This window comes from Ambystoma mexicanum, chromosome 5q (genome assembly GCF_040938575.1).
Source record: "Ambystoma mexicanum isolate Mex_15411 chromosome 5q, UKY_AmexF1_1, whole genome shotgun sequence".
NCBI classification, from domain to species: domain Eukaryota; kingdom Metazoa; phylum Chordata; class Amphibia; order Caudata; family Ambystomatidae; genus Ambystoma; species Ambystoma mexicanum.
The window spans coordinates 579,460,207-579,604,385 of record NC_090933.1 but is presented as its reverse complement, the minus strand read 5'-3'; positions in this window follow the sequence as shown (position 1 = coordinate 579,604,385).

The window sequence follows — 144,179 nt, the reverse complement described above, 5'->3', positions numbered from 1 at the left end:
AAACATTTTTAAAATATAAAATAATCGAAACATTTTGTGTATTTTTTTTACCTTTTTATGGAGCCTTTCTGAAAAGTGTAAAGCTACCGTAAGGTATGTCTAATAAATAGTACCTATGAGAAAATTAAACCCTGGGCAACGGCGTGTATGTAGGCTACTAATATATATATATATTATATGATGTCGAGCTATTTACATAGAGTTATATCCAAAATTCTATTGCTAATAACTTTTGACTCGCTGGATGGATTTGGATGACATGTTCCAAATAAAGGTTTGGAACAGTCCCCTCCAAACTGTACATTTGTTAGAAACTGTAAAGGATATTAAGAAAGCAAATAAATGCTGTGTTCGACCTTGTCCCATTCTTTTTTCCATGAAGAAAAAGTGCTTTGATTGAAAACCCATAGCGCGAAAAACGGCAGGCAGATTTGCATCAAGTAAGAAACAACTTGGGCACAAAGCGTCCCAGATGTACCTTTTGCTGGTTAGGCGTAAAACAGCCTAGTAGTTTTAAAAATATTTGATGCAGAAGGGGTGCTTTATTTATCTCCCATGATACGTTGCAGCAACTGAGGCTTTTCAGAAATGAAAAAACACCTTGTTTCTCCATTTATACAAGACCTTATTGTGGTAATTCCACTATGAATTCACATCCACTTTGCAGTAATTTCACATGCGAACAAAGTGCTGGGGTCCCAAAAAATCTTTTGAAAATGTATGCTAAAACGTGAAGTGTGTCATTTTGCGAAACATGTTGATTGCATGCAGGGGACAAGCAATGTAAGTACTACTGCTATTGTGTCCTACTTGCAATTTCAAGAATTGACAAAACAGAGATTTAAATTGAAGTCTTAATCCAGACAAAATTGCTCTGACTCTTCATTCTCACCTTTGTTTTTTTTATTGTGTTGGGTCACAAAGGAATCTTTGCAAAACATGCAAATAAGATCAGCATAAAACAATGACAATACATACATAACAATGCATATATATAAGGCCATTTTGCATTTTTGTTATCGTCTTGGACACATATCATTTGTGTCACTCTAACATAAAAATCAAGATGTATCATGAAGTTCAGATGGTTTTATAAAATCTCATTTCACATTGGCATGCAATATATGTATCCAAGCCTTGTAATTTAAAAGTTATGATAAAATATGTAAAGTCACATATAAAAAATTAAAGAATTTCCAAGTTTCTCAATTATTCAAGGATATTATGTTACCTAATTTCTTCAAGTGAGATTTAACGAAAGAAGAAATCTAATGATGGCACTTCTGACATTCATAAGTCGTGTTTGAAATAATTCATGCCATAGAATTTCAGATGTTACATTTCTAAGGTCTTTAAAATACATTTTCAGGTTGAAGTCTGCTCAACTCAGAGCATCGGACATGCTGTTAATAAATGTTGCAGAGTTTCTGGGCGATCAATTTTTTTGCAAAATCTTCATATGTTACCCGATTTGGGGATGAGTTTCCATTTTGCTAACACCTCATTTGTTCTCCATAGGTTAAGTCGAAATCTCAGAAAATCACTTCTGTATGTCAGGGAGGGAAACTTGAGTAGGCATGATTCAGGAATTCAATATTTTTTAAAGCCATATGGGTTGTTTTGGAAATCTCTATATCTCATGCATAGATCCTGAGTGCAGATCCAGTCATGTTGGTAGAGCTTCTGCTTGCCACGTGTCGGATTTTTGATTAACAGCTCAGATGAGATATTTGCTTCCTGCGTGACTTTCATAGTTTCTTGTTTCCAAGTGGCAATAAAGTTGTGATTGGATGATGGTAAATATTGGGATAGAACCTGCAATTGGGGATTCTGAGGTGGTGGATGAGAGGCATTTCCTGTACAGAGTGCATAGTTTCCAGGCATAAGAACTGTATAGAGCGAATAGGCCTAGTTCATGCCTGATTATGCACATAGGTTGTGAGAGTGGTAGGGAAAGGACATGCTTCCAAAATGTACTCTCTAGACGGAGCCAGAATGATACCGGTCTACACATTTTGGTCTCAGCCCCATATAATACTATGGGGACAACTTTCTGGTGATAGAAAGTGAGTAAAGGTGAATAGAAAAACGTCCCATACTTTGCATGGATAATACAGACTTGTGCAATTACAGTTGCGATTTTTTTCTTCAGATGCATAATGTAAGACAAATCAGAATTATGATTATTCAAATTTAGACCCAAGGAATGATATTTGTTAACAACTTGGATTTCTGTTCCATGTAGAGACCATTTGTAGGAGTGTTTATTATTCTGCCTCCTGCCACAGTGCAAGATTTTTGTTTTGGCCAAGTTAATCAATAAAAGGTTTTCATCTGCATACTTTCCAAGGGCCGTCAAGAGCTTTTGTAAGCCTCTTGTGGTCTTGCACAGCAAAACTAAATCATCTGCGTAAAGCAGCCATGCAATAGGGCAGTGCCCCAACTTGGGAGGGTCAGAGATGATTTTGGCAAGATTTTGCTTTAGAGATAAAAACAATACAAAAAATAGCATGTATCCCTGCTTTACGTCTCTAAAGTTCGAGATTGAAGGGGTTAGCTTGCCTTCCATGGTAAATCTGATTTGGACCGTTGTATTAGTGTGAAGTTGGTGAATGAGCGTTTGAAAGTTGGCATGAGGGCAGTTGGCTCCTTTCAGTTTACGCATTATTAGTTCTCTGGAGACTGAATCAAGATCCATTTTGAAATCGATGAAGGCAACATATACTGGTTGTTTCATTTTAAGACAGCGGGCTTTCATAGCAGTAATGGACAGTAAATGAATAGTAGTTCCCAACCCTTGAATGAAGCCAGTTTGAAATGGATCTTGTAGCTTTTGTTTAGTTACCCATCGATTAAAATCTCTTAAGATGAGCCACGCAAATAATTTCCCTTGCGCATCGAGGAGGGCAATGGGTCGATAATAAGCAGATGACCGCCAATCTCCTTTTTTAAAGATCGGCACTACCACTGATTTCCGCCATGATGGAGGAATGATTTTTGTTGGTAATACTTGTTAAAATAGAGGGCCTCATTACGAGTCTTGCGCTCCCGTAATGAAGGGTGCTTGTACGGGATCTGCACTGTTCATTACGGGATGCCTGATTACGAGGTCCCCTAGCGAGACCCGGAACAGACGTCTGCTAAAACCAGACATCATTTCCGGGTCCCACAAGGGGACCAAGGAGCTAATAACGGGCCTGTTATTAACGGGCCCGTTATTAGCACCATCTCCATTCCCATTGAGCCCTAAGGGGGCTCAAATGGGAATGGGGATTGGTTTTGTGCATGAGGAATTACCGGGTCCTCCAAGGTTGGAATGACCCGGTAATTCCTCATTCACAGAACCCGGTACTGGAACCCGGTATGGAGGCAGCCATGCCCTTATTACGGGCATGGCTGCCTCCATACTCGTAATGAGGCCCATAGTGTATAACATGTTTGACCACAACTCAGGATGGAGTTTAAGCATGGATCTATTAAGACCATACAGTCCTGGAGCTCTGGAGGAGCTGAGTTTTGAGATGCAGTATAGGAGATTGGTTTGGTAAAATGCCAGATCAAGTGTGGGAGTTGGCATTACATTTGTAGAGGGCAGAATTGAGGACATTGGTGCATATAATTTGGTGAAGTAGTAGTTCCATAACTGCTCTTAGACCACATTTATCTGCATCTGGAGCTGAGTAATATGATTTCCTCGGTTTAGTAAGTCCCAGATTGCCGCCAAATTTTTAGGAGCTGTGGCTTGTAACATTTATTCACTGTCTTTTTTGGAATAGCAGAGCTTTACGCCCTCACACCCAATTCTTATATTGTGTTTTAATCTGTTTCAGGACTCAAATTCTGGCCTCTTGAGATAATAAACAGGCTGCTCTGTTTGACTGTCGGAAGATAGCCTTCCACTCTTGTAATTCAGGATCATAGCTGTCTCTATGCCTATGGATGTTTCTGGCTGTCGAACACATTTGCTGCTTAAAGAGTTGCAGTGCTGCTATATAATGGTCTTTGAGTTGGGTTATTATCGGGCACAATTTGTGTGCATTATTTGCTTCAGGTCATCTAGATGTATTAGCGACTCATTGGACCAGCAAAATCCATTTCGCCGTTCAGTCAGTATAAATTTGTTTTGATAACAAGGATTATGTTTAACCAACTGCAGAGAGGGCCAGTTCCGAGATACTACAAGTATCTCATGGTCGCTATATTTCTGAAGCATTATTTTAAAGCTTTCTGCGACTGCAAATAGAGTTCTATTGGTGAAGATATGATCAATGATCGCTTCTTGATCACGTCTTCTACAAGTACTACTCAGTGGTATGTCATCAGGAAAGGCTACATTAAGCTTGTCGAGCTGTCTATCTGCCATGAGGTTAGAACATCGTTTTACAAGGGCAGATTGTGCTGCAGTTGTTTTAGAGAGACAATGTCAATTCAGATTGCCAACTAGAATTGTGTGAGTTACAGATGTATCAGCTGTGACTAGATCTAGGCCAATCTCTAAATCTCAAAGAATTTCCGTTTTGAAATTTGAGTGGTTCCAGTAGAGATTTATCAAAGATATTGTTTTTGAAGGGAATTAAATTCACGCGTTCGACCAAAGACAGGTCTTTATCAAGGCTGGGTTGATAGTATCTAGGTCATGGAAATGGAAATGGAGGCTTGTGGACCACAATGAACGGAAGTCCACAGCAACCAGCCAGCATACGAATGCTCACGCAAATAGATGCACCCAAACAGGAAGGACAACCAGAGCCCAGGGCTGCTCGTCTTTTCTAATCTCCTACTATTTAATGGACTGCAGTTTAAGGCCACAAGCCTCCATTTCCATGACCTAGATACTACAAACCCAGCCGTGATAAAGACTTTTCTTTGGTCGAAACACGTGTCGGCACCTTCTGAGGTTTAACGCAATTTCAATAAAACACAAACAAAATGTTAAACAAAAACGTGTGGACTATATCTACATCGCTCAACAGCGTGAAAGAATTGAATGTATATAACCAAATACACCAGTACCATATGAGTAGAAACACCAACCAAACTGCATTGACCTACACTTTGGGCACCAAGAGCGTGGGCTCTGTAGTTTCTACCAACCGGCTGCAAGTGCAACAAGACCTGACTAAATATATTGAGTAAGGCGTGGCCACAATCAGTTCCTAGTGCTCAAACTCTTTTCTCTGCTCCCAATATATGGCTTGTGGGTGGAGGTGGGCAGAGTTATCAGTGCCTCAATAACAAATACAGTTAAATTCCACTCAATATGCCTGGGTCTTTCTTTTTGCAGGAAATCGAGTCCAGGCAGCCTTGCCAGCCAAACAGCACTTGCAGAATGCACTTCCTCAAATGCGCACCCTTGTTTTTATTTGAAATGCAAAGGCCGTCCAAAATGTGTACTTTGAAGACAGCATTTATAATGACGTCCTATGAAATCTGCATACTTTTATCAGATGATTAAAAACAGGTGGATTCCACAGGAATACATTGGTTTAATGCCTGAACAGGATCAGGAATATGGAAATCTCTTTGTTAATTATTCATTCTACAGGGACAGTGGCTATAGCCGAAGGCCATAGCCAGTGGGCCCAGAAGAAGATACAGCATAATAAAATCATTGAAATTCAGTGAAAAAAATCTTTGTTAAGACAGAGTAGAGATGATCCAATTTAGGCTAACAAAAACCTTGGCATTTTGAGTGTGTGGGAAGTGATGACCAACTTAACTTTGAGTACTGATATATACAGCATCTAGCAGTGGAAATTTAACAAAAACATGTTTTTTTTTATATGAGATGAGAATATTATTTGCAGAAAGAGAACTTCAACAAATCACACCTCAGGACCAAGGAAGAAAACGAGATGGGTGAGAAATGGGAGGACATAAAAAGGAAATACCCATGAGAAATTCCAGTGAACTTGATCCACACACAACCAGAGAAATAACCGCTACTGATGAAGAAGATTTGAATTTGGAGGTCAAAAAAGCAAAGAGGAAAATGAATGATGAGCAGGGAACAGATCTTGATTTGGTACTTTCATGTGTGCCTTAAGTTAACTCTTATCAGGTATATCTTAAAGCAGATAAGCAGATACTTTTAAGATTTGGAAAAAATTAAGATTAGAAAGAAAATTGGGAAATACAGCAAATGTACAAGAAAGTGTCCCTGTCACGATGCTCAGGTCCAAGGCGCAGGAGCGATGCTGTACCAACCACCCCCTCAATGGTCTTGGTGCCTGCAAGTCAAAGCTTACACAGACCTCCTCAACCAGAGCGGGGAAGGAGGGTTAGGGTCTCGATGTTTGGATAGGTAGGGGGATTGTAGGAAAACTGGACTGAGGGTTAGGGAGAGGTTATGAGTAGGACTGGGGGAGTTTGGGTAAGGGTTTATGATTGCACACCATTTTAGCCCAATATCTAGGCTTGCATGTTAGAACAGTCATTGCAACTATACCTACACCTTTACATGTAAAGGTGTTCCCCTTCTCTCATTCCCACAGAGCTCAAGCAAAAACAACCTGTGAACATTAACATAGGGATAGACAATAATTCCACAGGTAAGTAACTGTCACAGGCATGAACCTGCGTGCACTAACATAAGGAGTGGTCGACATGCACTTGCACACGTAGCTTTAGTCTTTAAGTACTGTCCTGCAAGGGCTGTCGAGTCCTGTGCCACGTTCTTGAAGTCTGAGCGATTGGTTCAAACTAAAAGATAACAAAAGACAAGCATTAGCATATGCTTTCAAGTTTGGTGGTCATTCGCTCCTCATGACACATTTCACACACTTCCAGCACTTGGTATGCTCAAGGGTCTAAGATCCCTTTTATGTGCGCTGGCGCATGTGGCTTGTAGCACTTAATAACAGTAGTTTTGCCAAAACACTGTCTTTCCTCAGACCCAAAGTAGATGCTCTCATCTAAATTAGCATGTTTATTCTTGCACGCGTTGTCGTCTCATGCGCCTTCTGGGCGTAATGTTCCACAAGGAGAAAAGCATGTAAAGTCTGCACAAACACTCAAACGAGTTCTAGGTTCTAAATATAAGGAGTAACAAATGCAGCGCTTTTCCCTGCAAGCCACGCCCACTTAGCACTGCTCAACGGCGTAGGGGCTCAGAAGGGGTTGGTAAATGCCTGCTGTGCTTTCCCCCTCGCTTCCACTGACTCCCAGGGCTATGCAGCACTTATCTGAAATAGATGAGGGCCGGATCGCTGCTCTGGAGGCTCTAGGCCCCTCGCATGTGATTTCCGCTGAGCTGCTGGGCATGTGTCCTCACTCTCCTGTGTCTCAAGCACAAGTCCCGTGCCTCGGGGCTCGCGCATGCGCATCAGCGCGCCACACCCAACACGGCCTTTCATTGGTTCACGGACCCACAAGGCCTGCCGGGTAGTGCAGTCCTGGTGTCCCTTTTGCTGGGATTTGTAGTTTTGAAGTGCTTTTCGTCTACAGAAAGGGCAAAGCAGTGTTATATAAGGCTGTAAGCCTTTCAACAAGGATTTCTTTACTGGCCCAAGCCTGACATCCCCAATGGTAATTTGTCGTTGACCAGGCCTGCCCCTGACAGTCCCAAGTGAATGAGGCCCTAAAACAATCCTTATTCTGCAATAGCTGAAATAGGTCAGAACACTGCCTGTTCAGATGATATAAATAGAGAATCCGTGCGGATTAATCAAAATCCATTACATCTATTACAATTGGTTTGAAGGGCAAATATACCTTTGTTCCAAATATTATAGATGCTGAAGTTATGTGAAAATGTTAACTGTTGGTAATCACAAATCAAAATAGTATACAATGGAATAAATGGGATGAATAACATATGTTCGAAATAAAATGAGGGTCTGTCATTTTTCTAAGTAATGATCCCACCTCAGTAATCAAAACCACTGACAAATGGGGGAATATAATAGTATGGGTGAACTGACTAATATTTGATAGAAGCTGACCAATGTTATGAGAAGAGGATATCCTCTGTAAGGTCATAGATGAAAGACCAGGAATGCGTCATTCCAGGGGCAATAACCTCATAAATAAGTTTGCACATAGTTTCTTTTTGGTTCCGAGAGAGACAAGAAATACACCTCAAAGCCTATAGGTTTTTTTGTAAAAGATGCAGAATGCTCTGTTTGTTCATGTAAAATGATGTCACTAAATAAGGGAATGTAATAATTGCATTTGGAAAAATTATGTTTATAGCCTTATATGCCCCTGTGGTCAAATCTATGCTGGAAGTATCATTGGTAAATTGAAACTGGGAATTAGAGAGCATATAAGATCCATTAGAAACACAGCTAATTATGATCATGTCACAGTTTATTTCGAGGAGTCACACAATAGAGGCCTGACAGGTATGAGATACATAAATGTAGTTCTTCCCAAACCTAGAAGAGAATATACAAAGTCATATTTATACAGCTGACTTTTTGAAATAGCAGGACAAGTGTAATGTAAAATGCTAGAAATTGTGATAATATAAAGAATTATGATACATTATTTTTAACTCATGGGGCTGATTTATGGAATTATTTGCGCAGAAAAACAGGATTTTTGCACTATTTTGCCCGCAAATCCCCTTTTGTTAAACAGGGATTTGCGGGCAGAATGGCACACAAATCCCTGTTTTTCGGCGCAAATAATTCCATGAATCAGCCCCGATGTGTTTTGGATTGATCACAGAATTGAGTAAACTAGCTATCATTATTAGATAGAGATATGCATTATGGAAAACATTAACTCTCCATACATCCAACAACAAGCTTTCAAATGTAAATGATTTCATGTTTCAGAAAGCTAAAGTGAATCAATAATGATTCACATCCACTGTGGTTAATATACACCTATATACCTTGGGAGCAGTAATTATAGCAGGATAATCACCCGCCACCATGGTATGCCCTGAGGCGAAGCTGAGAACCATAAGTTGGGGAAGGGTTGCTATCCCAAGCGATGTGTGGGATGTTTTCACCCACGCATCCAAGTCCTACAACATCGCTGGCAGCAGAAACATTAGAGTGGCCACCGGAAAGCATGCTGCTCGCATGAAAACATCCAAAAATGCACAGTAAAAATCTGAAAAATAGGCTGCCACCCACATTTGCCTATATTAGTGAGCACAGGAAGTCACTGCCTAAAACCACCATTGGGCTACACACACAATAGCCTGAAACCACTTGGGAATAGCAATACCGATTGCCAAAAGCAACCCAGAGCTGTTTGGGAATTCATTTTCTTGATCGTCAAAATTGCTAAAATCATGGCTCACAAAACCACCAAAAGGATACAACTTTTTGTTGGGTGTTCAACATTACTTTACTGCAGAATCCACATCAGTACAATATCAGCGAGAATCCTATGCTACCAAGCTAAATCCCTTTTTTAAAGACATTTAATTTAAGACAGCTGTCAAAAATGGGTGCAATACCGGTGCTCGCCACTGACCGGCGCTGGTGATCTAAATTCTGAAGGAGACCTGTATTTCAGAAGCTAAACAGTAACCTGAGTTAGGTGAGACTTCAAAAGGCTTGCTTTTCTATGAGAACTCTTCACACCTAGTCTTCTCAGCAACAAGGCAGGAAATTGCATGGTCATGTTAATTAGATGGAGAGTGGCACCCTGGACTGATGCTCTGCTATCAGGAACGGAAGACAATAGACTCTTTCAATTGAATAGAATATGCTGATTTTGGGTGTAACTGTCCACACTGCTCTAGGAAAATCAAGGCATGTGACCTCTGAGTCAAGCCAAGCTTCTAGGGGTGGGGACAAACCAATGGGTGTACTGAGGTGAAGGCAAATATATGTTTTATAAGAATACTGATAACTCATTTTAACCTGCTGATAGAAATGTACAATTTTGAGATTCTTAAAATGACACCTACACTCACAGTTCAAGACTAAGTTGGACGCCGTGGGATGTTCTGAGGCCAAGCCCCATAATTAGTAATATTGTAGACACTTTGTTTGTACTAGAAAAATGAAAACTTACAGTAATATGCGCAGAGAGGGGGTGTACCTCTGTGTAAGATTTGGTGCAAAACCAATATTGCGAAACCCACTAAAATCTCGAATAAGTTGTCATTTCTGATCCCAAGCTCTTATAAAGATCAGGGTTGAACAGAGACCTGTCTTAAGTAATCTGTGATGTGTACATGTATTCTCAACAACTTGTGTATCTGGGAAGCATGTTTGATTATGAAAAATTGATTTTCTTGAGAAACCAAAGGGGAGTGTTCTTTCCTTCAGCCATAAAGATGATACCTGATGACTCATTCTGACTCACTACTCCCTTCTCCAGTCAGAGGACAGTAAATCCTTTAACCTATCAGGATCCTCAGAGGATCCCCTTTGAGAACACATAAAAAGTGACTGCTGAGACCCAGATGGACACACTCATTTTTCCACTACTCATCGATTCCTGCGCAGCACGCTGCCCGACTATATCCAGACAAAGACTCCAGACTCCTGAGGCTCCAGATTCCAGAACCAAAACTCTAGAACCCAAACTCTAGAACCTTGGAGAAGCAGAGGCCTAATCCACAAGCTGAACTCTTCTCAGCAGGCCTCAGAATCCAGCAACCTAACCAAACTATTCAACAGCCTTGCTGTGCTGTTCGCTTCTAGCCCAGAACCCCGTGCCAGAACCAAGATCCAGAGAAGGCAGAGCTGTATCCAAAAACCATCAGATCCAGTTCAAGAGGCCAACCAGACCAGACCGCCGTGCAGTGCTGAACGCAAAAACTAGAGGGCCTGAGACCTGTCAGGTGGCGAGAGAACCGCAGCCCGAACCCTTTGGCCAGATCTTTGACGAGGCGCATTCCCTTCCAAAAAAACTAGGAGTGAGTATCTATTCTAGAACTGTGCATAGTCATCTCTTAGTGTAAAGTAATCTTATCCCATCCATTTCAACCTGTCCAGAACTGCATCAAAATTGTGTGTCCATTCTGTGATTTCAAATCTGTAAAACCGTCATCTGTCATTCTGAAATCTTGACTTTATTTTTGAAAATCTACCTCCACAAAAACGTCTGTATCTTTTGTACCACATGTCCTAGAAGCGAGATTTAACTGTCATTTTAAAGCTAAGATCCTAAGCTGTCTAACAACTATATTCCAGTTTTTCAGTAATCACGATATACGCACGCGGAAAACATGCAGCGAATTGAAAATTAGCTTCATTTCACCACTTGTAAAAATAGCTGCTTCTTGCTTTCCACTGCTGACATTTGTTTTCAACCTGATAATCACTCATGAGTCATTGCTAGTGTTGACCTGTACCAATTCAAAGTAGCTATCGCCTACCCTGAATCTCCTTTAGTGAATTAAAATCATTTTTAGCATATTTTCACTTCATTGCAATCACATTTAAAAGTATTTTGCCTGTTTAAAATCATACCGGTTTTCTCTAAGCTTCCTGGGGGGAACTGGAACTGAACTGCATTTGATTGTATTCTGGAAACCTGTGTGCCCTCCTTTCCATCTCTCCATATTGCATAGGGGGGAGTGAGTAGTCACAGGGGAAAAAGTGATTATCTTATCTTCTTATTGAATTCATATCAAGTTTATTTCTGTGTTGCATTATTTCCCATCTTGCATTTCCTTGAAACCATACTGAAGCCTTCTTTGCTACCTTATTCTTTCTACACCAACTCCTAAGTGATTAAAGAATTGTGCTATTGTAATATTATCCATTGTTGATCACTATTATATTCATTAGTGTGCTATCAAATATTAATGTATTCATTCATAAAAGTGCGATATATATATTGTTTTATTCCTCAAATAAATCTTTTAATTTGCAAAACAAACTTACTTCTTGGCTCAGTGAGGTCAGGGGGATTCAAAGAGAGAGGCGTTATATTAGGGTTTATCATCCAGATTCAAAGAATTTGACATAAAAATATATCAATAAGGGCTTGCATTGGGCATCCCAGACTAGGCATTGACTTAGTTGGATTGCTGGATTGAAGACACTTACAGAGTGGGGGCTCGTAACGGGATGTCTGTATTAGATCTACCACTTGTGCAGCTTAATACAGTGTGCTAACCGATAGGATACATAAATCCTGCTGGATCAACACGCTGTGTTACGCTGTAAAAGCACCCCTCAAACGTAACATTCTCAGGAAACGCTCTGTTTTGCAAAATAAAAAACAACAAAATTCTGTAAATCAGGAAGGAAATCAATTTCAGAATGACGACACTGGTAGACATGAAGATAGCCAGAGAGCACCTCTTACATAAGCTATTTGTGAGAGGCGAATGGACTGAACAGGTCCAGAATGTGTGGTTGCAGGCAATCACACAACAGGTCACTGCAACTGGGTTAGATATCTGGAGAGATCAGGGCCCCTTACACGTGGCCCTGAGTGAACTATTGATGGCCCCTAGCGCCAAAGATGAGCACGACAAAATTGTCAGGATAGCGACATATTTATATTTATATATGGGAGCCATACAGGACAAATGTGCTGAAGACCAAGATCTGGCAAGTAGGCAGCTGATGGCATTAGAGAAGGCCCAATCTGACCTGGACTCTTCTGAGCAGAGGCTGCACAGGAGCCAGGAGTCAGCAAATGATAGTAGACAGTATATCATTAAAATAAAATAGGACATGGGTATCCTGCAACAGGAAAGGGCAGACCAGGATACCAGAAATCTGGCCTTTCAGAAGGAGCATCAAGAAGGTTTGGACTCCCTACTGCAGAGCCAGAAAAAGCTGGAGTAACAGATAGATTTCAACAGGGCATGTACAAAGCAGGTAGCCATCCTGCAAAGCCAATTGGATAGAGAAAAAGAGGAGAGTAATGAATTGATTTTGAAAGACCTGGATACCGAGGCAGAGTTTGATGAAGAGCACCAGAAAGCTGGAGCCCTTCAAAGGCAGAGGGACGATCTGGCAGCACAGATGCAGGCTCTTACTCAGGAAAGGGACACCTTATGGCCAGGAAGTCTGCCAATTAAAAAGGAAAATGGAAGAAAATCACCTGGCCCTCCAGGGACTGGATGACCTCCAAAAAGAACATCAGAACTCGTTAGAGCACACCAGGAGGGTGGAAGATGCTCTGGCAAGAAAGGAGAAGGCCAGTAGGGATGGGACTCAGGGGGTAACCCTCCTGCAGCAAAGACTGGTCCAGTACTCCAAGACTAACCAGGAAGCACAGAGAGAGAATGAAGCTCTCTGCCAGCACAATGATAGGCTCCAGCAACAGGTAGCTATGCAGGAGAGACTGATAGAGTCTAGTACGGCCTTGATTGAGGAACTGAAAGCACGGGCTTTGGCAGGGCAACAGGTAGCAGGGGCTGATAGAGATGAGGTTCGCTGGGAAAGGGAAACACCTGAGCATAACCTCAGGAGCCCTAGTACCAGAGGCCACCATCTCTCCCAGTCCCTGTACTCTGCCACCCCCAGGTCCCCTGGCGCACAGGAGCCCAGGGCCACGGGGATGGCAGATTACTATCCAGTCAGAAATATGGGGCTCATAGGCCAGTACCCCGCAGGAATGAAGGGGCGGGCATCCGGGTATGGGCACCCAAGTACAGCGCAATTTAGTGGGGAACCCCGGGAGAGTAGGCCCTCTAAGGGCATTCTGAAAACCTCTGCCCAGTTAGGTCAGTGGGGGGGGTACCCATCAAATCCGGGCAGCAAGGAGGAATCTGAAGACTCCCCTGAGCATCACAGGGCACAGGAGACCAGGTACCCACATTCTGCCAGCCATTCCCAGGCTCGCAGAATCCGGGAAAACCTGGAAGAGCAGACGGGCACCTCTGGGAGCAGTGCCTCTGAGTCAGAGGATGAATGGACCAGGGTTACCCGAACCAAGAAGGCCAATAAGGCAAAAAAGGGCCTTGCTTAAGGACCCCTTTAAACAGATCAAAGCAATAGGGAGTGTTATCACCCCTTATCACAAGAACGCCAAGTATTCTGTTTGGGAACACTTGGAGCTCTTTGAGCAAATGATGGAGACTTTCCATTTGAAAGACAGCAGTAGCTGCATTCAGTATGTAAAATGGACATTCTCCCCAGAATAATCCAGTTTCTTCGCAGGGCTGGAGGACCAAAATCATTCCAGACGGTCCACATATAGGGCAGCCATCTTGAAACATTTTTCTGTTCACCGAAATCCCCAAGAGGCTCGCAAGGCAGCCTACAATTTGCAATGTGGGGAGGATCAGGCCCCACAAGAATTTGTGCAGGAGTTGAAGCGTGCCTTTGCGCAGACTACCAAAAGGGTGCGCACTGATAGCAAAGAATTTGTTAACACTTTTGTCCATGCCTTACCCAAATACATCATGACCCAGCTAGTGAGAGATTTTCACGAGAAAAGGTCACTAGACTGGGTCATTGAACAGGCCACCCGGATCTATGAGGTACAGAAACCCATAGAAAATAAAAATAATGCTCAGAAGAGCCCCAAGCCAACCAGCACCCCTGCTGCTGCTAAAGTGGCAGAGGTAAAGGTTGCTCCCATTTTAGATTTGGAGATGGGGGGACTAAAAACCTGCCTGCACCAAATAATCCTGAGCCCAGAAGGCCCTCGGGCCAGTCACAGACATGGAGTCAAGGAGGTAGTCCCACAAATGGGGTCCCTCACACCCCTGACTATGTAAGTCCCTGCTACAAGGGAAACCGACCCATCCTGGGTTATGTGTGGACTCCTCCAGCCCAAGGGGGGGATCCAGCCAAGCACCTAACCCAGGGAACTTCCCTCCTAACTTCCCACGGAGGGCAGAAATTCATCAAATCCTGGGCAGAACATTTTTCGCAGGTATCCACCCAACTTCCAACCCCAAAAATTGTCTCGGGAGGATAGCTCAGCGGCAGCATGCGTGTCTTGGAAGCAAGGCGACACGAAGCAACACAGGTTCGATCCCCGGGTCCGCGCTAAGAAACCTCTGGGTGTTTAAGCGTGTTATAAATACGTAACTAAGACAAAAAAAACCACAATTACGCAACTCAGAACAACAAACAATTCCTGTAACAGCGCCTCGATGCCTGTGGGCTGTGTGAGCGCTTTATAAATAAATAAATAAATAAATAAAAATCATCCATACTTCTTTCCCCAATTCCCTGAGTCCAGGCCACCAAATCCAGGAGAGGGGAGGCCAAGGGTGGAGGGGTACCCAATTCTTCCCAAACCGGGGTACTACCAGAGAAGGGATAGCTACCTTTCCCCGGGATCAGCCCAGGGGAAAAAACAGAGCCCCGTATCAGCCTGAGCGGGTTTCACAGTTAGAGCTCCAGGTCCAAAATATGGCACAGGATCTGGGTCGCATGCTGAGGGTGCAGCAGAACCCTCCAATGGGCATGCCGGCGCAGAATGCCCCAAACTCTGGACCTGGTGCTCCAGAACAATGACGGGGGCAGCACCCCGATAACTCACCGGTTCCTAGGGAGGAGGTGTTAGGGAGAATTCTCTGTTTAGGCTGAATTTCCTAACCTAGTGAGTCCCCCAGCAGCTTTGCTGGATTTCTGGAGTTTGTTTTTTCCATCCTGCCAAGAGTGTGACCCTTTTCCTCTCACTCTTGGACATGTATGTGTGGAATTCCTTTGAATTGTCAATGTGTTCGATGGGCTATGGGGTCTTTTACTCCATAGGGTCTCATAAGTTTTTCTATGTGTGTCACTCCGCACCCTACGTGTCGTGACACGGGGGCACCCTAGCTGGTCCCCCCACCATAGACTCCATACCCGGGGACTGACTACCGTCTCCCCGGGCATGTAAAGTCACCATTGGCTTTACTAGACCTAAATTTGCTAACGGAACTAGTACCAACCATCTTATTGTGGACGTGCTAGTAGGGGTAATTCCATTACTCCTGGATCTGTTACTCGAGGGGGCACTGTCCCGTCCCTCCTCGTCGAGTTTTGGCTGGTGGCAGTGGAAACTACTTGTTATGTTCGACCCCGGGCATAACCCTATGGGATCCGTCCCATTGTTGAAGATTAATACTGTTTTTCGTTAATCTCCAACGTACCACCGATCTACTTATCTTAAATAGGTTTATCGAGTGGTATTTTCTGCCAGAACTCGGGTTGTAAAATGGCGTCTGTGTTTTTCTCTGTGACTCCTAAACCAAAGGTTGAGCCCTTTGTTCCACTTTTGGCGGGCCTCTGGACAGAGACCCTCCAAAGTGGTGCCATTCTGTCTGGGTTACCTCAGGGGTGTGGGAGGGGGTTTAGACACCCTGGACCGAGTTGCCTTGCCAACTCAGGTCGCACTCTGAAGTGATTGGCCCAGGTGGTGAGCCTTCCCGCTCACCACTTAGCATGTGTTGATTGACAAGGTAGGCTGAATGAATGGGGGACGTCTGCATAAAAGCAGGGCTTTGGGACTGGATCTTCAGGAAGTCGCCACTGGACCTAAAGAATCCGACGAGGGTAACGCTGAGTCGACCTGCACGACAACACCTCCGGTGAAGCCCTGCGGAATCATCTCACAATCTCCCGACGACAGAAGAGATCTCCCTGCCGGAGAGTCTCTTTCCCTGGCTGGTGGGGACAACCAGTCTTCTTCTTCTTTGTGCTTTTTGGTCGCCCTGGACGCAGTGGTCGAATTGCCCGTGCAGAGCACCCGGCAACCGGATAGCCACTACTCCTGCACCGTGATCGAAAGGTGGTGCCTTGTGACGAAGCACTCCGCGGCTGGTTTCTTCCCTGGTGGTGCACCGGACATCTTCGCTTCGACGACGAGAGCATCTCTTCTCTTGGCCAAGACCCGTCGTGCATCCACCACCAGGAACAACTGCCCCCGTCGGAGCTGTCTTCCACAACAAGGTACCGTAACCGCCTGGCTTCCCGTTTCGATCGGTTCGTGTGAGGTATCTGATTCCTCTCCGTTCCGTTGGGTTGCCTCCAAGCTTTATTCACTCTTTGTTCTGAACTGGTTCAACCTGTCGCTAACCAATTTGCTAAACAAGACTTGAGTGCATCATCCGTAGAGACTTTCCAGGACATCGTGCCTTGCCTCTCACCTAGTGGGCCTGGCCGCCGAACTGTATGATCTAGTGTGATTAATGCCTTCTTGCCTTGCATTTTTACCCGCTTCAGTACGAACCGTGTTGACTTCATTACCTGCCTTTCTCTTCTCTCCCTTCCTCACTAAATATTCGAGTGTCATCTGGGTTGAGGTATACACCTCTGTCTGAAAATAAGTGGTGCCGTAGAACCTAGAGTTGTCGATATTGTGTTTCGGGGGGTTGAGCTTTATTCCATTCTGCAGAGTAATTGTATTTTGATTTGTTTGCCGTGGTTCACTTTAGTATTTTTCGTAGACGTTCTGTTATTAATAAATAACTTACTATCTTTATACTAAAGCCTGGTTGCGTGTTTACTCGTTTTGCTGCGAAGAATTACCCTATCTTGTATACTCCCTATACTGACCAACTTTTCTTGAGAGAAGTCTGACTGCTCAGCCACAGCTACCAATTGAATCTGTGTGGTACAGACTGCTACCAAGTGGGTTCATCGCAACACCTGTAGTCCTAAATCTTTTGCAGTGGTCCCAGAGGGAACTGCACAGGTTTCCGCCTAACAGGAGGCACAAGGGGAAGGGGGGTGTAAAGCCTGGGAGGAAGCTTCCCTCCCCACTTGTAAACAGCCCCTGAAAACCCATGAACCGGAAACAAAATCTTCTACCCCTGAAGGTCTGCCACCCAAGGAGCAGAGAGGAGGTAGGAGAAACAAAGGACCCAAACAGACCCACTTTGAGGAGGAGGTACAGATCTTCCAATTTGAGGGAGAGAGATCCTCAGAGGATCCTGGGAAAAGCATCTTCTCCTTCAGAGATGGGGGAACTCCTCCCAAAGAAAAATGGGTCCCAAGGGATTCACATCAAGACTGGGTAGATGTGGGGTCTGAGCTAGCGCCGCCCATCATCTCATCCCAGAACCAAGAGCATCAAAATCCCCTGGTTCAAACCCATTCTGGTGACTGCCTCCAAAAAGGGGGGGCGGCCCAGAACCGGAACCAGGGGAACCCAAAACGTCTCCTATTTCTAGTTGCCAACTTTTTCTTTCAGATTCCCAAGACACTCCACCGAATTCTGCCGAAATCTTTTCTCTTTGCATGTCCAAAACCAGAAAATTGCCCCACCAGTTGTCCAAAAATTTGCATTATCTGTGCCCCCTTGAGGAGAAGGAGGGAAGATGCTATGCCCCGGTACAAGTACAGGGGCTTGGTACAATTTTGGCACTGGTGGACACTGGATCCCAAGCTACCCTTCTGTCCAAAAAGGCTTTTGATGAGCTAAATTCAGGAAGGGGGAGAACTACCAAATTCCTCTCACCTCTCCTCCTGGACAACTTCAGAACTTTGACGGGAAGGAAATTCCCGTCGAGGGGACTGCGGATTTGGACATTAAAATTGGGCGACACAAGGTGAAACACCCAGTCATAGTATTGACTCCAGAGGGCACCTCTTGTTTACTAGGGAATGACCTCCTGAGAAGGTTGTCACCCCTAATAGATTGCGTAAACAAGGTCCTCTGGACCCACACTAGCCAACCAATAAAATTAAAACAGAGTGTCAACCATGTTAGTTTAAACGGCACATGCCACATGGTTGAGCAAAAATCCGACCAAGTAGAATTTCACTTCCAGAACAACCAAATTCCAGATGTGACAGTAATAGCAGTAGGACAACAGACTGGTGATGGGGGTCCTCTTTATTTCTGAAAATCAACCTTCCTTCCAGTTTAAGGTGGTATTCCACACTGGAAGGAAACACTCTGAAATTCTTTACCAATCCACAATCCGACCTTCCCACTCCAATAGTCCAGAAAGAAGTGAAATCAGCTCAGAGCCTGGCTGATATTCAGCAAATTGGAGAGCAGTTGTTCATCCCTGTTCAGTTAAATGAAGGGAAGGACTCTGTTCTCGCCTGAGTGTGTGTGAACAACGGTAAGAGCTTTATCAGCGAACCCATGTTCCGCCAAATCCCAAAAGATCCAGCCATTCCCACATTCAAACTGATAGTCAAATGGGAAATGGATCTGGAAGCACCCACTTCCAAACATCTCCTGCCAAGCAGGTGTATGCTCAAAATCTCCATTGGCAACAAGAGCATAGTCCATAATTGTTGGGTTGTGCGAGACGTCACTGCCACCTTTTACTTGGGCAGTGACATTCTCAATCGCTTTGCCATTAGTTTGGACCTAATAAACTTCAAAGCTTGGTCCCGATTAGTGGATAATCCCATGGGCTTTGATGATCCAGAGAAAGCATTTAGGTCAGCTCAATTGCTACCTTATGCAGTTGAAATTCAGATAAAAGAGGAAGTCACCATCCCAGAAAGAACCCGACAATTCTCCCTGGAAGTGAAAGTTAAAAGAGGACAAAAATTGAAAAACCATGATGCTTATATTCATCTAAATGCTTCTCTCCAACGGCAAGGGTTGGGGGTAAACCCAACACCATTAGTCAACATAGAACATGACACCATTCCAATAGAGGTGGATAACAGCGACTTAAAGAGTATTACTCTAGCCGCAAGCACCATTATTGGAATGGCGGTTGATGACCGACATTTTTCCATTGATTTAGGAAATAAACTCTTAGGACCAATCCCCAACGACTGTTTTGACAGTGACAGTAATGACAATACAACACTTGCTGCCCTTATGGTAAGGAAGATGTGACTTGTGACTTCAGAGGGGATGAGGTGATTTTCCAGGTCCATGAGGGCAGCCTTTCCCACCTGAGGCCACCAGTCCAAATCAGCACTCTGACCCGGGACTTCTCCACCCAGCTGGAGGAGGCCGCTGAGATAGCGAAACCAGAAGTCTTTCCAGGCTTCAGGCAGATGGTTGAAGAGAGAGTCAACCTAGCTGATGCCTGTGTGACTCTGGAGCAGAAGCAAAAGTTGGAACAATTTTTCTTGGATTTTCAAGATCTCTTTGCGGTGGACTCATATGACTGTGGTCGCACCGACATCCACACAACAACAATTCCCACAGACCCTGGCATGGCTCCAGTGTTTGTGAAGCAATATCGCTTGCCTCTCGCATCAATGGAGTCCCTTACTGAAATAATTAAGAACCTTGAGTCCCGGGGATAATCCGTCCAGTCCACAGCACCTTCAATAATCCGGTGCTGGAAATATTGAAACCAAACGGCCAGTGGAGACTCTGCGCCGACCTTAGGGAACTCAACAAACGGGTCCATACTTCCCGATGGCCTCTTCCCTACATTGACCAAGGGCTGGCCCAGATCCAGGGGTCACAGGTATTCACTGCAATAGACCTGACCAATGGAAACTGGACTGTGCCTGTCAGTAGAGAGGACCAATACAAGCTGGCTTTTACCTTTGGGGGCCAGCAGTACACATGGACCCAGACTCCCTTCGGATACCTCAACTCCGGCAATGAATTCAACATTTTCCTACACAAGACCATGCCCGACCTGGGTGCAAGGGGTAACCTGGCTTATGTAGATGATGTCCTCATCAAAAGTTCAACTGTGGAGGAACACATAGCGGAGATCCGTTATGTTCTGACACAGTTGAGGGCCGCTGGAGCAAAACTTTCCTTTCAGAAAGCACAGTGGTGTAGAACCCGTGTTAATTTCTTGGGGCGTGAGATTACTCCTCAGGGACTCTGTCCCCAGTAAAGGAAAGTGGAAGCACTTCAGAACCTGAAAGACCCCACAACTCTGCGGGAACTAAGGAGCCTCCTTGGACTGACTAGTTATAACAGAAAGTTCATTGAGGGCTACGCATAAATCACTAGACCCCTGATTCATCTCTTGAAGGGGGGTCAAGTGGGAATGGGGTCCAGAACAATCAGAGGCAGTAAGACAGCTCAAAAGAAGCCTCTCACAAGCGCCCTGCCTAGCTTACCCTGTCAGAAACAAGGAGTTTTTCTTGGAGACAGGGTTCTCTAATACATGCTTGACTGCAGTTTTATATCAAAAGCATGACAAGGTCAATAAAGTAATCTCCTATGCGAGTAAACCTTTATACTCTGTGGAGGAAAAATTCAACAATTGTGAGAAGGCACTCCTGGCAACGGTGTGGGCATTGAAGAATTACCACCCATTTAACCAGGGGGAACACATCATAGTGGAGACTCCACAACAGCCTCTGCAATATCTCCAAAGTGACAGAATCTGGGCCGGAAATGTGAGTAATTCCCGAATTACTTCCTGGATTCTGTCAATGCAAGGCTTTCCTGTGGAGGTCAGATATGGCCAATACAAGAAGAATCCCCTCGCGCAAGTTCTGGCTGACTTGCATGATTGTGCCAGAGAAAACTGTCTCAAGAACAAAAGTCAAAAATCAAGGATAACATGGAGGCATACCTTAATTCCCCACACAAAGTCTTTGAAGAAGACAAGTGTGAGGGAATGCCCACTGTTTATGTGGATGGATGCTCTTACCATGTTGACAACAATGGGGAAAAAGAACGGTGGCCGGCGTAGGGAATGCATAGGTGAATGAGTCCCCAGAACCCTCTGCTGGGTACAAGATTGGTCCCCCAAGTAGTCAGGTGGCAGAGCCATCCTCACTGCTGTCCAACATCAACTCCACAAACTGGTCATAATCACAGATTCGGATTATTTACGGAACGGGTTTGTGGAACACCTGGTTGATTGCAAAACCAGAGGCATGCTATGTGCTAATAACAAACCCTTGAAACATGGGAAGTTAATCCAAAATATTGATGATCTGGTCACCTCGAATGGGATGACCATCTACTGGAAAAAGATCAAGGGTCATTCCAAAGTAGAGGGACCAGACAAAACTGGAAATGACTTAACTGATCAGCTGGCCAAAACCGGGGCCATCCAAGGGGATCTAATAGAAATTGAGTCCCTGTTGGGAGAAATCAAGGTCACTGCTATCACTAGGTCCCAGACAAATGCTCACAATGATCTTTCAACTGCACAATGGAGTAAGGAGACCCCAGATGCTGATTTGATTACGGCTCAAAAGGGGGATCCAATAATTGGTAAGTTTTACCAACACATTGAGGACCCTGAGAACTTTCCCCTGACGGATACCGATTATATTGGGAAAGAGGACCTCATAGTGTTGATGAAATGTCTAAATATTTTCCGAATCCAAGACGGTTTGTTGTTGGTAAGGAAATCCCAAGCTGGTTATGATCAGTGGGTGGTTCCTACCTCATTCTGAAGCCTGATGTTAAGTCACGCCCATGATGCGGCCACAGACGGTCATAGGGGGTTTCAGACAACACTTGAAATCTTAAGAGAGGTTGCATACTGGCCACACATGGGCAGGACCTTGACCAATACTTGAAGGGGTGTCTTGTGTGTGCACAATTTCAGCCAACATCCCTCACACACCGTGCGCCTCTCCAAAAGAGGGGGATGACACTGCCATGGTCAGATTTACAAGTCAACTTTATCGGGCCTGTGATTCGCTCCTCTAGGGGGAATAAGTACATGTTGATGGTGACATGCTTATTTACTAAATGGGTCGAATGTCTCCCAGCCGCAAACTGCAAGGCAGAAACAGCAGCTGCCCTGATGATCAATCACATCTTTGCGCAGTTTGGCCTACCCCAAAGGATTGAGTCAGACAGAGGTAGCCATTTCACCAGCAAAGTAATGTCAAAGATGTGGGAGATACTGGGGGTTAAAAGGAAGCTACACATTGCTTACCAGCCAGCCTCTTCTGGTGCAGTAGAACGTTACAACAAAACCATTGTGTGCATCTTAAAAAAGTTTGTGGCAGATTCTGGGCCAAGTTGGGATATTCGATTACCTCTCGTCCTAATGGCCATCAGATCTACCCCTTCATCTGCAACTAAAATGTCACCATTTGAGTTGATGACTGGACGCAGATTGGTGCTTCCCCAGCATCTGTTATACAGGACCCAAGAGCAGACATTGATCAATGCCTCCACAACTCATGAGTATGTTGAAAATTTAAGAAAACACCTTCAACATGCTTTTGCCTATGCTCAGCGAAATCTAGAGAAATCAGCCGATAGCATGAAGACCCACTATGACCTGAAGACCACCAGAAAGGAATACAATGTAGGAGACCGGGTTTATCTGTACAATTTCCAAAGGAACCAGGCCAAACAGCAGAAGTTTCTGCCTACCTGGAAGGGACCTTTTGAAATTGTAGACAAGATGTCACCAGTCGCCTAAAAGATCTGCATCCCCAAAGGCAGTTTGTCGGAGGGGGAAGACAAGTGGGTCCATATTAATCAGCTAGAGTGTTGCCATCCAAGGCACACTCTGCAGCAACTGGAGCAGTCCTCTGGAACCCCAGAGGAGGCCGCTCCAGAACAATAAAAAATTCCAACCCTAAAATATCCCACACATAGTCCATAAAATATTATGATAGGAATGCAAATGTCTCCTGATTTATAAAATGTATATGTTCACCCCACTACATTACTAGTGGTGGGGAAATGTCTATGAATATGGTTCTGCCGCTTTGCTTTGTCATCCTAGGAGAGATAAACCATGGAGACTGACCAAGGAGGACGACCCGGGGACCGGGAGCAAAGATCCAAGGGGCCCGGAGTACCACCCAATACTCCCATCAGGACCGGCGAGGAGAACTAATCAATCCACCCTGATGGAGGAAAAGATGCTGAACTTTGCCATCTGCGGAATCAGAAGAAAATGAGGCTAACATCCCAGTCTTGCAAGTTCCATTGATGGAAAATCAAGGTCATCGCTAGAGGGGGGCTTGTGGGATGTTTTCACCCACGCATCCAAGCCCTACAACATCGCTGGCAGCAGAAACATTAGAGTGGCCACCGGAAAGCATGCTGCTCACCAGAAATCATCCAAAAATGCACAGTAAAAATGAAAAATAGGCTTCCACCCACTTTTGCCTATATTAGTGAGCACAGGAGGTCACTGCCTAAAACCACCATTGGGCTACGCACACAGTAGCCTGAAACCACTTGGGAATAGCAATACTGATTGCCAAAAGCAACCCAGAGCTGTTTGGGAATTCATTTTCTTGATCGTCAAAATTGCTAAAATCATGGCTCACAAAACCACCAAAAGGATACAACTTCTTGTTGGGTGTTCTACATTACTTCACAGCAGAATCCACATCAGTACAATATCAGTGAGAATACTATGCTACCAAGCTAAATCCCTTTTTTAAAGACATTTAATTTAAGACAGCTGTCAAAAATGGGTGCAATACCGATGCTCGCCACTGACCGGCGCTGGTGATCTAAATTCTGACAGGAGACCTGTATTTCAGAAGTTAAACAGTAACCTGAGTTAGCTGAGACTTCAAAAGGCTTGCTTTTCTATGAGAACTCTTCACACCTAGTCTTCTCAGCAACAAGGCAGGAAATCGTATGGTCATGTTAATTAGATGGAGAGTGGCACCCTGGACTGATGCTCTGCTAGCAGGAACACAAGACAATAGACTATTTCAATTGAATAAAATATGCTGATTTTGGGTGTAACTGTCCACACTGCTCTAGGAAAAACAAGACATGTGACCTCTGAGTCAAACCAATGGGTGTACTGAGGTGAAGGCAAATATATGTTTTATAAGAATACTGATAACTAATTGTAACCTGCTGATATAAATGTACAATTTGAGATTCTTAAAATGACACCTTCAATCACAGTTCAAGACTAAGGGCCTCATCATGACTTTGGCAGTAACCCTTAAATCCGGCGGTTGCGCTATTACCGCCAGATTTAAGGGTCCGCCAAATAAGGACTTCAGCAGATTTAGCCCCAGCTCTTCTCTGTTGGGGGAAATCCACCGGAAATTCGTGCTATTACGGCCGGTGGGAAATCTGCCGGCGGTAAGAGTGCACATTTTCCCCATTGAGCCCAATGGGGAATGGGCAATTCCCGAATGGGCTCAATGGGGAATGGGGAATTACATTACCGCCAAACTCATGATCCGGCGCTATTAGCGCCGGGGAGTACGGCAGTAGGGCTAATACCACCGGCGTTACCGCCCAACTCGTGATGAGGCCCTAAGGTGGACGCCGTGGGATGTTCTGAGGCCAAGCCCCGTAATTAGTAATATTGTAGACACTGTGTTTGTACTAGAAAAATGAAAACTTACAGTAATATGCGCAGAGGGGGGTGTACCTCTGTGTAAGATTTGGTGCAAAACCAATATTGCGAAACCCACTAAAATCACGAATAAGTTGTCATTTCTTAACCGAAGCTCTTAAAAAGATCAGGGTTGAACAGAGACCTGTCTTAAGTAATCTGTGATGTGTACATGTATTCTCAACAACTTGTGTATCTGGGAAGCATGTTTGATTATGAAAAATTGATTTTCTTGGGAAACCAAAGGGGAGTGTTCTTTCCTTCAGCCATAAAGATGATACCTGATGACTCATTCTGACTCACTACTCCCTTCTCCAGTCAGAGGACAGTAAATCATTTAACCTATCAGGATCCTCAGAGGGTTGGGCATAGAAAGTCAGCCTCCACACCCCCTTTGAGAACACATAAAAAGAGACTGCTGAGACCCAGATGGACACACTCATTTTTCCACTACTCATCGATTCCTGTGCAGCACGGTGCCCGACTATATCCAGACAAAGACTCCAGACTCCTGAGGCTCCAGATTCCAGACAGACTCCAGAACCAAAACTCTAGAACCCAAACTCTAGAACCTTGGAGAAGCAGAGGCCTAATCCACAAGCTGAACTCTTCTCAGCAGGCCTCAGAATCCAGCAACCTAACCAAACTATTCAACAGCCTTGCCGTGCTGTTTGCTTCTAGCCCAGATCCCTGTGCCAGAACTGAGATCCAGAGAAAGCAGAGCTGTATCCAGAACCCATCAGATCCAGTTCAAGAGGCCGACCAGACCAGACCGCCGTGCAGTGCTGAACGCAGAACCTAGAGGGCCTGAGACCTGTCCGGTGGCGAGAGAACCGCAGCCCGAACCCTTTGACCAGATCTTTGACGAGGCGCATTCCCTTCCAAGAAAACTAGGAGTGAGTATCTATTCTAGAACTGTGCATAGTCATCTCTTAGTCTAAAGTAATCTTATCCCATCCATTTCAACCTGTCCAGAACTGCATCGAAATCGTGTGTCCATTCTGTGATTTCAAATCTGTAAAAGCGTCATCTGTCATTCTGAAATCTTGACTTTATTTTTGAAAATCTACCTCCACAAAAAACATCCGTATCTTTTGAACCACACGTCCTAGAAGCGAGATCTAACTGTCATTTTAAAGCTAAGATCCTAAGCTGTCCAGCCAAACCAAAACCATTCCTTATTTTCCGTAATCGCAATATACACATGCAGAAAATGTGCCTCGAATTGAAAATTAGCTTCATTTCACCACTTGTAAAAATAGCTGCTTCTTGCTTTCCACTGCTGAAATTCATTTTCAACCTGATAATCACTCATGAGTCATTGCTAGTGTTGACCTGTACCAATTCAAAGTAGCTATCTCCTACCCTGAATCTCCTTTAGTGAATTAAAATCATTTTTAGCATATTTTCACTTCATTGCAATCACATTTAAAAGTATTTTGCCTGTTTAAAATCATACCGGTTTTCTCTAAGCTTGCTGGGGGGAACTGGAACTGAACTGCATTTGATTGTATTCTGGAAACCTGTGTGCCCTCCTTTCCATCTCTCCATATTGCATAGGAGGGGAGTGAGTAGTCACAGCGGAAAAAGTGATTATCTTATCTTCTGATTGAATTCATATCAAGTTTATTTCTGTGTTGCATTCTTTCTCATCTTTCATTTCCTTGAAACCATACAAAGCCTTCTTTGCTACCTTATTCTTTCTACACCAACTCCTAAGTGATTAAAGAATTGTGCTATTGTAATATTATCCATTGTTGAGCACTATTATATTCATAAGTGTGCCATCAAATATTAATTTATTCATAAAAGTGTGATATATATATTGTTTTACTCCTCAAGTAAATCTTTTAATTTGCAAAACAAACTTACGTCTTGGCTCAGTGAGGTCAGGGGTATTCAAAGAGAGGGGCGTTATATAAGGGTTTATCATCCAGATTCAAAGAATTTGACATAAAAATATATTAATAAGGGCTTCCATTGGGCATCCCAGACTAGGCTTTGACTTAGTTGGATTGCTGGATTGAAGTCACTTACAGAGGATGGCCCTTGCCAAGGTCTATAGGGCTATTAGCACATTGTGGTAATAGCAATACATGTTTTGGAGTTTACGCAGTGAAGTAAAAACGTTACTGTTACAGTGAGTAAAGTAAATAGACAAACAGATGTGCTTTTATTTTGTAGCATTTAAATAAGTTTGTCATCATAAATTAAGCATTTAAATTGCAGACTTCATTATATTGCAGCAGGTTTTACATAGGCATGCATTAGGTGTCATGTAAAAGTAAAGAATTTCTCTGTAAGAAAGTCAAAACAATTTTCCATGTTTTAGCTGTGTCTTTGCTGTTTTTAACTGGTAGTTAGAGCAAAAAGTGTTTTGCCTGAAAATTGCATTGGATGTTTGCTTTTGAACACAGAAAGTTCAGCATGCTGTCAATAAAAGTAATTACTGAATGCCCTTCGAAAATTCTGATTGGCTGGGACGTGGCCAATAACGATCTCAATGTGCTAATAAAATGTAATTCATTTTCAGGAAAATATGAATGAGCTACGAGATTAAGCGTAGGATCAATTTCGAATGCTCACTATGAATAAATCATGAATTTCGATGTAGCATGTGGACTTGTATAGCTAAAAGAAATAGATTGAATAATCCAATTACCTCTATGAACCTGCAGCTCCAGATGTATACTCATTCAAGACAAAAAAGGTACTTCTTGTTTGTGTTACATTAACAGTACAAAATAAACTAGTAAACAGTCCTTCTCACTCTATCCACCAGTCCTCTGGAACTCCATCTCAGTGGCATTCCGGACTGCTCTAAGTTTCCTTCAGTTTAGGAAAGAACTGAACACCTGGCTCTTCCAACAACACCTTAGTGTAACCTAAATTCTGGGTATCTTGTAAACACTACACCCCATCTGTATATTCGACAGTGGTGATAATTATTAATGTTTACTTACATTCTTGCTACTCATGATTTGCTCCAGAGCTAGGTTTGCGTTATAAAAATACATAATAGTAATGGTGCTGGTAAAAGATCATCACGTATTAGAATATGATTGGATAGTGGGCAGGCGGGGTATTTGTGCTTCTAAAGTTAGCAGGACTAATGTGTGTCCAGTATCAAGCCATTCAACTGACACATTTAAGTAAACGCTATTGGCAGACCTCATAATTCTAAAACAAGGGGGGTTGTCCTACCCTCTATGGATCTTAGGGGTGCGCAGGGTAGGTTCAGTGCACACTGGTTTTAGACCCTTACGGGTGCCCATGCAGTTTGGGCAACCGTTGAAAGAAACAGCATGCTTGCTGCTGTCAAACAGATATCTCTAATACAATATTCATGTACAAAATTCCAATTCTTTTATGCAAAATTGCAGCTTTTTATTAATTAGCTGATGCTTATTTTCTTTGTGCAAAGCATTTTAGTAGACTTATTATGTATGACAATCTATAATGTCCATTGTGGAACACAAAAGCATAGTTAAACAATCACTGTGACATAAATGTAAAGGTCAAAGGGATGGTAAATAAAACATTCATTTGTACATTTTAACTGGCAGTTTGTTTGTAAGAAAAAATGTGCCAATGAATGTAGAAAACACAGGATGAAAGTGCAGATGAAGGAGACGTTGGAAATCGTCTCCTATGCCCGGCTAAAGTCTGACCTCATATTTGGTCTACGTCTGGGTGTGATATTAGGAAATTAAAATGCAGCACAGGATGAGAGCCTGATAGTATTTTAGGGAAGTGTACTGCTGACGTTTCGGCAGAAATGGATGGTAGCCTTCTTCTGGGGCCAAAGAAAGTCAGGAGACTCTGTGTTAAGAAAAACAGAAAAGGTAGAGAAAGTATATAAGAGAGTACAGTTAAAACAGCAACAGCTTGCTGATGAGGGTCAATGTGGAGCATTAAATGCTAAAAACAAATCCTAAAATCGGTTCCAGGGACAAGCTCCACTCACCACTGGTCGTGCGTCCAGTTGGAGCGGATGAACGCAAGGGGTTTCATCATAGGGCAGTTGGAGAGGCGGAAGTAGCCTGTGTGGGCGTAGGTGGAGTGGATGGCCGGGATGCTGGCAGGCGCCCTGTGGAAAAACAATGCCGGAACCTCGGGGTGGATAGCGGGGTCGGGTGCAGGTCCGCGAGAGTAGAACCTGTGAGGTATGAGAGAGAAGAAAAGGGGAGGGAAAGGAGGAGGGATGGGAAAGAGGAGGAGGGTATAATGCATAGGTCATTGGATGCGAGTGGGGGCGCAGAACAAGCAAGCAAAACAATGCAGAAAAGTGCTTTATAGTGTGGAAACAGGGGGAGGCAAATAGTACCTGAAACTGATTGGTGGGGTCCCACCAGGATGGAGCAGGGGACCATCTCACGAGCAGTCGGGGAGCGAAATCATCCAGGCTGGATGGCTCTGAAGAGAAAGAGCGTCTGGTGCGCCCTGTGGGGTGAATATGAAGAGAAAATGAGGGTCAGGTAAGGATCCGTGTAAGGGCCTGTAGGGCCGAGAAGGAGCGACGCTCTCAAGAGGCGGGTGAAGCGACCGACAGCCTAGCCGTATTGAAGTGTAGATGGGCATACCTGCAGTCAGTCGAGGCGAGCAGAACTTGGACCGGGGTCTCGAAATGGCGCCTGTGCTGGCTCTGGAAAAGAGAGCTGCGCGTGCGCTCGAGATTAGTGTCTCGTGTGCACGTAGCCGTAGCTGCACAGTGTCCCGCGGGTAGTGTCTCCGGCTAGGCTCACTGCTGCGGGAGCAATGCGGGATGGTGCGAGGGTCTCACCCATAGCATCGGAGAAGAGCTGCCCCGGGGTCAGCTGATCCGTGAGAAGGACACGAGGGGGTGATGTGCGCCAGGTATGTGCTCTGGGCACAGGAAGGGCGTGGGAGGATAGGTGTGGAACGGGGAAGGAATCCGGCGTGGGTTGAAGCGCTGGAATAAGATGAGCCACGCACTTGAGGGGGAGAGGGGATGGAACGCGGCATGTCATTGGCCATGCGGCTGGAAGTTAAAAGTGGACAGTACGGCTGGTGTGTGAGAGAAATAAATACACCACGGGAGATAAAATGTGAAAAAATGACAAACCAGTGGCCGGACTGAGTGCGAGATCAGTGCTGATAAAAGGGTATTCACGTCTTGTGTGGCAGGGGGAGGGAAAATCTTGGCCCAGGGGTGATGCCGGAGTGGGGACTGCCAGTCATCAAAAGACACATATGAGGACACAAGATCTGAAAATGCCAGAAAGTGTAAACATGTCTGTAAAAAGCAAATGAGTTCAAAAAAGGTTCCTGGATATGCAGGCACAATGATCTGCGTCAGATGGTCAGAGCAGAGTGTACATCATATGCAGTACAGAGTTATAACAAAAGGTCATACATGTAACACAAGAATACATCATATAAAATGCAGAGTTATACTTCAAGTCACGCCTCATAGAAGAAAACTGGTGGTGGATGACACCATGAATATGCGCATATGTCCAGGCGCACAAGGGCGTGTAACAATGTCTAGAAGCATAGTAGAAAATGGTCTCTGTTGCATGTAAGTGCAACGGATATGACAGAGAGCAGAGCCGAGAAGGGGCTCAAGTATGTAGTCACTGGGAAGGGAATATCATAATTCTGCAGCATTAATATCATAGCAAGGCATATCTATGGTACAAAGGGGCCACACCATTATTAGTGCACAACATGTGCCTTGCATTTGGCATGTAGAGAGGGGTGAGGACAGACCAGATGCTTTATAGTAGCCATATTATACTACTGGTGGTACCAGGATTGTCCCTGTAACTGCTTTCCTCTGTTTTGGACATTTAAAACAGTCTTCTAATTATTAATATTTTATTTGTAAAAACAAAAAAGCATTGGTTGCATAATGACTGTGGACCTGAACATTTAGATCCATAGAAAGGCTACCTCTCATGGTTCTCTGGCAAGGCAGTGGCAGACCTCCACAGTTACTAAACCGTGTGGCTAATTTCTATCCTACGTGTGCATAAGCTTCTATCCCATATGCTGTTGTAGTATTTGAAAACTGGTAAACAAAAGCAACAAAATAAAATAAAAATACAATTCAAAAATACATTGGGGAGGTGAGATTTGAACTCACCTCACAAGGATGCTCCCTTTTTGGAGCTGAATGTACAAATCACTTCACAACCAATGCCACAACCATGAGGCTTGTCAAAGCTAGGCGTATAATCATTCATAACCATTCACTTGGTTCACCCCAAAAATATGCAGGAGTAGTGTGGTTTCCTTCTAGCGGCACAGTGGAAGTGAGCAGGATAGGACTTGGACAACAAACGGGCCCGGGCAACAAAGGAAAAGTTTGCCACAAACAAAAAAGTGGCCCACATTTAGAATGCCTCACATTCATGACTCTTTACAACAAACCACCTGGGAAGATGGTGGAGGGGAAACGCCACATGCAATTACACCTTCCATATGTGTTAGGCAAGATTGTATGTAGTTACCCTGTGGGAGGCTACACCAACCCTGTCCTCTTGGCAATAGGTAACACAACCTTTAGTATAGGCCTGTACTACAGTTGGTAGAGTGACTGAGAAGCCAGAGGTGTCAATGTGAGCTGCAGAGTTGTAACATAGAGATTCACAGGGACATGTATTCAAATATCACTTATACTCAAGGTTTCTTGATTAAAATAATTATTTATTGATTTAACACTTAGTTTTACAGTAAGCCTTCTATAGAAGGGAGCAATATACAACACTTAAATATACTTCAACAATACACTCCTTCAGTTCAGTTAAGTAAGTAGATACCCTTTTGGGATGTCACACACGCACTTCCTACACCCTGAGGAGACTTCAATTGCTAGGACATTGTGGACATTAATGTATCACTGTTTACACTTAAAATACACTACTGAAGTTATCGCAAAAAAGGAAAAGATTAGGGAAGGCAACAAAGGTTAACAAGTTTCTTCAAACCGGAAAGTACTTCACAATTCCCCATTGAAATGTAGGTTAACCCTTTCCCAGCTATACAGGTAAGGTATATATGACATTTTGGAGGGACAGTTAAACACAAAGTCATAGGGTAAGAAGAGTCTTCAGGGAGCCAGGGCAGCCAATGTCAATTGAGCAAAGTCTAGGGGAGCTGAGGCACTTCTTGAGGATAGCACAGATGTCTTGCACAATGTTAAAGAGAGTTGTTGTAGCAAAAAGAATCACTGTTGGGCCACAAGCTGGCAGGCTTGTGAGAGGCAAAGATGCAAGCAACTCTGTAAAAGACAGCAAATGCAAGTCTCCAGTGAGAAGAAGCAAGCTACACAAAACCAGAGGTAAGTACCCCTAGTTACACAGTACCTTGTGTCTAAAGAAAAGTTTGCAGCTGTCCTCTGTTCCTGTTGTAGTCCTGCAGATCATATTGTTCCTGAGCCTCAGTCATGGGGACAAGCAGGAGGATGTGCTGAGACTCGTGCACTATGGTTTGAAGGTCGGCGGCAGCAATGGGCACAATTCAGATCAGCAGCACATTGCGTTTTCAGCTACTCGCAAATAGCACCACAGCGGTTCTCGGACAACTTGTGGACTTTCATTGCTTCTGGGGTCCAGCACTCTGTTGTGGTGGCTCAGACTGGTTAGTCCTGCTTCGAGGGGGTCCGGAGGATCTTTCTGAGCTCGGGTCTGGCTTAAAAACTATGCACTCAATTCTGCTCTTCCTGTCCCCTGGCACTCGGTTCCAGCCACAGCAAAGAAGTGCAGCCAGCAGGGAGAGGGCACACCAATGGTCCAGGGGGGTGCTGCAAGCTTCTCTTCCAGTTTCTTCTTTGGTTCTTTCATCCAGTGGTCAACTCGGCCTTCCTTGCAAAAGACCTTGCCTTTTATGCAAGTTTCTCCCATTCATTTACAGCCTAGCTGTCACTCACACAGGAGGGTGGCTGACCTTTAAGGACAGCCAGCTGGCCAATCACATATGAGTGCATTCCTGTAACCAAGGATCCTAAGCACAGGGAGTTTCGAGAACCTCACTCACTTCCTATACTGCCAGATATGCTGGTGCCAGGGGCAGGCTTCACCAGTGTTCCCTCCAAAGACAAATCGAACAAAGGGACCAAACCTAATTTGGCGCGCAGAGTATTAACTCAAAAAGGATCTTTCCAAAAAGAAATGGCAAAAAAAGAAGACCCCTCCAGCACTCTATGTAAGATAGTGTGTGCTGGGTCTACAAACAGAAAAAGGTAAGTAAAGTCAATTTCACTTTGCTACTCTTAAAAATAGTAGGTTATTCAAGAGAAGGTATTTAAAACTTTGAGAAATCCAAAGGACGTCTTTGTGACACTGCACTGAGGGTGCTGTGTGTCACAATGCAAAAAGATGATGCGTGTGGAGTTTGTCAGACTACAAACCAAAGGAAACACAGAGTCCAAATAGAATAAAAGTACACGAGAGAGTGGGCAAAAGGGCTCACTCACTTCAGAGTTAAAATTAAAAGTCCTACAGTCCAGCAAAAGAGCTGGGGTCTCTAATGTAGAAGGGAATTAACACAGAAATGAGAATTCTCCCTAACAACATGCACTGTTACCAGAGAAAAGAGGGTAAAAAAAAAACAAAATGTATTTATTTATTTGCCTTGCATTTGGCATGCAGAGAGGGTTGAGAACAGACCAGATGCTTTATAGTAGCCATATTATACCATTGGTGGTACCAGGATTGTCCCTGTACCTGCTTTTCTCTATTTCGGACATTTAAAACAGTCTTCTAATTGTAAAAACAAAAAGGCATTGGTTGCATAATGACTATGGACCTGAACATTTAGATCCATAGAAAGGCTACCTTTCATGGTTCTCTGGCAAGCCAGAGGCAGACCTCCACAGTTACTAAACCGTGTGGCTAATTTCTATCCTACGTGTGGATAAGCTTCTATCCCATATGGTGTTGTACCATTTGAAAACTGGTAAACAAAAGCAACAAAATAAAATAAAAATACAATTAAAAAATGCATTGGAGAGGTGAGATTTGAACTCGCCTCACAAGGCTGCTCCCTTTTTGGAGCTGAATGTGCAAATCACTTCACAACCAATGCCACAACCATGAGGCTTGTCAAAGCCAGGCGTATAATCATGCATAACCATTCACTTGGTTCACCCCAAAAATATGCAGGAGTAGTGTGTTATCCTTCTAGCGTCACAGTGGAAGTGAGCAGGATAGGACTTGGACAACAAACGAGCACGGGCAACAAAGGAAAAGTGGCCCACAAACAAAAAAGTGGCCCACATTTAGAATGCCTGAGATTCATGACTCTTTACAACAAACCACCTGGGAAGATGGTGGAGGGGAAACGCTACATGCAATTACACCTTTCACATGTGTTAGGAAAAGATTGTATGTAGTTACCCTGTGGGAGGCAACACCAACCCTGTCCTCTTGGCAATAGGTAACCCAACCTTTAATATAGGCCTGTACTACAGTTGGTAGAGTGACTGAGAAGCCAGAGGGGTCAATGTGAGCTGCAGGGTTGTAACATAGAGATTCAAAGTGACATGTATTAAAATATCACTTATACTCAAGATTTCTTGATTAAAATAATTATTTATTAATTTAACAGTCAGTTTTACAGTAAGCCTTCTCTAGAAGGGAGCAATATGCAACACTTAAATATACTTCAACACTACACTCCTTCAGTTCAGTTAAGTAAGTACATACCCTTTTGGGATGTCACACACACACTTCCTACACCCTGAGGTGACTTCAATTGCTAGGACATTGTGGACATTAATATATCACTGTTTACACTTAAAATACACTACTGAAGTTATGGCAAAAAAGGAAAAGATTAGGGAAGGAAACAAAGGTTAACAAGTTTCTTCAAACCGGAAAGTACTTCACAATCCCCCATTGAAATATAGGTTAACCCTTTCCCAGCTATACAAGTAAGGTATATATGACATTTTGGAGGGACAGTTAAACACAATGTCATAGGGTAAGAAGAGTCTTCAGGGAGGCAGGACAGCCAATGTCAATTGAGCAAAGTCTAGGGGAGCTGAGGCACTTCTTTGAGATAGCACAGGTGTCTTGCACAATGTTAAAGAGAGTTTTTGTAGCAAAAAGAATCACTGTTGGGCCACAAGCTGGCAGGCTTGTGAGAGGCAAAGATGCAAGCAACTCTGTAAAAGACAGGAAATGCAAGTCTCCAGTCAGAACAAGCAAGCTACACACAACCAGAGGTAAGTACCTCTAGTTACACAGTACCTTGTGTCTAAAGAAAAGTTTGCAGCTGGCCTCTGTTCCTGTTGTAGTTCTGCAGATCCTATTGTTCCTGGGCCTCAGTCATGGGGACAAGCAGGAGGATGTCCTGAGACTTGTGCACTATGGTTTGAAGGTCGGGGGCAGCAATGGGCACAATTCAGATCAGCAGCACATTGCGGTTTCAGCTACTCGCAAATAGCACCACCGCGGTTCTTGGACATCTTGTGGACTTTCATTGCTTCTGGGGTCCAGCACTCTGTTGCGGTGGCTCACGCTTGGTTAGTCCTGCTTAGAGGGGGTCCAGAGGATCTTCCTGGAGCTCGGGTCCGGCACTCTATTCTGGTGTTCCTGTCCCCTGGCACTCGTTCCAGCCACAGCGAAGTGCACCCAGCAGGGAGAGGGCAAACCAATGGTCCAGGGGGGTGCAGCAAGCTTCTCTTCCAGTTTCTTCTTTGGTTCTTTCATCCAGTGGTCAACTCGGCCTTCCTTGCAAAAGACCTTGCCTTTTATGCAGGTTTCTCCCATTCATTTACAGCCTAGCTGTCACTCAAACAGGAGGGTGGCTGTCCTTTAAGGACAGCCAGCTGGCCAATCACATTTGAGTGCATTCCTGTAACCAAGGATCCTAAGCACACAGAGTTTCAAGAACCTCTCTCACTTCCTACACTGCCAGATATGCTGGTGCCAGGGGCAGGCTTCACCATTGAATCCCGCCAAAGACAAATCAAACAAAGGGACCAAACCTAATTTTGCGCAGAGTGAATCTCAAGAAGGATCCTTCCAACAAGAAATGGCGAAAAAAGAAGACCCCTCCAGCACTCTATGTAAGATAGTGTGTGGTAGGACTACAAACAGAAAAAGGTAAGTAAAGTCAATTTCACTTTACTACTCTTGAAAACAGTAGTTTATTCAAGAGAAGGTATTTAAAACTTTGAGAAATCCAAAGGACGTCTCTGTGACACTGCACTGAGGGTGCTGTGTGTCACAATGCAAAAAGATGATGCGTATGGAGTTTGTCAGACTCCAATCCAAAGGAAACACAGAGTCCAAATAGAATGAAAGTACACGAGAGAGTGAGCAAAGGGCTCACTCACTCCAGAGTTAAAATTAAAAGTCCTACAGTCCAGCAAAAGAGCTGGGGTCTCTAAGGTAGAAGGGAATTCACACAGAAATGAGAATTCTCCCTAACAACATGCACTTTTATCAGAGAAAAGATGGTCAAAAAAACCAAAATGTATTTATTTATTTGCCTTGCATTTGGCATGCAGAGAGGGTTGAGAACAGACCAGATGCTTTATAGTAGCCATATTATACTATTAGTGGTACCAGGATTGTCCCTGTACCTGCTTTTCTCTATTTCGGACATTTAAAACAGTCTTCTAATTATTAATATTTTATTTGTAAAAACAAAAAAGCATTGTTTGCATAATGAGTGTGGACCTAAGCATTTGGATCCATAGAAAGGCTACCTCTCATAGCTCTCTGTCAAGCCAGTGGCAGAACTCCACAGTTACTAAACGGTGTGGCTAATTGCTATCATATCTATGTGTGCATAAGCTTCTATTCCACATGTTTTTGTACTATTTGAAAACTGCAACTGTTACCAAAAGCAACAAAATAAAATAAAAATACAATTAAAACATACATTGGGGAGGTGAGATTTCAACTCATCTCACAAGGATGCTCCCGTTTTGGAACTTAATGTACAAATCACTTCACAACCAATGCCACAACCACGAGGCTTGTTACAGCCAGGCGTATAATCATGCATAACCATTCACTTGGTTCACCCCAAAAATATGCAGGAGTAGTGTGGTTTCCTTCTAGCGTCACAGTGGAAGTGAGCAGGATAGGACTTGGACAACAAACACGCCTGGGCAACAAAGGAAAAGTGGCCCACAAACAAAAAAGTGGCCCACATTTATAATCCCTGAGATTCTTGACCCTTTACAACAAACCACCTGGGAAGATGGTGGAGGGGAAACTCTACATGCAGTTACATCTTCCACATGTGTTAGGCAAAATTGTATGTAGTTACACTGTGGGAGGCTACAACAACCCTGTCCTCTTGGCAATGGGTAACCCAACCTTTGGTATAGGCCTGTACTACAGTTGTTAGAGTGACTGAGAAGCCAGAGGGGTCAATGTGAGCTGTAGGGTTGTAACATAGAGATTCACAGTGACATGTATTCAAATATCACTTATACTCAAGAGTTCTTGATTAAAATAATTATTTATTAATTTAACAGTCAGTTTTACAATAAGCCTTCTACAGAAGGGAGCAATATGCCACACTTAAATATACTTCAATAATACCCTCCTCCAGTTCAGTTAAGTAAATAGATACCGTTTTGGGATGTCACACACACACTTCCTACACCCTGAGGTGACTTTAATTGCTAGGAAATTGTGGACATTAATATATCACTGTTTACACTTAAAATACACTACTGCAGTTATGGCAAAAAAGGAAAAGGTTAGGGAAGGAAACAAAGGTTAACAAGTTTCATCAAACTGGAAAGTACTTCATAATCCCCCATTGAAATGTAGGTTAACCCTGTCCCAGCTATAAAAGTAAGGTATATATGACAATTTGGAGGGACAGTTAAACACAAAGTCAGGGGGTAAGAAGAGTCTTCAGGGAGCCAGTACAGCCAATGTCAATTAAGCAAAGTCTAGGGGAGCTGAGGCACCTCTTGAAGATAGCACAGAAGTCTTGCACAATGTTAAAGAGAGTTTTTGTAGCAAAAAGAATCACTGTTGGGCCACAAGCTGGGAGGCTTGCAACTCTGCAAAAGGCAGCAAATCTAAGTCTTTAGTGAGAACAAGCAAGCTACTCACAAACAAAGGTAAGTATTGTGGGATATTTTGACCCACTCAGCTGAGCTGTGTTACATCACTTTACTGCATTGGTGCAAGAAACAGCACAAAATGGCTGCACTGACCCCTGTGCACACCAAGATCCCTAAACTGTGCTTTGCAATAACCAAAAAATGGCTGCACCACCCTGCGAACACACATTTCATGTGGAGCGGAACAGAGTACTCACTGCAGGAGTATGCTAGTGTGCTCTGCATCCTTTTACATGGAGACAAGTGAAAGAGGCAGCATCATTGTGCTGGAAACCCAAAATGCCTGCTTTTCAACCTTAAAAAGTACTGTTTTGGCGCTAAATCTATCATTTCTACTGAAACACTGTGATTAAAGGGCCTTGCAATGCCCAGGATCATTCTTGAGTCTCAGAGGAACCGGGCCTCATTTGAATGACAGCTCCTTCAAAAAGTATCTTTGGAAAAGCAACCAGGGACTTTGTTTTTCATTTTCCACGGGAAACATGGCTATTTCTTTGCAGCAGTATCTAAAGAATCAGCTGTCCAGAGAAAGACTCTAAACAAATGCTTGATACATTTATCCATGCTGCAAAAGATTCCAGCACTTAAGGGAAGGACTAGAGCTGACTAAAATGTGTATTTGCTGTAGATGAAAACCAAATTTAAAAGAAATACATTTAATGTGCTGTTTCCTGAATGAAGAACAAAATCGCCTATTTTTAAAGTATGTTATTGTGTAAAGGCTTGATTATTTAAGAATGTAAAAGGATTTGCTACTGTTAAAAATCCACCTATACACTGTTTAATTCCATAGGTTTAAAGTAAAGATTTAAAAGGTCAAACTCAAAGCTAAACACAGTCTGAATTGGTAAACTATATTAAAACAAAACCTGCTCTGCAAGTTGCTAGCCCTGAGAAAGGGTGACCCCTCAACTGCTGGAACAGGAAAAGGCTAATTGCTAGATTGGAGGCTTTGAATACCCAGGACAATGGGACTTTTCAAGTCACATTAGACATTCGTCTTTGCCCCAGGCTAAGACAATAGCAGGCTAAGACACACACCCTTCCAGTGGGAGGGGCAGGACGCTTCAATCACAAGGGAGATTCCCCTCATTCTGCTTCAAAGTGATTGACATTTGCTTGCACTTAGGAAAAAGAAAAAAAACGGAAAAGTGCATTTGATGTTTAAAATGCCTATTTTGCAACTGAACTTTCAAGACATTTAACTTTGCCACAAGAATGAGGAAAAAATCTGAAAGTGGGTAGGTTTAAATCTAATTTTATGCTGTTCATTTGAAGACTTGGTAGGACTCATAAGGAACAGACGTTATGAAGAATGACCGATTGTGTGGAAATTATTAATGTTGCAAACATAACATTGTCTGCACATATCCCTGGGGTAATTGTGCATCTATGTACAAAAATGGGAAGTGTTAGGCCAAATCTTTCATGGTTAAAATTGCCAAAATGTCGCAGAAAGACTAAACCAGGTCCCACAGACTTGGGATTTGGATTTAAATGTGACCCACAAAATACGTAACCTGTGTATCTGATTTTCTCAGAGGTTCTAAATGCATAAATATGTATTTGTGCAAAAGTTAGATTGTGGTCCCAATAGCTAGGGGAGGTTTCTAGACTGTGTAAAAATCATCCCACAAACATGACATCCTTTTCTGTCATCCAATCAGTGGAAAGCAAGGCAGAGTGTATGCTTTTGCCCAATCCTAGCATTAGGGGTGTGGACAGTAAGACTGCCGCTGCCATATACTTTAGTGATGTCATTTGGCACGGTAAATAGGGGAACCTCATAGCACACAGACACACTGATTCCTGACTTCTTCCTGATTTTCTGCGTGGCGCCCTGTTCCTGATTTCTCCATCCTTGATCCTGATTCCTGATTTTCCTTACAAAGCCAAGGCCTCAGCATTGCTGAGCTCCTTTTTCAGCTAGGCCCAAACTCTGAAGCAATCCCAAAACCCCAGGGAAGCATCCTGACCCAGCTGGCTTGCTACTACTAGATGCTTGCCTGCTGCAAACTCGCCATCCCACTGATCTCCAGTCTCCAGTAACCAGAAGTGCAGTCCAGTGCAGTCCGGTGGCCAGAACCGCTTAGATGACCCTATCCTGCCAGATGTGCCCTGCTGTCCTTGGTTAGACCCGATCTGTGTGATGACCAGAACCCTTGACAGTCCAAAATCCTAAATTAAAGTGGACTGTAAGTATTAATAGGAAGCATAGAAAATCATAGCATACATTGTCTTGCTTTGTTCCATCCCAATCTCTAAGTCATCCAATCCTTATCCTAATCACTGTAATATTGTCACGACCATTTTTTAAACCTTGCCTTTGATTGTTTGCACTAGTGCTAACTTCTTTAAATAATTGTGTCTTGTGAGATCCTAAACCCTCAATCCTCCTTCGGGTAATTGGATTGGGTCCGCCAGGGCAGGCACAGAGGTGCTGATGTTGGTTCCGCGGATCAACTCTAGAGCTTACTGTGTTTCAATCTGGTAACCTAGCCTGAATGCCCTAGTGTAGAGCATAAATATCCTTGTAAAAATTGATTTCTGTTTTCTTTTTCTCACCATTATTTTCCAAAAACGCCTCCCATTCAACATTGCATAACTCACTCAATTTAATAGCTAGAGAATTCATTTCAACTCTGGAGTATACCTAAGACCTTTAGCTACATCCCAAATCCTACAAACCACACTCCTAATCAGTATATTGCACCCGTTTTTCTTAAAAACTGTTTGGTTAATTTTGGGCGGGAATCTGCATTTCTGCAAAGTTTTACACATGTGATTTTCACTCTAAATTATTGCTGACCTTCCATTCAGATTCATAGTGGTTAATTTTGTTCAAAATATAGCTCATGATTGTTAGCATCTTGTCAATGTTGCTCCCATAGAAATGTATACTGATTTAAGGATTTTTGCAACCTTTCATTGTTTTGCTAAGCCATTTTCGAATGTCATTTTGAAAGTGTAAGATTTCAAATCTGTTTTTCTCTCTTGTTTGAGGAGGGAAGATTGTATTCAAATTCTGTTTACTGTACTTTATTCCTGAATACCTGCTGCCCCCTTATATCTATTTAGAATTGCTTGTTTGTGGTTTGAGGAATATTGCAGGGGGAAATCCTAACTGAAGTGCTATCCTTCCAAACCAGCCAAACGTGTTCTTTTGTCTGGTGTTTTATATTTTTTGTTGCTAAAAGTGAATTTAACTGTCGTATATAGCTTCCTATTTGTTGTTGTTACCACATTGGTGATTGCTGCGCCCTATTAAAAAGTACATGTTTAATTAGAATTTTAAATAAATAAATAAATATTACCTTTACCAACCAGTCTGATTCCTGGTCCAATGTGAGTCAGGGTATTTTGAGAAGGGGTGTGATATGAGTGGTATGTCACTCAGAATATTGAACCTATAGACATAATAAAAAAAGCATTTCGGCTGCGTGCTGCATACTACGCTGAGACCAGGGTGTATCGCCTGATTGAAATACTTAACAGATTCCCTAGTTACACAGTATCTTGTGTCTAAAGAAAATGTTCCAGCTGGCCTCTGTTCCTGTTGTAGTCCTGCATATCCTATTGTTCCTAGGCCTCAGTCGTGGGGACAAGAAGGAGGACGTCCTGGGACTCGTGCACTACGGTTTGAAGGTTGGCGGCAGCAATGGGCACAATTCAGACCAGCAGCACATTGCGTTTTCAGCTACTCGCAAATAGCACCACCGCGGTTCTTGGACAACTTGTGGACTTTCATTGCTTCTGGGGTCCAGCACTCTGTTGTGGTGGCTCAGGCTTGGTTAGTCCTACTTCGAGGGGGTCCGGAGGATCTTTCTGGAGCTCGGGTTCGGCTTAAAAACAATGCACTTGATTCTGGTGTTCCTGTCCCCTGGCACTCAGTTCCAGCCACAGCTAAGAAGTACAGCCAGCAGGGAGAAGGAAAACCAATGGGCCAGGAGGGTGCAGAAAGCTTCTATTCCAGTTGCTTCTTTTGTTCCTTCATCAAGGACAGCCAGCAGGCCAATCACATTTGAGTGCATTCCTGTAACCAAGGAGACTAAGCACAGGGAGTTTCCAGAACCTTCCTCAATTCCTACACTGCCAGATATGCTGGTGCCAGGGGCAGACTTCACCAGTGAATCCCGCCAAAGACAAATCAAACAAAGGGACCAAACCTAAATCTCAAGAAGGATCTTTCCAACAAGAAATGGCAAAAAACAAGACCCCTCCAGCACTCTATGTAAGATAGTGTTTGCTGGGTCTACTAAGAGAAAAAGGTAAGTAAAGTCAATTTCACTTTACTGCTCTTGAAAACAGTAGTTTATTCAAGAGAAGGTACTTAAAACTTGAGAAATCCAAAGGACTTATCTGTGACACTGCACTGAGGGTGATATGTGTCACAATGCAAAAAGATGATGTGTATGGAGTTTGTCAGACTCCAAACCAAAAGAAACACATAGTCCAAATAGAATAAAAATACACAAGAGAGTGAGCAAAAGGGCTCACTCACTCCAGAATTAAAATTTAAAGGCCTACAGTCTAGCAAAAGAGCTGGGTTCTCTAAGGTTGAAGGGAATTAACACAGAAATGAGAATTCTCCCTAACAACATGCACTGTCATCAGAGAAAAGTGGGTAAAAAAGCCAAAATGTATTTATTTATTTGCAAAGAAACAAAATTGCAACCACACCTACTACTCTGCAGGATCACCAGGCACATCTGCCCTCAAGCAAACAGCACAGACCCTATTGAACATGCCACAAAAAAGCCCAGTGTGGACTGGTGAATCCTCAAAGTGCAATGAAACAACTGCCCTCCGCACTCCTGGATCAATCTCCTAATTCAGTCGGTCATACTTTATGGAGAGACCATCAGCATTTTAGCAATTACACCCTGACCTGTGTTCTAAAATAAACACCCTTTAATGCTGATTGACCATCTTAACAATTTAGGATTCACCCCTTTCATCTGCATTTACCATCTCAAGGGTTGGTGGTCTGTTTGAATTACAAAAGTAGATCCATACTTGTATGGTCTAAACTTCTTCAAAGACCACACAGTGACAAAACACTGATGTTCAATAGTTGCCCACCTTGTCTCACGGTCCTTCAGTTTCCTCTGATGAAGCAGATAGGGTGTTCCCTTCCTTTCTTATCCATCTGACTCAAAACTGCACCTATTCATGTATTTGAAGCATCAGTTTGCACACTGAAGGATTGGTTGTAGTCAAAAGCTCTCAAGACTGGAGCTTGACAAAAGGCTTTTTTAAATCCTTCAAAGGCTTAGGTGCGTTCCACATTGCACCTGACCTTCTTGGGGAATTTGGGTGAGGAGATCACATTCAAGGGAGAAGCTATGGTCCCATAGTTCTCAATGAAGTTCCCATAGTAAACAGTGAGACCTAGAAGGCTCTCACTTGGGTTTGAGTCGTGGGGGTGACCTAGTCTTGTACAGCTTGTACTTTGCTAGGCAATGGCCTTATTTCACCTTCTCCTACCTCATGTCCAAGGTAGACGACTTTGCCCTCACCAATTTGACATTTGCTAGCCTTTATGGTAAAATGGGCCTGTAGCCTGCAAAACATATCCAAGTGGAGCTGAACACTACAATGTCATCCAAGTATACCATGCAGAAGTCCTCCATCCCATTCAGAACTTGATGCACCATCCTCTGGAATGTAGCAGGTGCATTTTGAGTCCAAAAAGCATAACCTTAAGCTGGTAGAGGCCTGCTGGGGTAAAGAATGCAGTTTTCTCCTTGGCATGGTCTGTCAGTGCTATTTGCCAATAGCCCGATGTTAGGTCAAATGCACTGAGGAACTTAGCTGAACCAAGCTTGTCCACCAGCTCATCTGGCCTAGGTAAAGCATGGGCATCAATCTTGACGACTGCATTAAAAGCTCTATAATTCACACAGAATCTCAACTCCTTGGATCCTGCCTTTGGCACTACCACAACTGGACTAGCCCATTGTTGTATGTTTGTTCGAGGGTAGAAGAGTGTTGTCATGTTGTTGGGGTGCCATTACTGGATAGTTAGTTAAGCCTGTTTGTCCAAACATTCTCTTTCTTGGTTATTGTTAGGGAGAATTCTCAAGAATGTGCTAATTTCCCTTACCTTTTGAGACCCCCAGCAATTTTGATGGATTTCTAGGATTTTAATTTTCACCTGGAAAGAGTGTGAGGTCCCCCCCCCCACTCTTTCATGTATTTTGATGTGTGTTTTACTTTTGTGTTCTTTGGATATGGAGTTTTTTAGACAAACTCCATAGGCATCATCTTTTTCTTGTGTGTCACACAGCACCCTCAGTGCAGTGGCACAGGGGTGTCTTTCAGACTCCCCAAGGTTTAAATAACTTCTCTGGGACTGACTACTGTCTCCCAGAGCATGTGAAGTTAAATTGACTTTACTACTCCTTTTAAATTCATAGACCCAACACACACTATCTTTCTCTGGAGTGCTGGAGGGGTTGCCTAGCATCCCGTGTCTAAGCACTCATGTAACAGTCTAATGTTACCCTTTCCTCTTGAAATGGCCGGTGGCAGTGGTTTAAGAACAAACTACCATGATTTTTCCCAACCGCGAACACCGGTAGCTAAAAATCGGGTCAGCCATGTTTTTCAATATTGCGCCCATGACCCCTCTGTAAAAACAGACTCTGGTCATCTTTTTCACTGTTTCTTTTAGGAAAGGTACTTCTTGTTTTAAACTCTGTGTGCCAAACCAGGTTTGGTTCCTTTGTTTGATGCCCTTTGGCGGGCTTCAGTGCTGAAGCCCTCCTCTGGCGCCTGAGTGTCAGGGGTGGACAGGGTGTGAGGGAGGTGCCCGAAACTCCCCGTGATTAGTCTCCTAGGAGACCAGAATGCACTCTGGCATGATTGGTGGCTGACTGTCCGGCCAGGACAGCCATCCTGCTGGGTGAGTGGCAGCTAGGCTGGAATTAATGGGATAAAACTGTTTAAAAGGCGAGTCTCAAGGACTGAAAGGCAGAGTTGACCACTGGAACGAAAGAACCGAAGACGAGCTGAAGGAAGATGACTGCTGCAACTCCTGGACCATTGGTTTGCCCGGTGAAGCCCTGCTGCTGGTCCGAATTGCCTGAAACTCCATCAACAGAGAAGCTCCTTCAAGTACGGATTCTTCCCTTGAGCTGGTGGGAACAACCAACTCGTTAGCCACCTGGTCACCGTCTTCATACTGGTCGAAGTTTCTTCAGAGTGCTGTTGAAAACCAGATAGCCAGTGAGAAGGATACCAGTTTGTGGGCTTTTAGGCACTCACACCTTAAGCTGACGCTTAGCCAATCTTGTGGCATCTTCCCTGGGCAGTGCAGGAACCTCCCAACGTCCTCCTTCTTGTCCCCACGACTGAAGCTCAGGAACAGCGAGATCTACAGGAACTGCCGGGAACAACTGCCTCAGCTATAGCTTTTCTTCACGCGATTACGACCCGGAGAGACCTATGTTGAAGCTGACCGATTCTCACGCACCGCACCTATGGAATAGATGGTCCGGGATTTTGTACCAACTACCTGATGTCGACTTGATTTTCAGAATCTTTCAAGCTCATGCTCTCTAAGGAGAGAGCAAGCTGTGACCCCAAGGGAAATGAAAGCACTTCAATAAGGGGTTACGTTGCTTCAGCTTCTTCGGTCTTGGAACCAGAAGTTTTAGTCAATAAACGACACACGCCAGTTTGGTATCCTTACAGACCGGAAGAAAGAAACGATATGGGAATTCATCCGGATCTTGCATGGACACAAGAAGTGTGTTTTAACATGGATTCTTACCACCCCTGATTGACGACCGCGTATTACCGCACAGGCCTATCCAGTTTACCGCACAAGGAGATCACTACTGAACGATAAGAACAAATTGGTGATACATGACCTGCAACGCTTGATAGTCTGGATCGTCGACAAGGGGAAGACACCTCCTGTAGTCCTCTCTTCACATCTTCATGATGCAGAAGATTTGAACTTTCGCGTACTCATCTGATTACTTGGTCTTAGACTAGATAAGGCTAATATAACAGCACCAAGTCACTGCCTCTGTGTAACAGCTTCAACTGTTTGTTTGCCCCTGATGAATTTCCAAGGATTAACTCCATGAATAGATTAGGAAAGAAACATGTTGGGCTTTTTAACCTTATGTTTGAATTTTTTTTATAAGTTTGAATGAATATGAATATATGAGTATTTGATTGGAATGAATGAGGATAAGTGGAAGAGTGATGAATTCAAGTATGATTAAGTGATGATGCACGACACAAGCCACTTTACCATCTAGGCCCCTTTTTGGGCTTTGACTTTGGAGTTATGTTGCACACATGACCGCAGTGAATTCTTTTGTCTAGTATCACACTAGCCTTTTGACCACACTTGTTTGAAGTACTCTGTGAATTTTTCACATGACAAATGTGATGTATATTACTGTATAATGCAAATTAAAATATGTATTTTTTCTACACAAAGTAGTGATGCCGTATTTACTCTTTTAGTGTTGGCTGAAGTTTGAGGACAGGAGCTAGTCCTTCCTGTTATGGTAAGAAAGCTGTACTTTGGAGTCATTAGCTCTATTGTTTATTATCCAAGGGTTAAGCCTGTTACATGAGGGTCTGCTTTAGACTCCGTTTACAATTTCCCTCAACCTCTCTTTGTTATGATATAGCTTTTCTTCATACCTAAGGTACTGTGCAAATGGAGTGTGGAAATCGTTTCTGCCGCGGTGAAAGTTTGTGAAACTTTCCCACCTTTGGGGCCTTGTTCGCCATTCAACTGACATATAACTTTTTTTCTGGCAAACTACTTCCTCGAAGCTTGGCAAAGACTTAACTGTTTACTACCAGAACTGGGCTATCCTATCCAAGACTCTGAACCATTGACCTGGGCCCAGGCCTATTGAATTGAATTGCTGGTTGTTGTGAACTGAAACTATTTGCCCTGCCTATGAAAGTAATTGTGCTTTAAATTATTTTAACCTTGTCTTTCTACCCCTTTTGAAAGTAACTGAAGTGCCATTTTGCTCCCACTTCATGGGAGCTTAATTTGTTCAGAAACGTATTGGTTGTGTACTGTAGTATATTAGTGTGTGATATTGAGCTGCTTTCTTACTAGTGGAATGCGTTCCAAATGACTGTGTAAATAAATGTATATTCTTTTACCAAGAAACCTTGACTAGTGTTTGTTTGAACTTCTGTGATTTCAAGTCCTTTGTGTAACATCTTGTATAGTTATAGGTTATAGTATCGACTCAAAAGGGTTGAATGACAAAAGGGTCGAGTAAATTCGACCGAAAAAAAGGATCGACACTTTTATTTTCATTTTTTCTTCTTTTTTGGGGGGTACCCCCACCAAACCCCCGTTTTTGGTGTAAAAGCACTTTTTTTTAAGCTAAACTAGAGTAAAAACAAAAAATTGACATTTTACATTTTTTTTCCAATCCTTTTGTTTTCGGTCGAATGCACTCTCACCTTTGGCATTCGATCCTTTTGTTTTCGAAACTTTAACTGGACACCATCTTGTACTGCTCACATTACACTTGAGATAAGTCTGGTTGCTCAGCCACTGCTACCACATAACTGTGTAGTACGGGCATGTACCAAAGGTGAGATTGTGCTTACACCTGTAGTCTTAATTGTGTGTAGTGTTCCCAAAGGGTACTGCATGTAATTATGCCTAACAGTTATCTGGAGTGACCTTGGTGTCAGAGTTGTGCTATTTAGGGTGTGGTTTATGTCTGATTGTGTTGGGTGCATGTTTTCGTGGTGTTACAGAAGGAGGTGTTGAGGTGTTTCCAGAGGTGTGTCTGATGGGGAAGTGTGATGCTTTTTGTATTCAGAGGTGTAGTTGTTATAGTAAGGGAAGAAGGTGTTGTGATTAGCCTTTCTTCCTGTGTATCCATCCTGCCTGGATGAGGTATGTGTGAGTGATGTCACTTGTCGAATGTTTGCTGTAAGCCTTCAATGTTTGGGTCTGAATACAGTCCCACCATAGTCAGTTGAGTTATGTGAGCGTGTGTGGTGGGAGCCAGTGGGTTACTTTCTTATGAGTACTTCCTAATCTCCTGATGAACCTGACTACATCTGATATAACTGAAGTGCCTGAATAAAGCAACTGAAGATTACCTACAACTTGCCAGAGTATCCTTTTATGTAAAAATACCTGAGAACCTGTCATAACACCCGTGGACTTGTAGATGGCTCTATTACCCAAAGATCAAGCATCTTCTTGACCTCTTCCTTTATGTGGGTTCTTACATGGTCTGACATCCTATAACCCCTGTAACCATCCTGTAACCCCTGCTTTTCACAGGGAGACAGTCACCAGTGAGAATATCACGCTGGCCCCAAGTGTGGTATTAGCGAAAACAGGGAGACAAATTGATTCAACAGAACTTTGCACTCCACCTGTTGTTGCAGAGTCAGATCGGAAGAGAGATTAAAATTAGAAGGGTGTCCTTCCTGTGGACTGAGGGTTATAGGTACCTCTGTAACCTCCCACTGAGAGTCATCCATAGTTGCCTCTCTGTCCAATCTAGTTTGCTCCTGCTTCCTTTTACTGGGAGGCCTGTTTGTGCTTTGTACAACTCCAAGAGTCTTTAAGGCATTCCCCAGAAGGACTCTCCCAGGCACCTCATTTTGTACACTGACATGTATTCTCACAGTCATAGTATTGCACTGGATGAGAGCTGGCAGTATTGGAACCATCTGGAGTTGGCCTCTAGCAAGTTTAGTGGGACCTTTGGGTGCCTTAGCAACATCCTCAGGTTTGAACAAACTTTCATCAACCACTGTAATGCTTGCCCCAGTGTCTCTAAGGGCAGGGGTCTCCTGACCATTCACAAGTACACTGTACTTTTAATATTCTTTTGTGTTATCTGGAATGGAGTTGTACACATCCACATTCTGCTGTTCCCACAGATCCAGGGACACTAATGAAACACTGGCTGAGATTCCAACGGGGTCTTCAGGCAATAGTTGAAAGTTACCACTTGCCATATGAACTTCTCCACAGGGATGAAGGCTAAGGAGGAAGTGTGGACCCCTGAAGGTTTACCCTTACATCTGGAATTCCTTTCATCTGGTGAGTTGGCCCACAAGCATAACATTTACCAAATGTTCTTTGGAATGAGGGCTTCTGTTGACCTGTCTCTGGTTTAGCACCAGAGGTTTCACTAGAATGAACTGGTTTCCTATGGGGCTAACTCTTTTTCTGTTTGTGGCCCTCTTTTGGATGGTTGTAATTAGAATTCTCTTTTCCCTCTTTCTTGTGCTCCTTCCCCTCTTCCTGTTTGTGAGTGGCCCCAGAGTCCTTGTGAGTGGCCCTGTTGGCAACCCACAAGTCAGCAGCCTTTGATAACATTTTGGGAGCAATCTCATTTGAGTCAGCCAAGTGCTGTCTCAGTTCAGGAGAGCAGGCATCAAAAATAGATTCTAATAAAAACAGATTTCTCATACCTTCAAAGGTGTTCACTCTGTAACCCTTAACCCAACCATCTATGTTTTTCAAACATTCACACACCCAGGTAGCCCAAGGGGTACCATCAGTCTTTTTTGTGGATCCTAAACCTCTTAAGTTACTGGGAAGGAGTCTTCCCAAATCGGGCTATCAAGGCCAGCTTCACATTCTCATACTCTTGTCTCTCAAGTTCACTCAACTCCATTACAGCATCAATTGCATTCTGGGGGAGCCTAGACAAATTAAGTAATTCCCTTTGAGACCGTGAATCCCATGATTGTACTCAAAGGCACCCAAACCAATCCAAATTATGAAGTTTCACATCATACACACTCACTGCTTCTTTTGGGCAGGTGCGGCCTCTTGGGACTGGAATACCTAGAGGACCCTGGGAGGGAAGCAGTTTCAATAGACAATTTTTTCACATAAATAGCATGCTGCATTTCAATTTCCCTGAGTCTGATGTCCTGATGTTTGGCTTTGGTTTGAGCTTTCAACCTTTTAAATTCCAATCTCATTGTTTCAAGAGACACATATTCTGGACTCAGTGTTGGATCTTGTGGCTCCCAGTTGACATGGTTTGAGGCAAAAGGGCAGTCTGTGGCAAATAGGGGCTCCTATCCTGGGACTCCTCTATCTCCTCTGACTCCTCTAGTAGAATAGAGTTAGAATCTGATCTGTCATCCTCATTTTCGACATTTCTTGGGTTAGTAGGTGTTACAGGCCTACTACCCAAACTTTGGTGATTCAACAACCTTGTAATCAATAAATATTTATTTCCTTTAACAGTAAGATTCCTGACTTTACACATTTATTTCAGTTGATCTACTGTTAAAATGATCATGGCTTCCTGACTGAAGTTATCAATATTTGGCATGTTACAATTGCTGTTTCTGATGGAGCTTAGCCTTGTGGGCATTTAGTTGAACACAAGCAAAGCAAAATACTCAATGTAACAACTCTACACAACATCCTCACCACCTGCAAACAGTGTTAGGCAAGATGGTATGTAGTAACCCTGTGGTAGACTATACCAACCTTGTCCTCTTGTTAACAGGTAACCCAACCTTTGGTATTGGCCTGTAATACACCAGTTGGTAGATGCCTTTCTCAAGAGGGGTCATTGTGAGCTGTAGGGTTGTAACATAGAGATTCACAGTGACATGCATTCAAATAACACTTATACTCAAGGTTTCTTGAATAAAATTATAATGTATTAATTTACAATGAGCCTTATTTGGAAGGGAGCAATATGCAACACTTAAATATACTTCAACAATACACTCCTTTAGTTCAGTTAAGTTATGTTATGTTATTTTGCATTTGTATAGCACCTTGTGTACCATTGGTATGATCTCAAGGCACTGGTAGGTTGAACTCCCTCTGGAACCGCAGTTCAAGTCAGTTGAGAGAGAGAGAGTTGTAAAGTGCGTGGGCGCACCAGGTATGTGTGCAGCCGGTGTGGTTGTTGCATGATAGCTGCTTCTTAGCGATAGGTGTGGTGCTGAGGAGATCAGTTGAATGTGTTCAGTCTGGAGGGTTGACAACCAGACTGAGTTATGGCTGCATTAGGCCTGAGAAGACGCCTAAGCTAGCCGGTGTGTGCTAGCTAGCTGTGTTTTATTAGGATGATGGATGGTTTGATGGGTCATGTTAGTATGAGAACAGCTTTTCCTGAATGTGTCATAGTACTGCTGTGTTCTAGTCGAATGGTGGTGTATAGGAGAGAGTAAGCATAGTAGTGTGATATTGTGGTAATCAGTGAAGTGTATGCAATGAGGCACAATCTACCTACTAAATTTAACTTTTAACACAGTGACGCTATTAGGGCACATTCAATGTTGTTGGTGATACTATCTTAATTCAACTCTAATACAGTGACTCTAATAGGGGATGCTTTGAGGTTGAACTTTAACACAGTGACGCTATTGGCGCAGAATCAATGATGTTGGGAATACTGTCTAGGTTCAACATTAACACAGATGCTACATGGGTGTGCTTTCTAAGTTCAGTAGATACCCTTTGGGATGTCACACACACACTTCCTGCACCCTGAGGTGACTTCAATTACTAGGAGACTGTGGACATTAATATATTACTGTTTACACTTAACATACACTACTGAAATGATGGCAAAAAAGGAAAAGGTTAGGGAAGGAAACAAAGGTTAACACGTTTCTCCAAACATGTAATTACTTCACAATCCCCCAATTAAATTTAGGTTAACCCTTTACCAGCTATACAAGTAAGGTATCTATGACCTTTTGGAGGGATAGTTAAACACAGAGTTAGAGGGTAAGAAGAGTCTTCAGGGAGCCAGGACAGCCAATGTCAATTGAGCAAAGTCTAGGGGAGCTGGGGCACTTCTTAAAGATAGCACAACAGTCTTGTACAATGTTAAAGAGAGTTTTTGTAGCAAAAAGAATCACTGTCGGGCCACAAGCTGGGAGGCTTGTGAGAGGCAAAGATGCAAGCAACTCTGCAAAAGGCAGCAAATGCAAGTCTCCAGTGACAACAAGCAAGCTAAACACAACCAGTGGTAAGTACCCCTACTTACATTGTACCTTGAGTCTGAAGAAAAGGTTCCAGCTGGCTTCTGTTCCTGTTGTCCTCCTACAGATCCTGTTGTTCCTGGGCCTCAGTCATGGGGAAAGGAGAGTGGAAATCTGGGGACTCCTGCACAACGTTTTGAAGGTAGGCGGCAGCAATGGGCACAATTCAGATCAACGGCACTTCGCGGTTTCAGCTACTCGCAAATAGCACCACCGCTGTTCTTGGACACCTTGTAGACTTTCCTTGCTTCTGGGGTCCAGCACTCTGTTACGGTGACTCAGGCTTGGTTATTCCTGCTTTGAGGGAGTCCGGAGGATCTTTATGGAGCTCGGGTGTGGCTTAAAAACGATGCACTCAGTTTTGGTGTTCCTGTCCCCGGGCACTCGGTTCCAGCCACAGCAAAGAAGTACAGCCAATAGGAAGAGGGGTTCTAGTCAAGTTCGTCTTGGGGCTGATTGGACCCACCATCCCAAGGGGAGAAGTCATCCTTTCCACGCTTTTCTAGTCGATTAGAAATTCGGAGCTTCAGCACGGCAGCACGGCTTCACCGGGCAGACCAATGGTCCAGGAGTGTGCAGCAAGCTTCTCTTTCAGTTTCTTCTTTGGTTCCTTCATCCAGTGGACGACTTTGCATTCCTTGCAAAATACCTTGCCTTTTATGCAAGTTTCTCCCATTCATTCGCAGCCTAGCTGTCACTCACACAGCAGGGTTGCCGTACTCCGATGACAGCCAGCCAGCCAATCACATTTAGGTGCATTCCTGTAACCAAGGTGACTAAGCACAGGGAGTTTCAGGAACCTCATTTGCTTCCTGCCCTGCTACACGTGCTGGAGCCAGAGGTGGCCTTCAGGAAAATTAAACCACTCCCACCAGCCATTAATTCGGAGAAAGCGTAACATAAAAAATGTTACACGAGAAGGTAGACAAAGGGGATAATAAGTAACCCCTCCAGCACTCTATGTACAATAGTGTGTGCTGGGTGTACAAAGAGAAAAAGGTAAGTAAAGTCAATTTCACTTTACTGCTCTTGAAAACAGTAGTTTATTCAAGAGAACGTATTTAAACCTTTCAGAAATCCAAAGGACTTCTTTGTGACACTGCACTGAGGGTGTTGTGTGTCACAATGCAAAACTATGATGCCTATGACGTGTGTCAGACTCCTAAAACAAAAGAAACACAGAGTCCAAATACAATACAAATACATGAGAGAGTGAGCAAAAGGGCTCTCCAGAATCACCAGGCAAATCTTCCCTCATGCAAACAGCACAGACAGTATTCAACATGCCACAACAAAAGCCCAGTGTGGACTGGTGAATCCTCAAAGTGGAACAAAACAAATGCCCTTCCCAAACTGATGTGAGAAAATGAGCACAGAGAGGTGCAATGGTGTACTTCACATCACAAACCCCAGAAATACTGGGTAAGAATCCAAACACAACTACAAATTAATCTGTATGGGAGCACCTGAACAATTCAAACAGATGGCAGGTCATAAAAAGCACAAAGGAACAGTGTAGTGGAATAACTTGCAACTAAGACTTGTAAGCTGTTCAGTGCCAAAGTAAAATCACAAGGCCTGCCCCAACAAGACATGGCATCATCGGCTGGGGCACACTTATCTACAACATGGTAGGCTGTGTGAGCATTACTGTCTTGCAGGGTCTGACCTTCAGAGGTTTCCTTCATCTGGAAGCAGGGTCAGTGCTATCACTAGGAAAGGTTAGGCACTTACCTATAATGTGAAAATCTTAGAGCGGCAAATGCTGCCAAATGCAATAACCACCTATTCATTATTTGTATGCATATATTTCTTCTTCTTCTCTCTCTCTCTCTCTCTCTCTCTCTCTCTCTCTCTCTCTCTCGCTCTCTCTCTCTCTCTCTCTCTCTCTCTCTCTCTCTGTGTTTCTCTCTCTCTCTCTCTCTCTCCATCTTGACTACTTGAAGGTGGCACACAAGGCACTGCCTGTCCAGAGTGGGCACTAGCTAGCACTTTTCCTATCAGAGATTTAAGCAGCCACCAGCAGCAGGTGAGGATAGATAGTAAAAAAAATCCAATGTGCATTTTTACACCATCGGTGCATGATGGGACAAGATTAAAAGAAAGACAAATGTGTGTGCATGTGTGATATGTGTGTATGTAAGGGAGAATTAGTGTATACATGTATGTGTGTATGTGAGTGCAATGGAGAATGTGTGTGCACGCGTGTGCACATGGAAGACAGCATGCAATGCGAGTGAGTGAGAGAGTGTGAATGTGTGTAAGTTAATAAGTGTGTTTTAGGGCAGCAACAGCCAACTGTTCTGTCCTGAAGATTACACAAAAGAAGGGCAGTTGCAGCTTTATTGTTTGTTAGATTTTGAACAAAATGTTAAATGGCGGATCACCAAATTAAAAGAATTTGTATTTTTGGGTAGTGGTGTGGCAGAACCCCCCTCCCCTGTCCCTGATCTGTGCACACATGACTGCTGTCACATACATCCTTTTCTTCAAAGCAGTCTCAAGTCTTGTAACTATAGAGCAACTTTCTAAGTCCTTGTACTTGTTGGATAGTTTTCCTCGAGCCAGTCTTGTGGACACTGCTTTACTGTTGGTCAGTTCAGGACACCTGCGATAAAGCAAGGACATTTACCGCAACCTCTGTTTCTTCTTTATGTTACATAGTGGAGTTGTTTAAATCACTGTCAGTATTCTTTTCGTAGGCTGGTTTGATAGTTGCTTTAAATTCCAGGGCTGGAACCTGAGAGCTGCGGGGAGAGTGCGAGTGGGATAGTGCCACTCTCCAGGCTCTATGTCCCTCTAAAATGAACTTATCAATCTGATCCGATCGAGGACCCGGTGTGTGGAGCACCAATCTGACAGTTTTCCTGGGGTGGCACAATTCCTTGTACCGGCCCTGTCTCGAAGGCGATATATCTTCATGCATCACAAATCAGCCAGCCAACAAGCCATCCAGCCCCTACTCTACATGTACACTGCCCCAAAAAGAGTGTGGGAATGCATTGTCTTGTGAGACGTTATCTGAAAAACGCTTTCTTTGCTAATTTCTTCAACAGCTACCCCTGCCCCATCATGTGATCGCACTGCCTGTGGCTGCAGGACTGCATCCCTCCCCTGATCAGCTGGCCCAGGCCCAGGAGTCAATACTGTGGAGCGTGACCCTGCAACCGTAACCACCACAGACGAACGTACCAACACTGACGGGTCCTGTGAGGGGTATTACCCCCTTCAGACATTTGGGATGCAACAGCACCCACAGTCGATACACTCACCTGCGACATCACAGAGGTATCCATGTCTGTTTCACCACCAGAGCCATAGGCTTCATCAAAGGCCGACTCAGACTGAGTCATGTCCAGGAGGGACTGCAGCACCAGTGGAACTTCATGGGCTAGCACACCATGTCTTCCACTGGTGGTCCGTTGCGGCTCAGTATCCTGTACCTCCTCCACCTCCTCATCTGCATCCAGTGCCTCATCACCTGCACATGGACAGAAAAACACATGAATAGCTATATAAACAGCGTAACCCACACATATAGGCATCACAATGTCACCATGCAACACATCAACCTGCCACGTCACAAACTCCCACACGTACGCAGTGTCAATGCAAGTGATGGACAGCATGAAAGCAGACATGGACATGTGTGTAAAGTCTAAATGACACATGTAGTGCATGGTGCCCACCACCTGCCCCAACCATTGAGCACCTGACTGGCATAGTTCATTCAACAACATCCATGATGCAAACACACATATGCTACGTAGCATAGCCATGCCTAGTCAGTCAAACTGCATGAGATGGAATTTGCTGATTACTGTCCCAGAGCCATGTATGATGGATTTGACATGACATGTAACTCACTAACTCAATACACACAAGTCTCACAAGGTGCTACGATGTAAGGCTGGTGTCATACGGTCAAGCCGGATACACACATCCCATGAGGCCATGTCACATAGACATCATGCTAGTGAATATGCACGTTGAAGGTCATCCCTGTGGTTGTAAGTGGGAGTGAGCAGTGCAGTACATGTGAACATCATACAAATTAAATACAACAACACGATTATCTATGGGAATCTGGCAGGCTGGTGGAAGTGGAAGTGCATACATCATGTGTAAATTGCTGGAAGAGGATTGTAGGGGTATGGTAGGGATGCAGTTCATGGCTTCAACTGTTGGCTTAGAGTCCCGTGCCTGAGAACATAGTGTGAGCTGGTGACTAGTGCATTCCATCGGTCATCTGAGACTCCAACAGGGGAGAGGAGTAGAGAAAGCAAAACACATGATCAAGGAACATAAGTGGCTCCTGACCCTGAAAAGGTTCACCTCAAGTCCTATTGTGGCACAGAGGCCATCCCAGAGGAAGGCCACTGCCAAGGATTGTAAGAGGATTCAATTCAACACTACAGCTAAGTCAATGCCTAGTCTGGGATACTGAATGGAAACCCTTATTGATATATCTTTACGTCCAGTTCATGCGTTCTGGATGACTACCCCTATATAACACCCCTCTCTTGGAAAACCCCTGACCCCACTGAGCCAATAAGTAGTTCTGTTTTGCAAGTTTAAAAGGTTTATTTGATAATTTGAACAATAGATATATATATCAAACTTTATAATACATTAATAATTGAATATCACACTTAATCTGAGCAGTAATCAATAATGGATAGTCCGGCACTAGCACACTTCTTTATAATCAATGATGAGTGGTTATAGGATGGATAAGATAGCAACAATACTTTTATGGTTTCAAATGGATGCAAGGTGGAATGAAATTGCAGTACAGAAATACTCAATATAATTTCAACAAAACAATGTAATCACTATTCTCTGGCAATCCACTCCCCCCTTTATGCAATGCAAGGAAATGGAAGGAAAGCACACAGTTCTCAGAAATGCAATCAAATGTAATTCAGTTCACCCCAGCAAGCTTAGACTACAGAAGTTTGAAACACAGGCCCTAAATGCTTTTATATGTGCTGGCAATAAAGTGAAAAATATGCTGAAATGCTTTTAATTCCCTCTAGAGGTTCGGGGTGAGCGGTATCTAGTTAATATTAGTCCAGGCTCACTCTAGCAATGATTCAGGGATGGTTCTTAAGAGGCAAACAAATTTTTAGCAAGGAAAGCAAGGAAGCTGCTGTTTTCACACGTGGCTGGATTTTTAACCAAATCGCAAATCGCGGTAAAATTCGCGAGTGCGAGAATCGTGATTACGGCAAAAGTATGGGGAGTAGGCTTGTTGAAAAGTCGAGATTCTAAGCTTTCAGAGGAAAGTTAAACCAAGTTCCTAGCCCAAACGGTTCCAGAGATACGGACAATTAAATAAAGGTAGTTTTTTGGATTTGAAATTTTAAAAGTTCAAAGCGACAGGTTACAGCTTGCAGATAGAAAATGACAGGTGACAGCTTTGCAAATGACAGGTGACAGTTAGGAGGCAGTTCTGGTTAGATTAAAATAGATTGAATTATATTATTTTAACTAAGAGATTGGTTCTGCACAGTTCTGCTAGGTACTCACAATATATTTTTGAATTAGGCCTCGCCACGGATCTGGTCAGGTTTTGGACTGGACTCCGGTCTGGTCTCGGCACTTCACAGTGATCTGGGTCAGCTCTCTGGTTCTGCTAACAGCAGTCTGGGTCACTCTGGATCTCTGGCCTCTGGTTCTGGATACTGCTCTGCTTTCTCTGGGTACAGCACTGCTTCTGGATCTTTCTGCACAGCTTTCTATGAATACAACACTGCTTTCTGGCAAATGGCAAGAGTTCTTGCAAAGAATTCAAACAGCTCGCCTGGCTGTGAAAAGTTTACAATGATTTGAGGCCTGCAAAAGAGGGATTTAGCTTGTAGTTGACCTCTCTGCTACCAATTCTGAAGTAAAGTCTTGGTCTCTGAAGGTGGATAGATTGGAGTCTCTGTGGTTGGCTCTCTGGAGGTTGATGGAGGTAAAGTATGGATTTTCCCGGCAGAGCGTCCCGCAGCAGATGGAATAGAATGTCTCTATCTGTCCTGACTGTCTGCTTTTATGTGTTTTGAAAGTGGGTGGAGAGGCTAGCTTTCTAGGCCCTACCCCTCTCCACTTGTCATTGGCCACTTCCTCCTCTTCCCCTTGATTGGGGGAATGAAATGAAGTGTCATCATGATGAGGTCTGTTTATGATACAGAGAACCCACCCCTGTCAACTTTACACCCAAATCTATATCTGATCCAAATACATACTTCCCCGATAGACAGTTGTTTGGCATTGCATACACACATCATGCATTTACTGATGGTAGCCCCTGTTCCAATTCTGTCGTTTCTAGGAGCTTGGGTTAAAAAATGGCAACATATTTCACTTTTTGGTCGGGTTACCAATATTGGATTTGTCCCCGCATTTACACAAATGTTTGCAAAGCATGTGGGCATTAGGTGGTGGAGTGTCAGATTTTTAACATACATACATTTAGAGTAATATCCTCTTTTCCGCTAAAAACCCCCCTGAACATACCACCGGGTCCTAACACGTCTTCAAATGTGCACAGAAAAATCACAAGAATAATGATATCACTTATAAAATGTTCACAAGTCCGCTCTATGAATGATCCATCTTTTTAGATTTATGTTCTGGCCCCAAAGGGGTGTGGTTTCCCAGGTCACATGGTGTAGAAACCAGTTTATCCAGTTTCTGCCAAGCTCAGAGACCCTGCCCCTCCCAGCTTCTGCCAAGAGGAAGCTATTTTACGGTCCCCCTAATAAACCATCTGCCTGGGCCCTGGAAGGCCCATTGTTCAAAAGGAAGCCATTTACGACTACCCTAATAAACCCTCTGCCTGGGCCCAGGACAGGCCTTTGTTCAACTCCCTGTAGCTGCTCCACCCCTAATCTAATCAGAGAGGTGACAACTCCTTTTGGCAAGGGGAAGAGTGGCTGAGCAGGTTTTAACTCCTGTGGGGGTAGATGTCAGGCAGAATTCAGTTCCTTAAGCCAGGCCCCAGCTAATGTCACTTCTAGTTACCCAGTTTTCTGCATTCAAATAAACTAACAATTTTTACACATGCAGCTAGAATGCTGATTCTAAGTTCAAAACTATGACATTTTAACAGTTACAAACTATGTGACACTCAAAAGCAGGTCACTCAGTTAATTTAAACATTTCGATTTTGGTGGTTTTAATCCAGTTTCAGTTAGGCTGCTGACATGCATAGCTCAGCCAGTTTTGTTATGAACATTGTTTTGGGCTCTTCATCTTCCCAGATTTAGTATGCACACATACTTCATTCTGCCAGATGTCCGCTGGTGTTCAGTGAGATTGTTGGATATTCTGCAGTGTTTGAAATGGGCATTCTGAGCTTGCCTTCAGAGAAACAAAGGGTGATTTTTAAAGTGCTTTCTAGCGAACAGGCACTGCTGTTTTTCTCTTTGGCACCCCATTTCACTCATGGCTCTTCTGACCCAGCACAACCGCACCGGGGGGTGGCAAGTCAGGTGACCATTTTGGTGTGCGCACAAACTGCGCGGTTTTCATAGATTCTGGCGCACATGTGGGCTTTTTCGGCCATCTTGGATTTCCTAAGCCCACAGCACCAAATGTTGTAGCATAATAGTCCAAAGGTGGGTCAGAACACCCAACAAACCCCCCCGCCCGACTGCACTTAGATTGAGTCGAGGGGATGTCGGGTGCTAAGGATGTTGACCCACGTGCTGGGAGGTCCGCATCATCTTCCTCCAATTCCGCAGATGACAAAGTTCAGCATCCTTTCCTCCATCAGGGGTGGATCAGTCGGTTCTCCTCGCCGGTCCTGATGGGAGTATTGGGCGGTACACTGGGCCCCTTGCTTCTCTGCTCCCGGTCTCCGGATCGTCCTCCTTGGCCAGTCTCCAGGTTTTCTTTCTCCTAGGACGACAAAGGAAGAGCGGCAATACCTATTCATGGACATTTCTCCCCCACCATTGATATAGTGGGGTGGCATATATATTTATAGTCAAAACATATGAACATGCACATTTCTTTTTGCATTCAAAAACCAAAAAACCCACATTGAGAAACTCAGAATTTGATAGGCGATATGTAGGATATTTTAAGTTAGAACTGAATTAATCTGAGACAGTACCCTCTAGGATTCCAGAGGATTCCTCCAGTTGTTGCAGAGTGTGCCTGGGATGGCAACACTTTAGCTGATTTATATGTACCCACTTGTCTTCCCCCTCTGCCAAACCGCCTTTGGGGATGCGGATCTTGTAGGCCACAGGGGAGATCTTGTCTATAATCTCAAAGGGTCCCTTCCATGTAGGCAAAAATTTTCGCTGTTTGGCCTGGTTCCTTTGGAAATTGTATAGATAGACCGGGTCCCCCACCTGATATTCCTTCCTGGAAGTTTTCAGGTCATAGTGGGTCTTCATACTCTCAGCTGATCTTTCTAGATTCCGCTGAGCATAGGCAAAAGCATGTTGAAGGTGTTTCCTTAAATTCTCCACATACTCATGAGTTGTGGAGGCATTTATTAGTGTCTGCTCTTGGGTCCTGTAGAGCAAATGCTGCGGAAGCACCATCTTGCGTCCAGTCATCAACTCGAATGGTGACATTTTGGTTGCAGATGAAGGGGTAGATCTGATGGCCATTAGGACCAGAGGTAATCGGATATCCCAACTTGGCCCAGAATCTGCCACAAACTTTTTTAATATGCTCACAATGGTTCGGTTGTATCTCTCTACTGCTCCAGAAGAAGCTGGCCTGTAAGCAATGTGTAGCTTCCTTTTAACCCCCAGTATCTCCCACATCTTTGTCATTACTTCACTGGTGAAGTGGCTACCCCTGTCTGACTCAATCCTTTGAGGTAGACCGAAACTGGAAAAGATGTGGTTAATCATCAGGGCAGCTGCAGTTTCTGCCTTGCAATTTGGGGCTGGGAGACATTCCACCCACTTGGTAAACAAGCATGTAACGGTCAACATGTACTTGTTTCCTCTAGTCGAGCGAATCACAGGGCCTACAAAGTCGATTTGCAAATCTGACCATGGCAGTGTCATCCCCCTCTTTTGGAGGTGTGCACGGTGCGTGAGGGATGATGGCTGAAAGTGTGCACACACAAGACACCCCTTCAAGTATTGGTCAAGGTCCTGCCCCATGTGTGGCCAGTATGCAACCTCTCTTAAGATTTCCAGTGTTGTGTGAAACCCCCTATGACCGGCGGTGGCCGCATCATGGGCGTGACTTAACATTAGGATTCGGAATGAGGTAGGAACCACCCACTGATCGTGGTCAGCTTTGGATTTCCTTACCAGCAAACCGTCTTGGATTCGGAACATTTTTGGAATTTCATCAACACTCTTAGGTCCTCTTTCCCAATGTAATCGGTATCCGTCAGGGGAAAGTTCTCAGGGTCCTCAAGGTGCTGGTAAAATTTACCAATTATTGGATCCCCCTTCTGAGCGGTAATCAAATCAGCATCAGGGGTCTCCTTACTCCATTGTGCAATTGAAAGGTCATTGTGAGCATTTGTCTGGGACCTAGTGATAGCAGTGACCTGGATTTCCCCCAACAGGGACTCAATCTCAATTAGATCCCCTTGGATGGCCCCAGTTTTGGTCAGCTGATCAGCTAAGTCATTTCCAGTTTTGTTTGGTCCCTCTACTTTGGAATGACCCTTGATCTTTTTCCAATAGATGGTCATCTCATTCGAGGTGACCAGATCATCAATGTTTTGGATCAACTTCTCATGTTTCAAGGGTTTGTTATTAGCACATAACATGCCTCTGGTTTTCCAATTAACCAGGTGCTCCACGAACCCGTTCCGGACATAATCCAAATCTGTGATTATGACCAGTTCGTGGAGTTGATGTTGGACAGCAGTGAGGATGGCTTGATGCACAGCCATCAATTCTGCCACCCGACTACTTCGGGGACCAATTTTGTATCCAGCGGAGGGTTCTGGGAACTCATTCACCCATGCATTCCCTACGCCGGCCACCAGTTCTTTCTCCCCGTTGTTGTCAACATGGTAAGAGCATCCATCCACATAGACAGTGGGCATTCCCTCACACTTGTCCTCTTCAAAGACTTTATGTGGGGAATTAAGGTATGCCTCCATGTTGTCCTTGATTTTTAGACTTTCGTCCACGAAACAGTTTTCTCTGGCACAATCATGCAAGTCAGCCAGACCTTGCGCGAGGGGACTCTTCTTGTTTTGGCCATATCGGACCTCCACAGGAAAGCCTTGCATTGACAGAATCCAGGAAGTAATTCGGGAATTACTCACATTTCCGGCCCGGATTCTGTCACTTTGGAGATATTGCAGAGGCTGGTGTGGAGTCTCCACTATGATGTGTTCCCCCTGGATAAACGGGCGGTAATTCTTCAATGCCCACACCGTTGCCAGGAGTGCCTTCTCACAATCGTTGAATCTTTCCTCCACAGAGGATAAAGTTTTGCTCGCATAGGAGATTACTTTATTGACCCTGTCATGCTTTTGGTATAATACCGCCGTCAAGCACGTATTAGAGAACCCCGTCTCCAGGAAGAACTCCTTGTTTCTGACAGGGTAAGCTAGGCAAGGCGCTTGTGAGAGGCTTCTCTTGAGTTGTTTTACCGCCTCGGCTTGTTCTGGACCCCATTCCCACTTGACCCCCCCCCTTCAGGAGATGAATCAGGGGTCTGGTAATCTCTGCGTAGCCCTCAATGAACTTTCTGCTGTAATTAGTCAGTCCAAGGAGGCTCCTTAGTTCCCGCAGAGTTGCGGGGTCTTTCAGTTTCTGAAGTGCTTCCACTTTCTTTTCCTGGGGACAGAGACCCTAAGGGGTAATCTCATGCCCCAAGAAATTAACACGGGTTCTACACCACTGTGCTTTCTGAAAGGAAAGTTTTGCTCCGGCGGCCCTCAACTGGGTCAGAACATAACGGATCTCCGCTATGTGTTCCTCCACAGATGAACTTTTGATGAGGACATCATCTACATAAGCCAGGTTACCCCTCGCACCCAGGTCGGGCATGGCCTTATGTAGGAAAATGTTGAATTCATTGCCGGAGTTGAGGTATCCGAAGGGAGTCCGGGTCCATGTATACTGCTGGCCCCCAAAGGTAAAAGCCAGCTTGTATTGGTCCTCCCTACTGACCGGCACGGTCCAGTATCCATTGGTCAGGTCTATTGCAGTGAATACCTGTGACCCCTGAATCTGGGCCGCCCTTGGTCAATGTAGGGAAGAGGCCATCGGGAAGTATGGACCCGTTTGTTGAGCTCCCTAAGGTCAGCGCAGAGTCTCCACTGGCCGTTTGGCTTTAATATTCCCAGCACCGGATTATTGAAGGTGCTGTGGACGGGACGGATTATTCCTCTGGACTCAAGGTTCTTAATTATTTCAGTAAGGGACTGCATTGATGCGAGAGGCAAGCGATATTGCTTCACAAACACTGGAGTCATGCCAGGGTCCGTGGGGATTGTTGTTGTGTGGATGTCGGTGCGACCACAGTCATATGAGTCTACCGCAAAGAGATCTTGGAAATCCAAGAAGACTTGTTTCAACTTTTGCTTCTGTTCCAGAGTCACACAGGCATCAGCTAGGTTGACTCTCTCTTCCACCATCTGCCTGAAGCCTGGAAAGACTTCTGGTTTGGCTATCTCAGCGGCCTCCTCCAGCTGCGTGGAGAAGTCCCTGGTCAGAGTGCTGATTTGGACTGGAGGCTTCAGGTGGGAAAGGCAGCCCTCATGGACCTGGAAAATCACCTCATCCCTCCTGAAGTCACAAGTCACATCTTCCTTACCATAAGGGTAAGAAGTGTACACCAGGAAGTTCCCCCCATGGCGGGTAAAAATCCTGTCTGGTGTTGTATTGTCCTCACTGTCACTGTCAAAACAGTCCTTGGGGATTGGTCCTAACAGTTCATTTCCTAAATCGATGGAAAAATGTCGGTCATCAACCGCCATTCCAATAATGGTGTCTGCGGCTAGAGTAATACTCTTTAAGTCGCTGTTATCCACCTCTATTGGAATGGTGTCATGTTCTATGTTGACTAATGGAGTTGGGTTTACCCCCAACCCTTGCTGTTGGAGAGAAGCATTTAGATGTATGTAAGCATCAGGGTTTTTCAAATGTTGTCCTCTTTTAACTTTCACTTCCAGGGAGAATTGTCAGGTCCTTTCTGGGATGGTGACTTCCTCTTTAATCTGAATTTCAACTGCATAAGGTAGCAATTGAGCTGACCTAAATGCTTTTTCTAGATCATCAAAGCCCATGGGATTATCCGCTAATCGGGACCAAGCTTTGAAGTTTATTAGGTCCAAACTAATGGCAAAGCGATTGAGAATGTCACCGCCTAAGTAAAAGGCGGCAGTGACGTCTCGCACGACCCAACAATTATGGACTATGCTCTTGTTGCCAATGGAGATTTTGAGCATACACCTGCTTGGCAGGAGATGTTTGGAATTAGGCGCTTCCAGGTCCATTTCCCATTTGTCTATCAGTTTGAATGTGGGAATGGCTGGATCTTTTGGGAGTTGGCGGAACATGGCTTCGCTGATGAAGCTCTTACCGTTGCTCACACACACTCGGGCGAGAACAGAGTCCTTCCCATCGTTTAACTGAACAGGGATGAACAACTGCTCTCCAATTTGCTGAATATCAGCCAGGCTCTGAGCTGATTTCACATCTTTCTGTACTATAGGAGTGGGAGTTTCTGATTGTGGATTAGTATAGAATTTCAGAGTGTTTCCTTCCAGCGTGGAATACCACTTTAGACTGGAAGGAAGGTTGATTTTCAGAAATAGAGAGGACCCCCCATCACCAGTCTGTTGTCCTACTGCTATTACTGTCACGTCTGGAATTTGGTTATTCTGGAAGTGGAATTCTACTTGGTCAGAATTTTGTTCAACCATGTGGCATGTGCCGTTTAAACTAACATGGTTGACACTCTATTTTAATTTTATGGGTAGGCTAGTCTGGGTCCAGAGGACCTTGTTTACGCAATCTATTAGGGGTGACAACCTTCTCAGGAGATCATTCCCTAGTAAACAAGGGGTGCCCTCTGGAGTCACAACTATGACCAGGTGTTTCAACGTGTGTCGCCCAATTTTAATGTCCAAATCTGCCGTCCCCTCGACGGGAATTTCCTTCCCGTCAAAGTTCTGGAGTTGTCCAGAAAGTGAGGTGAGAGGAATTTGGTAATTCCCTCCCCTTCCTGCATTGAGTTCATCAAAGGCCCTTCTGGACAGAAGGGTAGCTTGAGATCCCGTGTCCACCAGCGCTGAAATCGTACCCTGCCCCTGTACTTGTACCGGGGCAAAATATCTTCCCTCCTTCTCCTCAAGGGGGCACAGATAATGCACATTTTTGGACAACTGGTGGGCTAACTTTCTGGTTTTGGACATTGCTAGAGAAGAGATTTGGGCAGAATTCTGTGGAGAGTCTTGGGAATCTGAAAGAAAAAGTTGGCAACTGGAGATCAGAGCCATTGTGGGTTCCCCTGGTTCCGGTTCTGGGCCGCCCCCCCCTTTTTGGAGGCAGTCACCAGGATGGGTTTGAACCAGGGGATTTTGGTATTGTGGGTTCTGGGATGAGATGATGGGCGGCGGTAGCTCAGTCTCCATATCTCCCCAGTCTGGATTGGAATCCCTTGGGACCCATTTTTCTTTGGGAGGAGTTCCCCCATCTCTGAAGGAGAAGATCCTTTTCCCAGGATCCTCTGGGGATCCCTCACCTTCAAATTGGAAGATCTGTATTTCTTCCACAAAACGGGTCTGTTTGGGTCCTTTGTTTCTCCTACCCCCCCTCTGCTCCTTGGGAGGCAGGCTTTCAGGGGCAGGAGATTTTGTTTCCGGTTCCTGGTTTTCCAGGGGCTGTTTACAAGTTGGGAAGGAAGCTTCCTCCAAGGCTTTACACCCCCCTTCCCCTTGTGCCTCCTCCCTGGGACCCGGTAGGTTGTCGGGGTGCTGCCCCCGTCATTGCTCTGGAGCACCAGGCCCAGAGTTTGGTGCATTCTGTGCCGGCATGCCCATCTGAGGGTTCTGCTGAGCCCTTAGCACGCGACCCAGCTCCTGTGCCATGTTCTGAACCTGGCGCTCTAACTGGGAAACCCGCTCAGGCTGATACGGGGCCCTGTTTTCTCCCCTGGGCTGATCCCGGGAAGGGTAGCTATCCCTTCTATGGTAATATCCCGGATTGGGAAGATTTGGGTACCCCTCCACCCTTGGCCTCCCCTCTCCCGGATTAGGTTGTCTGGGCTCAGGGAATTGGGGAAAGAAGGATGGATGATTTTGGGGTTGGAAGTTGGGTGGATATCTGGGGAAAAAGTTCTGCCCAGGATTTGGAGAATTTCTGCCCTCCGGTGGGAAGTTAGGAGGGAAGTTCCCTGGGTTAGGTGCTTGGCTAGATCCCCCCCTTGGGCTGGAGGAGTCCACACATAACCCAGGATGGGTCGATTTCCCTTGTAACGGGGACTTACATAATCAGGAGAGCGAGGGACCCCATTTGTGGGGCTGCTTCCTTGGCTCCCTGTCTGTGACTGGCCCGAGGACCTTCTGGGTCTAGCATTATTAGGTGCAGGTAGGTTTTTAGGCCCCCCCATCTCCAAATCCAAAACGGGGGCAACCTTTACCTCTGCCACCTTGGCAGTAGCAGGAGTGCTGTTGGTTTTGGGGTTTTTGGGCTGGTTTTTGTTTTCCACCGGTTTCTGCACCTCGTAGATGCGGGTGGCTTGTTCAATGACCCATTCTAAAGATCTTTTCTCATGAAAATCTCTCACGAGCTGGGTCATTATGTATTTGGGCAAGGCATGGAAAAAAGTATTAACAAATTCTCTGCTGTCTGTGCGCACCCTTCTGGTGGTCTGCGCAAAGGCATGTTTTAGTTCTTGCACGAATTCTTGTGGGGCCTGATCCTCCCCACATTGCAAATTGTAGGCTGCCTTGCGAGCCTCTTGAGGATTTCTGTGAACAGAAAAATGTTTCAAGATGGCCGCCTTATAGGTGGACCATCTTAAATGATTTTGGTCCTCCAGCCCCGCAAAGAAACTGGAGTATTCTGGGGAGAATGTCCATTTGACGTACTGGATGCAGCTACTGCTGTCCTTCAAATGGAAAGTCTCCATCATTTGCTCATAGAGCTCCAAGTGTTCCCAAACAGAGTACTTGGCGTTCTTATGATAAGGCGTGATGACACTCCTGATTGCCTTAATCTGTTTCAATGGGTCCTTAAGCAAGGCCCTTTTTGCCTTATTGGCCTTTTTGGTTCGGGTAACCCTTGTCCATTCATCCTCTGACTCAGAGGCACTGCTCCCAGAGGTTCCTGTCTGATCTTCCAGGTTTTCCCGGATTCTGCGAGCCTGGGAGTGGCTGGCAGAATGTGGGGACCTGGTCTCCTGTGTCCTGCGCCGTTCAGAGGAGTCTTCAGATTCCTCCTTGCTACCAGGATTTGATGGGTACCCCCCCCACTGACCTAACTGGGCAGAAGTTTTCAGGATGCCCTTAATGGGCCTATTCTCCTGGGGTTCCCCACTAAATTGCACTGTGCTTGGGTGCCCATACCCGGATGCCCGCCCATCCATTCCTGGGAGGTACTGGCCTATGAGCCCCATGCTTCTGGCTGTATATTAATCTGCCATCCCTGTGGCCCGGTGCTCATGTGCGTCAGGGGACATGGGGGTGGCAGAGTCCAGGGACTGAGAGAGATAAAGGCCTCTGGTACTAGGGCTCCTGAGGTTATGCTCAGGAGTTTCCCTTTCCCAGCGAACCTGGTCTCTATCCGCCCCTGCTCCCTGTTGCAATGCAAGAGCCTGCGCTTTCAGTTCCTCAGTTAAGGCCTTACTAGACTCTATCAGTCGCTCCTGCATCGCTACCTGTTGTTGGAGCCTATCATTGTGCTGACAGAGAGCCTCATTTTCTCTCTGTGCCTCCTGATTGGTCCTGGAGTACTGGGCCAGTCTCTGCTGCAGGAGGGTTACCTCCTGAGCTGTGTCCCTATTGGCCTGCTCCTTTCTTGCTAGAGCATCCTCCACCCTCCTGGTGTGCTCTAACAAGTTCTGGTGTTCTTTTTGGAGGTCACCCAGTCCCTGGAGGGCCAGGTGATTTTCTTCCATTTTCCTTTTTAAGTGGCAGACTTCCTGGCCTAAGGTATCCCTTTCCTGACTAAGAGCCTGCATCTGTGCCGCCAGGTCGTCCCTTTGCCTTTGGAAGGCACCAGCTTTCTGGCACTCCTGGTCAAACTCTGCCTGGGTATCCAGGTCTTTCAAAATCGGTTTATTGCTCTCTGCCTTCTCCCTATCTAGGTGGCTTTGCAGGGTGACTACCTGCTCAGCACATGCCCTATTGAAGTCTAACCGTTGCTCCAGCTTTTTCTGGCTCTGCAGTAGGGAGTCCAAACCTTCTTGGTACTCCTTCTGCAAGGCCAGAAATCTGGTATCCTGGTCCGCCTTTTCCTGTTGCAGCACATCCATATCCTCCTTTATTTTAGTGATGTACCGTCTGCTGTCATTTTCTGACTCCTGGCTCCTGAGCAGCCTCTGCTCAGAAGAGTCCAGATCAGATTGGGCCTTCTGTAGTGCCAGCAGTTGCCTGCTCGCCAGATCTTGGCCTTCAGCACATTTGTCCTGCATGGCTCCCACATGTAAATATAAATATGCCGCTACCCTGGCAATCTTGTGGTGCTCATCCTTGGCCTTCGGGGCGATGTATAGTTCGCTCAGGGCCACATGTAGGGGACCCTGATCTCCCCATGTATCTGACCCTGTTTCAGTGACCTGTTGCGCGATTGCCTGCAACCAGACCGTTTGGTCCTGATGAGTCCACTCACCTCTCACAAATAGTTTATGTAAGAAGTGTTCTCTGGCTATTTTCATATCTACCAAGGTCGTCATTCTGGAATTTGAGTTCCTTCCTGACTTACAGAAGTTTATATTTTATTTTTGCAAAACAGACCTTTTCCTTAGAGCGTTCCTTTGAGGAGTGCTTTACAGCGTAACACAGCGTGGTGATCCGACCGGATATGTGTATCTGGTCAGCTGGCACACTGTTTTAATCTGCACAAGTGATAGATCTAACCCAAACGTCCGGCTCGAGCCCCCAATTTGTAAGAGGATTCAATTCAACACTACAGCTAAGTCAATGCCTAGTCTGGGATAATGAATGGAAACCCTTATTGATATATCTTTACGTCCAGTTCATGCGTTCTGGATGACTACCCCTATATAACACCCCTCTCTTGGAATCCCCCTGACCCCACTGAGCTAAGAAGTAGTTCTGTTTTGCAAGTTTAAAAGGTTTATTTGATAATTTAAACAATAGATATATATATCACACTTTATAATAAATTAATAATTGAATATCACACTTAATCTGAGCAGTAATCAATAATGGATAGTCCGGCACTAGCACACTTCTTTATAATCAATGATGAGTGGTTATAGGATGGATAAGATAGCAACAATACTTTTATGGTTTCAAATGGATGCAAGGTGGAATGAAATTGCAGTACAGAAATACTCAATATGATTTCAACAAAACAATGTAATCACTTTTCTCTGGCAATCCACTCCCCCCTTTATCGTATGGGTCCTTCGAGACACTTTATGATCGTGTAGGGTCTCAAGCTGAGGACTGGTAACTTTACCTTCCGCTTTACCAGTAATGGTTGTCAATATTTTTTCTAACTTTTTTCACCGGGCAGTGATTTGCCTACCATTGTGAAAGCCCTGTATTAATCCAGGAAATGGACAAAACCAGCTGCATGAATATATTTATCTGCAGTCTTTATTTGAGAGAGGTAAGCAGTTTGCTTTCAGCTTCACATGTAGTTTTTAGCCATCTGAGCAACACTGTTTAAGAACTTACCCTCACATTTCATTGAACAGGTGTCTGGGGAATCGGGACATGTGCCTGAAGATCTATTCACTTCATCTTAGATCAACTACCTCATGCGACTCTCTATCCATCAACTCGTCATTTAGAGGTATTTTATGACTCTGAATCCCTTGATCTTTAAAGACAGGTCATTTTGAGCAGAATTTGTTTGATAACAAGTTTTTACAAATTATTTGACATGAATGTATTAAAAATGTGACTGGCGAAAATGCAATATGGGCAAGACAGACATAGGGTATGGTTTCCTTAGGTAGTCTGATACAATTAATATGTAAGGTGGGTTTTAGGCTCTAGGAATGGAACCTGCCAGTGCTAAGCTCCAATTATATTGTTGTTGCAAGTTTAGGCAAGATCACAGGAGCGGTCTTGGGGTTTAGCCTAAGCCCCAGTTTGGTAAGTTGAAAGAGAAGGGTTTGTTGCTCCCGGCTATCTTGCTAAAAATAAATATTTTCAACGCTTTGGTTGGTACGAAGTTAATTCGTTTATTGTTCGGTGTTTTCCGGTGATTGTTTCTAAATACATGTGTTTATGAGAAGCACTATTAAGAACTTTGTTAAGCAAGTTGAGGTCAGCCGACACGTGTTTCGACCTTATGGTCGTTCTCAAGGCTGAACAATATTCAATTAGTGATCAGGTAGTGAAATATTACAATTTTTCAGTCGTGGTGTTTTAGGTGATGTGCAAACATAGTGATAGGTAACAACATGACATCAAAACACATTGATGTGTTGATATATAGACATTTTGAAAAGGGAAGAAAAACATTGGAAGAAAAGGAGGGAGGAAAAGACGAGAGAGGTAAGTAGCTGGTTAGAATTGGGCTTGTGGTGAAATAGATTGAGGTAATTGCCTCTTACCCAGTTGCGGTTTGCTGTGTGCCCTCCGTGGGGTTCTGTATTGTAAACTGTCCTTTACGGCAGTCCTGGCTCCTGTTGGGCCCTGAGAGAGAAGGAATTACAAGGGGTTGAAGGGATAGGTGGGATCTTGAAAAGGGGAAGGGTCCCCTCATGGTGCGTCACTGTTCCCATTCGTTTATTTTAAGTTTAAGTTGGCTGTGATCATTGCACAGGAAACCGGTGGAAAACATCAAGGGCTTTTCCTGAATAGCCCTTGTGTAGTTTCACCTGTTGTGCGCGTTGGCAGTATTAATAGTAGTAATATCTAATTGGATGGTCCTAGATGTACATCAGGGGCCCTTTGGACGAGTGCTCCTGTGTGTACCCAGCCATAGATAGATCGCAGTTATCTTCCTGTTGTTGAGAAGTGAGAAATAGTGAATTTTTTTAAAAATAAAAACCTGCGCTAATGCTAAACATTGTCCTTGGGTGAGCAAGGATGCGTGCTGTCCCCAGATTGGGAGGCTCACCTGTATGCTTTGTCTGGCGTCCCCGGCGGTGCTCTGCTGCTTCTGCACACCGCGCCGGGCGGCGCCATAAGAACTGTTTGTTGACTCACGTTGGTCTCCGGTCGCGCATGCGCGAGGGGTAGTGTCTTGGCGCTGGTCCCGGCGCATGCGCGTGGTAGTAAGCAGATTGCGCATGCGCCGCGGATCAGCGAAAGACCTCGCGAGTGCTTGTGAGTTGGGATTGGGGATCGGGGGTGGGTTGGTCCTAGCCAATGGCTATGTAGCAGAAGGGATCTGGGTGGAATGGCTTGATTGATGGTGTATTGAGAGTCTCTGGGGGTCGAAAAGTGGAACCTGAGTGGGTAATACCTTGGAAGAATCAATATCGATTATGTCCATTGGTGAAGTGCATAATTGTGAATAAGCGCGTATTGTGGCATCAGTTACTATTTGCCCAATTGTGGGGTCAATTTGGATTATGGTGTGTGTGGCATGGTCGCTTATTGGGCCGTGTTGTGCCCATGACTAGGATCAATGGTCCCTGTGGGGGTTGGAGATTAGAAGTCAGAAGTCAGAAAGGATGTAGGAAAGGAGGAGCATGAAGTTTACAGGAAGACATTTAAATCATGGTCTTTGTTGAGGCCATTTTTCACACATCTGAAATGACAAATTAAACGTGCTTCCTCTTGTCTCAGTTTTCGGATTCTGTCTCCTCCTCTTGGGCCCAGCCGGACCGTCTTTAGTCCGATGAACCTTATATCACTTTTGTTTTCCATTTGGTGGTTCCTCTGCCAGTGGTTTGCCAATGGCAGTTTGGGGTCCTGTGAATATATGCTGTTCATATGTTCTCTAATCCTGAAGCGTGTCTCCCGGATGGTGCTGCCTATGTATATTTTGTTGCAAACACAGATAATTGCATATATTACAAATTTGCTTCAGGATTGCTTCAGGATTAGAGAACATATGAACAGCATATATTCACAGGACCCCAAACTGCCATTGGCAAACCACTGGCAGAGGAACCACCAAATGGAAAACAAAAGTGATATAAGGTTCATCGGACTAAAGACGGTCCGGCTGGGCCCAAGAGGAGGAGACAGAATCCGAAAACTGAGACAAGAGGAAGCACGTTTAATTTGTCATTTCAGATGTGTGAAAAATGGCCTCAACAAAGACCATGATTTAAATGTCTTCCTGTAAACTTCATGCTCCTCCTTTCCTACATCCTTTCTGACTTCTGACTTCTAATCTCCAACCCCCACAGGGACCATTGATCCTAGTCATGGGCACAACACGGCCCAATAAGCGACCATGCCACACACACCATAATCCAAATTGACCCCACAATTGGGCAAATAGTAACTGATGCCACAATACGCGCTTATTCACAATTATGCACTTCACCAATGGACATAATCGATATTGATTCTTCCAAGGTATTACCCACTCAGGTTCCACTTTTCGACCCCCAGAGACTCTCAATACACCATCAATCAAGCCATTCCACCCAGATCCCTTCTGCTACATAGCCATTGGCTAGGACCAACCCACCCCCGATCCCCAATCCCAACTCACAAGCACTCGCGAGGTCTTTCGCTGATCCGCGGCGCATGCGCAATCTGCTTACTACCACGCGCATGCGCCGGGACCAGCGCCAAGACACTACCCCTCGCGCATGCGCGACCGGAGACCAACGTGAGTCAACAAACAGTTCTTATGGCGCCGCCCGGCGCGGTGTGCAGAAGCAGCAGAGCACCGCCGGGGACGCCAGACAAAGCATACAGGTGAGCCTCCCAATCTGGGGACAGCACGCATCCTTGCTCACCCAAGGACAATGTTTAGCATTAGCGCAGGTTTTTATTTTTAAAAAAATTCACTATTTCTCACTTCTCAACAACAGGAAGATAACTGCGATCTATCTATGGCTGGGTACACACAGGAGCACTCGTCCAAAGGGCCCCTGATGTACATCTAGGACCATCCAATTAGATATTACTACTATTAATACTGCCAACGCGCACAACAGGTGAAACTACACAAGGGCTATTCAGGAAAAGCCCTTGATGTTTTCCACCGGTTTCCTGTGCAATGATCACAGCCAACTTAAACTTAAAATAAACGAATGGGAACAGTGACGCACCATGAGGGGACCCTTCCCCTTTTCAAGATCCCACCTATCCCTTCAACCCCTTGTAATTCCTTCTCTCTCAGGGCCCAACAGGAGCCAGGACTGCCGTAAAGGACAGTTTACAATACAGAACCCCACGGAGGGCACACAGCAAACCGCAACTGGGTAAGAGGCAATTACCTCAATCTATTTCACCACAAGCCCAATTCTAACCAGCTACTTACCTCTCTCGTCTTTTCCTCCCTCCTTTTCTTCCAATGTTTTTCTTCCCTTTTCAAAATGTCTATATATCAACACATCAATGTGTTTTGATGTCATGTTGTTACCTATCACTATGTTTGCACATCACCTAAAACACCACGACTGAAAAATTGTAATATTTCACTACCTGATCACTAATTGAATATTGTTCAGCCTTGAGAACGACCGTAAGGTCGAAACACGTGTCGGCTGACCTCAACTTGCTTAACAAAGTTCTTAATAGTGCTTCTCATAAACACATGTATTTAGAAACAATCACCGGAAAACACCGAACAATAAACGAATTAACTTCGTACCAACCAAAGCGTTGAAAATATTTATTTTTAGCAAGATAGCCGGGAGCAACAAACCCTTCTCTTTCAACTTACAATTAATATGTATTTTTTCAGACGCTGGTGCCCTTTTTTCTGGGCAGAAGCATTACTGGAGAACTCTATAAGAACCCAGTAGCTTACCAAGACTACCACCACTCTAACGCGAGGTAAAGACTTTTTTCTTGTACCTCGGGTTATACAGAATAATACTGTTTAGATATTAAGCATCCAATGGGCTTGTATTCTGTTTTTATCCTTTACCAACAGCACTCCCACATCAAAAGCACACTTGTTGGCATTGCTTGGAAAAATGTTCTTAGGTTAAACCATAAAGTTCAAGTGACAAATTGAGAATCCCTCCTGAAGAAAGTTCAAGACAAAAGATAAATAACTGAAACATATTGAGGCATACTACTAGTAATTCAATATACTAGATATGTATTGAGATCTTTATTGATCACACTTCATCTCTGAAACGCCTATTGAATTTTGAGGATGACGGAATTTGATGTTTTGATCACATCAAGAATACTTTGCTGCTACTAGATTGTTAGACCTTTTTTGGTGTCACTGGCATTTTATTTTTATTAATGTTTTATCTTTACTGTATCTTTTATAGATTATGAATAAAATGTGTACGTATTGAAAGTATTGAGCGACTTTTTAGAAGTGCTGTTGTGTATAACTCTACCTTGTTGCTCTATATATTGACTCCTTAACTTTCCCCAAATCAAAAGCAAGAGAAATCACCACCGATGTGAGTAGCTTTCCTTGTGGTTTCCCTCCTCTATATTTGTATTTCCAGTACCACACCATAGGTATGACCAGTTCCCTGGAGACAGTGAGCTGCCTTGGGAAGGTGAGGAAAGGAAGGTTACCCCAGTGGAGGTTCAGCTGGCAGGGTGACCACTCAGAGACATCAGAGATGTGCAGAGAGAAGGAGATTGTGGAGTGGCATATGGTCACAGGGTATCCGCCATCACCGGTTGGAGCAGGAAGAGGGCCAAGAGAGTCCAGACAGAGAGTGAAATGGAAGGAGTCCAGATATGCAGATGTTGTTTGTTATGGTATGCATCACATCATGCCTATGTGGCTGCAGGACAGCAAGCATGTGCCAGTCCACCATGACAAGGATCACCCATGGCAGTCATGTAAATGCATGCAGAACTGACGGACAATCAACAATCTTCATCCAAGCAACAGACACATGTCCTGCACGCACACGCATCACCACTCACCACACATCCCCTCATAAATTGGCAGGTCTCCCACGCCTTGGATCTGCTCCACATCAAACATCTGACTAACAATATCATCATGTGGAGTGAGTTCTTGGTCCTCTTCTGCTGGGCCACATCACGTTACCAGAGTAGAGGCGTAGTTGGCACCCAGCTCATCTTTGGCTCAGCGCCGGAGGTCATTCCACTGCTTCACTGCCTCAGAAACTGTGCGCCTCTCAATGCCCAAGGCGCTCATGCGATCGGCAGCACACTGTTAGTGGGCCATACGCTGGTCATGTGTATGTATGCTACCTGCCCACACAAGCATGTCATCTTCGTGTTCCCACAGGTCCAAGAGGATCTGGAGTTCCCCATCACTAAAGCTCATCTTTCTCGACGTATGGGTCTCCTGTGCCGTGCCTCGGGACTGAGCCATTTTGCCTACTGCACACTTTCCCTTCTTGCAAGGTTGTGCAGACCCTGAGTGGCTGGGACCACTTGGATCAGTTGGGGCTGGAGCACTGGTGGACTGGGCTGAGGCATCAGCCACTGATGCTTTGACTGTAGGTAGCCTTGCAGGCATCTGTACCTTTGTGCTGGTGGGTGGACCTTTGTTTACACATCTCACTCCTAGGGACATGGACATGTGCCCCTCGGATTCCCGGGCCCTGGGCCGGGACCACTACAGGCCTGGCTGGGGGACCCTGAGTGGGTGGCACTGCATCTGCTCCTGCAGCTACATGCCCCTGGCTATTCTGGCCTGCAGATGACATTGCTGACCCTGGTTTCCTGGTGCTGGTGGCACGTTTCTGCACCACACGCCTCTAGCCCCTAGGGACATGGACATGTTCCCCTCGGTCTCCCAGTCCCTGGGCCGGGACCACTACAGGCCTGGCTGGGGGACTCTGAGTGGGTGGCGCTGCATCTGCCCCTGCAGCTACATGACCCTGGCTTGTCTGGCCAGCAGATGACATTGCTGACCCTGGTTCCCTGGTGCTGGTGGCAGGTCTCTGCACCACATGCCTCTTGCCCCTAGGGACATGGACATATGCCCCTCGGTCTCCCTGGCCCTGGGCCGGGACCACTACAGGCCTGGCTGGGGGAACCTGAGTGGGTGTCGCAGCATCTGCCCCTGCAGCTACATGACCCTGGCTGGTCTGGGCAGCAGATGACAGTGCTGACACTGGACCCCGGGTGTTGGGGACATCAGCATCAGCTGCATCTCCCTGAGCCAGTTGAGTGGGGGGCATGTCACTCCCTGCATGGACCTGGGAACCTCGGCCACCTCGGCCCCCTTGGCCACCTCTGCCAGCTTCGCCACCTCACCCACGTCGCCCCCCTTGGCCACCTCTGGAAGCTCCGCCACCTCGTCCACCTTGGCCACCTTTGCCTCACTTCCCACTTGTTGCCCTCCCAATCATGGCACTGATGGATTAGTGCAATGGGAGGTGCAGCTATCAATTGACTTGGGGAATATGAGTGAGGGGGCAGGGTACGTGATGTCAAACGTACCAGTGTGCTCCAGCAAGGCTCAGTGCAACCCGTGATGAAAATTAAATTGTCCGCGCAACGCAAAGGCACCACAAAAGCAAATAACTGTGTACGCGACCCCTCGGTAGCCCACGTGTAAGTTATATACGCTATGCAGTACGCCATGGCACCAGCAACTCCAAAAATGAGTATGCGGATTAGACGTATGTTACAGTGATCTCAAGAATGGGGGTACGCAATACACAGGGGCACCTACAATATGCGACATGCGTACGCGACTCACAGTAAGCCTCGTAGAAAAACACACACGTGTGCGCAGAGGCAACCCCCCCGCTAAAATGAGAAGTAGGCACTTTCACAGTAGTGGAGAATTCACGTGGCACCCCAAAATACTTCGAAGTCCGCGCGTCCGTCCGCTACGAATTGCACGTACATTGTAATGTTATCCTATGCACACGTTTATTCGGATAATGAACGCCAACGCCCAACGTTCAGCGCAGGTCACGTAACCTACACGCTAAGGGTATTTCCTCTGATTTCACGCTAATTCGCAGTTTCCGCACATGCTGAGTCACTCTGTTGCCGTCGGCCCACGTGAGTAACACGGAAGACCCACACTCCGGCCTACAAGCCAATTTATCTGCCTCCAAGTGCCCCAAGCTGCCTCCAATGTGACATCTCCTGCTGCCTGCCCACTCTGTGTGCCTGCTGCCGACGTGCCCCTGCATTCTGGTGCCTGCTGTACAGCCAATGCCAGTGCTCATGTTGTTGGACCTGTGACCACCTGTGCTGATCCAGAAGACTGCAGATGCGCCATACCACCGCTCCACAGCCCAGCCCCAGGACCACCTTGCCCACCCACACCTGCCTCGGGAGTTGCCATGTCAGACCCAACTTCATCGGAGGCAAGTGGAAACCCCCGAGCAGTGAGGCAGAGGGCTGTCAACTTCTCATCCAGAGAAGTTGACATCCTGGTGGAGCAAGTCCTGGGGCATTATGATGCCCTCTTCCACGGACAATCGCACGTCGGCAAGGAAGGACAGAGGACGATCTGGGTGGACATTGTGGGTTTAATCAACGCCGAGGGGGTGGCACCCCGTGACTACCATCATGTAGACAAGCGCTGGGAGCACTACAAGTCAAGGACCCACCACAAGGCCTGGTGCTTCCTCAAGGCTGGGGCGCCGGGCCGATTGACAACCAACAACATGCAGATCCTGGAATGTTTTTACCCAGCGCTGCATGCCCAGGTCTTGGATTTGGAGCTCCGTCTGGAGTCGACTGGTAAGTGTCCATGTCTTCTTGTCCACCATGAGGCATGTGCATGTTGATGTATGGTTTGAGTGTGCACATTGGCCCTATGTCTGGCATGCCTCTTGTACAGATGTTTGTGTACATGTCACAGACAGTGCTACATGTGAGTCCATTCTAAGATGTGTGACATCCATGGTGTTTGGGTTGCATTGCGTGATGCGCGCAAGCATGTAACAACAGGCACATGTTGGCACACATATGTCCGTACTGGGGCATGAGAGAGGTGTGGAAAATGGGTTCTTTCTGCAACATCATGGACATGTATGGTGTACATGTGCATGTGTCAGAGAAGTGAGTGTGTGACTGGCCAACACTCCTGGATGTATGTTACATGTGCATTTGAATGTGTGATTGAGTCATGCTGCCAAGTCGCACTCAAGTGTGCTCTGACGTGTTAGCTCCATGGCCTGATGCATGACTGTCTGGTGATGTGTGTGTATGAGATGTGTATGTGCCATGATGCATGTGAGGTGGATGCACAAATTTGATGTGGTGACAGTGCCTTGTGAATGTCTGTTGCAAATGACATACATGATTGTGCATGTGTGTGAATGGCACTTCCCTGTGTTCAGAGGATGGTGATGATGGATGTGACCTTTGACATTGCCACTAATGTACACTTGCATTGTGCCAAACACACATATGTTCACTCCCCGATGTTTGTGTTCTATGTTTCCCTATCCACAGTAACAATGGAAGAAGAGGGCAGAGACGGTGCTGTGGAGCAAAGCAGCGGGGATGCCTCCACCAGGCACAGACGCAAGGCCCAGCCATCCTTCCAGGTACTGTCATCTTCCGGGAGCGAGGAGGCTGGTGCCGCATCCCAGTCAACGGATGCAGCTGCTGTGGGTAGGTGCAAGAGGGTGAAGGTGGCGGAGGACACCTCAGCAGTGGGAGGGACAGGTGAGCCCGCACAGGGGCAAGATATGATATGATATAGCATTTATAATGCGCCTATACACAAGTGTTTCAAGGCACGACGAGGCAAGGGGGGGGAACAAAGGGAGGACAGACAGCGATCCTACTAGGCCAGATGTCATTCAGATCGTGCAAGTGCATGGGAAGGGGGAAAGGAACAGTGCGCAGGGGGAAGGGAGAGGGGAAAGTGCAGCACATGGGAAAGTGGAATAAATCGGAGAAATAAGACAAATAAAACAGCCAGCTAGTGGCAAGTGCAAGGAAGTGAGGACATAAGTGCTGGTAGGGGGACTGAAGGGATACAGGAAAAACGGTCTCCAAGTGCAGGGGTTGCCAGGGAAGCAGTGCAAATGGGCAATTGAAGGGGCCTGGGCCAGAGATCAGAAAGGATGGCCAGGTAACCAGTGCAATTTCAGTCAGGAATTCAGCAAGGGAGGGGAGGGGAGAAAGCAGACGCAAAGTGGAAGGTTTTGAGGTGTTTACGGAACCGGAGATGGTTCTCCTCGAGTTTCAGGGAGGCAGGAAGGCTGCTCCAGAGAGAGGCCCCTGCCGAAGAGAGTGATCTGCCACCAACTCGTTGCTTGGAGAAGCGACTGACCCTGAGGGAGTTGGAGGCAGAGGAGCGAAGAGCTCGAGAAGGAAGATATTTAGGAAGAGAGAGTTGAAGGTATTGTGGCCCTAGACCCCAGAAGGCCTTGTGTAGAATGCAGAGGGTTTTGAACTTCCTCGCAGCCACTGGGAGCCAGTGCAGAGATACTGCGGAAGACGGTGGGGAGGCATCCAGGTTGGCGGGGGATGAGGAGGAGGGTGAGGCCACATCAGCCCAGCCCATGGGGCCCGGCAGGAGTGATGAAGTGGGTGTGACTGGTGCAGTCCAGATTCAGGGGCCGAAGGCGGTGCAGGTCGCTGTTGAGGTGCCTGTGCTTATTCCTGTCCCTGAGACTGCGAATGCATCAGTATGCACCTGCGGGCATGCTTCAGGCCGGACCCATCCACAGGAGGCAGATGTTTCCACACAAACAGAAACACCAATACCTGCGGATGTGGCCATTCGTGACAGGATGGAACCTGTGCTAGCCGGTGTCATGGGGTGTACAGGCACCGTTCGTGATGACGTGCAGGCTTCCAATCAGGGGCTTGCACATCAAAACAATGAGGTCTGTCGTCTCTTGAACTGACTAGTACAGTTCCTGGTCTCGCAATGGGTCCATGGGCTGGCCACTTATGTGACCCCCCCTCCTCATCTTCCTCCGCTGTGCACCAGTCGTCCCCCATGTCATCTTCCTGCCCAGATACCACCAGGGCCCTTGCAGCCAGTCTGGTGGAGATCACATCCCTGCTAGAGTCGGGAGTGGAAGGAGGATCAGCAGAGGTGGTCACCACACAAATCCAGCCAGCGACAGGAGATGTGGCAATGGAGGAAGAGCAGGCACTAAGCAGCAGGTTACATGCACGACAGCCCCGGCGGTTGTCTTCATTCTCGAGGCTGTCCTTGAGGCGCAGGCACCGGGCTATTAGTCAACAGCAGGCTCTTCCGAGGAGGCGACGGGACTCGGGCTTTCAATGGAAGTGAGGCAGGTATCGACCATCGGGCAGGAGGCAAACGTGGACCTTACAACAAGGATGTCTTCCGTGTTGGAGCTTTTGGGGCAGCAGATCAGAGCAGAGTGGCAGTGCGCACAGGCGGCTAGACTCACCATGGCCAGGGCGGAGAATACACTGTGTTGGGCAGAGACGCGGGACAAGGTCCTCGAGGAGACTTGCAGGGAGTTTGAGAGGAGTATGTTGGAGTCCCTGCAAGCCCTCGAGGGGGAAGCTGAGGCCCGCCTACAGGAAGTAGATGCAGTGTTCGATGATGTCCTGGCCGAGACTTTGACGGAACATGGTGAGTCAAAGGACTAGCCCGCTGCCATTGTATACACGTCTTTTTGTGTAGGTTTCATTTTTTTTTTCACTTTTATTTGGAATTTCTGGACTTTGCTCCACTTTTTGTACATCGTTTTGTAAAATTAGTATTCATAAGGATGTTTGGACATGGTTTGGGACAATGGACCTTGGTTCTTTGTACATAGTTTTCTTTTTCCAGGATCTTTTTCTGTTCACCATGAAGGAATGGTTTTCTTTTCATTTGTGTTTTCATTTGGACTTACATTTCTGGACATGAACCGCATCTTTGAGTTGTTTTTTTTTTTACATCCAATGTCTTTTCTTTAGAACAATCTTTTATTTATTTATTTATTTCATGCATATTTTCTTTAGTGATTTTACAAAGTATGACTTTAATACTGATTTTAAACATATTTTTTAATGTTGAAACTGCAAGTGGTGTCTGGTGTCCATGGTTTTGCGTAATTATCACCCTTCCTTACTGTGTTCTGTGTCCCTGATACTGACCAATGTTGTTCGTGTGTGTGCATACATGCATGCATGTGTCATGTTTGACTTCCAATGTCATGGGGCATGTTCTGGTGTGCATGACCAATGGATGGGTGTTAAGGTGCACTTGGAGGGTGCAGCATGTGGTGGCATTTCATTTCACATGTGTTGTATGTTTGTGTATTGGTGCACACTGTGTTGCGGTGTGGGGGTCTCCCATGAGACAGGGCCTGCCGGCAGGTTGCCGTGACAGGTGATGAGGGCTGGGGTTTCCCATGAGACGGGGCCTGCCTGCAGGTTGCCGTGATGGGTGGGTGCTGGGGGTCTCCCATGAGACGGGGCCTGCCTGCAGGTTGCTGTGACGGGTGGGGGCTGGGGTCTCCCATGAGACGGGGCTTGCCTGCAGGTTGCTGTGACGGGTGGGGGCTGGGGTATCCCATGGGACGGGGCCTGCCTGCAGGTTGCTGTGATGGGTGGGGGCTGGGGTCTCCCATGAGACGGGGCCTGCCTGCAGGTTGCTGTGATGGGTGGGGGCTGGGGTACCCCATGAGACGGGGCCTGCCTGCAGGTTGCTGTGATGGGTGGGGGCTGGGGTCTCCCATGAGACGGGGCCTGCCTGCAGGTTGCTGTGATGGATGGGGGCTGGGGTATCCCATGAGACGGGGCCTGCCTGCAGGTTGCTGTGATGGGTGGGGGCTGGGGTATCCCATGAGACGGGGCCTGCCTGCAGGTTGCCATGACAGGCGATGAGGGCTGGGATCTCCCATGAGACGGGGCCTGCCTGCAGGTTGTCGTGATGGGTGGGAGCAGGGGGTCTCCCATGAGTCGGGGCCTGCCTGCAGGTTGCCATGACAGGTGATGAGGGCTGGGGTCTCCCATGAGACGGGGCCTGCCTGCCAGTTGCCGTGATGGGTGGGAGCTGGGGTCTCCCATGAGACAAGGCCTGCCTGCAGGTTGCCCTGACGGGTGGGGGCTGGGGGTCTCCCATGCCTGCAGGTTGCCATGACAGGTGATGAGGGCTGGGGTGTCCCATGTGGCGGGGGATGCCTGCGGGCTCGGGTGTTGGGGTCTGGGATGTCACAGGTGTTGTGGGCTGCCTGCGGGCTTGGGTGATGGTGGCTGGGGTGTCCCATGTGGCGGGGGATGCCTGCGGGCTCGAGTAATGGGGGCTGGAGGTGTCCCATGTGACGGGGGATGCCTGCGGGATCGGGTGATGGGGCCTGGGGTGTCACAGGTGTTGTGGGCTACCTGCGGGCTCGGGTGATGGGGGTGTCCCATGTGGTAAGGGATGTCTGCGTGCTCGGGTGATGGGGACTGGTGGTGTCCCATGTGATGTGGGATGCCTGCGGGCTCGGATGATGGGGGCTGGTGTGTCACAGGTGTTGTGGGCTGCCCGCAGGCTTGGGTGATGGGGGCTGGGGGTGTCCCATGAGGCGGGGCCTGCCTGCAGGTTGCCGTGATGGGTGGGAGCAGGGGGTCTCCCATGAGTCGGGGCCTGCCTGCAGGTTGCCATGACAGGTGATGAGGGCTGGGGTCTCCCATGAGACGGGGCCTGCCTGCCAGTTGCCGTGATGGGTGGGAGCTGGGGTCTCCCATGAGACAGGGCCTGCCTGCAGGTTGCCCTGACGGGTGGGGGCTTGGGGTCTCCCATGCCTGCAGGTTACCATGACAGGTGATGAGGGCTGGGGTGTCCCATGTGGCGGGGGATGCCTGCGGGCTCGGGTGATGGGGTCTGGGATGTCACAGGTGTTGTGGGCTGCCTGCGGACTTGGGTGATGGTGGCTGGGGGTGTCCCATGTGGCGGGGGATGCCTGCGGGCTCGAGTAATGGGGGCTGGAGGTTTCCCATGTGACGGGGGATGCCTGCGGGATCGGGTGATGGGGCCTGGGGTGTCACAGGTGTTGTGGGCTACCTGCGGGCTCGGGTGATGGGGGTGTCCCATGTGGTAAGGGATGTCTGCGGGCTCGGGTGATGGGGACTGGTGGTGTCCCATGTGATGTGGGATGCCTGCGGGCTCGGGTGATGGGGGCTGGTGTGTCACAGGTGTTGTGGGCTGCCCGCAGGCTTGGGTGATGGGGCTGGGGGTGTCCCATGAGGCGGGGCCTGCCTGCAGGTTGCCGTGATGGGTGGGAGCAGGGGGTCTCCCATGAGTCGGGGCCTGCCTGCAGGTTGCCATGACAGGTGATGAGGGCTGGGGTCTCCCATGAGACGGGGCCTGCCTGCCAGTTGCCGTGATGGGTGGGAGCTGGGGTCTCCCATGAGACAGGGCCTGCCTGCAGGTTGCCCTGACGGGTGGGGGCTGGGGGGTCTCCCATGCCTGCAGGTTACCATGACAGGTGATGAGGGCTGGGGTGTCCCATGTGGCGGGGGATGCCTGCGGGCTCGGGTGATGGGGTCTGGGATGTCACAGGTGTTGTGGGCTGCCTGCGGGCTTGGGTGATGGTGGCTGGGGGTGTCCCATGTGGCGGGGGATGCCTGCGGGCTCGAGTAATGGGGGCTGGAGGTGTCCCATGTGACGGGGGATGCCTGCGGGATCGGGTGATGGGGCCTGGGGTGTCACAGGTGTTGTGGGCTACCTGCGGGCTCGGGTGATGGGGGTGTCCCATGTGGTAAGGGATGTCTGCGGGCTCGGGTGATGGGGACTGGTGGTGTCCCATGTGATGTGGGATGCCTGCGGGCTCGGGTGATGGGGGCTGGTGTGTCACAGGTGTTGTGGGCTGCCCGCAGGCTTGGGTGATGGGGCTGGAGGTGTCCCATGAGGCGGGGATGCCTGTGGGCTCCGGTGATGGGGTCTGGGGGTGTCCCATGAGGCGGGGATGCCTGTGGGCTCGGGTGATGGGACTAGGGGTGTCCCATGAGGCGGGGGATGCCTGTGGACTCGGGTGATGGGGGCTGGGGGTGTCCCATGAGCGGGGGATGCCTGCGGGCTCAGGTGATGGTGACTGGGAGTGTCCCATGTAGTGGGGGCTGCCTGCTGGGTGGCGGGGTGGGTGATCAGGGGGGGGTGTGGTAGTCCTGTCAGGAGGTGTCGAGGTGTCTGCTTACTGTGGATTTGTGGGGGTGTTGCCTGTTGTATTAGAGCGTGGAAAGTCCTCGCGTACCCCAGACGCAGCCCAGCCAAATCACATGGAAACTCATTGCGTACCTGCAACCCAGCCAAATTGCCTGGAAACTCATTGCGTACCGCAGCCCAGCCTAATCGCGTGGTAACTCATTGCGTACCCTGGACGCAGCCCATCCAAATCTCATTGAAACTCATCACGTACCCGCAGCCCAGCCTAATCGCGTGGCAAATCATTGCGTACCCTGGACGTAGCTCAGCCAAATCGCGTGGAAACTGATCGCGTACGCCCTGCAAAATCGCATGCCAACTCATTGTGTACCCCGGTCGCAGCCCAGCCAAAGACGCAGCACAGCCAAATCACGTGGAAACTCATCAGGTACCCCGGATGCAGCCCAGCCAAATCACGTTGAAACTCATTGCGCGCCCCTGTCAGCACAGAGTTTTCACGCGATTTGGATGGGGAACTGTTGGCTGGTCCAGGGATGGCGTGGGGTGTTCTCCAGTGTTGGTAATTTCTCTTGCTTTTTTCTGCGCTGGTTGGCAAGTTGGGAGCGTTACTGATGCAGCTTGATGTTCCTTGCGCCACAGCTACTGATGCCTTTGGGAATCCATGAATACGCATGACACGTAATTGTTTCTTTGTGCTGCGGCTGGCACACGCTCCTTCGTGGAGCGTGGCCCTTGCACTTTTTATGCGCTGGGATCTGTGAACCGGGCCCTTTATTTCTTCCCCCTTTCTCAGCCCCTTGTCCACTTGCCCCTCTGAGTGCTTCCATACCCTTGGAGAACTTCAACCAGTCCTCCATAATTGACAACTGGTGTGAGCTATGTCCCAGGCTTTCTCCCAGAGCCTGATTAAGCATTTGCCCCATACTGGGATGCATTCATTTTTGGCTCACCTGAGCCCTTCCTTCTTCAATGGAGCTGGAAATCTTAGGACTTTGTATGAGAAATGTTCCACTAATGTTAATGTTAATGTTAAAGGACATTTGTACCGCACACTATCACCACCGGAGTGGTCCCCTGGTGCTCTGGCGGCTCTGAAAGAGGGAGGGAGGGCGGGTGAGTTAGTGGGTGGAGGTTGGAAAAGTGCAAGAGAGCAGTGATGTACTGTTGGCAGCCTCAGCCCGGTGGGTCCGTCGGCTGGGCCTGGGGTGTATGCGGCTGGTAGTCGTTGTGTACTGATGTACGGGTCTATGTGCATTTATTGTTTTGTTGTTGCACTGTGGTGAAGTTTGTGCGGTTTGTTGTGCTGGAGGTTTGTGGTTGTGTTTGGTTTGGAGTTTGAGAGGTGTATGCGGAGGAGGGAATTGTTAGTGGTCTCGGTTAGTTGGCATCTATATCCTGGGTTGACCAGTTGTGCTCGTGTAATCTCGCTCGATGGGGTGTTGGTCATCATGTGCCTCTGGAGGTTCGTGCTCGTTTTGTATACGAGGCCCCTTGAGCATCTCACTGCCTCTTCCGCCTGTTCCGTCAACAGCGTTGCATGCTCCCCACCCCACCCACATGGCCAGTGCACCTGCCGGTGTCCATATCTTAGTTAGTGCGGTGATTGGTGGTATCTCGCTAGTTACACAACCCAGAGGTACCTAGTTGTAGCTATACGGCGGTTGGGGATGGTAAAAATTGGCTGGGGTTGTTGCCTCTGTCTCCGTGGGTCTCGCATGTGTACCACTCTGTCTGGCGTCACCCCTCCCGATGCCCTGACTGCTTATCAGTCGGTTCTGGAGCTTGTCAGTGTCCTTTCCCGTTTAGTCGTTTAGTAATTTTTTGACTAATTAGTCAACAAACAGGTTATCTTTGGCCTGCACCCATCCAAATTACATGAATAATAGGGCAGAGCAAACTTGCAGCTTTGTTAGCACTCACAATGGTTCGTTTGTGCCCACCAGGTTCTTTCCAGATTCAAACCGTCCAAATAATACCTGCAGATTTCTCTTTCCCAAGCAAATCTTTCTGGCCACCAGGTGGTGCTGTGCAATTGTCGAGCTGCATTGTTCGTCATCTGTCTTTCCACCACCTTTGCCCATTGTGTTTTGTATGTACATATATTGCTACCAACAGACACGTTATGCACAGTCCAATCGAGTAGCTCCAAGGGGACTCAATTATAATGGTCACAGAAGCGTGATCGTGGAGTGCCAGAACTATGATAAGTCGCGTTGCGCTCTGATCACTTCCGTGACCACAGTGCTCCCTTTACTTAAGATTATTATTGCAGCCACTGGAACTTTTCGTCCCGTCCCGCCACAGAACTAATTAAATAACTTCCTAATCTTGCGAATATGTTACGCCACAACTGTCTAACGCTGCGCATGTGAATATTTGTGCTAGATGAAGATATCAGATCAACTGATCGTAATACAATTAATCACACAACACGTCCAGTATATAAAGGAAAAATGCACTTAACTGGCTGCCCGAGCAACAAAGAAAGAGGAGTTCATATGATGGTGGACAGGATTTATAGGGATAACAGAGACTAGTGGTTTATTAAGGTCACTTGTTTGGAAGGACCGATAACATTAAGGACTACAAAAACTGAAAACATATGGAGAGTGTAGAATTCACATTTTGTATGTTACTGCTATTGTTTAATGATGTTGCTCGAGAAGTAAAGTTAAGAGTCAAGCATAATCTGAGCCTCCAGGTCTTGACATAGAATTGCAAACTTGGTGAAGAACCAAAGCTCACCTGCTGCAACCCGTACAAAACAAATCGCACGATACAGCGACCTGATCTTCAGGGCACTGCAGGAGCTCACAATTGTTCTGTTGTTAAGAGACATTGGGCCTGAATTACAAAATCCTTTTTGAATGGCAAAGTCTTTGTAAATCAGGCCCATTGTGATTACTGTGTTTGGTTGGACTGTCAAAATACATTCCCGGAATCATGTTGTCGTTGACCAAGAAAATGCTGAAAGTTTAAGCAGGTGACAATTGGGTAAATCCCGGGACTCTATATATTTTTTAATCCAGAGACCCTATTCTTTCATAGAAATAAATAGCTTCAAGAAAGCACATTGAATATTAAATGTTCTTTTGAAAGGTCAAAACATATAAGGATAAAAATAGCTCCAGAAGCCCTGCCGGAAGCGGTTTGAAGAGAGTAAAAGTCATATAGGAAGCTGAAAGACACTATATTCATTTTATTCGCAAATCGTTGTTTTTCAACCTATTATAAATCCTCTTTTTAAAATAAGTTACCCAGCGGCGTTCGGTGCCAACAAAGACGTTGATAACTGATAAAAATAAAGACAAATCGGGTAAAGACTAATGGATTACCATGAGCAATGCATGTTATCGGCACGAGTATTTTGGTGAAATATTTTTCTTTCAATAGCTCTCAGAATGAGATATGCGTATCCCTTCCATTTATGATATCAAGAGCTCTGCATTATCCGGAAAACATTATTAATGCGCCTTCCTAGCAAAAGCTATTAAATGTGTTTTACAGTCAGATAGAATAGCTTTTTCCAGAGCACAGTAAATTAGTCCTGGCATTTCCCTGGGGGCTGGTTTCCACCTAATGCAAGGCATACGCTAGTAATTCACTGTAATACTTCACTGGCGCTGCCGAAGCAATGGCTGACGAAGCCGTAGCAGGAGTTTAATCAGGCAATAATGGGAACAGTTATCTAACCGACTTCTTTGGTCCTTCCACTGTTAAAAGCTTCTGAATGACTGCAGGCCATAATTGGCCTAAAGTCGACATGTTTCTCTGAAAACAATACCAGATATAAACACCAATGTTATCACACTAGTTGTCAGGCAGAATAATGAGAAGCCCAACATCAGCCACGTGGGAAGGCTTGATTGCATCCTGTCTGTGCCTGGGGTTTCCAAATGAGTCATAACATCTGCAATCTAATGAATAACACACATGTATAATCAAATAATACGGCGCACTTATCATAGAGAAAGATGAACCTGCTAAAATGAAGACAAGGAAAAATATATAGTTCCCTGGAACCTATTCCCCAGAACCAAATGCCTGGCGTTATATATAGACACCTTGCTCTCTGATAGGTATTGGTCCACTCAACGTTATCCTTAGAGGAGGAACAACTGTCAATTTTAGAGGAATAAACTCATGTCTCTTCACATTCCATATCAAACATTTTGGATACTCGTGTGATGCTCCTCACAGGTGCTGAGTGGGGCAGTTTTTTACAAACCTCGAACCCCTCGAAGTTTGATGCTTTCAATCAGTTTGGGCATTCTTAGCTTTTCCTGACGCTCGAGACAAGGCATTCTTCTAGGTGCGTCCTTGTATCTACAGAAAGTCAGGTGAGTAGAAACTCGGGACAGTTGGTGGTTGGTGCTGAAAGTGGAAAAATTAGCTCTCGCTTTTTGGGGTAGGTAATAGCAGCCTCGGGTAATTAAGGATTTGAGTAGAATTAAATCAATGATAGGGCTGATGCATATTTAGCGATTTAGGTCAGCATTTTGGGCGGTTGAGGGTCACATGATTTGTGAGTGGAGGGGCACTACACCAAACCAGTGACAGTTAACCAGCATGAGGCACATTGGGTTTTGTAGGTGTAGGAAGCATTGAGAACATCACATGCATTTTGTAGGTGTAGGAAAAATCCGAAGCAGTGTTAGACACACTTACATTTTGCAGGTGAAGGAGAAGGCCAATGCATTAGGAGCCCAAGTGCATATTTGGAATGCAGAGGAGAAGCCCACAGCACTGAGAACCCCACTTGAATTTATTAGGCAGAGCAGAAGACCAAAGCACTAGGAACCGCATGCGCATTTAGTAGGTAGAGGAGAAGGCCAACACACATAGAGCCCCACATGACTGTTTTAGGCAGAGAAGACCAAAGCACTGAGAACGCCACATGCATTTTATAGGAGTAGAAGAATTCCAAAGCAGTGGGAGCTCCACGTGCATTTTGTATCCTGAAGCACTGAGAACCCAAAATGCATTTTGTATACAACGAAGAAGGTCAAATCAGAGTCAGGCAGTCTGCTTATTGTAGCACAGACATGGATAAAATGAACCTTTGTAAATCTGCTGCAATACCCAAACATGTTGTGTCAGCTGTGGGGGCTGGGTGAGGAAGGAATCAGGGATTTTTAAAATGGTACAGCAGCAGCTGTATATCCCAGAGAAGCCCAGACAGTGCGTGGATCAGTGTCCTGGAAACATTGCTCAATCTGTAGCTGTAGATCTTTTGCAAAGAACAAGGACACCTGCTCAATTAAATCTGGTGCATTGGGAAGAAACCAGGAAGAAATTCCAATTGTTGGTGAACAGCTATTGCACTTGCAACAAGTGACAGATAACGGAGTTCAGCAGGACGAGGAAGATGATAAGGAGAACATTAACATCCCACCATCTGAGGGACAAGAGGGAGACAAGATTAACTTAAGTGAGAAATCCAAAGATGATGAATGAGATGGGATTCCTAAATATTCCACACCACTAATTTCATTGAAAGTAGATGACAATGAAAAACATGACTAAGATTGTGCTTTGTACCCTCATACAAGATCAAGACTAAGGAACCTCTTCTTAAATGACACCACAGATAGCAAAGGAGACGAGAAAGAGTAAGAGGGTGCATGCCTTGATGAACGCATGCAATTGTCAAGTCAAACACTGTTAACAGGAAGCAAGTTTCAGGCACTCACCATATGCCTGTGTAAAGTCTTTTCCAAAAATGGTCTTAAAACACAGGCTAGTGTTAGTAAAACTTTACAGTCAGTTGCATAAACAGTACCAACTCGTCAGTCACCAGCACCCATACAGCATTCACTGTAAAGTACAACAAGCAGACCCCAAGATGGAGGACAGGTTGGGGCCTGTCTCAATCCCCGAAGAAAAACGAATTGTCCTGGGCTACTTTACAGTAGAAAAGCAAAAGGCAAATATTTACATCAGCTGTCTAAGCAAACAAAATTGTCTTGCTAAGGACCAGGAACGAGTTTGGGCGCTTGATCCTTGTTGGCCCATTTGAGATGGCATCATCCACAAGCTTGTGAAAAAGGTAAGGACAATAGGACAGCTTAACACCCCTTGATTGTAGGCAATGGACACACTTGCACCAGCACTGTGCACCATTGCCACGGGCTCCTGCTGGTTCATAGATCTTAACAAACTCTATTGAAACACCACTTTTATCATATTTGCCTGCAGATGCCATGGAGTTTTATTTCCCCATAAATGTGCCAACACGCCTCTGCTGAGTCATTTGAGCGGGTTGCAAAATATCACAAAATATACGAAGAATTATCTTTGCAAAGACAACATTGGTGTAATGTTGGCAATAGATGAACTGCCCTAAATTGGTCTCCTTGTCCCTGTTGATTGCTGCTGGTAAATTGTGAGTCAGCAGTAATAGTAGTACAGTACCACGAGTCTATAGACATGGTATGGAAGCAGCTGGAATCGCACTGAATCACTGTTAGGGTAAGAAAGTCAGCCTGACAATTGACTTGTGGACCAGTGCTCAAGGCATGGACCTTTCGGCTATCAGTGGCCACTGCATCACCTTTCCCTGCACCTGTCATCTGCAAAGTCCAAAACAACAGCCGTGGAATGCCATTTACCAACAGGCCACCTTGTGTTTGGAAGAGATTGACAGCAAATCCTAAGGGAGGTCGAAAGTGGACTTTGTGGTAGCTAACAATGAGTCTAATGTTGTAGCGGACCTGATAAGCAAAACATGCTTGCTCTGCTTTCCCCATGTCCTCCATCTAGTGTTGCTCCATTTCATAATCTAGTATCCGCCACTAGATGAGATGGCAAGTTTGTCCCTGGGCCCACTTTAGCCATTCCTACAGTACCAGCTTTATAACAGGAACAATGTAGTCTCACCAACATCTCCCTTACAACATATGAAAACTGCAATGCTGGTATGATTTAACATTCTGTGTGGTAGACTGTCTGCAAGGACAGTGCATTATAGCGACAGACTACTACAATAGCTAGAATCAGCAACAAGAAGGTGTCTACCTAACACTGATATGGCGGCAAATGGACAATATTTGTTCTTTAGTGCCTTCTTTTGAAGAGGCTATCTAGCAGGTGCTACTTTATGCTATGCACCTCAGCAGGGTGCTACTACTGGTATATCTGTTGAAAATAGTGCTATGCAGCATAATGCATGAACTGGCTGGAGATGCAGAAGGAGGGTGTTAGGGTGATGTATCCGTTGTACGCTTAATCCCCTCTCCTAGTGAGACTTCCAGCACTTTTTCTTTCTATCCTGAATGAGGGGAGCCCTTTTCCCCCTTTCATTCTTATGTGCTCCAGCATTTTGGGAACTCTGTTCTAATGGAGTCTGCTTTCCTTTATACCTCTTAAATGCATCTGTGTTATACCTTTGCAGAACACAGCACCCCATGTGCAGTGTTGCTAGGAACCCTTTGGGTTCTCCTTTGACATTTTTTGACTATCATTCAAAACTGCTGCTCTTAAGTACAGCATGATACTTTGCATCCTTTCAAAATCTCTAACTAATGAGAGATTAGCGCACGCCACCTTATGTGGAGTACTGAGGAGACACCTTGTATCCCCCTTATCTCTGCTGCTGTGACTTTCTAGTCACAGAGACAATCCTACAGTTATGGCTGGTGGCAGTGGATGTGTTCTACCAACGTTTGTGCTATTCTTTTTACCACAGACTGTATTCAGTGTCTCGGTTATGCACAATAGGGTTACCTGTGCTCTAACATGGTGGATCCTTTCCTTTTTCACTATTTCTCATGTAATTTCCCTTTTTTAGCCCTTCTTCTAAAATTCTGAGAGGGGGAAGTCTGTGTGTGAGTTTTGCCTTTGGTGGGAACCCATGGGTGTCCCTGCCTAGGCTCCAGTGTGTCTGTGAAGGCAGGAAGCAGTGGAGGAGTTGAACACTCCCCTGTCCTTTGTCTGCCAGAGGGCCTGAATGGAACAGCCACCCACCCACTTCTGTAAACTACTCGGAGAGTTTGCAGAGGAGTAAATGGTAAATTTGAATAAAAGGTGAGGTTCCTGAGGCAGAATGCAAGTCAACCACTGGAACAGAAGATGTGAAGCCGAATACAACTAGAGACACCTGCAGACCCTTTCATTAACTGTGATGCGACCACTACTGTACTGACCCTATATTCTTATGGACAGAGGAGCTCTCAAGAGGACGACTCCTTCCCTTTGGCTGGTGGGACCAACCAGCACCAAGACGAATTGTAGATTGAGCCATCCTCGAGGTGCTGTGATCTTTCAGGGCTGCATACCACCAATACCAGGGGACCTCTGACCCATTTGCGGTGCAAAATCTTTGCAAGGATGAATCAGCCCAGAACTTTGGTGAGCTCCAGTTGGACCTCCATAGGCACAATCCCACTCATCCAAATCCCCTCAACCCAGTGCAGGAATGCAGAGTCAGGGAAGATCGACCAACCAATAACCATCCTACGTTGGATCTGATAAAAAGGCACCAAAACCACAGACCGACATGGGAGACTGAAGAAATCCATGATGAGGGTCCTCTCTCGTGACTGCTGCTGTGACATCCTATTCAGAGTCCTTCTTTCGTCACCAGACCAAGGAATCAGGAGACTTGGTCTGTTGCTGCAAGAAAGGGGAAAATCCAGCTTCGTTTGCTTCTTCAAATTTAAGGTACTGTGGGGCTAAAGGTAGAACTTACCTTAAGCCGAAGAGTTGCTCGACTGTAACTGGAGTGCGTTACAAGGTGTTTGGGGGTCCACACATACCTCTGGCCCAGGCTTAACAGTTTGTTTCCTTTATGGTGTCCTTTGAAGGGTCCCTATAACTTGAGTTATTTTGCTGAGCATTTTTATTTAAGTGACTAAAGTATCCTGAGGAATTTTACCTTTCCAGCTGCTACATAAGACTTTTGCTCCACTCCTATGCTGACTTTTGGATAGTTAGGGAGTGGACTACCAAAGCACTAGATAGCCTAGAAAAGTGTTAGTACAAAGTGAATTGTTGCTGAAGTTTGAATAACTTTCCTTTCCTTCCTGCAGACCTTGTCTGCTGTGACTTTATTACTTGAATGCCATTACCATTTAAATGTAATCTATGCGAGTGCGCAGCACTACTAGTAATACGGTAGAACTGTCATTAGTGTCAATCTCTGTAACAATTGTAACCCCAAGTAACTACAATTGAAGCAGTCACCATTGAAAAGTATTGTGAATAATTCATATGTGTATTGGTTAGCCTAGAAGAGTATTTACTTACCTGCCTTGTGTATATAAAATAAAGCTATTTCAATATAACTTTCAGTGTGTAAGAGTTTCTTAGGACTATTGTATTCACTGGGTTCAGTGTACTTACCTACACCTCACATCCTCTGTATAAGATATAAGCCTGGATGCTCTGACATTCTACTAAATCCTTTAGGTAGTACAGTTTCATACTAAGAGTCTGGGACCAGTATACCAAGGGATAGTTTTATAGAGTATTACCACAGGTGGACTTTAGGAAAACTCCCCTAACAGAGGACAACTGGCGATTGAACTGCTCTCAATCTTCTGACAGGATCCATGCATTGTGAGGATAAAAGGGAAAATGGATTACCTCTTAGCACCCTTTATTGATCCATGGTTTAAAGTCACAATGGCACATTTCAAACAGCTTGTGGGTAAGGACGAGGGAAATGTAGTGTTGTCATTTGCAAAATGCCATACTGTGCATGTGTAAGGAGGCACTAGAGAAATGTTTAAAAGCCTGGACAGAACACAAAGGGAGAGTCAAAAGTTACAGTCCAACAACCCACAGCAGGCCTCCACCGCTGCAAAGAAGCTTTTTGAACTGTGCACACTCATTCTCATCAGCCTATGACCCTACATCAGAGGGCTCTGTGATGACCTTTCCTATACTGGAAACATGTGTGAGGCTGTGGGACAGACACTTCCCCAGTCTGGCTTGCTGTATTCATCAGGGACCCCACTAGAAATTGGCTGGCCTACTGCAGACCAGATAGTTGATTTCTATGTTCTTGAAAAAATTCCAAATTGGTAGTGGTGACCATACACTGTAATTCTGGCCTAAATAGTGGTGGTGGTCATCTGTATTTATTCAATTAGCAGTGGAAGAAGACCTTGGCTTCTCCTTGGATAGCTTGCACATGTATCATTTGCAAGTGTGTAAACGGTATTGCCCCTTTATATCTGAGAGAGCGAATTGAGCCGTATCACCCTGTGAGGTAGCTACGCTCCAGTGATGGTCATCTCCTGTCTATTCCTCACTCAGTATACAAATTACCGGGGGACAGAAGATTTTCTGTCTTTGGTCCAAAGCTGTGGAATACTCTGCCACTTGAGTTGAGGACTTTAGATAGATAACCTTCTTTATTATGGGGTTTGATATGAATTCAGCTATATCCTCTATCTATTGTGACTGTCATCTACGCCGTTATTCCGTTCATTCTGTCCAGTACGCAAAATAAAAATAAAAATACATGGATTTAGAGCTGCTACAGCTATTATTTCAGACCATGCGACAGGCCTCAGTGACACTCAAGTGAGAGAGCTTACTTTCATGAAAATAGAGTTTCTTTTCCGATGAAGACTATGACAGGAAAAACACCAGGTCCATCACTTATAAGACCAGTATAGGATTCTTCAGATAATGAAGATTTGCATGAAAGCCAGATGCAATATGGGGGCAATGAGAACGGCAGTGGTGAATTGGACTCTGGGCATAGTGTGAGATATGGAAACTTGCATGATCAAGTAACAGTCTTATCAGCTACTCTGAGGCATTTGAGTAAATGTCACTAGGAAGTTGTCAATGTGTCATTTATCTACAATATATTTGGGTCTATCAAGTACCAATAGTAAAGCCCTTCCCTTACCCCTAGTTTCATCCTCACAACATCCTCTACATAGTGTTACATTTTTTCTTCCTCAATTAATACCAACATTGCATTGAAGAGAAGTCCTGCCTCAATATTTTTGACTATAGCAACCAACAGTACCACTCTCTTTGTACTTGTACCACACTCACAAAGTGGAGGTTCTGTTTCAATTTATTTGGCTTTACCTAATAGTAGAACCACTTCTGCATTTACCTTCTCTGAACTCTCTCAGCTTCCCATGTCTCCCATTTTACTATAGTCCTTTTCAGTCACCTTCAAGATGGTAGGAAAATACTGGTGCGCACGCCTCTCCACCGCATCCAACCTTCCATGGTATCCATCTCGCCCGAACTTCCAGTTGACAGGCAATACAGCCAGTATGTGCCTTCAGTCTTCATTACTCTGTCTCTTCTGTCCTTCCTGGATGGTGTCACACCCTGAACTCTACCAACACCTACAGGACGCTGTGGTGGTAGTCATAGTAAAATGGCCCTGCTAGTCAATGGTGCCAGTGGGCCAAACTGTGCTGGTACAGATACAAGGGATTAGTAAAATGTGGAGCTGGTCAAGGGTCAGTCAGAGATGATGGTCACTTGCCAGAGTGCCAGCGACAGACTGTTGTGTTATCCAACACTTCCTTTCCAATGTTGACCCCACTGTAGTAAAATGCTGAATGTGATGGATGCTCCCTCGACACATCATTCTGCCGAAACCTACAGTGCTTGTGCATCAATGGGGTGCTCAAAGCACTCTTCTGTAGGTTACCCCTCAAAAACTTTCTTCTGACAGAAGTTGCATGTTACTATGCCTGTCTACAACCTGACATTCGTAACCTCAGGCTGGCTGAAGTAGCTCCACACCCATAATTTTAGACAAACTGAAGCTGGCTGCCAAGATCACACAAGAGGCATACATGATGACTACTGAGATTGCCAAGTAAGTGGATTATCAAGCTCACAATAAACAGCCCAAGAACATAAGACTCAAAGCAGCCAATATGAACACCTCCAAGTTACATACCCAGGACTGATAATGGAGCAGCTCCTCCTTCCTGTCATTGTCACCTACAAGAGTTTGTTGGTGTATATACAGCTGGGTTAGACATGTTATTTAGGTTGGTCTCATTTGATTTGGTGGGCACAAGGTGAGCAAATAGGATTGATCTGCTACCTTTCTCAGCTGCTTACCTCAGAGCACACGTGTAGTGATTATTGAGCTGTTCTGTGAAAACAGAAATAAAATATCGAAGCTAAGTACCCCAAAAGGAAATACATCGAACACGGGTTACAAAGGAACATATAAAGTACTTTATTTTATACTGAATCCAGTTACAAAAACAGAGCAAAATCAAATAGCTATCGGCCCTCAGTACAACACAACGAACTTCAGCGTGGTTCAGTGTGTTCAGTGAGAGACGCTGTACATTAGAATGCATTCGCTTTTTATACATTTGGTGGGCGCGATGTCCAGTCCCACTTCGGGTTAATATTCCTTTTAATACATCACCGATCTAGGGTTTGTGTCAAGTCTCAAATAACTGCATATAACTTGTTTGCCTTTTATACATGTATCAACAAGCGTATGCATTAACTGTGTATTCTAAAGGTTTCCATGCAGGCCTTCTAAAACATTAATACAATGTAGTTAAACAGATGTTCTTCGTTCAGTATTTGAAAACATTGTCTTAACATATGCTCGTGGATTAGTTTCATTGCACGAGTAATCCTTCTACACATAGGTCAATGAAGGACAAGGTCTCAGTTCACGACCTCAACAAGTGCGCTGCAGGCAAATTGCACATTAGCTATGTACAGAGGTCAAGACGGCCATGTTGTATTCTGCAATTACATCGTCCACCATTTTAGCTCACAGGGTGACTTTTACACAACAAATCCTAAAATGGCGGTTTGACCTAAAATGGCGGCTTACATGGATTTAAGGTCAGGACCTTGCAACACAGATTTCTTTCGCAAGCGACTTTCGAGCAGCTTGGCGTAGGCCAATATTAATATATTGATTACAATAGGAGGCACGATATACTTTCTATTTCGACAAACCCTCCTTTTGGCCTATGCCAAGTGTTAAAAACTACTTTGGATCTCCTTGCAAATAACTCCATGCATCATTGTCCATGCACCCTGAATCACTATCGGAAATATCTATTGCCATTAGGTCTTTTGCTAAAATATCCTTCAATACATATTCTTTGGAAGTCTTATCTGGGGCATACACTTTATGTCGTATCGAACCTATCGCTTGTGCGCAACATCCCCCTAGCATCGAACACATACCAGGCAGATACTGAATACAGCAACAAAGAAACAACAGGATTCCCAAAATAATTAATAAGGCTGAAAGTACCTTCCAACCCCAAGATCGCAAGAAGTCCCAGAACCAAGCGAGTATGTCCATGGTCCGGTTGATGGTTCTCTCCAGTACTCTCGCTAGTTTTCTGATATCTTCTGAATTCGCTATCTGCCCCCAAAATGGCACAACTGATTTAGCAATATCTCCCAAGACTTGTGCTGGGGTGTCGCCATCCCATCCCGCCGTGGACGAGCCTTTGAAACTTCTTTTGTACTAGCTATAAACACCCCAGGTAATAGGATCCCTAAATAACAGGTTCCCTGCCAATCCCTGGGCAACCATGGGAATGCTACATTACCGCAGACAAAGTAGACAGGTTTGCCTACATACAAAGGTCTGTTCTCCCCAGTCAAATTTGCAACGTTGGCACAACCTAGAAAATTTCCCATTGACTGAGTTCCATTCCTCTGTATGCAAAAAGAAACTGAATCGGGCCTATGGTTAACAGTGTAAGAAGGAGGCATGGCATCCTTATTGCCTATTGGAGCCATTTTAAAGGAAATCAAAGATTGGAAAGGACGAGACAGTTTACCAGAAGGCCTAATAGAAGCAACATTCGGTTTACTCCTATTTGCAAAAAGCAGGCATTCCAGGGGAGTCAAAACACGTTTCTCAAAACTATTCAAATTGGTGCCATCAAAGTTCCCTGAGATGTTATCATTCCATCGGCCAAAGAACAGTGCTCTAAGAGAAGCATAGCAAGCAGTTGTCAACGGTAAACAATGAATATACCAACCTAGCCCCTTATCCCCGTGTTGCGGTAAATGTGAGCAGACCCAGCAGTTGGATTTATTAAAAATGGCATGTGTAGCATTCATGATAAGTAGTAGAGTGTTATTGTGGCACCTTTGTCTGTGCTGGGAATCCCGAGGGGATAAAGTATGCAAATGTACAAAGGCAGTAGGAACAATGGGTGCACTTTCAGTAGGCAACAAAAGTTCTAAAGAGTGAGTTTCCTCGAGGTACCATAATCCTAAGGCAGCAACTATTAAAAAACCAAACATCATTATAAGAATACAGCAATACGTTTTTGGGGCCCAGGCATTTTGTCCATTGTCCCAGTTGGTCACCCCCTTATTTACAAGTCCCATACGAGCGGTAGCGGTGGCGGGCATTGTAGTCTTCAAACAAACACTCCAAAGTTTTTTGCTGGCGACCTCCCGGTCGAGCGACTTCTTAGTCCTTCCACAACCACAGCCAACAGAATCCCCTTTCTCAAATTTGGGCAAAAAGCAAGCCCTCGATGACTCTTTCCCTTCTCCGATTGCACAGCCAAACCGTGCCGTAAGTCTATCAGATGCACAGCAAAACCGTGCCGTAAGTCTATCTTCGTGGTCGTAGGTTATATCGTACTTTTCCTGGTACTGATTGATCCGGAAAAAAAATGTCGTCACTTCCTGCTGGACGCAACGTGTCAGAGGCAAGTGAAGGGGCTGAATTTGAAACAGCTGTTTCCAGGTGCAAAATTACTGGAGAGTGTGGAGACAAAATGACAGCTTGCCCAAGCCTCCCGGGATCAGAGATATTCTCCGACGCACTCTCAGTGCTGCTTACTGCTTTGGGATCATTGGTTGCAGTATCAGCGAGTGGTTCTGTTTCTTCTGTAGCGTGTGGCACAGGGTGAGGAAGTTTCTTGATGTGCGACGCGTGGATCCAGTTCTTTCATCCAGTGACCCGCACCGCTGTCTGGGTGACCAACAGGACTTGGAATGGCCCACGCCAGTGAGGCGCGAGGCAGGAGGTGCGCTCAAATGATTTGACGAGCACCCAACTCCCAGGCCGTATGTGGCCCAGGCCCTCGTATCGCACAGGTAAAGCTTCTCGTACCTGGTGATAAATCAAATACAGGTTTTTAGTCAATTGGCTACAATATCTGAAAGTAGTACATTTTCAACATTCTTTAAAGTTTGAAATTTTGGAAGGTTCCAGATATTGGCAGGTCTCCCCATTATCACCTCAAATGGAGAGAGCCCAGTCTTAGTTTGAGGGGTTGTACGCATGGCTAGTAACATGATCAGTAAGGCATCCGGCCATTGTAGTTTGGTGCCGGCACACGTCTTAGCGAGCTTGTTCTTGATGATTCCGTTGTGTCTTTCTACTAGTCTGGTGCTCTGAGCATGTCTGGCCGAATGGAACCGTTTGTCAATTCGTAATGCTGTACATATCTGTAGAATTACAGCGGTGACAAAATGTGGACCATTGTCCGACCGGATAACTCTCGGCAAACCAAACCGGGGGGAGTATTCTTTTAACATGGTTTTCACAGTGGTCATGGATATAGCATCTTTAACAGGGAAAGCCTCAACCCATTTACTGAAGGCACAAATGACCACGAGGACATACTTTAGATTGTTGCATCGATCCATTTCAATGAAATCAAAGTGAATAACTTCGAAGGGGACAGAAGGTGGCCCAAAACTTCCACTTGGAGTTGATGTCCCCTTTCCCACATTGTGTTGTAGGCAAATCATGCAGTTCTGGACATAGCGCTGGGCAATTTCCGAAATCTTGTCATTTGCCCAAACTTTTTCCAACATTTTCGTAACCTGCTAGGCACAAACATGTGTAGGGCCGTGTGCCATGACAACCATCATCATGACATAGGCGTCAGGTAGCAGCCATTTCCCTTCCACCATGTCCACCCAACACCCATCATCATCAAGTTTCCCCAAGCCTTCAGCCCACCCCTTAGACTCTTCCATTGTGGCATCAGCTTGGATATCCCGTACAGACCCAACACCCTCATCCATTACATAGGCATCTACAATCTCCCTTGAAACATACATCTCAGTGAAGAGATCTGTGGCAGTTTGTCTAGCTATCTGATCAGCGAAAGCATTCCCTTTTCCAATATCATCTACAATCTTGCAATGTGCTGCACATTTCATAACTGCTAACTGAGTAGGGAGGGCAAGCGCTGAGAGTAGTTGTACTATTAGGGAGCCATGTTGAATTTTGGTGCCATGCGAAGTTAGAAACCCTCTCTCTGACCAAAGTCTCCCAAAGATGTGAACCACCCCAAAGGCATACTGACTATCAGTATATATATTTACTGCAAGCCCTTCGGAAAGTTCACAAGCTCGGGTCAATGCTATAATCTCTGCGGCCTGCACAGAATTATGCGTGATTCTCTTAGTTTCCACAACCATGCTCAATGTAGTGATTGTATAAGCGGCTGTGGATGTGCCATCCGGAAGTTTAAAGCAGGAGCCGTCACAAAACAGCTCTCCTTGCGGATTATCCAAAGGAGTATCTTTCAAATCAATTCTACCCTTTGTTTCTTTTTCGGTCATATACGAACAATCATGTGGTACTTCATCGCCGCAAATAGTATCTTGCGGAAAAGGTAGGAGTTCAGCCGGATTAAGGACACAACACCTCTTAATTTAAATGTGAGGAGCAAACAAGATCAATTCATATCTTGTCAATCGTGCAGAAGTGAGGTGTTGCGTTTGAGTTTGGTTCAATAGAACATCTACAGAGTGAGGCACCATCAGGGTTAGATCATGGCCTAGGACCATTCCCTCACTCTGTTTTACAGATGCGGCAGCAGCAGCGACAGCGTGCAAACATCTTGGGAAAGCGCATGCTACAGGATCAAGGGCGGAAGAATAGTAACCGCACAGCCTATTCTTCCCTCCATGTTCCTGCGTTAATACAGTCAAAGCACATCCATCACATTCATGCACAAACAACACAAAGGCCTTTTCATAGTTTGGTGTGCCCAAAACTGGTGCAGAGCATAATGCAGTCTTAAGCAAGTCAAACGACTGCTGGTGTACTGCGTTCCATGGCAATGGCGTAGAAATTCCCTTCTTTGTCAAAGCCAACATCGGTTTGATTACTAGTGAAAAATTTGGGATCCACAACCTACAGTAAGAAGCCATACCTATCAAGGCCCTAACTTCCTTCTGTTTATTTGGGACAGACATGCCAGAAATGTGTTTTATTCTTTCAGGTGTCAATCTTCTTCCCTCCTTTGACAGGGGATAGCCTAAATAGGTGACCTCCTGACAACAATATTGAAATTTTTTAAGCGAAGCGATGCTTAGCTAGATGAATAAGTAATAACACAGTGCCCTCCTTACAGGCACTCTCAGAGTCAGCAGCTAGAAGCAAATCGTCAAAGTACTGAAGCAAAGTACAGGTAGAGGGCAATTCAAGGGTATCAAGTTGTTCTTTCAAAGCCCTACTATAAATACTAGGACTCTCTGTGTACCCTTGATGTGCACGAGTAAATGTAAACGAGCGTCCCCCTAAGGTGAACGCGAACAAATATCTACTATCCTTGTGTATAGGAATACTAAAGAACGCATTCTTTAAGTCCACAACCCTAAAGTAAGTAGCTGTAGCTGGAATCAAGGTTAGGATTGTCGTTACATCAGGCACAATTGGAAATTGTGGTGCCACAACTTTATTAATGGCACTTAAATCAATTATAAAACGGAATGGAATTACATTATCGCCTTTCTTGTACACTGGTAAAATCAGACTATTACACAAACTTCCTGAAATTTCTTCAATCACCCCGCGATGCACAAAATCGGAAACAATACATTTCAAAGCTCGCTCGCCCTCAACCGAAATCTTATACTGGGGAATGCGTGGCAGCTCAATTCCATGTTTCAAAACTATTTTGACAGGCTCAATCTGTAAAACACCGACATCATTGTCGTTGACAGCTCACAAGCTCTCTGGTACATTAATGAATTCTGGAGGCAAAGGTCTAGTCAAGAATTGCGAGGCAGAAAATTGCTGTGGTGAAATCGTCAAGCGCACTCCATCAGAAGAACAATAAATCACTGAATTCAATTCTTTTAACAAATTCAACCCCAGCAAGTTCTCTCCGCAATCCGAAGTCAACAAAAATGGACACTGGTCCGTAAAGGGACCCAAAGAAATAGGTACCGGCATAGAAACCGGACAAACAACTGGTGTACCAGAAAACCCTACAGAAACATTGGTTTGCCCTGACAATGGAATGTTTGGAACCCGCAAATGATCAATGGAACACTTCTGTGCTCCAGTGTCTATCAAAAACTGATGTTTCCTATTTCCCACCACCATTTCAACGTAGGGACCTTTCTGATTGACGGGAATAGGTGTAGGTTCCAAACCCTGCTTCGGGCAATCCTAAAGAAACAGAATATCATCAAAAGGAAGCTCTTCAGATAAATATGCAGCGGAAGGATGATCAAATATGTTCCTGGTGTCCACACTCGTAGTCTGATTGTCCTGCGAAAAAGGTTGCTGAGGGTCCTGTGTAAACTGACCTCTACCAGGGCCCCCTACGCCCGGGCGCCTCTGGATCGCCTACCCATATTACCAAATGTATTATTTGACCTTTGATGAATGACGGGGCATTGTGCTCGCCAATGACCCTCTCGACGACAATAAGCGCACTGGTTAATGTTCACAGGACCCAAGGGCACATTCCCCTGCGGGACATACTGACCTCTAACCTGAGAACTACCCCCTCTGGGGCCCCTAACAATTTGCTGCAATAGCACTTTAGTTTTTAAATCGCCTTTCCGTTTTTCAATCCTATCTTTTTCATTATTGACACATTCTCATAGTACTGAGCCATGTGCAGTACTTCTGATTGTAATTTCGCCTGTCAAGCGCTCTCAGAAGACATCATTTGTTACTGGATGTAAGGCAGCAATCCATGTACAAATTTGTCCACAAATAATCTTTTCCCAGACTCTGTGCCTAAGTCTTGTCCACTGAAATCCGAGAATATCTGTTCGAACCGATTAAAGAACTCAGTAGCACCTTCAGACTTTCCTTGGACACAGGCCGTAAGCTTGTCCCAAATAATCAACCTCAACCTTCGGGACAAATGTCGGAGGAACCTCTCTCATAGGCAATTGAGAACTAGGTGACTCCGAATGCTTACTAAGCAACAGAGCCAAGTCGAGCGCTAAAGCAGTCGAAGAAGTGTCAAGTGAAAAAGCTCTCTTATAAATGCTCAATAACTCTGTGGGACAACTAATCTTCCTTTCTACACATTCATCCTGCAGGTATTCTACCATTACCTGTATCACTTTCCTCTGCATTTCTAACACATATTGACTATATGTGTCATATACCTCAACTGGAGTTATCGATATGTCTGAAATCCATCTAATCGCGTCTTTCTTACAAATTCGCATTTCCTCCGATATCGGTTTACGACACGGAAGGAACCGTTTCTGTACACACATATTTTCCTCTTCATCATCCTCATTCTGTAACTTTTCTAACTCCTTTCTATACGCAAATAACCTCTCCACATGCTCATTTACCTTCTCCACAGTGTCTCTAGAAAGCGCTAGAGTGTTTAGATCCCTTAACCCTTGCGGAACATCCGCAATATTTAATCTTCCCCACATTACACATAACTGAATCCCTAAACCTTCAATAAAAACATTTTTCTCAGGAAAATTATCCGTATTACAAAGTGTGGCAAAAACGCTAGCTTGATCATCCTTCTCCATACAATGCTTAGCCCATGCAATTAACTCACGTTTCTTCTCCAGCGGTACAGTAATGCGAGTGACAACTTTTGTTCATGTACCTCGATCGATTACAAGCGGCTCAGGACCACTTGGAAGAGAGGGAGCAGGCAAATTCGATGGAGGTACTATAACTGGTGCGATAAAAAGAGGCAGAGGAGCAGGTGGAGGGAAAAAAAACGGAGGAATATGAACAGCAGGTTGAGCAGGAAGAGCAGGAATAACAGCAGGAAGAGGTACAGCAGTGGGAAGAGGAACATACGGAGGTGGCGCAGAGGCACCAGGCCTTCGTTCATTTAATATTTTGTCAATAAACTAATCAGAAATATGAAGATCTTTAGAAGTGTTGTGCCTTATGGTCATCTAGGGACCACTGTGCATTTGTGTTGTGCCTTATGGTCGCTTAGAGACCATTGTGCAATTGTGTTGTGCTTCATGGTCGCTCAGAGACCACTGTGCAATTGTGTTATAGCTCAGGGTCGTTCTGAGACCACTGTACAATTGTGTTGTGCCTTATGGTTGATCATTTAGGACCTACCACCTAACGATCGTTAGCTACATTGACTCCTCTCAGTACCCTAGGATGCTCTTCTAGCCCACCCTGAACCTTTCCACGCCCGCCTACCTCAGGCCTAGGCCACCTAACCTGACTGTGCCATTCTCAGCACACAATCATGCCTATAGTCATCTGCAAGCTCCCCGCCACCACCACCACACTGCTCACCCTCCTTGCAACACTCACTACTATCCAACCCTACACTACTATCCGCCCCCTCGCACTCACGCTTCACAGCCCACCCCCCTATCCCACACAACCTGCTGCCCCGGATACCTCTCAAACTCCCTCACATCGCACAGACGCACCCCCTGCACCCTGTATCGCTAGAATATACACACTGGATTGACTCAGAGCTCAGACACAGACCACTAAACTCAGCACACAAACCCCCCCCCATTGAATTTAGAAACTACAGACTGAGCTCCCGCACTCTCTCCAAACACATCCCCCACACTGGACACCCTTTCACCCACAAAAAACCACCCACTAACCAAACCACACCCCACACCATCACCGCAGATAATACATCAGTCACGTCCACCACCCGCATCTCCACAAACAAACCACACGCACCTCACATCAAATGTGCCCTCCTCAATGTACACTCCCTCCCAGCCCATGCATCTGACATTCATGACCTCATAACCAATAACAATATTGACCTACTAGCCATCACAAAAACATTGTTACATGAAGCATCAGGCCCAGCTGTCACACTTGCACTACCACCTGGCTTCACTATACTCAGACAAGACAGACCTGAACGAACAGGAGGCGGAGTAGCCCTCATCTACAAGGAAAACCTCCAGCTCCGACCTGTTAGCCACTCCTCATCCAACAACTCTGACCTCTTATCGACCAAACTCACACTGTCACCCAACAGCACTATCAACATTCACCTACTATATCGCCCCCCACGCTCCACCCCTGACTTCTCAGGAAAACATCACCCACATCCTGAGCAACAATATCAAAAGCTCCACCAAAACCCTTCTTCTAGGAGACCTCAACCTGGGATTTAATGATGCTAAAGACAAATCTGCAGTCGCCTTCTCCAAAGATCTTAGTGACCTAGCCTTCACCCAAAAAGTAGAAAGTCCCACTCACACTAAAGGCCGTATCCTAGACTGGATCACAGACCATATTTGTCTCTCCACAATCACCTTGATCTCAGCACTGCCATGGACCGACCACAACTGCATAGAATTCTCAATTCCTATCACCAAAAATCAAAAAAACTCTGACCCCGTAGGTCGCTGCACAAGTCAGAAGTTCCAAAAAACTCAAAGAAGATAACCTGCGCCCCTTCCTCAACACCCCCAAACTTGCACCACCTTTCGCTAATGACCCCAACATTCTGGCAGACATCTACAAAGATGTTGTCACTAAAGCTATCAATGAAATAGCACCACTAGAATGGAAAAAAGAAAAGAAATCACTACACACCAACTCCTGGTTCACTGAAGAACTGCACTCAATGTGATCCCTCAAAAGAGCAGCTTTAAAAAAAACTGGCAATCTAACCCATCCAGCAGCACCAAAAACGATTTTAATTTAATCTCCAAGCAATACAAAACAGCTATCACTGCTGCCAAAGCCAACGCTTTTAACACTCAAATCTCCAATGCCAAATCGCACTCTAAAGAGATCTTCGCCATCTTCAACGAGCTCATCTCCCCCCCAATACACCGGATGAAATAACTAAAGATGAAGCGTGGTGTGCCAGCATTCAAACTGCCATGCTACACAAAATTGACCTCCTCCAAAAGAAAATCAAAGACCATTGCAAAGCACTACCTCAACAGACAGGTTCCAAGCCTTCTAACGCCCCATCCTCCACCTCCAAGCCCACCATACCTGACTTCTCTTTCAGGGACGTCACTGAGACAGAAGTTGTCAATCTACTAAAAAATCTCAAACCCTCCCCTTGTAAAGGCGATATTTGCCCACCAAAACTCATCAAGGACTGCGCAGACTGCTTTGCGCCGCTATTTACGGCTTTCATTAACACGTCTTTTAAAACAGGCATTATCCCTGCTAGCCTCAAAGAGGCCTGGGTCTGGCCCCTCCTAAAAAAAAACACCCTCGACCCCCTACAACCTAACAACTACAGACCAATAACCACAGTGCCATGCCTCCTGAAACTACTGGACAAAGCCGCACATTGCCAAATCCAGCACTTTCTGGAAACCCACTTCATCCTTGGGTCGAGGCAATCAGGCTTCCGGAAAGGACACGGCACAGAAAGAGCTCTGGTGCATCTGAAGAATCAGATCACCCAAATCATGGACAAGGGCAAGCCAGCTCTCCTGCTCCTCCTAGATCTCTCAGTCGCGTTTGATCTAGTTGACCACAAGACCCTCACCTCACACCTCACTCTCTCTGCGAACTTTTCCAAAGAATCAGCGCGATGGGTCACCTCCTTCCTAGAAGGTAGAGCCATGAAAGTATTCTCGGACATAGCCAATGCCACTCCCACAACAATCCACTGCGGGGTCCCTTAAGGATCCTGCACTGCACCCACACTCTACAACCTGTTCACTAAACCCCTTTTTGACAAACTCGACTCATACGGCATTACATACACTAACTACGTGGACGACACACAAGTACTTCTACCCCTCTCAGGTTCATACCACGATGACGCAAAGGCACTCCACTTGATCTATGACATCATCCAGGCCTGGATGGCTACAAATGGCCTCTGCCTTAACGGAGACAAGACTGAAATCATGATATTAGGTCAACAGAGCACCCTAGACAAACTGGATATACTGTACGCTAACTTCTCCATTGACAACTCTATCATCCCCGCCTCCACAGCGGTAAAGATACTGGGAGTATACATAGACTCCTCTCTATCCATGAACAGACAAGTCAGCGCAATCACCTCCTCTTCTGTGCATACCACTAAACTCATAAACGCCATCAAGCCATACCTCTCCAAACCCAACTGCCTCTCCATAGCCAGAGCAACCATTGGAGCCAAACTGGACTATTGCAATGCCCTCCTAGCGGGCACCTCAGCAAAAAACCTAAACAGACTCCAAGTCACACAGAATAATGCTCTACGGGCCGCCCTTAGCATCCCAAGAAGAGAGCATATCTCTCATGCCAGACTCTCAGCCCAATGGCTCCCGGTCAAAGAACGGATTACACTCAAAATCCTCACCCTCACGCGCAAATGCCTCTCCTTCTCCGCCCCGTCCTATCTACCAGAGACCATCTCCAAACCCTCCTCCACCTGACCCACCAATTTACTCTGCATCCCACACATCAAAAAAGCCAAAGCCGGTGGCCTAAGCTTCCCCTACATTGCAGCCAAGACCTGGAACGCTCTTCCTGCAAACATTAGAGCGGAACACTGACTCCCGATTTTTTGTAGGAAACTGAAGACCTCCTTCCTTGCTCAATAATCTGTGACCCCTGCCATGCCATGTAAATACTCTGCATTGCTATTTGTACAAATATCATATTGCCTTTGTAAATAATGTATTCCTTGTTATTATTGTATTATTGCAACTAAGATATGCCTGTAACAAGCGCCACGATGCCCCCGGGCTGACGTGCGCTCTACAAATTTGAATAAATAAATAAGGATAGATTTTCTGAATTCCAAGTTAGAAAGCCCTATCCATATTTTTAGTCGCCTCAGACTGTTTGTCTTGGTCATATAACAACGCTTTTTCAGCGTTCGTTTTATGACGACGTGCATGTTTCGATCTACCTTTAAGTTGTTGCAACGCTTCTTTTTTCCAATTCTGCAAAACATCAAATGCTGCAGGTCTAGCCTTTTTCTTTAACAAGACTGACTCCAAAGACTGACTCCAAATATTCAAAACGAGGGATCTCAAAACTACCATTGATTGGCCACTGAAGTTCGGAGGCATGTCTGGTTTGTCTGTGCCAAATATCATTAAATACTATACTTCCAATGCCATGCTTACAGTACATAGTACATGCCGGCGACCCCTCTTGTGGTGCGGGACGGCTAAATTCCAAAGATTGTCTATCACTGCGGAATAATGCCCTAAAGCAGGTAGACAATTTCCCAGGCATATCTCAAATTCTTGTTGTTACCTGGTCAATAATTGTTTCTGCAGATACAATACGCCAAAATTCAAATTGTCAGGGTTAAATTAAGAATCAGGTCACGACTCACCTGACCAAACCTAAGGAGGACCGATCGGTACTTCTAAGAATCTTACCTAACTAATCTTACCTCGTGTATGGTGATTTCGGCAAATCTGCCCGCCTCGATAAGTGGACCCTTGTCAAGATGCCGTCTCGGACCACACGCTTATCGTCCAAGGATCGGGTCGTGCAGCACTACTGAGGTGTCGCGTCTCATTCAGGGGGCCCCTTATGTCACACCGTCCGATCCCGGTCCGATAGAGTGCGTCAACCTACAACAATCCGGCATCAATCTTGAGGGTCCCTATTCGGGCGCCAACTATGAAAACAGAAATGAAATATCGAGGATAAGTACCCCAAAAGGAAATACACCGAACACGGGTTACAAAGGAACATACAAAGTACTTTATTTTATACTGAATCCAGTTACAAAAACAGAGCAAAATCAGATAGCTATCGGCCCTCAGTACAGCACAACGAACTCCAGAGTGGTTCAGTGTTTCAGTGAGAGACGCTGTACATTAGAATGCATTTGCTTTTTATACATTTGGTGGGTGCGATGTCCAGCCCCACTTCAGGTTAATATTCCTTTTAATACATCACCGATCTAGGGTTCGTGCCAAGTCTCAAATAACCGCATATAACTGGTTTGCCTTTAATACATGTATCAACAAGTGTATGCATTAACTGTGTATTCTAAAGGTTTCCATGCATGCCTTCTTAAACATTAATACAATGTAGTTAAACAGATGTTCTTCGTTCAGTATTTGAATACATTGTCTCAACATATGCTCGTGGATTAGTTACATTGCACGAGTAATCCTTCTACACATAGGTCAACGAAGGACAAGGTCTCAGTTCACGACCTCAACAAGTGGCCTGCAGGCAAATTACACATTAGCTATGTACAGAGGTCAAGACGGCCATGTTGTATTCTGCAATGACATCGTCCACCATTTTAGCTCACAGGGTGACTTTTACACAACAAATCCTAAAATGGCGGTTTGACCTAAAAACCATGTTCTACCCTGCTGTAAGCAAGTCTTGTTTCTTGTTTACGGAACTGCCTCACTATGTAACATGTTTTATAATAGTTTCAGTCCACACCACTCTGCCACTTTTAACCTATTGGCCTGGTAATGTTATAGATCCTATGCCTGCATAACTCATGACTTGCTTGCCTCTTTCATCCTGTCTGACATACCGTTATAAAGATGCAATTTCAATGCCCTAAAGGTGTGCCCAAGTATAAGTTAAGAAAACTCAAATAAACAGACATTAGGCCATTTGGTGACACAATGGTTAAGTGGTTTCCCAGGGTGTGGCAATGTAGTTAGAGCACAGGTAGGTTTGCCATACTTCAGTGACTTACTCTGCTGTCTGCACCCTGGAAAAACATACGTGCAGCAAAGCATTTCCTACTTTATATCACATCCTTTACACCACACTTATAAACATCCTTCTTTTTTTGTTTTTCTCTCTGTAGACAAAGGTTTGTAATAAACTAAAAGTTAAAAAATAATAATAGTAGGTTGGGTTATGTAGTTTTAGGTTATTGTGAATATATAGATTGAGCTCTAGAACATATAGTTCTTATGTGTGGAGTGAGCAAGAGGTCTTACATTTTAGAATAGGCCTTAGGGAATGGCTGCATGAGGTGCCATTTTACAGTGCTAGGCAGCATTTCCCAGTTCAGTGAATTTGATTTTATTTTCTGCTGTTGGTTAGAAAGCTTGAAGCAGCCACAGTCAGAAGGAGATGGGATGTCAAACAGCCTCCAATTAGATGTGGGGAGTAAGGTCCCAGGACCTGAAACTATATTCCAGATACCAGGTGGCATCCCAGACGATAAACTAATGAACACACAATGCGCGTGAAGGAAACAGTAATCACCACGTGAAGGCCCACACTGTATCATTGCCAAAATCCAGAACCAACATTGTGAGCACAGCGCCCCCATTAAAAGCAGGCATTTGGTCCCAAAATGAAAATGCTTTGGGAGAACAAATAAATACAGGGAATTAAAATCGAGGAGCAGGACCTCACACATGTTTTTATGCAGCTAATCAATTAGAGAAGATGGCTAGAAGGTTTTGTCCAGAGGTGGCAACATGTATCGAGGTGGGAGTTTCAGAGTGTGCAGGGGCAGGGGGCGAGCAACCAAATTAGGAGAGAGGGATTGTGTGATGCAGGTAATGCAACAAAATGTTTGACCTTGCTGAGTTCCACTCACAATGCCATTGGTCCCCCTCAGTGAGATGCTCCAGCCCAGGCTGTCTCAACCATCACTGCCCAATTGGCTTCAAGATTTCTATCAATTTTAGAATAAAAGAGTGCCAACCAATTTCGAGTATGTATTACTGCTGACTATCACATTAGGTCATGCCCACAGAGTGGTATCTTGCAAGTACGACATACATTGAAATCTCCAATTATATTCTGCAATGTATAGTGTTCTTTAGGGGCCTAATGATGAGTGGAATTAAAAATTAATGTTGCCAATTTTGCTCATTTGGGGCCAGTAAAAATGGGCATACAGCCTGTTGGTTGTATTCGTCATGCCAAGATGACCTACCAAAGTAATGTGATGAGCCAAGTCCAGAAGGAACCTCCGGCGGCACTGAGGGATCCCCAAATGCAGACTGGCCCCTGCCTCAGAATTCTTGGGCGCACTGTACAGGAGACCATTCTCCCGGTACACCCTGAATATACCAGGAGCTTTGCCTGGGCATGCTTTTCTGCCTGCTCACACAGATCTGGCAAAGTTGGACAGTCGTGCTGTGCCTTGCAAAAGTCAGCCTGACCCAGACCCTTAGCTAAGGACAAGTCACATAGCTCGGGGAGACCCTTGAGGTCGTCAACTACTATGTCCTCCACCCCAGGTTTGGGTTCTTTGCCGGTAGGTAATCCTGAGGTCACTGACTCGGGTGACACCACAGCAGGCACTTCAATGGTCACTAGACCCTCTCAGGCAGGAGCAGGCGCCTCTGTGGACTCTGGATCAAGACTGGGAAGTACCGTCGGAGCTGAGCTTTTGCTATCATCATTCGGAAGAGCCGACAAACCCATTGCCACCGTGCTGCTTCCCAAGCTGCTTCCTAGATCATGGGACCACTGCAATGATTTTGGTGTCCAGTTTATTGGTTCCTTGCAATCTACTGGAATGGCACCTTTAACAGTGACACAGAGCTTTGAGGTTTCTCCCCTCCAGCTGAACTAAATGATAGCCAGTGGACTATCCCCTAATTAGCCTGCGAGGACCAGGGAGGATCTGGTCCTCTCACTCCCACTGTAATCGGACAGCATCAATACTCACAGCAGTATCACAAAGTGCTGGGGCTCTTCTCCCGTTAATCAACACAGGGTTAAAAAAGATCTCTGTGTTAGCAGGAACTAAGCCCTCGGTGGAAGACCCTATACCTTTCCCACTCAGCGATATAGGGTTCATTCTGCCAGTGCCAGGCCAAGTGGGAATTCATTGTATATGCTGCCCACATTGACTATTTCTTACTCATCCTCCTCCTCCATTTGCATAGCGCTAACTACAGATGGCTTGCTTGCAGGTGGGCTCTCCCTTCCTATGTGTCTGGGTACTCAGACAAGGCAGACTTGTGTGGCTGTGAATGTGGGTGCCCCAGTGCTAGGGGTGACCTCACGTTGCATTTCTGACAGAGCAGACGATGTAGGTGGCTGGATTGGCCTCAGGTGTTTGAGGCCCTTTCTTAGCAAGAGGGTTTTGTCCTTTGTCCTGAACCTCCTTCGATTTATTTTTCTGAACCTGCTTGCCCTCTGGTTTGGATTAATTAACTGCAGCCCTTTTATGGACACAAGTGCCACAAACTGGTTGGTGGCCTTGGCAAGCTCCCGAGGTTCTGTGATACCTTTTTCTACTAAATCTGATATCAGATCAAAGATGCCCTCATGTTTGTTACTTGTGATCCAAAAACTCAGATATTTCAAGAGCTGATGTGTAAATGCCTCAAGGGTTTGACTCTCCTTTTTGGTGGGGTCTCTAAACCTCTGGAGGTATTGTTATGGGGTTTCGCAGAACTTCTTTTGGACTGCAGTCTTCATCTTGGAATAGATAGGCCTCTCCTCAGGAGTCAACTGAATAATCACATCAGTTCCAACCGTCGGTAGACAGATCGTAAGGGCTTCACCCCACAACTCCTCTTCCACCTACTGGAGTGGAAAGCTAACTCCTGCTTTTTGAACCAGTCAAAAATGTCCTTCCCCTCCCTAAACAGCTTGACTAAGTCTTTGGGAGGTGATGCCTAGGCTTTCTTTGGGAGCCACCACTGGAGAAGCATCCTTCCCCACTAGAAGCTTTGGTGTTTCCTTCTGAGCCTCAAGCTCCATCTTGCGCAACATCACAAGTCCCTTTGCTTCTTATCCACCAGAACTTCAGCAGCTTTGTGTTTTCGCTATGCTGGGGCTGCTCTCCTTTCTTCCAGGAGGTAGATCCTAGCAGGGTCGAGTCCAGTGAGATGCTTCTGGGGCCAGGCTGAAGAATGGGAACCCAAGAATGAGTGTGACTTGTGGGAGACTTGTGATCTGTGGGAAAATTCTGTGCCAGCCCGGATCGAGGAATGATGAGAAGCATTATTGCTGTTGCTCTTCTCAGCATTGTCCACACACCTCAGGTCCATGTGCAACAGGGCTAAGTGATCCAGCTTACCGCTGTTCCACTGAGAACCCTCCATCCCCCTAGCTCCCTCGAAAGCTTGGAGGCTTTTTAGCAGTCCGGCTTTCTTAACCTTACTGCCATAAAGGAGAACCCTCTCTCAACAGATGTCACACCAGATGCTTGCTGTCAAGGTCTGCACTGGGCCCATGTCGAGTTCCATGGTTGTAAAAATACCTTGGCAGTAGAAACTAATGGTAACTGTACACTTTTATTTTGGCTGGCTGGGCTGTAGGCCCAGTCTGTTTCAAATTTCACTTCTGCCACTAGTGTGTCGAATTGGATTCTGCTCTGCAGGAGTGCAAGGATGAATAGGGGTAAAATGGCCCACTCTGTCCTCACACGTCTACAAACCAAAACACAGCACTATAATAAAGGTAAAACAGGGATGGTTAAGAGACATGCCTCCTTTGCCTTTTGTGGTAACGTGGGATGAGGGAAGGCTATGCACTCAAGAGAGGTATGAAGGTGAACCAGTAGTGACCCAAACAACACAGTATCCCAGTCGAAAATAAAGGGAATGTCCAATCAAGGTTCTATACAAATATATATACTTCAATCAAACACACCATCCGCAAAGAAAACAGAGAAATACTGTACAAAAACCCACCCCAAAGGAAGAATAGAGAAGATGCAACTGGAGAATGTAGCACTCTAAACATAGTTTCAGGGGTGGTAGGTAAATTACTATACACACAATTGATACATGCTGGTTGAAACCATGAGCAATCATGACCTAGCAGGTCTCTAGGGTCCCAGCCGATCGAGGGGGCAGTTCAGAGTCAACAGTACCTGGATTTAGTTCTTGGTGGGTTGGATGAATTCAGACCCATCTTCAAACGTAGATGTGAGCAGATCAGGCTGAGTTCCAGCATGTTGGATAATCTGAACCCAAGCAGTAAGCGGGCATTGAGATGGGATGAATACAATCACTCTGTGCAGTCAAAGGGCAACTCTCAAGGATGCAGGTTGAGGCAGTCCCAGGATCGCTTCACAGTTGGCCAGGATGTGTTGGGCTTTAGCCACCGGGAGGGGTCAATGAGTGATGCTCCAGCATTTTGAGTCGGTGGGTGACAATCGTCGAAGTGTTGATCTTGGGTGCATCGATGTGAAGGTCGATGAGGGGGCAATTCAAGAGCTAGCTGGGCCGAACTGTGGTTGTAACCCCTAGTCAGAGTCGGCGTGTGACTCACCAGTGATTCAGTTCGGGTGCCGACAACAAGCAGTCGCTTCGCACCTAACAGGTGATGAGCTTTGATTAGGGCATGATGCAGCATTGAGCTGGTTTAAAGTGCAAGCAAGTTCAGAGTGGTGGAGGAGCACAGCAACCAGCGCAAAGTTCCCCAGGTGATAAGATAGCACTATAGCTAGTCTCCATTAGTGGTCAAATCCTTGCTCTTGAATGGAGTGAACTCTGCCCTTCTGATGTCACACCCAAAGTGATTTGCACCGGAGGAAGTGGTGGGGATAGGAAAGAGACAGAGAGACAGCAAGAACCAAAATGATGGCAGTCTTCTTGCATTGACCAGAGCCATCGTGCCTATCCTAATCCTGTCCCTTCCCTTCTGACTAAGAAGGCCTTTGGAGATGCAGCACCCCAGTGTGATGCTACTCCTGTTGAATGGGTGTGCTTCTTTGATGCCCGGGCCCAAGGCAGCTGCCTGCTGTGCGGCTGTCTCGGGGGGTGGGTGCTACCTACTCTCAAAAAGTGATCAAAGAGGACGGCCCGGCCCTAAGGGTTCCGGTCCTGCCATTTGGTGGGCTCCAGCTGGCTGACCAGAATACACATCACCTTCCACAGCAGAGCTGACTCACAGGGTCTAACACATGTGTGCTATCATTTGGGATGTGGCGGTCATGATTATAAGTATGACCATACACTGTGCCTAAACTCAGACATAGTTTTATTTTAGAGATGATCCTGCCACCATCATGGGTTACTTATGATCGTCATAGTTTTTGTACAGGGGTGCATATCTTAAATGCAGCCCCTGCGCTGCAGAGACTTGTCTGTCACTTCCTCTGTGAAATGACCATCTGTGAATACTGTACTTGCCCTGTGCCACGGGCGGAGCAGGTGCTGCGAATCAGGCTACTGATGCAGCAGGACACAAATGCATACTATGCTTTTGGCATGGATCTTACGAAATGGGAAACTGATCAGCAGATTTCCCTTTCAGAGATGGCATTACGCGCAACATTTTATTATTCAATACAAATTAAAAAAGCAAGGTCTTTGCACCCTTGCCAAATGGCAAATCCTCACAATAACACAATCACTTTCACCAACCTTGGGTCAATTTGATCCTTGCCCCTCTAAACAATTGCATTGCTCCTGGATGTCTTTGCTCCTCTCATTGACACATTGTAAACATATCTTTTGACTGGGTTTTCATTCCTGACACCATGAAGAAGCCTTCCCTTGATCCTTTTCTTCCTGATAGCTAGAGACCAATCTCCAGTTGTTCATTTCTGCTGAAGATGCTCAACACGATTGGCTCCTAAAAACTCACACACTATTTGCAGAGCTTCGAACTTTGACAGTCTGGCTTTGAACTGGAAGAGAGCACGGAGACGGCCCTATCGAATGTTATGGAGAACCTGTTACAACTAAACAATGCAAATGGATTAAGTGTCTTCGCTGCTTGATCTGTTGTCAGTTTGATACGAGAGATCATGGACAGAGTCTATCTGGATCTGAAACTCAACACCTTAGCAGCTAAGTGATTGTATTCCTCTTTTTCAAAATAGGAGCGTGTCATCTGAGTCTGAGTGCTAGGAATCTAACACCACTGTCCAGAAGTGTTGGGTTCCTCTGCGCTCTTACCTATCCATGGCTTATCTGCCAGAGCTGGGCTGTCATTATAAAATGACGTGGATGACATCCGATTGGCTGGAAATCTAGAGGAAAACTTTCTACACTGGTAAAACCATCATCTTTTCTGGACTTTTGAATGTGGCATAACTGGCTGAACCTGAAACAGACTGAGACTGACTTCCTTCTTTTATATATTGACCATTTTAAATAAGCAATACGCCCCAACCCCACCCCACCTGGATGGGTACTAATATAAAACGCAAACCCTTTCGTAATACATTTCTATTGCCGATGCAAATATCGCAAAAACGGACAAAGGAACACCCACCGTAAATCATTCATTGCCATCATATGGGCGGGTACTCCTATCACAATCCATGTATTGCGATTGTACATCCAGGTACTTCTGCCATATACCAGATACTGGTACAAATGATGGCATTCATTTGGTTCCGTGTCCTCAATCCGCAGATATCTGCTGCACCAGTCTTTTCCATGCAGCAAACATCACAGAGCTCTGCCCCTCACTGCCCACATCGCAGTCGCACTCAAACCCACTTCTTCAAAGTGTTGTCCTATTCAACTTCTAGCCCCTCTTTCGTGCTCCCAGGAAACGGTAAGTTTCTCATTAACCCCCGTGTCCAAACCTGCACCCCACACTTACCAGGGGCTCCCTGCAAACAACCGCTTCCTTTGCAAATTCCCAGCTTCTGGGCCGTTCCTTTTCACCCCACACCACACACCTACCACACAATTGCACACTCCCTGTAACCAATCCCCGCCCACCTTCTGATGCAGATCAGGAAACCCCACGGAAAGTGTGCCGCCTGTGCGCCTTGATGAATACCCATGATGCAAAGGCGTTGTGGTAAAGACCGTGCTGCAAAGGTGGCATGGGTAAGACACGTCATCATTGCATTTAATGTAGTGAAAGTTCCTGGTCGTATGATGCATATGCTTTGCACATGATCTGATTACCTCTACCCATATCAATACACATCTACCAACATAGCCACGCATAGGAATCACACACCCAAAATACACAGACTGATACACAAAATGTCAAACCACAAACGTATCCACTCGCCAATGATACGCTCATGCACCACACAACACATACACTTAAAACAAGGGAGACGTATTGGCTTTGCCAACGCTTGTTATCCTTATGACCTTTTTCCATTGCGGGCTTTCATAAGGGCAACACATAACGTATTCAAAACACAGTACATTTTTCCATGATGTAAGTGCACGTGGAAACATATGGGTATTCTATGAAGTCCAGGGCACAATGTATTCCCTGCCTGTTACCCAGATTGGCTGTTCAACCACACAATATCAATACGCTCGCCCCTTAATGTAGGTGTTAACCATGGTGACCAAAGTCGAGAGGACAGGTAATTCCCATCTTCAGCAGTCAATAGGCACAAACATTTTAAACGCCCGTTTGTATCTTCATTGTAATATGTCCACATTTCATTTGTGTTTTATTAGTGGAAGGGTTGATGACAAAGGACAAAAGTAAAATTGGGGTTTAATCCGTCCTTAATTCTTCGAGGGGCTTTGCACATTTTAAGGACTAGCTGAGAGATATGGTTGACCTTTTACCTTCCTTGCACAGCATGTGTCCTTGCTATGCCCGGTTCATTAAAGTCTGTGAAAATGACGTCGACTGATCATTTAAAAGGTGGAAAAACTTGTTGTAGTATGTTGTTGTAGTATGTTTCATAGGTCTATTGATTACGTTCTTCCGGTTTTATCGTAGAGCCCATATAGTGAAGCCTTGCACTATGGCTGTGGCTCCATCTATATTTGATATGTTGGAGGATGAGGTATTTTACAGTATGTGGTTATGTTATTGACTGTGTAGATTTACTTTTCTTTATGACCAGCAGATGGAGCCATCGGCTCACATAGGTGCTGTGGGTACCCTCCTACAAAGTCTCTAAGTAGATCTCAGCCTTTCAGTTTTCTACATAATGTGACAGACGATGAAACACGTTTTATTTTATTCTTTTGGCGATTTGTGAGGGTGGGTCATCTCGTTAGCACTACCCTGGCAAATTCTAAATGAAGCCCGGCATATGTCCAATGCAATACATTTGCATTCTGAAAGAGGCAGCCATTTAATTTTAAACCCACTGGCTCACTGATAGAGAATGACATTCAACACAGATGTTCAAACCATTCCTAACTGCCTGCGATTTTGTATTGATTTCTGTTCTTGGAATGCACGTGCAATCTGCACTTCCTCCTGTGGGGGCACTGTGGGCTTAAGATGGCTGCAGAGGTCAGGATCACGTGCATTTTAGAAGCTCATGTCGCTAAACGATTCCGACTGTTTAAGTAGGAATTTTTGTATTCAATGCATGCGTATTCTCATCTTGCAACTATTAGTGCCAGTCCGCCACACGCCATTTGTGGCTTTTAATGTACAACCGCAAATATTAGCAAATTAGTCTTAACTTCTATTAAAATGGAACCAAGGGCAGCGCGAGCCTTTTAACATGATGCAACCCGCATTAAAAGTAAAAGCGCCCTTTTGCAACTTTAGCTGACAACGTGCATAGAAGTGTTCACAAACCGCCACCTTCTTTCCTTTCTCTCCCACGCCCTTACCTCACAGTTGGGATTGATCCCCGTTATTACACTTCCAGTAATGATCAAGAGAAATAAAGTTGGGTAAGAAATCTTTTCTCACATTACAGCACACTTAGCACAAGTTTGTTCAATCACAACCACTCACCAATTATTCATTTCTAGTGTGTTTTCCTTTTTTCCTTTTGACTTTTCCAAACCTAAACATCCATCCCTTATCCCCTACCCTCTCTCTCTGTGAATGGGAAACTGAAATGGAAATGCATACGTTTAAAAATGCCATTTGCTTTGGTTTTCTTCTCAATAATGTTTGATTGAATTACTTAACTTTATTTTCTGGATATTCCGTTTTACCTTGATTTTTACGATGTGGTTTGGTACATGGGGATTGGATGGTGCATTTATTATTTTCACTTATGATGGGTGATAATTAGATAAGCCCTGATTTGAGAAAGGCACCTTGCCGAAACATGTGTAATCCATAAGGCAGATCAATTAAACTTTCTTATCACACAACAGCAATTGGACTTAGTCTCCAGCATAATTTTTTTTCTGGCGCAGTAATAAGGTGTGACCACAGCAGCCTGGTTTCCTAATTAAACAAACAGAGTTCAGGAACTCGAAGTCTCCGTTCTATGGCACACCAATGCGACAGTGCAAATTTTTGCATTTAATCAGGTCGCGGGGGTTCTAAGTGATATCAACCCAAAAGTTCCTTCAAAATCTGCCATAATTGATAGGAATACTGTTTGCAAAAGCTCTTTTGAAACTTTGGTTTAAAAACACTATCTGTGGAAGGCATTGCAAAAATATGGTGCTGTATTTTGCTAACTGAAAGAAAGTCTGTTTTTGCAGTAGTTTCACAATAATTTTTATTGTGTGTATATCTGGGCTTATTTTTCAAATTAGCAATATGCTTTCATTTCATATAAGGATTATTTTGACAGTCAAAAAACAAAAACAAATAATAGCTACATTTATCAAGTGCTGTTCACAACGAAATGAGACAGTGGCCTCATTAATGTACCCCCTAAGCCTTGATTGGAGGAGATGAGCAGGCCAAAACTGTTCACCCGGTGTAGAATAGCAGGGGATCCTATAACAGAAAGTTGCAAAGGCAACTGGGCAGGTTGGGAGACTGTTGCTGAGATGCAATACGTTTAGACCTTCCTGTAAATTATGTCTTCTTGCCTATTCCTGCAGCAACATGTGATGTAAAATGTGGTGTTTTGACATGGGGATTAGTGCAGCTCACACGCTTCACTCGGTGTGGAAAATGTTGTCCCTTGTGAAGTTATCATGAAGTAAGACATAGACTTTCCTGATGCTAAGGTGGAATTTCCCTACCTAAAGAAAACTAATGATAGTCTGTGTCAGGAAGTCCAAAGCAATGTCTGTCTGTGTCCAAAACCTTTACTTGCCCTCAACTCTAATTGTATATGATGTGTAGGGATGTCAGCATCAAATGAGCAGTGTTCAGAATAAAGTTCAGAGATTCTTCCAGCTCTTGGCTTGTATTCAGCTTCTCCTTCCCCAAGTTCAGAACAGTTGACAAAACACTGGAGTTCCCTTCCCCAGGAGTTCAAATCTTCCAGCGTTTCAGAAAAACAACACAGTACCTTGGGACAATTCCCAGCGCGTTCAATATTGGTGTCTTCCGGCAGTTTTTCAACTTCAAAACCACATACAAGATGGCTGGAAAATACAAGCTTCTTTAAGGATACTTTCAGCGACTTTTCCATAACAGGCACTCGGTCTAGGTGCAGTTGACGGACTACATGGTCCAACCACTACAGGTTACGCAACCAATACTCCATTTTAGCTGCCTCCCATCAACAAGGTGCCACTGCTTCAGTCTGATAGTGAGGCTTGGTTTATTCACTTGTGTTACACTCTCCTGACACTACACCGTAGCTTACTTGACCACCATGCACTTGTAGCACTTTCTTGTACTCTCCTGGCTCTTGCCAATACAGGTTTCCTCATAACTTGCAGTTCCTTGAACTCTTTTGGCTGTTGCCAATACTTGATTTCTCATATACTGCAATTCTGTGTAATCCATTGGCTTGGCCCAATACTTGGTTTCTCATCTCATACCCCGCTAGGTATTCTCTTAGCTTTGCTAATCACTTGTGTCTCAAATAATACAGTTCCTGATATGTGCCAACTTCATCAACTTTCTTTCGCTCCATTCAATGTTCACGAGTGCTCCAAACTTGCTTTCGCTCTGTTAGGTATTCAAAAGTACTTGTAATGCCTTTCATTTAGTTCGGTATTCAAAAGTACTTTGTTCGCTATTCAAAACAATGTTCATTGCCTCGTTAGCATATTCACCTGCCAGCCCGGTGGTTCCCCTTTCTCGCACACTCACTGGTTGGATCTTACGACATTGCGAGGTTCTAGGCTGTCACAGGTTGTCACCTTACTGTGCGTTGCTTCTCTCCTCTCAGCGGCTCTTGGAAGCAATGCTCCTCTGGTGATGCTCCAGCTGCAGATCAGGATTCTTGCGACCCCTTTCGTTCGGTCGCTCCGGTCTCCCTCTCGCGGTCAGCTACCAGGCTCCATCGACCCTCAGCTTTGCTATGTGCTGCACAAACTCTGCATCTCTGCACGGTTCTCGAGCGCTCTGTCTGCCACACCGCTGATCTGGAGTTGCTTTCCGAGCTGCTGCTTCTGCCTTCATGTTTGTGATGATTCCGCCTTTTAAAGTTCCAGCCATCCTGATTGGACAAAAAAGGACTAGACTGCTCACTACTGAAGTGGTAGTCCTACCTTGCTCTTGCTGTCCTTCTCTACATCTCAGTACTCAGTTGAGGTCTAAATGTGTGAGCCTGATAAAAATGAGGATGTGTTGCTCTAGTTGGTCTCTTGCTCGTCTCAGTAGAGTATTGTTGTCTCTTGGGGAATATTTTGAGGGAAGAACAGGGAAGGGGCTGACAATAGCCTAGGAAGGCTTGTGGGATGTAGGGTTCATTATGGAAAAGAAATGGGGGATACCCAGTCCCACCTAAGGAAGTCCTCTCCCCACCCCCCAAGTCTCCTCCACCCAGGTGATCCTCCCCTCGCATATCCACCCTGAGGGTTGCGCCCTAAAATCTATAGCCTTTCCCTGGCCGCCCAAGAGGAGGATCCAGGGAGAAAAGAAGCAAGGACGCCCTCATGTTACTCACACCACATAGTGAAACTCCAAAGCTGGCACCCAAGAATATACGCACACTAAGTGAACATATCTTAAAGTGAAAGCTACAAATTTAGTTCACGTGACCTTTTCTCTTAGAAAAATTGCCCCAGACAAAAGAACACTGGCCTTTCAAAAAATAATCAACAACAGAAAAATAACCTGAGAGAGGACGTTTTTCATTAAGTATGCTGGCAATTATAAAAGGTGCTCAACTTTTTAACCCAGCAACATGTAGTGAAATATTCCCTAGAAAACAAAATACCAATATGAGCATGTGCTTTGATTATCATTTTAAGCGTCTTTTCGGTAAGTGTCTGCACTGGACAACCTGGGTGAAATTGTGGCAGCCAAATGCTTGAGCAAGATTGCCGTCCTCATAAAGAAAACAAGAGGGTTGCGTCTGCAATGTTACGCTGTCCACCCACATGTATCTTTTACTTATGCTCTGAAAACCAGCACAGGGCCACAATCAGGGAAAAATAATGTACCGGTCTACAGGATTGCAACCTCTCTTGCCACATTCTGGGCAAATATTCAGTGTGCGGGTCAAGTTGCAGGGCCAGTGAGGGAGACCAAACACCAGTATTCATTTTGTATTAATTTTGGAAGGTATTAGGACACATTTATTATATATCTTACATCATCAAAAAGCCATACATGAATTACATCATCAGGTGATTGTCATCAATTACGTCATCAATTGTGTAATCATTACATCATCAATTACATCATCATTACATACTAGAGCGTGGGGGGAAAGTGAGAATGGTTGGCGCCCCCGTGCTCCGGGCCTGAGTGAAATATGTGATCGCTCTATGAGCCCCTGGTCTGACACCTCACTGTTCTGCACCGAACTTAGGACTCTAACGTAAATCAGCAATAAATCTCCCATCCAGTGACCCAAAAGGTTGAGCCCCTTGCTCATTTCAATGCAATGTGCTCCAACCTACCGCAGTCCACTCTCCACCTTCAGATCTAATGGGTGGGTGGTGGAGAAAATGAAAGAATTCTGCCTACACAGCACACCAGTCCTGCGCAAAGAAAAGAGAGGGAGGGCACCATGCACCCCCTCTCTTTATACCCAACCGGGACTCTTGGCTCTAAACTTCTGGCGCCGGGCAGTGGTGCCTTCCAGTGACATTGCCACCCCACCTGGTGCCGTGGTGGTCAAACCCCCCCTTGAAGGTGCCCTTCCCTAGTTGGCCTGCCTCCACACCTCCGAATGTGCTGGCCTGGCTAAATGCCAGGCTGCATTTTTGGGGGCGGTGGAGGTGACAGGGCCAGTGAGGGACACCAAACAACAACATTCATTTTGGAAGGCATTAGGCCACGGTTACATCATCAGTTATGTCATCAAGTGCCTCATCACTACATCATCAATTACATCGGCAATTATGCCATCATGAAATCTCCCTTCCACTGACCCAAAAGGTTGAGCCATTGCTCAATTCAGTGCAATATGCTCCAACCTATCGCCACAGGCCCACCGGCCTACCAAGGGTACTCCCCACCCCTTCCCAAACAGAACTTATGCTGTCACTTGAGACCAAATACGGCCCTGACGCCCTGACCTCCGACCTATTCAACCCTGGACACCATCAGAACCCCATTGTCTCTTCCCTGATGTGCCCCCTCCTATGGAATGCCCCCACTGCAGGACATCCCTCCCCTAGATATGGGGTCCCTCAATCATGCATACATGTACAAAAAAACATGCACCCCTTCTACAGGCGCCTGCGGCGGAAGCCACCTGGGAATTGTTGGATGCTCCTTTTGGATTGTGCGGCCCACAGACATTTCCACCACCCACAACAGTACCCTTTGTTTGCACTGATGGTAATCCACCAGCCAGAAAGCCTGGGCTCATTCTCCTCATCACTGGGTGTCATCTGGAGATATAAAACAGGACATGTTAAACACATATTAGATGGCAAACCGGACAACGAAACAACGTAGTCCATAATGGAACTGAGAGCCTGTGATGCTGGAAATGCATTGAAGGGACAGAGCCTCAATTTTCTTGTCCTTTATTGCTTTATCATGTATGCTCTGCCTTGTTGTCTGTGCAAAAGTTCATGTGAGACTCCTGGCGGTGCGGCTCTTCCTCTTTTTGGTTTGCTGTACAGACCCTTGGCATACCCTTATGGCACCCATTGGTGGGAGTACAACCCTGTACTCCTAGTGTATGTTTTTGGGCACCTGTGTGTGGCCCACAGAGCAAGGTATGGGCTGGTGGCAGCTCTATGTTGAATTTGACAGGAGTTCTGAGTATCCTCCATTTTGTGGATACCCAGGCCCTGCCACTGGAATCATTGATTCCTGATAGGAAACAAGATGGCCCCTGTGGCCTCTTGCTTTCTATCGCCTGTTACCTTCTTTTCCCGAAGTCCCGGGAAGCCCTGACCCTGTCCCTTCCCCCTAACTGGCTGTTGGGGGAAGTTCCATATATGGTAGTGTGGGGAAGTCCAGGCCAGACTGGCCTGAGCCTTCCCAATCACTGTATGTTGTGGGTACGCCTGTGGGGTGGGACCTGGGTGAATGGAGTGTGTGACGAATACGCATTTCATGTTATGGGTGTCTAGTATATGGTGTTTGACACAATGACTGAGACAGCCCTGGCCAACTGGGATGAATGCAGTGTTGAGTGCTGAATGGCAGAGTGCTTATGTGAATCCACATTCCGTGTTGTGAGTGTCTGGATAGAGAAGAATGGCCTGAATGCGCTGAGAGCCCGATGGCTGCCTGACTGGCTGAATGCCATCTGAATGATTGGTTGCCTGAGTGTGACCCAGCAGAGTGAATGGGAGATCAACAGTATATCTGGGGGCCTCTCACTGATGGAAATCGTTAATAAGCTGAAGTTGATACTTGATGCTTAACCTTGAATCCCTCTGGAAGAAGAAGAATTGCTGCTGCTGCCCTTCGCTAATCTGAAAGCTGCTTGACTGTCAAGAAACTGATCCAAGAGAGGACCTGACCTAGCTAATAGACCTCTTCCCGAGCTACGAGGGACCATCGTGCACCAGCTGATCTTTGCCAAAGCTCTCTGGACGTCAGACCCTTGAAAGGCTGCCGACCGGAGACGGTGACAACCGTGGAATCACAAAGCAAAGCGCCCGGACATTGAAGTCCATCACACTCGCCTCCCGCCGTCACCGACCGGAGCCGCAGTGCTCTTTTGCCTAAGACAGTTGATCCAAGGACTCCCTTGCTCATCACCATCGACCAATTTCATCCTGCCTTAGAATGTCATTGCCCGCCGACGACCAAGGAGAATCCGCCGGTGGGTTTCCTGCCAGCCGAAGACCAAAGAGATGCTGACGACCCAACGCCCTTGCTGGGCCAAAGTTCTTCATGGACCCTTTGCAGCAACGAACACTCATTGTCAAGGAGCACCACACACCTCAGCTTGCAGGACATTTTCGACCGATCGTCAATGAGCACCACAAGAACCGAAGCTGCTGCCTCCACGACAGTGTTCACCCTTTTCTTCACCGACACTCGATGAATCGTGGCTCCTGCCTTAAAGGGAGTGCACCCAAGAAGGGCCCATCAACGACTCCCTGAAGAATTCTACGATACCAGGTACTTTGGGGTTGTAGAACCTTTAGAAGGAATCAAGACTATATTAATCATGATTGGACTAGGCTTGTCAGTATGCTTTATTTACAGGTTGCCCAGGTGGGGGGATCCTCGCACAGAACTGTCTCATGGTAGTGGGATATACGGTTCTGCCACTGCTTGATTTAACTTGCTTTATTTCTGTGGTCTATCATTGATTTATCTTATAATCTGATTCGTATGCTATTTGGGGCTGTTAGCCATGGACGCCTTTTAAAGGAATCAATAGAAAGATTGGTACCACATAGACCTGTATATATTTGCCACTATAGTACTGCCAGAGTACAAACTGTGTTATTGTGATTTTGTATATAACTTGAACTTTATTTCTATAAAGACTGTGTTTTCACTTACATAGTGTGTCGACATTCCTTTGTGGGTGCTCAGGGACTACACTGTACTTAAGAACTAGGCCGCATCACCACCTGAGATATAAGCTTTGATTTATCACCATGTTTTACCACTTAGAGAATCTTGGCTGGGGTACTCTGTGCTTCGACTCTGCCATATAGAGAGCAGGGGTACAGATACCACTCTCCAGTCTTTACAGAGCCCTCAGACCCCCACCCCTGTCACCTACACAACACCTGCCACTTAACCTTTATGGCCTGGAGCCCCTGATGGAGGCAACTCTTATTCCACATGGTGCTCCCCCATGCAACACAAGAACCAAGTCCACCATGGTCTGGCCCCACCGGGGGGTGTGTCCCATCAACCACCTTCCCCATTGGGGAAAACCCCCACCCATCATATGATGACCTCACTGGCACCTGTATCCAGGCCGTGGCAACCCAAGGTGTCAGAACCCACTCACAACCCATGCCATCCACACTAACCCCATACCAACCCCTTGTGTGCCAGACACCCCTGAGACAAAACACTGCAGGCTCCTGCGCACCTCTGAGGTAAACCGCTGGTGCATCCCAGGATCCCACCCATCATCCAATGGTGTCCTCACCATCTGCCCACCAGCCAGTGGTTTGCCAGGTCCTGAAAAAGGATACCCTGGGAGCCCACTGACCCTAGGCCTGCATCCAGCACCCCGGAATCTCGATCTCAATCACCCCGACCCCCCGCAGGCCATCCCTGTCGCCAAGTTTCCCCCAGCCCCACTCCAAGTGGGACCATACATACCAATAACTTTGGGACACCAGGGCCGCCGCCAGCGGTGCAAGCATCTACCCCACAAGAAACCAAAACTGACTAGCTTTCATGCATTACAGGCACTGCCCTGCCAAAAGGGAGAACCCTTACCCACCATCCCCTTTGATAATGATATGCAGTGAGCACCCCGGACCCTCAGACTGTCTCCCGTGCCCCCGGGATCTCGATTTCCCAGCCCCCCGCAGATCCTGCTTGCCTGCAGCTCCTAGCCCCACAACAGCAGGGTCTTCACCCAAAAAAGGCACCGGAAGCCAGTAATGCCATCAGGGGCCCAGCGTATAAACTCAAAGCTCCCCCCAAAAGACCCTAACCGGAAAACCTGCCTCTAAGGATGGGCACGTGATCAGCCGGAGGGTGTAGCCCCGCACCCGCCACATCCCCTCAGACATGATACACGCGGAGCCCCCCTCTCACAGACCAAATATGCCCACAGCCCACCACCCCAGCAAGGACTGCACACATGAATGGCTGTGGACACCTGGGCTGCCGCAAATGGGCAAGCACTTCTGGTCCCGCACAAACAGGGACCATACCCACCAATTTCTCTGGACCAAAAGGACCTAGCACAAAACAGAAGTCCTCCAAAACCACCAATGATACCTGCCGCACCAGGGGCAAATGCCCAGCAGAAGGGGCAACCCCAGTATATGCAGACAACCCGGGGCCCATACGCCTCCACACCTCTAATACACATTCAATTTTTTGTTTGTTTAGGACTGCCGCTGGGGGGAAATTGATTCACATCAGGGCACCACTGACAAAACCACACCTACCGCTCCCACAGAAAGGGAACCATTCACCACCTTCACCCTATTGGGGATGATACCTGAAAGGCCTGGGAACAGGCCGTGGCCCCATGAGTCAGGACCCTTCCCTAATAATCAACGTCCCTGTTAGGGAACATTTTCATTTAGTGCTAAATTCCTCCCACCTTAGAGACCCCCAGCTCTTTTTCTGGACTCTGGACTTTTTCATTTTAACTTCTGAGTGAGTGGGACCTTTTTACCTTTTTCTCACTCTCTCATGTGTATTTACCTGATTTGGATTGTGTGTTTTCACTGGTTTTGGAGTCTGACAAACTTCATAGCCATCTGCTTTTTGTATGGTGACACATAGCACCATCAGTGCATTATCACTGAGAAATCCTTTAGATTTCTCTGAAGGATTTTTTTTTTCAAATGTGTTTTATTAGAGTTTTACAAATATAATTAAACATGTTCAATCACTGTTCAAATATATATAGCAAATGTTAGGTTCCCTTTCCCACCCTCCCTTCTGTACCCTCCCTAACCTCAACTTTAAACACTAACTGTGTCTCTGGTCTATATTACTAAAAGTTAAAAAATCTGTGGGTCAAATTGTCTTTAAGGATTGCCTGGGGTGTCGAATGTTAGGCTTTATGTTTCCTCCATATCTTCCATCGCCGTCCTTCTACAATATGCTGTATTCAGGGGGGGTTGTCATCTGGCGAGGTGAATGTAAAGACTGGAGGAGATATCTGTACTCCTGCCCTCTATATGGCAGAGTAGAAGCACAGTGCACCCCAGCCGAGATTTTCTATTTGGAAAACGTGGGCGAGCAATCAAGTCTTAAGCTCTCAGGAGGTAATGCAGGCTGGTTCTTAAGTACAGTGTAGTCCCCAAGCCCCCACAAAGGAATGTACACACACTATGTTAGTGATAGCAGAGTTCTTTATATAAATAAGTTTCAAGTTATATACACATATAATAACACACTTTGTGCTCAGGCAATACTATCATGATAAATGTACAATTTCTATTTGGTACCACAATTACTCTTTGACCCATTAAAAGGCACAACTGCTGACAGTTTTAAATGGCATACAAATCAATAGCAACAGGTATGAACTATAGACTTGGGAGGAAAACACGTTGGCTAAACAATTGGCAGAGTAGTAGTTTAGCTACTAAGTCACAGTTCTGTGTGAGGATCCCCCCACCTGGGCAACCTGTAAATAAAGTATATTGACAATCCCAGTCAATATATTGTTTACCAGAGTCTTTTTTCCTTCTACAAAGGTTCTACTACCCCAATGTTCCTGGTTTAGCAGAGTTAGACATCGGGTTGTCGACGGATCCTTCTTTAGTGAACTCCCTTTAAGGCAGGAAACATGGATCATTAAGATTCCATTAAGAAAAGGTGAACAATGGCATCGAAGGCAGCTGCTTTGGTCCTTGAGGTGCTCATCGACGATCGGTCATGGACGTCCTGCGAAGATTAGTCATGCGATGCACCTCGACGATGAAAGTTAGTTGTTGCAAAGAGTCAATGAAGAAGGTAGGCCCATCAAGGGGGTTGGGTCGTCGGCGGCTGGCAGCGGCGATCGGGACTCGACCACGGCTGGCTTTCATATCTTCATCAGCGTCTTTGAGAACTTCCGGTGGCGGGAAACCCACCGGCGGATTCTCCTCGGTTCGGTGGCGACCATGACTTTCTCCGGCAGGACAAGGTGGTTGACAGTGATGAGCAAGGGAATCCTTGATTCAATGTCTTAGGCAATGGAGCTTTGCGGCTCTGGTCGGCGATGATGGTCGTCAACGGTGATGGACTTCAATGTTCAGGTGCTTCACTTCAGATTCCTCGGCGGTCCCCATCTCCATTCGGCAGCCTTTCAATGACTGACTTGATGAGCCTTGGCGAAGGTTAGCTGGTTCACGATGTTCCCTCGTAGCTCAAGAGATCTCCTAGCCAGGTCCTCTCTAGGATCAGTTCTTGGAGACACGACAGCTTTCAAATTGTGGCGAATGAAAGCAGCAGCAACGCCTTCTTCTAGCTGGGCTTCAAGGTAAGCTTCAGCTTCTGAATGATTTCTATCAGTGAGAGGTCCCCAGATATACTGTTCAGTCTCTCATTCACTCTGCTGGGTCACACTCAGGCAACCAATCATTCAGAAGGGCATTCAGGCAGGCATTCAGCCAATCAGGCTCACAGTGCATTCAGGCCATTCTTCTCCATACAGACACTCACAACACAGAATGTGGATTCGGACAAGCACCCAACCATTCAGCACTCCATACCTCATTCATACTAGTTTGGAGCAGGGCTGTCTCATTCATTGTGTCACACACTAGAAACCGGACACCCATAACACAAAGTGTATAATGGTCCCACACTCCATTCACCCAGGTCCCACCCTAGGGTGTACCCACGACATACAGTCATTGGGGTGGCTCCAGCCAGTCTGGCCTGGACTTCCCCACAATACCATATATGGAACTACCACCCAACAGCCAGCCAGGGGAAGGGACAGAGTCAGGGTTTCCCAGGACTTTGGAAAAAACAAGCTAACAGTCAATAGAAAGCAAGAGGCCACGGGCCATCTTGTCTCCTATCAGGAACCAACTGCAGGGCCTGGGTATCCCAAAATGGACAATACTCAGAGCACCTATCAAATTCAGCATGGAGTTGCCACCAGCCCATTCCCTGCTCTGTGGGCCACGCACAGTTGCCCAAAAACATACACTAGGGATACAGGGTTGTACCCCCACCGATGGGTGCCATAAGGGTATCCCAAGCGTCTGTTCACCAAACCAAAAAGAGGAAGAGCTGCACTGCCAGGAGTCCCACGTGGACTCCTGTGCAGATAATAAGACAGAACACCCATGATAAAAGGAGTACAGGACAAGGACATCGAAGCCCTGTCCCTCCAATGCATTTCCAGCATCACAGTGAATAGTTCCTGCACAAGTGCATTCCACAATGTAATGTCTGTGGAGCCTTCTCTTCTTCTCATTTCTAGTGCTTCATACCATACTGCTGTCTCCACCATTGTCCACCTTTTCAAATCTTTCCACCATGTTCCTATGTTTGGTCCTTCTTTGACTTTCCACATCATTGCTATCTGCCGCTTGGCCAGTGCCCATGTCAGGTCTATCATCTTTTTCATTGCTCTATCTTTCCCTGGACATTTGTACAATCCTAAGAGGCAAGCCTTGGCTGTCCATTCTTGGCCTGTTATCCCGTTCTTCCTCAGGCGCTGTTCTATTTCTCGCCAGTATGGCTGGATTGTTGGGCAGAACCAGAACATATGTCCCACATCTGCTTTCTCCTCTCTGCATTTTGGGCAGCACAGTGGGCCTCATTACAACCCTGGCGTTAAGGGGTTAACGGTGCCGTAAAAGGCTGCAGCGCCGTTAAACCCTTAACGCCAGATTCACACTTTAACGCCTGCTTTTTGCAGGCGTTAAAGTCCAAGGCGCTAAGCGATCTTGGTGCTAATTACGGCACCGTAATTTACGGTGCCGTAATTAGCGCCTTCCCCATTCCCATTGTGCCCTATGGGCCAAAAATGGGAATGGGGAAGGGCCATGGTGAATGGGGAATTACCGCCCCGCCAACCTTGTAATGGGGCGGTAATTCCGCCATCCACCATGGCGGAATCCGGCATGGACCATGGTGCTAATAGCATCATGGTCCAACGCCAGGGTCGTAATGAGGCCCAGTGTGTTTGCTCCTGGGAAGTGTGATATCTTTTTACGTTTCAAATATGCTATATGGAGTAAATAGAATTGTAGTTGTTTCAGCCCAGCATTTCCGGATACCTTTTTGTGGTATAGCATCGCTTTGGACCATTCTTTATCTGTAATTTCTCTTCCTACTTCTGCTTCCCATGTCTGTTTCCCTTTGTATTGGTCTTTGGGTATTTCTTCCAAAAGCGTTCATATATTCTGGAGACCACATATCCTCCCTCAGTTACATCGTACAGCAGGCATAGTACTGGGTTCTCGTTTTTTTGCTGGGTTGCCGATGATAGCCATGTGGTCCTTAGATGTCTAATGAGTCTCGCATAAGTTATGTATTGGCCCTGATGTACTTCTAGAGTCTTGACTAGGTCTTGGAACTCTAGTATTCTCCCTATGGAGGCAAGGTCTCCCATCGTGATCAATCCTTTATCTTCCCAGTAGGTTCTTCTTTGCTTGTGGTGTTCTCTGCTGGTTCCATTCAGGGCCACCAGCGGTATCTGGGGGGAGTATGGTTTATCTACTTTAAGCATTTTCTTTGTCCTGTTCCATATCTGTTGACCTAGCTATAGGAACATTGGAGGATGAGCTATTCTCGCTTTCTCAAGTCATAGTACTTCTTTGAGGATGAATGGAGCTATGGTAGTGGTCAGCAGGTCGTGTTCTACTGTTTCCGCTTCTGCTAGCCAAATTGCCACATGTTGGAGTTGGCCTGCTCAGTAGTATAGTTCAAAGTGTGTAAGACGCACTCCTCTTTCTGTGTAGTCTTTGCATAGTACTTCCATGGAAACCCTCTTTTGAATTTTCCCCAAGTAAAGCTGCTTAGTACCGAATTTAAGTCTCTAAAAAAGGTCTTTGGTATGAGGAATGGTACATTTAAAAAGTGGTATAGTATCATTTTCACCAGCAAAATTAATCCCATCACTGACAGGGGTCGTTTTTCCCAAAATGTTATGGATTTTTTTTTGCCCTTTTTGTGTTGATAGTATGAGTGTCTTCGATGTTATGGCATATGTTTTTATGCCTAGGTAGTGGAACGTGTGTGGATTCCATTGAAGGCCAAGGCGGGGAAGCCGATCTTCTGCTATGCCGACCCACCCTGCTAGGCGAAACAAGTAGGATTTATTACTGCTAATGGAGATTCCCGATAGTTGTGCGAAGTTGTCCAGCACTTCTAAGTATGTCTCTAGGTTGTCTTCTGGATGTTTTATATACAGCAGTTTATCGTCTGCGTAGAGGGATATTATATGCATGGTTCCATCTATGTCTAGTCCCATATCTAGAAAAGATTCTATCATATAAATCGGTAGGGGTTGCAACGCCAGGATATACAATAGGGGTGATAGTGGGCAGCCTTGCTTAGTGCCTCTGCAGATCGGAAACAGGTCTGATATATATTTGCCCATGCAGACTCTTGCTGATGGTTTTGCATAGAGCATGCATATCCACCTCATAAATCCATGTAGTCTGGATATATTGCCAGAGTTGCTGAGTCTGTCTAGATCACTCCGCCCAATCTTGGCTAGGCTAGGATTTACTTTTTGTCACGATAATTCAGAATTTTTGCTATGATTGGCCTTGGCAGGGCCCCTGGGGGGGGGAGTTCTTATAAGGTCTTGGTGGGCTCTTTCCACTGTGAACCCTTGTGACAGGGCTCTGGGTCCTATCTCCTGGAGGAGTAGATTTTCAATAAACTCTGTGGGGTCTCTTCCTTCTGCTCCCTCAGGCAGTCTCAAAATCGCAATATTATTCCTTTGCGCCCTTCCTTCCGCGTCTTCTGCCCTTTCTTGTAGCATTTTAACTTTGATTGTCAGCTCTTGACCGTCTCCTTTAGTTCATTGGTCGTGGATGACGTCTCCTCCAGTTTATGCTCTGTTTCTCCCACTGTGCTGGCAAGGTTTTGCACGTCCTGGCGTAGGAGGCTCACATCACATTTTATTTCCCCTTTATGGGTTTCCATGGATTTACGCATGGCCGCAATTGCTTCTAGGATCTTGTTTACATCAGCGTTATGTTCGGTTTCTGAATCATTGTTCACCTGGCAATCTCCCAGATGTGAGGGATCTGTCCTTTCTTCATTCTTTTTCATATAGGTATCCATCGTCGCTTGCTTGGGTTATGTTACTGTATTTCTTCTCCCCTCCGACATTTGGGATGATTGCTGCACTCTCCTATCCTCGAGCCACTTTTAGTTGTCTTTATTCCAGCCTCTATGCCTCTTACGGGGGATTCAAGCTTCCAGTGGTAGATCCGTGAACGTTGTGTTTCCCACCTTGCTCAATCATGCACTGGATACATGTCCCAACCCCTGTCGATGGTGTGCCTTGCGCTCTTAGTAGTCTGGGAGTGCTGCAGTTCTCTTTACCTTAGTTGCGCTTTTAATTGAGTTTGACTTGGCTCTGGGCGTTGCAATGGTTCACTCTCAGAATTCAGTGCCTTTATGGGATATTTGTGCGATTTCGTGTGTTCTCCAGCTTCAACCTCACTTCCCCTTCTCTTCTGTCTACTTTTAGGGTCTCTTGGTCAGGCGTTTCGACCTAAGCTTCTAATGTTTGGTATGTCTGTCAGGAGTCTTGTGTGCCATCTGTGGCTTGCTGAAGTCCAGGCTACTCAACATTCAGCGTTTGCTATCTTGCTGCCTTTTGATCTGTCTCTACTCCCTGTTTCCCAGCGTGTTTCCCCTATCCTCTTTATCTGTGGCATCTTGGAGCTCTGCAGAGTGTCTGTTGACTGGTGGGGTCAGTAAATACTGTCTCTGGGGGGATCTTCAGTCCATTCCCCAGGCTTTTTCTGCTTTATTTTTGCATTTGCATGGGGGGGCAGAGGAGCTTCCATGTTGCGGCTCTATCCCTGTGTATGTGCGTCTTGTGCTACAGTTCCCTCCCGAGGATGCAGGTCTGCTTATTTTTCCGCTTGCATGCTCTGGTTGTGCTTGTGTGGGTGGTGGGTGCTGTTCCCCAGTACCCCTCCATCACTGTATCTTGGACCACTGTGTCACGTGGGGAGCCAGGTCTGCTGTGGTGTCACCTGGCTCTCTTGGCGCTTCGCCTCTGCATAGTGCCTTCTCAGTGCACCACACGGATTTCGCTCTGGCTGCCGCTGGCAGTAATAGCCCTTATCGCGTATCGCTGCTTGCAGTGCTGCTTCTGGGCTCCGGCAGGTCATCTTGTGGGTCCACAGGGTCTTTCAGCTGTTAATTGGTAGTTGTTCTGCCTTCACTGTTATTCAGAGTCTCCGGGCCCCATTTTGTGGGCTCCACCTCTCTGCTATCGATGTTGCGTTTACAGTTTATTCTTCCCTCTTCTTAGCAAAAATGAACACTGCATATTGCTCAAAGGTCCATGGATACATGGGGATCGAAATCGCCTCAATCAGTTCTTTTTGCTGCACACAGAATCGCAGTATTTTGGATCAAGCAGGAGAGCTCTCTGAGAACATGTCTGCTCTACATTGTAGCTGGCCTCTAATCTAGATTTCTCTTAAGGTTTAAATAACTTTTCTTGTGTGAACTACATTTCCCAAGAATAGTAAAGTGAAATTGACTTGACTCACCTTATCTCTTTGTAGGTCCAGCACACACCATCTTATGTGGAGTGCTGGGGGGTTACTTAGTAGCCCCTTATCCTACATTCTCATGTAACATTAGTATGTTACTCTCACTACTTTAAAGAGCTGGTGGCAGTGGTTTAATGTTTCCTACCACTGTGCTTTTCTACTGCAGGCTGAACCATCAGCTGCAACACAGCACCCATGGGTGATCATTTTGTCAAAATGGCAGTGTCGTTTTTTTTCACCATTTTCTGTTTGTGAGGTCTTTCTTGGGTTTTACTCTGTACATTGAGACAGGTTTGAGCCCTTTGTTGTCTTGCCTTTGGTGGGCTTCGTCCCTGAAGCCCGCCCATGGCTCCAGTGTAGCTAGAAGGACAGGATGCGAGGGAGGGTCCCAAAACTACCCTTCCCTTTGTCTTTGAGTGCAACTAGTTCTGATTGGTTGGACCCTGCTGTGTGATTGACAGCCTAGGCTGTGCATGAATGAAAGAATCCTGCTTAAAAGGCAAGGGTTTTGGGACTACAGGAAGAGTCGACCACTGTAAGAAACACCTGACAAGAAACCCTGAACGAAGGTGGGCAACCTCCTGGACCTTTGAATTGCCCAGTGAAGCCCTGCTGCTGTGCTGAACTCCTTTTTCACCTCGACAGATAAGCTTCTGATGGAATGACTTCTACCCTTGGGTTAGCGGGACTAACTAACCCCGAGACGAACTCCACTGGACCACTATCCGCGACTTGCTGTGCCTCTCCGTAGCTTTGCAAGCCCAATGCCTGGGGTCGAGTGTCCGTAGTTGAGTGCATAGTCTGCCGCGGAAGGAATCCAGCCTGAAGCTCCAGGAGACTCCTAAAACCATCCTGAAGTAGGACCTCCAGATCCAGAGTCCCCTCACCAGAGTGCAGGTCCGAGGAAGTGAAGAGGGTCCAACCGGTGTACCAGATCTGCATCGGTGCTGTTTGCTATGTGCTGAAACCGCACATTCCTGCTGAACCGAAAACAGCCCATAGCTGCTGACAACCTCCCGATTACTGCAGCAGGAGCACTCCAGACATCCTCACTCTTGTGCCCATGACTGAGGCTCAGGGACCATGGTCTGCACCGCTGTAGCAAGACAGAATCCAGCTGGACCACATTTCTTCTAACCAGAGGTATTGTTTAGGCTTGGGGTACTTACCTTATTGCCTTTAGCCATGCTCTTTTCACTTGGGAATTGCATTGGCTTTTTGAGTTGATTTCAACTCCCTTATCACAAGTTTACCAGCCTGTGCCCCTCCAAGTGATTTTTCAGAACTCTCTAACTTTGTACAAGACTTTGATCCAAGAAGCACGTCAGATCCATAGACTGTGTCCCAAATGACTTTGGCTGTCCTGGCTCCCTGAAGGCACTCTTCTAGTCCATAGACTTTGATACTGTTTGTCCCTCATGGGTTGTAGCTTGTTGTATACTGTTACTGCTGGGAAAGGCTTATTTAAACTTCATTGGAGGATTTAGCTGCCCTCACATGCACTGAGAAACTGTCTAACCCTTTTCTTTCCCTAGCCTTTCATGTCTGCACCCTCAGAATCTACAAATTATACTAGTGTGATATATAAATGCCATTACTGTCCTTGTGATTGAAGTCACTTCAGGGTGTGGGAATTGTGTATGAAGCATATCCAAAGATTATCCACTAACTTGTTTTGATTCTGAAAAGTAATGTTAAAGTATATATACCTTGTTACAACAAATTGCCTTTTTAAAGAAAGCTTACTTAATGTATGTTAATTAAATAAATAACTTTTTATAACTAAAACCTTGAGTGTAAGAGTTACTTGGCTACTTGTATTGACAGGTTTCATTTGTACAGCTCTACAGGCCACATTTACCCCTTTTGAGATAGGCCTGACTGCTCAGCCACCCTACCAACTTGTGTAGTACAGACCTATACCAAAAGGTGGGTAACCTTATACCAAGCAGATAAGTGTTGTGTAGTCTCACACAGTGTGACTGCACCAATTCTTACCTAACAGTCCCACAACATCGGCAAACTCTGAAAAGTAGCCAGACACACTCCCATTGTTCAATGCCTTGGATGGGCCTCTACCAATACCCAAATGCAGAAATTCAAAATTGACCATGCGAGTTCGACCAACCTGACCACGTCCCTGGTCCCTAAAGCCATTGTTACTCTAATATTAGATACCACCCCAGATGAGGCACGAATCCAGCCATCCCTGTCTTCTGAGCTGGGGGCAGTCGGTGGCCGGCTTATATTCCCGTAAGCCACCGACTGCCCCTTGACAGGGAGGAACACACACTCACTTTCCTTCAGTCCTCAATCCCCCCTCTTCCCCAAACAGGACACATCACCAACCATGGCCGAAGGGGAAATGTGCAGCGCGACCCGGGCCCCAGCGCCCCAATCTCACGGGCACTCCTCCAGCCAACACACTCCCCGTCGGTTGACATCCAGAGAGGCCCCCGGGGAAGGGCAGCAGGCCTCCTCCCAGACCCCAAAAATCACTGCCACCCATCGAGAAACCCAATCCAGAAGACCGGAGCAAAAGAACCCTGGGACGCAGTGGGCCCCACCTGAATCGGGCAAACACCACAATAAACCAAACACAATCACAACATAACGTCCCACTCAGGAAAGCAACTCAAATTCCAGGCAAAGTGGCAATCGCCCTGCACTGCTGCAAAGCCTCTGTACACCGCCTTGTGGTACTAGCTGTGAGACCAAAACACGCCCACGATAGATGTCACAATGGGGACGCTCCAGAACGCTTACTTCAACCTGCGGCTAGTAGCTTTGCCCCATGTTGCACAATACATATCCTGTAACATGCACAATTTGCATCACATTTCCTAAAAAAAACTCCCCTGTTGGCTACTATCCAAACATCCAAATAATCCGCCACAAAAAGACAAACTTCACTTTGCAACTGTGCGCCACTTTGTCCTAATCCCACAATGAAATGAAAATAAGTTGCACACTACCTTCTTGACACACTCCTCAATTAATGTATATTGTTAGAAAGACGTTGATCCCGAAAGTCACATAACTTAAATATGTATTCGAAGCCTGCAGCCATCTCCCCTACAAATGCATCACCCCTTGTCACAACTATGCCACTGCCCTTTACAAGACTATTTAAACCAAGCAGTCCAAGTATCTGCAATTCAGCAGTTAAACCTCCCAAACATGTAGTAGGGCAACAGAACCTGAAACAACATTACCCATCAAAACATCTGTTCACCACACCCAATTGTAATTCCTTCATTGCAGATCCCCGCCTCGTAAGCACCCGCAATAGGGGGCTCTTGGTGACCATCAGCCGAATGCCAGCGTAATTCCTGTGCCATCACACTGCACATTGGGCCATTAGGTCTCGGAAAATGTGGGTCCTGCGCCTAAAATGAGCCATTCTGACCCGAAATACTGGGCCCTGTGCATATATTGAGTAAGAGATGGCCTGGTCACCATATCAGGGACGTCATTTTACCAAAATGCCTGGGGTAGCGGAAGTGACATCAAACAACCCTTGACCTCTGATGACATCACAGGAAGTGATGTCATTTAACCCCACCCACAAGGGACGTAACACAACATTTCACCCCTTAACAAAACAGGAATTGGCATCACATAACATTGTTCCTAAATACACTACGATGAATATGGTTATGATATCACTGTAATGTGATATAGATTTCATACAAGAATTAATCACCATATGTATCTTTAATATCAGTGTGTATAGACCCATCTTACCAAATTACTGTGAATGTAAGCAGACGTCCAAGGCCAAATGATAATGATGTGTTATTATATAGCACTGACACTTAAGCGCTTTAAATAGAACAAATATACATGCAATATCACCCAAACTGTGTTGGTTCTCATTTTTAGACCTCAGTAGGATGAAAGGCTGAGTTGGCATTGCCAGGATTCAAACCAGCAGATCACACACACATCGCAGCAGCAAGCTCTCAACCCACTGAGTTATCTTACCAGCTATAGATATTTTACCGGCTATAGTAAAATGAGCAATTAAAAGTCTGAATGTGCTCAAAGCCAGAAAGCAAATGGCACTCTGTAGTGGATACCAATAAACTGGTAATTGATATTTAACAGCAGGCCAGTTCATCTGCAGGTCTGTTGCAAAGTTGGCCACATGTCAGGCCTGCATTGATCTACTTTTCAGGCTTCAGAGGTGGGCAAATTACATACCATTGGGAGGGTTCAAAACTGTGAATTAAAGAATTTAGAGCAGCGCAGGGAAATCAGCGCACTCACACGGCATCCCGTATTCTGGCACTCGTTACCTCAGACATGCAAACAAACATCCTGAACAGCATGCCAAGGAGATAGGCACGATAGACACATTACAACAAAGCATTAAGTGTGGCACAATGAAATCAGGGGCCACTCGATGTGCTATGGGCACACATTTCAAAACTGTACATAAGCTTTTAGGCACAAGGATTTTATCAAGTGACCGAGGACACCGAAATGGAATGTCTTGAGATGATGTAACAGAGACAACGGCAGAAATAAACATGCTATAACTGCAACTTGCGAAAAGCAGAATAACATATAGTTTTTGTCTGCATTGTGAATTTGAGGTGCTTACGGACAGACTAAATAAGACTAAATCAGTGACTCACCCCCTGACGTGTGCCTAAAATAAACCTTTAATGAGTCTAGCGATTACTGTATAGCATTCCAGAAAGACTATTTGTTATTCCTATTCGTTCTTATTTAGGATCACTGCTCAAAGTGTTACACTTGTGGAACCCCCTGTTTTTGTAAGAAGACTGAACAAGAAAGCCAGCCACTCCAGAAACAAAAAGCCACACACAGCCCAGGGGCTCAGGAGCATCCATTAAAAAAATAAATAAATATATATTTTTTTACGGGTAGCAAGGGAGACCACAGGGATATCAGTTGCGACTCCTGGCGAACCCCAAATGACGTCCCTGCACCATATGGTCATGTAATTTCAGTGCAGCATACCATATCGCTGGCAGTGCCTTTCTTTTACGGATCCCAACTCCTTGGCATCAAATCTTAGACAAATATGGGACCGGACAAAGCTCGAAATCACCTCTGAAACGCGGTCACCTAGCCCTGCTGCGGTCTGATTTGTGATGCTGCACAAGGACCCAGCACACTCGAGCTCTGAGCAGGGTATTTTCAGGGCACCAGTGAAATAGTAGAAGCACTCCTACAGCTGGAGAAAATGTGAACACAAACCGAAAGGCCCAGAACGTGCGGATAACCCACACGGAACGATATAGAATGGTTCAGAAAAACATTCTTGACAACCCCGCACAAACTCTGCCAGTACTGAGTTCAGGACGGACGTGAGCATCCCACCTCCCAGAATGCACAACAACCTCGATCCTTACCAAAACACAGAATCCGGTTTTTAGAATTTGCAGGAAACCTCTGCATCATAAAAAAAGGGGGAACATCCCCCATAAAGTCACAGCCCACCATATTGTCAATCTCACATAAAAACTGAAAAACTCAGCAGGAAAACTTTCACAGAAGCAGAAAAAGTCACACATTCAAGTCTCAGAAAGCGCAGGAAACATTAGCACAGCAAAATATACTGAAAATCATGTATCCGATGCCCAAATTGCACACCAAACCCAATCATACCTGCGTTTATACCACTCCTCCCAGAATAAAAAACAACCTCAGCACACCTGCTGTAATAAAAGAAAGCCGCAAGATTCCATTGCCAGGAGCTCCATAATGAGTTTCGAAATGGAGAGAACTACATCACCCAGAATGCATAATAGGGACACGCTCACACTCTTCCCCCGAAGGCCGGCAGAGCGGGTGCGATTGCGACTGCACCAAAATGGCACGAGACCAGGGCCCCAGAAAAAACACAGCTTCACAACAGACTATTTGCCCCATGGTTTGGCATGGACCATGGAAGAGTTCACGTCGAAGACACAGGAATCAACATGCCAGTGACGATGACAGCACCACAAAATGGAGGAGGCACCCCGATAACCCAGGCAGTGTCCTCCTCCTGTCCTCTCCCCCCTCGGGACAAAGGGGAGGCGCCGGCGGGAAAGCGCATCGAAAATGGGAAAAAGCCCACGAAGGGCAACAAAGGAAAGGGGAGGGGCTACCCCTTTATAACGGGCGGGCTCCTCACTGCAGGCAGCATACAGCCTTGGCAGTAGGATGCCCGCCCGCCACCAGGAAGAGGATTTCGTTTTCGTCTTCACTTTGTTTTCGGGGAGTTTGTGTCATGGAGGAGGATCATCAGCTGCAGCTAGAGAGGCGGAGAAGGCGGCGGCGTGCTTTCGGGGGCCCAGGCGGGTGCAGCAGCAGAACTCAACGGGGGACCAGAGCAAGAAACGGGCGCCAGCGGCAAGACCAGCCACCAAGGGATCAGAGCCGAACATCAGAAGCGGTGAGCAGCGGAAGAAGGTGGGACAAGGAGAAAGCGGAGCCCAGCGGTAGGAACACTCGCCGCGGGCGGGGGACGAGTGAGCCACGGACCGGGGAGAAACTCATAGCCGCTGGGGGGTAAGGACACTCGGCCAACAGGCCAGGCACACCCCGCCTCACTCAGCCGCTCTCTCACACGGCTCAAGAGGCAGCAGAGGGGCCCAGCATCAGCAAGGACAGCCACGCAGGGCGCACAAGCCCGCCTCCCTCAGGAGAGCCGACCATAGGCAAAAGAGGCCCGCGGAGCCTGGCCCGCGCACCAAAGACAAAACCCACTCCACCTCCAACCCTGATCCAATCCAGTGGGCGCAGCTAGGAGCGCCGAGGCACCAGCTTCCGGCAATAAGGGTGGGGGAGACACGCAAAGCGGCGGTAACGGCTCAGCAATGAAGGGGCAGGACAGCAAGGAAGAGTTTCCAACAGAAGAAAGGAGGCCGACTGAGGAGGGGCCAAAAGCTTTTCGTGGGTAAACAGTTTTCCACACAATCATGTACTTGGAGGCTTACATGGCCATGGCCAAATTGGCAGCGGCCAAGCATGGCCCCAACTGGATGGAGGCCTTGATCCCTCAGCCTTGGGAGGCTAGGGAGGAGCTGCCAGGGCCCAGTCAGAGGCCTGTTTCACTATTAATGTTCCCGGACAATGAGGAACTACAGGACCAAGAAGGGGAAGGACAGGTGGAGGAAGAGGAGGAACCAATTGGGAAAAGTAAAAGAATTATGACACAGAAGGCCAAGGCAAACAAGGAGCAAGCCAAGAATGGCAAGAAGCCCAGGGTAACTGGGGCAGGAACAAAGGAAGGACACAGGAGGTTGTAGCCGTGCCGGCACCTACGCCTGTGGACGCACCAAGGAACCAGGGTCCACCCAGCACGCCTGCAACCAGACCGGTGGCTGCGAGGGAAGACGGGCCCGCATCCTTGGAGGCTATGAAAGGTATGATAATGCAATGTATGCAAGCATGGGGGAATGGGGGCAATGGGCAATTATTGAGTGGAAATGTGAATGCTTTTAACCAAATTGGAAGCAGGGCGGCAGTAATACAAGAGAGGGGGGGTGACTCTGGGTCCAGGGGTGCTGGGCTCTGGGGGCTGCCAGACAGGGAATCGAACCAGTAACAGGGTACCAGGGGGAGTAAGCCAATGGCCGGGTACCTACCTCAACACTGAATTTCCAGGAGGGGTGGCGCAGTACGCCCAGGGGCAACAGGCCACTACAGTGGCCAATGCAAACTCCATAGGCGGGGTTAATTCAGCACAGTTCTCCCAGGGACAACAGGCCATTACATTGGCCAATGCAGACCCCATAGGCGGGGTCAATGCAGCGACCCAGGAAGGGTTGGCACCAACGGGGGCAGCGCAGGCACCTAACTGGTGAGGGCAAGGGGTGGCAGGGCCAGGGTTAACCTCAATCTCCAATTCCAATGGTGGGCAGGAAGGGATGTGGGGACCTATGATGATGCGGTACGGAAGGCCGATGCCAGGTTTTGCCCCAGTCAGGGTGTCAGTAAGCTCCTTATCGTGGCACATACCAGGGGCCATCAAAGAGAGGGTGTGGAGAAAGGAATTGATAGAGATCTTGGATTTTGTGGGGATGGAACCTCTGAGAGAAGGTATAAAGGACTTGTCTGAAAAAGAGAAGGAGAAGAGAGACAGGGAGAAACCCAAAGTAGAGGCGTCCATACATAACTGGCTAAAGGCCTTCAAAGTGTATATGTCGATAATGATAGAGAAATATCCACAGGATGCACTGTCAATGATTGCATACGAACAGTATATCCATGAACTATATTTGAAGCATGGGGGTGAAGGATGGTTACAATATGATCGGGTGTTTCAGTTGAAAATGCAGGTATAGCCAGCTTTCTCGTGGGATGAGATGGACACAGGAGAAGGCGGTGAGAAATCCCCTGGGGAGAAGCCTCAGGTCTGGAGGGGCAGGGGTACACATGGCGGGGGAGGGCGTCCTTTCGCGGGTACTCCTCCTGGAACAACAGAGCCGGCTACCAGGGGGAGCAAGCTGATTGCTGGAGGGTTAATGCTGAAGGGGGTTGCCCCTTTGGCAAAACATGCCGCTTTAGGCACCCAAGGAGTAGAGGTACCGGGGACCGCAGCTCCTCTGCCAGTGAGGGGAAACATAGGAGCAGCCTCAAAGCAATGGAAAAGGTCAAGAGGGAATGAGTCTAGGAACAGCATGTTAAGTGCAACTCACTGCCAGATGTGTAAGAGTGTGATTAAAAATGGGCTGCCAACCCCGGTTAACCTTCAAGCAATGACTCCTTGGTTGAATACTTATCACAATTGTGGTGATGCAAGATTGTTGTGAGAAGGTTTCAGGTGGGGGTTCAAAATCCCATGCGCAAAGGTCAAGAGGGGCAAGCAGGCGCTCAACCTGCAGTCGGCACTATGGATGCCGGAGGTAGTGGTGCTTAAAGTGGACAAAAAGGACAAGCTGGGCAGAGTGGCAGGCCCATTCAAGCACCCACCAATGGCAAATCTGGTAGTGTCACTATTGGGGCTGGTCCATAAGAAAGATGAGGGGCAATATCGTCTGATCCACCAGCTCTGCTTCCCTGAAGGGGAGTCGGTTGACGATGGAATTGTCGAGGATCTGTGTCGAGTGCATTATTCATCTTTTGAGGATGCAGTAGAAGTGTTGAGGGCTGCGGAGAGGGGAGCCCTGATGGGGAAGGCCGACATCGAGTCAGCATTTAGGTTGTTGCCCATTCGCGAAGAAAGTCAGCATTTGTTTGGGTTCAAGGTACAGGAACAGTACTACTATGATAAATGCTTACCTATGGGGTGCGCCATCTCCTGTGCATGTTTTGAAGCCTTTAGCGCCTTCCTAGAGTTTACGGTCAAACAGGAGTGTCAGGAAGGGGCAGTTGTACATTACCTAGATGATTT